Consider the following 144,179-nt stretch of genomic DNA (forward strand, 5'->3'; position numbering starts at 1 on the left):
TCAAAGTGTACAAATGAACAATAGGCAATAACTCCAAAATAAAGAAAGGAAGAGTTTAGGCTCTTTTGCACTGCACTTAATTTAATTTTATTTAATTTAGTGAGATCAATCTACGTACAAATTTTCATGTTGATACCTCTCATGGTTTCAGAGATATGTCCTGGACATAGTTCAAAGTAAAAAAATGAACAAAGGGCGATAACTCTAAAATTTGGAAAGGCAGAGTTATGGTTCTTTTGCACTGAACTTTAATTATATGAGATCTATCTGCCTATAAAGTTCCATGTTGTCGTGCTACGCCCTCGTGATATAATTCCTCGCATCCAAACTCCAAACAGTTATGTTATAAAATCACCGATTTGGATATATTATTTCGATTCTAACACATCAACACATAAATGCTGCCGTACCTGATATTAACCTAAACTTCGCCTGATTGTTTCCGTATATATTTTGAAATTTTTGAGCGCGTCACATTCCTAGTAGTTACGTCACGTGTATACTGATTACGTCACAGGTCTAAATATAGACCGTCAAACTGTGATTTTGTTGCATAATAACACACACTTCACACTTGGGGAAAAATGCGGATGGTGTTAGAATAACTATTAATAAATCGTGACGTCACTATTAATCCGGTTTTTACAGAAACATTACTTTCATTTTGACGTCATGTAAACAAAGGAATCATATAAATAACTCGAATGTAACATTAATAGGAAATGAAATATAATGTTAAGAAATATTTATACTGTTTGTACATGTATTTGCTAATTATTTGAGTAAAACCAATTAAAAAGAAATATTTAATGTTGCAAATTTGTTGTAAATATTTTACAATCCTGACTCGGTACCAGCCTGACAAATGGTGTCAGAAGGAAAGGATATATTTTTAAAGGAATATTGATTGTCATTGGATGTATATTGATAAAAAATTGAAAATTGATTCTAACGATTTAAAGTGAAACTTCAAAAAAAATATTTTTATTTTGCTATGAAATAATTTCAGAGATATTTCATAGGAGAGAGATATATTTTATATAATTGGCATTTAAGAAATGATATAAATATTTTGTTTTATATAATTTTATTTGAAAATTTACAAGACATTTCAAATAATCATTTGCCACCAGGTAACTGTCAGCTTGGTTTCTGAAAATAGAAAATAAGAAAAGATTTATTACATATAAGGTTTTGATATTGTTATTTGCATATAGTTTTGAATTTATCATGGAGGGTAATGATGAAAATAATGATTTTTTAGGTGAAAGTAGCTCTAGTAATTTATTTTTAGAAAGAAAGGTTTCTGCAATGTCAGACATGTTACAAACAATGAGTACAACTATGTGTAATTTGAATTCACAATTACAAGAAAAGATTGATACATTAGAAAGACAGGTTTCAGCTATTAATACTAGAGAACATAACATGCAAAATGATGATGATGATGATGATGATAATGATGATAGTGATGATGAAAGACATGTCACTTCAAATACAAATAGATTAAATATAGATATGAATACAAATACAAATCAAAATATTGGTTACATGGCTAGTAGAAATAATCTTAAAATTATGATGGTTTAAAAGAGATGACTATGATTTTGGTAAAGTAAATTACCAACATTTGGATGGAGACGTACCGCATGCAACATCTTAAGAGTTTATATATCTCAGCTAATGAGATTCGTTAGAGCTTGTTGCAACGTAAAGGATTTTAGCGAGCGAAGTATGTTCATTACCGGTAAGCTACTCAAACATGGCTACCGCTATTATAGATTACGTAATATTTTACAAAATTTTACAATCGTAACTTTGATTTAGTTTCAGAATTCAATAGTGATCTAAAACACTTCTACGACAAGGGATTAGCCAGTCTGATTTTTACGGGGATGTTGTTTACAAACTTCGTAAGATCTTTGGTCATTGTAATTTTTCTGATGTCTTTACTAAAATTATTAAACGTTTTATTAAAAGGGGTTAAGACCCTACTATTTTAAGACATACCGCATGCCTAGTGTTCAGCCAATTTACTGTTGGACGCTACGCTTTCCTCTTTTGATTACATCTGACGGACCAAGTGGGAGACTCTATGATGGACAGTTCTTAAAGCCCTTTGGGACTGAATTGCCTTAATGACCGTCTACTGTCTTGCTTCGTCGGGCGCTTGTATGTGATTTTCTTGTTGCTTTTCCTTTAGGACATTGAGTACTTTTGCTATGGTCATTGGGTTTACTTTTATTTGTTTCTACATAATCATTTTTGTAATATGCTTGTTTAACCTTTTGTAACCATAAAAACTTTAAGAATTTGACTTGGCAGGGATTCATTTTATTTACACTGTCCCGTTGATAGGAACATTGTGGGCTAAGAGTGAGGTTTGGTGCACCATTAACAGGTTTAAACTCCTCAGCAGTATTTATGCTGCTGACCGTTCCAAGGCGGCGCCCTCTGTGCTTCTCAGATGTATGTCTTTGTTGTTTCATACTGTTTTGGTGACACTTGTGTCCCCTGTTGTTTTCTCGTCTACGGTAAGTATCTTCCCCTTTGCCCCTAGTTTTTATTTCGTTTATTTACCCCATCCTTTCCCCTGGACTCTTGTCCCCTTCCCCTGTGCCCTTTGACTTTATGGACCTTTTATTCAATCATTTATTTGTGTTCCTTAGTTCCTTGTCAGTAACTAATTATTTCTTCTTATGTATGATTTTCGTGATCTATCATTTATTTGTTTTCTTTAGTTTCTTGTCAATTACTAATTATTTATTCTTATGTATGATTTTAGTGATCAACCTGCTCATGCTCTGCCCTTTGCCCTGGCCTGTTTTTGTTTGGGGTCTTCCTTGGCTCCTTGACACTGGCTCTTGTTGCTGGATCGTGTGGGGTTGCGTTCATTAAACGCCGCCTTTCCTTGTTGATCATGTTTATCATATTTTATCTGATAAAAGTGAATATTTAACTCTATTCAATATTACAGCAGAAATAAATGGTTGGCCATATCAGATATAAGCTTTATATTTGGCAAGTAGTATATCTGAAAATGCTAGGTCTGTACTTATTGAGCTAAGTGAAGTCAAGAAAAAAGATTTTGATAGTTAAGTGGAAGTTCTTATGACAAGATATGGCAGAATAAGGCAGAAATTTTAAGGTCACGGTTAAAATATGTTACAAGACAAAAAGGTTAATCAATTACAGATCTTGCACAACAAATTCTAATTTGAGAGAAATTCTAGGTATTGATGCATTTTATTGACATTATTGATGATTCTGATATTAGATTAAGGCATAGAGAATGTTGTTTAAATCCATAGCTGAATCTGAAACAGTAGCAGTGAGGATTGAAACACATAAATTAGTAGAAAGACAAAGATTACATACAGTAGATATTCACAAAATGTAGAAAGGAAAACAATGGTCCAACTAACAGTTCTTTAAACAAACAGAGGTCAAGTTGGGGGCCGCAACCAGACCAAATCAGAACTAAGGTCCAATATTATTCAATTAAATAGTTTTGAACATCAAAATGGATATTATTGTGATGCTTTGATTATGAATATTTGACATCATTTTTATGTGATTCTTGGGCAAATGTGTCAATAATTAATGGTAAAATCATTCAAAAATTGTTATCTGAGATTTTACCAGTCTGAAAAATGTTGTGTACAGTACCTGGTGAAAATAAAGCATTTTTGAGCAAAACAATCATACAAATAAGTTTAGGTGGACATATTTTTAAGCATGAAATGTTGATAACAGATGTTGTACAAGATTGTATACTTGGCATTGATTTTATGAGGTCTAACAAGTGTGATTTGATAATTAGCAAGAATTATATGTCAGTAAAGGGAGATAAAATACCTTGTTATATGAAAAATAGTTCTGTATCAAATTGCTGTAGAGTGTCAATTTGTGAAAATACTATTGTAAATCCAAATAGTGAGGTTATTGTACAAGCAAAATTATTGGATCATGTGGATAAAGATAAATTGTGTTTGGTTGAAGGATCTGATAATTTTTCTCAGAAAACAGGTTTAATGGTAGCAAAAGTTTTAGTTAATCCAAAATTGGGTACTGTTCCCATAAGAATAGCTATTTTTTTTCAGAAAATTCTGTTAAATTATTTAAAGATACAATGACCGCCACATTGCAAACTGTCCAGTTAGTTGAAACTGAACAGGTTAATGTAGTAAATGCTGAAAATAGGGCAGGAAAAGGAGAATTACCTGATTATTTAGTAGATATGTTTGAAAGTCTTCTAATAATCTTAATTTTGAGCAAATAAAGGAATTAAGGAACTCCTTATTCAACATCAGAATGTATTCAGTAAAGATTTCACTGATAACTGTCATACTTCTTTAATTTCTCATACCATTAATACAGAAAATGCTAAACCAGTTAAGAAATATCCTTATAAGATACTTTGATCTAAAAGAAATGCTGTTGAAGAAGAAATTAAGAAAATGAAAAATGATGGCATAATTGAGGAATGTTCCCATAGTCAGTGAAATGCACCAGTGGTAACAGTTATGAAATCAGATGGTCTCTACGTTTTTGTTGTGACTATAGAGGTCTTCATGCTGTAACAGTAAAAGATTCACAACCCCTGCCAAGAATTGATGACAGTATTGAGGCATTTTCTGGTTCTAAATGGTGGTCTTGTCTAGATATGAAATTTGGTTATTTTGCAAGTTGATGTTGATGAAAAAATAGATATAAAACTGCATTTTCAATACCAGGAGGTCAACAATGGCAATGTAAAAGGTTACCGTTTGGTTTGTGTAATGCTCCTGCCGCTTACCCGCTTAATGCAAATGGCGTTCACAGGTATTTGTGGAAAACTGTGATCATATATTTAGATGATATAATCTGTCAATCTTAAAGTTTTGCCACTCAACTTAATTGTTTGGAAGCTGTATTTCAAAGGTTAACAATTAAATCCTAAAAAAATGTATACTTTTCCAGAAAGATGTCACAATTCTAGGTCATACTATCAGTGAAAATGGTGTAGGTACTGCTCCAAAGAAAATTCAAGCAATTAAAGATTTGCCTACCGCTAGAAATGCCGAAGAAGCTAGAAGCTTTGTTTCTTTAATTAGTTATTATAGGTCTTATGTAAATCAGTTTGTTAGATTTGCTAAACCATCGCATGAATTAGGTGAAAATGGTAGAAAGTTTATTTGGACACCTGAATGTGATAGGTCATTTCATGATCTTAAAGAGGTTTTGACAAATGCTCCTTTATTAGCATTTCCAACAGAAACTGATCAATTCATTCTTGATTGTGACGCATCTCTCTTAGCGCAATGAATGGTTTAATGACAATGATTGATGGAAAAGAAAAGGTTATTGGTTATTACGGTAAATAAATGTTTAACAATTACTGAGAGGCGTTATTCTGTTACCAGAAGAGAACTTCTTTCTATTATAAATGGTAATTAATTTTCTCATCATTATATCTATGGTAGATATGTGATAATTAGAACAGATCACTCAAGCTTAAAATGGTTGTTAAGTTTTAAAAAATGTTGAGGGTCAATTGGCAAGATGGTTAACTTTTCTAAGTGCATATGATTCACAATTGTACATAGAAGTGGAAGAGTACATGCAAATGCTGATGCATTGTCAAGACGCCCTTGTCTAGAGGAAAATTGTAGATATTGTTCTAGGGTAGAAGAGGCACAAAGTAAAATTCTATGGTGTCTAGTGTACAGATTTCAGATAATGATAAAATAAATTCAAATATGACATTTACTGATGAAATTTATTCTATGGGAGGCAACTCAGTGTTGACTGATTCTGGTACTTGTAGCATATTTATCGCCCTTGCCTTGGTATTGATATTTGTCCTTGTACATGTAAGTCTCCTATCAAATTCTCGTATATGGATGCTGATGTTAGGTCTTCTTTGCTGGTTTGATTATTTTTATCCTGATGAATCTAAATTTCAGAATAAAGATAGTGAAAAATGTTTTAAACAAAATATAAGTGAGGTTAGTCACATTGTAAAGAGGTTTATTTCAGAAAATTGTTCTGTTAGTCATAATATTGACCAAAGTTAATCATCGACATTTTATTTAAATAGTTTTTCAAATCATAAAGATACATTACAGTCAAAAGTAGATGTTGCTAGTATATCTGTGGTAAATAATACTTATCAAAAAGATAAAGATAAAATTTTGATAGGATCCATTTATGTACCTATTACAAGTCCGGGAAATGATAAAACTGATAATCAGTGTATATCTGGTAAAAATGATGTCAGGTCAACATCACAAGATTTTGATTTGGTAGCAATACAAGATGCTGACTAAAATATTAAATTGATAAAAGATTTCTATAACAAGTGGAATAAAACCAGATTGGCAAGAAGTTTCTAAATATAATACTGAAGTGAAAAATTACTGGGCTAGACTTGATTCAATGATTATTAAGAAAAAAAATTGTTAAGAAAATGGAAAAATGATGATGGTTCTACTTTCAAATTACTTCTTGTTATTCCCAGGTCCCATAGAGAATTTATTTTAAAGCAGTTGCATGATGGGAAATCTGGTGCTCATTTAGATTTTAAGAAAACTTTACATAAAGTAAGAAAAAAATATTTTTCCTTCGCCCTTCGAAAAGATGTAGAAAATTGGAGTAGGGAATGTGATGTATGTAATAGTCGCAGAGGTACATTGCGAGCATCAAAGGCTCCACTCCAGACATATAATGTTGGCACACCTAATGAAAGGATTGCAATAAATAATATGGGTCCTTTTGTCAAAACCAATAAAGGGAATAAATACCTTATGGTTGTTGGAGATTTGTTTAGTAAATCTAAGTTATTCTTAGGCATGTGCAAATTACTAGGTAATCAAAAGACACGCTCATTTGTTTTTCAACAACATGGAAATGGTTTTATAGAGAAACAAAATTCTACTATAATAATTATGCTTAAACCTTATGTCTCATCCAATCAAAAAGACTGGGATGAACATGTAGATCTTGTTATGATGGTTTATAGATCTTCTATTCAGTCTTCTACTGGTTATACTCCATCTATATTACACATCGGAAGAGAAATAAGATTGTATGTAGATATGATATTTGGTTGTCCAGAAATTAATTAAGAAAATATGAAAGAGAAATGTCTAATCTTGAGGATGAAGAAATAGAAAAATTTAAAGGTTTAATTGACAGAAGAAACCAAAAAAGAGAAATGATATACCAAGCAATGGAAAAAAAGAGATAGAAGATGGTGAATTCATATATGAATTGAAAACAATCGTTAAAAGTATACAACTGAATGAAAATAATGATCCATAAAATGACAACTGATGTAACTGTAAAATGAAAACTGATGTAACTGTAAAATGAAAATTGATGTAACTGTAAAATGAAAACTTATGTTACTGTAAAATGAAAAATGATATAACTGTAAAATGAAAAGATGATGTAACTGTGTGAAATGAAAACTGATCAACAAAAACTGATGAAACTGAAAACTGATAAAAAACAACAACAACAAAAACAACAACAACAACAATCAAACTGATACCTGAGGATAACATCTGAAGGTCCATGTAACCTGGAAGAAGAAAACAATAAATAAAGAAAACAATATTATAAATAAATTATGAAATTTTTTTACAAACTTAAGACAAATTAATGATTATTATATATATTGGTATGTGTTGACATTGACGTTATATTTTAATATGTTTTACCTTACAATATCATATGTTTAATTATTTATAGAAAATTCATTATTGTAAGGTATATTTAATATTGTACTTTGTACAGTATCACAAATATATAAAACATATTTATGTTGATTTAAAAAGTAGTAATTTACAATAATAGTAATATTTATAATCTTACCACAGTTAAGAATTGGGACAATTCTTTTGAAATGTGGGTGTAGTGCTAGGCTGTTCTCCACCCACTCCGTTTCATTGGCCACGCTGATACGATATTAATTAAGTAAATTCAGCGATAACATTAAACATAACATTATTGTCTCATCTATAAATTAACATCTATATCCTGTCATGATTGATTGCTTTTATGTTCTTATATATGTCATTTTTCTTCAAAATCAAGTATTATCTGCAATAAGACCGCCATTTTGTCAACTATTAATATATCATGACGTCACTATAAGCCAAGTTTTACGGAAAATCTTACTTTTATTTTGACGTCATGTAAACAAAGGAATAATATAAATAGCTCGAATTTTAATTTAACAGTGTCATAACTGAATTTAAGATTATTGAAAAGATAACTGAAAGTGATAATGAAATGATTGCAGATAAAAATTGAAGAAAGCATGAATAACATTGATAGAAAATTAGAGATAATGAATTAAAGGTATGTTAAGAAATATTTATACTGTTTGTACATGTATTTGCTAATAATTAGAGTAAAACCAATTAAAAGAAATATTTCATGTTACACATTTGTTGAGAATATTTTACAATCCTGACTCGGAAGCGGCCTGACAATATTATGTGGAACAAAGCCTAATATAAGGTCAAAATAACAATAAATATTATGGAAATTTGTCCTTGTATGATGCCAGTCTGTCATTATAAGATGTGAAGATATGGAATAATTTTTAATTACAGCCAACAATATGATGTCAATGTCTCCTTATAACATGTCAATCTATCGATATACGGTGTGCATTTTCAGTATATTATGGGAAACCATCCTTATTTAGAGTTCAAATTTGTATATTATGCCGAATCATCGTTATATAGCTAGTCAACTTATTAATGTATAATGTCGATGTGTCATTATATGATGCCAATCTTTCATTATACGATGTGCATTAATGAATATATTATTTGTATCCATCTTTATATAGAGTCATGATAACAGTATATTATGTGAGTCTGTCCATATATGATGCCAGTCTTTCGTTATACGATGAGCATTTATGAATATTTTATGTGGAAATATTCTTATATATAAATGCACATCGTTACGTATAATGATAGGTCGACATCATACGAGTATAAAGGCACATTGAAATCATATATTGTTTAGTTTTTAAACAATGATGCTTCCGTGTAATATATTTATAAGTGCACATTGTATAAAGAAAGAGAGACACAAGAACGTTCATTTTTAAAATCTTAAAGCAGTCAAGGCTTAAAGCTTCCAAGGGATCACTTTGTTTTCAGTTTTTTTTCCATAACAAAATGCGAGTATGCAAAAACATCGCAGTCCTAAGTCGAACAAAAGGAACACATAATGTAAAGTATAAATATGTTTACCTATTCTTATCATGAAGCGTCTTTTGGTCGCAATTGATTGAAACACATCATATGGTTAAGGTATGACCAGCCAAACGGGCACTATAAGGACCTGAACAATCAACACAAGCAGAATAATTGTTTCTGCTCAAAGTTGATGAAATATGTATCAAAATGTTTCCTTACCCAATCCATTTTAAACACGTGTTTGACAATTCTCCAACTTAGAGAGCATAATCAAGAAAATCCCTAAAATGCACCAAAATAAGGTGCTGTTTTTAAAGTTTCCCAAAATTTTATTAAAATAGTATATTGCTTGATCTTGTAAAATATTAATTACTTTTACGGTGACGGTTCTTCTTCATTAGACTCTGAAAATATCATGTACCATATTTGTTATATACATTTAATTTATAAAGCCAATAAATAACTTTATAAATTATCAAATTAGAAGTAAACACTTTTTCCCAAAAGGAATATGAGAGGTACGCGGCCGTAAGCTCAATGCAGTAAACAGTGGTTCTAGCCTATTTAAATATGCTTGAAAGCGGATGTAATACATTACGATTGTCATTTTCAAAAATCCCGCTTTAGATATGATAGTTATAAAATGATACCTACGTCAGACCCTAATTCGTTAGAAATATTTGCTTACCTACAGTCTAAAACTCAAAATCAAATAAAACCAATTGTGAAAAGCTAGAGCGAATGAAATAGATAGAATGAAACATTTTAAAACATTAAGACATTTAGATACTGTAACAACTTATGGAGGGTTCTTTCGTTTTCTTTTCCTTTCTTGTTATACGCGTCATTGAAAAGGAAAAGAAAAAAATGGATAAAGGTGAATGTATAAAAGCATTTAGAATGGTTGTTGTTAAAATGTTTGTAAAAACTCATTCCTTGTCAAACGTAAGTCTCGTCTGTTGAAGAAAGTAATGATCTGAACACAATTTAATTAATCAAAGAAGTAACATATTTCACAATTATGCACTGTCACTGTCATGCACTTATAATTGGTAAGGGCACAAAGACATTTATGGGAAGTATCTTTACTCCCCTTGTATTGACTTATATTAAAGCAAGCTAACGTTTATATCAAAACATTTTTAATCCATCCTTACTAAATAGCACGCCATAATATCACTGACAGAATATCCGTTTAAGAAAGAATTAAGTAAATGGAAATTTATGTCTCATTTTATCTAAAATGCTTAAGACATTAGTTTACAGTTAACAGTGGATATGATCATGCATTGTCCGTTTTCTTTGCTTTAATTACGACGTTGCCATTCCCAAAAAAATAATCACATTCAGAAGTGACAAATTATACTTGTGCAAAGGGCAGTCAAGTCAACCATATAGCTTATTTTCGTCCAAGTAATAAGATCGCCTTCGTCCATTTTAAGCTCGTGAATAGTTTCCTTTTCAGTGTATCCAGATTTATTTTCCAGTATTTCCTTACTTTTGTTTGAATTGGTCTCAATTACTGGCTCAATTTCACCGTTTTCGACTCGTTGATTTTTGCGGCAGGTACAGGTTAAAACTCGATACACAACCTTGAGCCACGCAGGGACAAGATAACTGTTGTCCCTGCTATACAAACGCATGTTAAGGATGGTGACAAATACTATCATTGCGCTTATAAAAAAGTCTATCATTAACTTGTAAGAAATAAGCGGTACTGACTGGGAAGTTTGGGGCAATAATTTATTGACAATGGTCATGTACACAGCAATAGCGAGAAGTGTTGTGATACAGTATCCAATACGTTCTCCCGATTCTGGCACGAGAAGAAACACGAGAACATTTAACATGCTCAGAATTAATATTGGCATTATAATGTTTATCACAGCAAACGTTGCATCTCTTTTCAAATTTATAGTGAACGTTATTTCAGACTCATTTCCAGATGATGTTAGCTTCGCGTTAACTTTTGATCCGGTGACAGCCCATAAGGTGTGAGGAGTATAAACATTAAAATAGACGTACGGCGATTCAGCTTGAAGATTCACTTCATGGCTCTTGTAACCTAAGGAAGTAAAACTGGTGTCGCAACTCTGAGTGTCGAACGGAAAGTTTTTAGCGTTAACACTACACGTGCTTTCAATGAGACCCCCAGGCATCCATTCCATTTGACCAAATTGGTCACCACGAATTATGTCAGATGATTTTCCTAATGTTGACCCTTTTGAAGAAGGACTCGACAATGTCAGTTCAGGTACCCATACATCATTGAACGACACTGTAATCTGTTCGATGCCACCATTGACACTTGGGTCCCATTGTAACTTTTCATCTGTCCATGAAAGTACCAACGCTGCGACAAAGGAAAACTTTTCATTCACTTCATCAAAATCCCTAATTGACTTAACTGACATATCTATTTTAACTTCAATTGCCGTGTTTTGGTTCGTTATTGGTCGCACATTTTTGTTATAACCAGTGAATAATGACGTATGTAGAGTTTCCATTTCCGTTATTGTAGCAGCGTTGATTAGTACTATTACAAAATGTAATATTATCAAGAAACTTAGTGTCCCCAACATAATAGTTTTTCCCTTGACCGCAATTTTTTAGTAACTTTTTTTAAAATTATTTAATAACTTTGCCAAAAAATAAAAGCTAATTTCAACTTTTAATTTGCCCTGATTTTCATTTAATAACTCCACTGTTACAGAAATGATTAGACGTAGTATAATTTATGGCTATGGCTAATGGTCATTTATTTGAATAACGGTCAGAGTTCATATAGGTTTAATTCTTCGCGTGATTTAAAGAGACGCAATTACTCGTTTTATTTGTTAGATTCAGGTTTAAAGAGATCAGGTTCAAATAAGGGTTAAAATAATTTTTTTGATTTCAATCGAAAGATTTTATTGATCTTTAGCAGCTTTTTAAACATGCAGTTGCATAATTATAATAAAGGAATCAAATATTTCTGATAGGCAACAACAATTGATTTATCACAGACGGGTTGTAAGAATTTTAAAATACCATGGAGATTTTTACTGATTAACCTGTATAGTCAAACATCTAAGTAAAGTCCAAAAGGAAGACAAAACATCGTCTTTACTATTAATTGATGAATGATTGTCAAAGTGTGATCTTTATTTACAGTGTTTATTCGGAAGTCTGTTTTAAGTTATTCGTTTCATAAAACATTTGGTCAGATACGATGAAGTATCATAGAAAATTTAAGGTAACGTCATAAATGAATATCGATATTTGTCTATTTATAATACACATCGCATTTTCACGAACTCTTCCGTCGAATATCGGATAATGACCTCGGACACCAATCGCATCTTCTCGGCCCTTTCTGGCAAACTTCGCATTATGAAGGATTGTCGATGTGAAAAATACTAACATGATTTGTTTTTGTGTTATTTGCGGATAAAATGTAGAAAATAACCAGATGTGTTTTTATTTAGTTTTTTTACAGTGATATGGAATATAAAATCAGGGGTATCTTTATCTGCAATAAAATGCATAGCTGTCATGGCTCATTGGCGCGGTTTGGAACTGTTATTTTAAAGTGTAAAAATATAAAAATACTATCAGTGCTCTTATAAACAAAAAAACTGGAAACAAAGTGATCCCTCGGAAGCATTAGTCAAAACAAAATTACATGGAAAATGCAGACTCGGTTTGATTGAGTCTTTACTTGGGGATAATGAATAGGTGCAACAATGAATAAGTGAATAAGTTTATCATTAACTTGTAAGACATAAGCGGTACTGGGCAACAATTCGTTGACAATAGTTATGTACAAGGCGATGGCAAAGAGCGTTATGACCCAAAACCCAATATGTTCTCCCAATTCTAGTACCAGAAGGGACACATGAACATTTCACATAATGACATTACAATATCACATCACAAATTGCACCCCTTTTCAACTTTATTGTGAACGTTATGTTACAGGAACTTAAATCGCTATAGATCAGATAAATAAAATCCTGAAACAGTATGTTGACTTGTATTTAATTATTTTTCCCTTAAATATTCTACCACTTGCCCCTCACCGCTGTAGGCTCGAATGCCGATATGGCATTTGATTTCTTTCATTAAGGAAGCTATCCAGCTAGCTTACGGAACCTGAAATGAGCACGGAAGGACACCTGAGGTCTTCCTACACCAGTAAAGCTTGAACGTCGCCATATGACCAATACTGTAGTCTGAACTATAATGTATTATGTGTAGGATGCCGTTGCAGGTATATATTTCTAACTAACGCTAAATATTTGACTGTATCGACAAACAGAATCGATGAGACTACCATGTAATCATTGAATTGTAAATTAGATTGGAAAATACATTTAAATATTTACAAAATATGTATTGCTTTATAAATATACATTTTCCAGATACTTTTATAGCATCGTGTTTGATATACATGTTTCAACAATATACGTTTGTACGTTTTTATGAAAATCTTTTTTGTAACTGAAACTTTTGAAGATGTTTTTCCTTTAGTCCTTGTGTAAACTGCATTCGTCGCCATATTTAATGTTTACATTTCAAATATCGATGAGACAACCATGTGGTCATTGAACTGTATATTTTATTTGGAAATACATTTTAAAATTAAAATATATATATATTGTTCTTAATATATTTTCCAATAAATGCCCATCGTCAGCCCAGGTTATAACCCTAAATCATCAGCTGACGCACTTATAAACCATATTTACAGAATCATATTTATGGAAACCCATACTGTAACAATTGGCGCCCAAATCGCCTCACACATTATGGGCTGTCACAGGATCAAATTTGTGAACAACGGCCATCCAAAGAGATCAATTATTGTCTGTTAATCTACAATTGGCCTTTATTTGGATGTTACTTTGTTCTATTTGATCAATCTATTTTGTCGAAATCTGGGAAAACTTTACTTGAATGTGTTCTTTAATGCAAGTTTGTCGGTAATTTTAGTTAATCGTTTATTAAAATATGTGGTCAGGAACGAGAAAAATATCACATGAAAAAATAAAACTTGAGGGAACAAGTTTGCTTCTTTAAAAAGAATAATGCGAGAGGTCTTTTTTGCTGCTGTAGCAGATTTGTTTAATTTGAAAATATTTGGGGATATTTTTGCATAAACATAATGAATGGTTATAAATTACAATTATTTAGCAAAATAGAATTTATTATATATATTTATTAAAGTATCATACTGAAAGTTTGTTTTACACTTCATTTTTTAAAAAAATGTTTTGAATGATTATATGCGGAAGAAATGCGGAATAAACAGTATATAAAGCTGCATGCCTCCAACCACATTATTTGAGGAAAATCTTGAGTAAATTTTGTGCCAATGGCGCCAAAAAATCTCCGTTGCATTATTTAGTAATACCGATTCAAAGGCGCATCACTATTTTGGTTCATAGTTCACTCGGTCATATAATAGTGCATGGTGATATTGTACCTGTAATGTTCACTGTTACTATTCATCGGAACATGAAATAGTAAAACGCTTTTCAGAAAACAATACGGTAATCGATTTATACAATATAAAAGATTAAAACGGAATTAAACATCCACGAAACGTAAATGATATTTTCCGATTTTTCTATGTACCGATTCGTTAATTTCGATGTTAATTTTTCGTTTAAGTTAAGTGGTAATTTGAAACGGAACATGCGCGAATCAATTTTTGTAGACTGCTCCTAATGATTTTACGCTTTAAATGAGATTCGTTCACTACAATCGGATACTCAAAAATGGATGCTGCCAGCAATCAGTCTGAATACTGTGGAGAGGTCTGATGACCTCTCCAATTATTGAATATCGATATTTGTCTATTGTAATATTATGCAACAAAGGGCAACTAAGGTTGTATTTATCTACAATTTGCGCTTTCTAGAAAATAACCAGATGGTTTTCTTCTCTATAACGATATCGGATATAAAATGAGAGATATCTATGTCTTCGATAAAATTCATATATCTGTAAAAGATGTGAGTTAGGGCGCTTGACATTTCTTTTTCAAACAGGAGGCAGAGTGTTGGAACTTTTGGCCTTTATCTCTACAGAAAAAATAGGTTTTTCTAATTTAAAACATAAATGATAAACGTGTCTTTACCATCAAAAATGGTGCATAATGATAATAAAACAAGTGTAGAACACATTCAAATGTTTCTTTTGTTAAAAAAACATCACTGTAGATCTTATAAGAGGACTTCTGCTAGAGTTTATACATTTGTATATGTGGTTATTCGCAATGTGGTTGACATGCTAAAGATGAAACCGTAGATAACTGCATTCTGGGTGTCACATTGTCAACTTTTGCCGTTTAATGCATTTCTTAAGGGATTCCGTTTCCTCTTTTTATAGCCAGACTAGAACGCATAGCTGGAAGCATGAATTTGAAATAAAAAAAAAGACTGAATGAGCCCTCAAGAATTCCACATCTAATTGATTGAAAAAAGTCATTGCTACAAAAAGAATGAACTGTACTTAACTACTTAAAAGAATATGACAACCATGAACATGTACAAATTATTATTTGCTTTACTATTCGATTTAAACGAAAAATTGCCCGAATCTTTCTGCGATTGAAAATGTTTTCATATACATCGATACTGTTGACATCTGTCCAATGCCCTCGGTAACCGAAGCTATTTACCTTATGTCAGAATCAGTTGGTTCCGACGATGCTGGCCGAAGGACTAGAATAAGAAAAAATCGCTTAATAATTTGATAATCACAAGCTCTCTGTAAAATATTCATCAACGTGAATTTGCTAATGTATATTTCATCACAATACCCGCTGTGCAACATAATATTAGCACGTTGCTAAGTATGCTGCGATATTCAGTAAAACTTTAAAACTTAAGGATGATCGTAAAAGATCTGTTTACATCTACGAGGTTGTCATTCCAATAAATATGATCATATTGATCACTGAGAAAAGCAAACAAGTAAAAAGAGCAATCCAGTCGATCATGTAACTTATTCTTTTCCATGTTATAAGACCATCGTCCTTCTCTGAATGTTCAAGGTCGTTGGAGATTTTATTTTCTTTATGTTTAGATGGATTTTCCTGCATTGCACTTCTTTCATTTAAATTGTTTTCACTTTCTGCTTTGATTCCCGCGGTGTCGTCTGGATAAATTTTTCTGCCGGTACAAAATAAAAATCTGTATACGAATTTTAGCAGCTTTGGTACACTATTATTATCGTCTTTACTATATAGTCGCATGTTTACGATGGTAACAAAAACTATCATCGCGCTTGTGAGCAAATCAATCATCAACTTGTAGGAAATAAGCGGTACTGGCTGTGAAGTCTGGGGCAGAAAGTCATTGACAATGGTCATGTAAACAGCAATTGCGAGAAGTGTCGTAATGCAGTACCCTATACGTTCTCCCGCTTCTGGCACCAAAATAAATACAAGAACATTTAATAAGCTTAGTACAGATATGGGCATTATTATGTTAATCACCGCGAAAGTTGCATCCCTTTTCAAGTGTAAAGTGAATGTTATTTCAACCTCATGATCAGATCCTAAAAGCGTCGTTTTTACTTCTGATCCAGTGACATCCCATAATGCATGAGGAGAATATACATTAAACATAACGTATGGAACTCCAGCTACAAGATTTACTTCATTGCTCTTGTACCCAAGGGACACAAATTTAGTATCGCAACTCTGAGTATCAAAGGGAAATTTCTTAGCGTTAACGTTGCACGTGCTTTCAATGAGACCCGCTGGCATCCACTCAATTTCACCCCAATCATTAACACGGATTCTGTCTGATGGTTTCCCTATTGTTGTTCCTGTTGAAGAAAGACTAGACAAAGTCAGTTCTGGTACCCATACGTCATCGTAAGATACTGTTATTTGCTCGATTCCACCATTTAGCTTTTTGTCCCAACGTAACTTTTCATCCATCCAGTGAAGTTGCAAGGCTGCAACAAAAGAAAACTTTTCATGCACTTCGTCGAATTCTTTTATAGACTTTATATACATAAATACTTTTACGTCTATGGTCAAGCTTTGATCCGTTATTGGACGCACATTTTTGTTATAGCCAGTGAATAACGACATATGAAGATTCTCCATTTCTGTGATATTAGCTGCGTTTATAAGCGATATAACTAAATATAATACTATCAAGTATCTGAAGGCTTGGAAAACACCAGTATATCCTTCAAAAGCCATTCTGGTAATATTTGTAAATAATGTATCTAAACCAAAATAAGTTCGTGTTTAAAATCTCTTTTTTCTCACAATAGCGCTATAGTTGCTGAAGATGGATCTCTATTTAAACGTAAAGTAATTTCATTGTATTTTATTGATATCTTCAAGTGAGGCTTAATGATTTATTTCCCGATGGTGTCGAATGATGAATTGTTTTTAAAAATCTAACTTAACAAATGTCATTCATCCGTATTAATACGTCAATGGCATAAAAAAGTCGTTATTGATTTTAGCTGTAAGAGTAAACGATGAGGTTAAACCCCATTGTATAGAAACCAACATTTTTATCTTTGATTTTTTTTTCTCTTTTTCATCTGTATTATGTTTACTAATTATACCGTTCATAATATATTAATGGCAAATCTATTATTTTTGGTCATGTTTTGGTTTTCATTATGCTCAATAGACGTAACAGCCTTTCATGTTGGACTTAAACATTAATCAGACTAATCGCACTAATTTAAAACAAAATTTATGATCTATAGAATGTCAAATCCGCATACACTGGAGATTGCAATATGTCAATTTGTAGCACAATGTAAACATAGAGTAAAAATACATTAATAGAAAGATGACGAATGAAATTTACATACTTTGTCGGAAATATTTTTGACAGGCTTCAAGCATGGAACCGTCAACGATTTAACATAAAGGAATGTAAACAATGCTATACATTAACCACATCTTCCATGAATCACAGTCTTGTTAATAACATTTAAAATTAGGTTATAATTAAATCAAGAATTTTATAACTCAATCTGTGATTTGCAACATTTTCAAAGACAGGTACATATAGCCATGCTGTTCATACTATGATTCTGTCTTTTGTCTGTTAGTAATCAGAATAATAAAGACTTCATTAATTTACTCTGTACTTCATGTTTATATTAAAAAAATACGAATACACGTGTTTTATAAACATGATTCTAAATTACCCAGTGCTAATCAAGAAAAGTAGAGGAAAATAGAATTTAAATGGACTTTTAGGTATTCTTTAGGAATTCTTTTGTTCTCTATCACTATGTTAAAATAATAATGACAAAAGTGTGATTTGTTTTGAAGTTTATTATTTATCTCTTATGAATATTACATTCACACAAAAAAAAAATGATTTGAAAAATGTTAAACGACATAGGTTTAACTTTATAGGTTATATGTATCATAAACGTCCCATACAAAATGCGATTATTGATTATAATACAAGATCCAGGCAGTGTTCAATGACTGCATGAAACCCGACTCAAAATGCATTTTTTAAAATTTCCACCATTGTTTATTTAGTAGTGAGCCATTGGTTATGATATGATATTCACCGGAAGAATTGTCAACTGACTGAGGCGATAGCTACCCGCAGTGATTATGTTTAACCATGCGTTCGCTCAACTACAGTTTAGACCAATGAGATTTCAGATATATTTAGATCATATGATAATGGTCAATATTTGTTACAACACTTGACTATAAATAAAACCATATTCGGTTAAAGACATATTTGAAATGAATAGTTTTTACGAGATAGATGGCATTAAAAAGCTTATTGAACACATTCGAAAAGATGCTAAAATATTCATTCATTGACCGTTCTGTTGTTTTACGACGTTGCCATTCCCAGAAAAATGATCATATTCATCACTGTCAAAAATATACATGTAAACAGGGCGATCCAGTCAACCATATAACTTATTTGTTTCCATGTTATGGGATCGTCTTTTCTCTCTTGTTTATTTTTCAGCTCGCCAGAACAGTCCTTTGTTTTACATTTAGATGCGTTTTCTTGCATTACAGTAGTACCGGTACCTTTAAATTTGATTTCACTTCTTTGTTTGACTTCTTCGGTTTCGTCTGGATGAGTCTTTCTGCCAGTACAGGTTAAAAACCGATATATAGACTTCAGCCAATTTGGTACACTATTGTTATCGTCTTTATTATATAGTCGCATGTTTATGATGGTGACAAAAACTATCAGGGCGCTGATAAGCAAATCAATCATCAACTTGTAGGAAATGAGCGGTACCGGCTGTGAAGTTTGGGGCAGTAAATCATTGACAATGGTCATGTAAACAGCAATTGCGAGAAGTGTCGTAATGCAGTACCCTATACGTTCGCCCGATTCTGGAACAAGAAGAAACACGAGAACATTTAATAAGCTTAGTATTAATATAGGCATTATTATGTTAACCACTGCAAAAACTGCATCCCTTTTCAACTGTATAGTGAATGTTATTTCAGACTCATTTCCAGATCCTAATATCACCGTTTTAACTTCTGATGCAGTTATATCCCATAAGGCATGAGGAGAGTATACATTTAACATAACGTTCGGAAATCCAGCTTGAAGATTCACTTCATTACTCTTGTAACCGAGAGAAGTAAAGCTAGTGTCACAACTCTGAATATCAAATGGAAATTTCTGAGCGTTAACGCTACATGTGCTTTCAATGAGACCCGCTGGCATCCACTCCATTTCACCCTCTTCATTAACACGGATTCTGTCAGAAGATTTGCCTATTGTTGATCCTTTTGAGGAAGGACTTGACAAAGTCAGTTCTGGTACCCATACGTCATCGTAGGACACAGTTATTTGCTCGATACCGCCATTAATACTTTTGTCCCAAAGTAACTTTTCGTCCATCCATATAAACTGCAATGCAGCTACAAAGGAAAACTTTTCATCGACTTCGTCGAATTCCCTAATTGACTTTATATACATAAAAATTGTAACATCTATAGCCGAGTTTTGGTCCGTTATTGGTCGGACATTTTTGTTATAACCAGTGAATAATGACGTATGAAGATTCTCCATTTCCGTGATTGTTGCTGCATTCATAACTCCTATTATAAAATACAAAGTTATCAAATATCTATGTACACCAAACACTGTTATCTCTCCTCTAAATTCCATTTTTGTAAAATTCATCTGAAAAAAGTCGTAAACAAAATTTACAATTTAAATATCCCTTTGTTATTTTTACAAAGACCCATATAAACTGAAAAGATCAGATAAGGTGTTTTTTACAATATATGTCAGGGTCACTTATTCATAATAAGACATTACACAGATTTCGATGAATGGTTTAACGCTCCGATACAATGATGCGTATCAGTTTACAAATATAGAGTCAAAAATGAGCTCAAACTTATAATTGATTTAGATCGAAAGTATCAAAATGTATATGAAAAGCGAGAATCTTTAAAGTCTACCATAGAATAGGTATTTATAGAAGTTTATAAACATGTGTATTGCATTTTTCTGTTTATGTACACGTACTACTGTAAATATCATTCTCTTAAAAAGAATTATATAAATTTCTTCCATTCACGGGAATTTTCGATTTTATATGATACTATAAATCATTTTCGGTTCTTCTTTCGAAAAGGTATTATATCTGATACATAATCTTTGGAAAATGAACCGTGAATAAAACAAGTTAAATATTCTTGTCTTTCCCGACACAGGATAGTAAATTGAGGTTTTAAATTAGAGAAATATTAAGTTTCAACCGTCAGTAATGAAGATGTTTAACTTTGATACATCACTACCGCATCAGCTTATTAATGATAAACATATTTCCCTTGTTGATAAACTTTTACACAGGGGTAAAGTTATCTCGAAAAAAAGTTTTACACAACGGTTGTCTTTCTTGCATGTATTGCTCAAAAGGTTTTCTTTACAAACTTTATTGTAAAACATAATTCCGTGGGGACCTGCGATGAAGTTTAAAGGGCACTCATGTTCCTTTCGAATAACATTTATGTCAGGTTTGGCAATACCCTTATTGTGTACTCATGACAGCCTAAATGATTTTATATTGCTACGAAAAATATTTTTGTTAAGCCTCTCTCCAGATAAACAGCAAGATGTTATAGTAGCATTAAAAACACTTCCCGATATAATGATGATAGTTTTACTTAATAGATAAAACTGACTTTGATTACAAATATTTTCCCAATGAACCCAACTGAATAAAACTATTTTTTACTAAATTTTGGATTGAATTTCAAAATTCAATAGCGATTTGAAACCACTTCTGCGACAAGAGGTAAGCAAGATTTTAAAGAAATGTTATGTAAACACTTTGTAAGATCTTAAGTCATGGTAATTTGTCTGCTGTATTTTATTTAATAATATCATTACCCTACTCTTTAAGGCATACTGCATGCTTAAATGTTTAACCCCTTTACAGTTCGACGCAACGCTTTCTTCTTTGGTTACATCTGATGGACTAACTGTTATTACCATATCCCCAGCATTCACAACCATATAATAAAATTGGTTTTACAAGTTTGTCAAACAAATCTATTTGCATATACAAAGGTAATTGAAGATTTTGTTATTTTTAATTAAACAATACATGGCTTTTATTGCTTGGTTAGCTATATAAGTCTTTGCTTTTAAGAAACTACCACTTCTACTAAATAATACTCCTAGGTATTTGAATTCCTCGACAACTTCTAGATTTTCATTACCATATGTAAAACTATACTGCGTTCGCTTACCTTTTGAAAATACAAGAACTTTTGTTGTAGATCTATTCACTGTTAATTTCCATTTGTCACAATAACTATTTATAGCAATTTGTAAATCGTTTGCTGACTCAGATAAAATAATAGGGTCGTCAGCATATAGAATAATAAACAGTTCACAAGGCCAAGTACTTCATCATTAAATGTAACACCTTCTATACTATAACTATTTGCAAAATAATCATGCAAATCATTCAAATAAAAGGAAAAGAGTAAAGGCGATAGATTTTTGCCTTGTCGAACACCACTGCAATGTTACATGGAAAGAAATCAGACTTTTCACCATTTGCACATACGCAAGTTTTCGCCTTATTGTAAATACTTTTGACAACATTTAAAAATTTACAACTTATATTATTCTTATTAGATCTAGGCTTTATCAACAGTCTTGACCTATAATGGCATCAATTGCACTTTTTAGGTCTATAAAAACACAAAACAACTTTTTCTTAGAATTGTGAAGTAGATCAATTAACATTTTTAAAAACAGTTGAAAAACCTTTTTGAAAACCAGCTTGATATTGATTTAATACATCATGTTTATCAGCAAGATTTTGTTATCGTATACATGTATTTACAACAGAGATAAATAGTTTTCCGAAACAACTCAGCAGTGTGATCGGTCGATAGTTACTAGGCTCACTAGCATCACCCTGATTTTTATATATTGGATTTATAACACCAACTTTCCAGGAATCAGGTATTACACCATAGTTAAAAATAATGTTAAAAAGTCTGTTATAAATATGTTTCATAACGAGGAAGGAGTGTCTAATATGTTCATTTAAGGTAAAACACCCCTTATGGGCACTATAAGGAATGGTAAAATTGACAACATAGGACAGTTATATGCCTAAAATGTCACATGTATGCAAAATTTAAACAAATTTTCCCGTGTGGTTTATGAGTTATGGACATTTTTCTGAACTAAAACTTTGCCATTAGAAGGGATTTTTTCAGAAATGAGGAAACTCTAAATAATCTATAATATCATCATTATGAAAAATGTTTTCCTATTGCAAATTGTTCAGAAACAAATAATGACATTTAGGTAACAAATTAAACAAGCAAAATGACTGTTTTTAAACGAAATGTTTTTAATATGTATAAAAATGTAACCCTACCCCACCCAATTTTAACACTTATTTGACCATTTCCCTATGTAAAAAGCCTTATTTAAAATATCCCTAAAATTTTCCAAAATGAGGGGCTATTTTTCAAAGTTTGCTTAAATTTTCTTAAATGTATATTGGTTGGTCTTGCAAAATATAAAATACTTTTACCGTGTAGTTTTTATTTGATTAATTTTTGAAAATATCTGGTATCATATTTGCTATTAAATTTGGCATTATTTAGTAAATAAATATCTACAATAATTATATAATTAAAATGAAACACTTTTTTCATCCATTAGGGATCTGAGAGATTGATAAAAAATGTTAAAAAGAAAAAAAAAGAAAAAAATATTGCCCCTTCTGGGGTTTGAACCCACGCCCGGCCCCTCAGTTTCAATACACTTTACAGTGATTCTAGCCTATTTGAATACTCTTCAAAGTGGAGATAGTGCATTAGGGGTGTATTACCTTAAAACATTATCTAAACCGCATGCTTTATTGTTCTTAAGTAATTTTAGTGCAAACTCAATCTCTTGCAAAGATATTTCTTTATTTAACATGTCATCATTGATATCATGTAAATTAGAGATATCGTTGTCAGGGGGTGTATAGTTGTCATTACTACAACTATTAATATTTTTGAAAAACATTATACAGATCGTTTAGTTCAGAATTAACAACGTTTTTCTTTCCATTATTTAGGATCTTCCAGTACTCTCTAGGACTTGACTTTTGCAGACTTCGAGTGTTTTAACATTTGTCGTTTTAAATCACCAAAATAGAAATTAGAAATGACTTATATACTGATTGCAGATCATATCACTATTTAAGTTTTTGTATTTTAGCGGCAGTAAATATGGCATGAACAAAGTAAATAAATGCTTCGTTCAATGCATTACCTTTGTAATAATTCCAGTTAAATACAATGTTAAAAATCATACCGATCCTTACTTAATCCATTTATAAAAAATTTGCGAATAATACTAATTTAATGTATTAATTTCTAAGCAATCGCCCCGTATATGCTTGCAACTACCTTGTATAAACAAATGGTATATACATCTGCGCAAAGACCATTGAGAAGACAAACATGTCCTTCTAGTTCTTTAATCTAAGACATTGCAATGCCGACAAATATGACCATGTTCATTACTGACAAAAACAAGAATGTAAACAAAGCAATCCAGTCAACCATGTAACTTATCTTCTTCCACGTTATGGGGTCGTTTTCTTCATCTATTTTTCTCAGCTCATCAACACTTCCCTTTCTCTTATATTTAGCTGTGTTGTCCTCATTTGTCTTACTTTTAGTCGAGCCAATCGCGCTTTTTGGTTTTTCCTCAGTGGTTTTGTCTGGGTGAATTCTGCTTCGGGTGCATGCCATAAACCGGTAAACTGACTTGAGCCACCCAGGAACTATAACGTTGTCGTCTCTACTGTACAGACGCATGTTCACGATGGTGACAAAAACTATCAATGCGCTTACAATCAAGTCTATCATTAACTTGTAGGAAATAAGTGGTACCGGTCGTGAAGTTTGGGGCAGTAAATCATTGACAATTGTCATGTACACGGCAATAGCAAGAAGTGTCGTAATACAGTATCCAATACGTTCTCCAGATTCTGGCACGAGAAGAAATACAAGAACATTTAATAAGCTTAGAATCAATATTGGGCATCATGATGTTTATCACAGCAAAAGTTGCGTCCCTTTTCAAATTCATTGTGAACGTTATTTCAGATTCATTACCGGATCCTAATATAACCGTTTTAGCTTCTGATCCAGTAACATCCCATAACGAGTTAGGAATATATACCTCAAAACTGATGTTTGGAAATCCGGCTTGAAGATTCACCTCATGGCTTTTGTAACCTAGGGACGTAAAACTTGTGTCGCAACTTTGAGTGTCGAACGGAAATTTTTTAGCGTTTACACTACATGTGCTTTCTATGAGACCCCCTGGTATCCAGTTCATTTCTCCACCATCAGTAATACGGATTCTATCAGATGATTTCCCAATTACTGACCCTTTTGAAGAGGGACTTGATAATGTCATTTCCGGTACCCATACATCATCGTAGGACACTGAAATCTCTTCGATACCGCCATTGGAATTTTTGTCCCAACGTAACTTTTCATCTGTCCATATAAGTGTCAACGCTGCAACAAAAGAAAACTTTTCATCCACTTCGTCGAATTCTCGGATTGACTTTATATACATATACACTTTTACGTCTATAGTCAAGCTTTGATCAGTTATTGGTCGAACATTTTTGTTATAGCCAGTGAATAATGACGTATGTAGATTTTCCATCTCTGTGATTGTTGCGGCGTCTATAAGCTGTATTATTATCAAGAACCTTAAGGCTCGGAAAACAGAAATATATCCTTTAAACACCATTCTCTAAAATTAAGATTAACCGAATGAAACTGAATATCAAGCTTTAAATTTCTTTTGTTCTATCACAATAGTAGTACCAACATTGATAAAAGAGTTATATTTAAACTACAAAGAAACGTGTATTTTCTTTAATATGCAAATATAGTTTAAGTGCGGTTCAATAATTAGCACATGTAATGCATTGTTCGAAGTTGTGGTACGGTGTAACGTTTCATTTTAGATCTAACTTAACAAAAGGAAATATTCGTTTTAATACATAATTGCTTTAAAATCAACTGTACATATTCAATAGATCTGAAGAACAGGACATGGTTACATAATATGCCAAACTTATTTGCAAATGATATGAAAATTAGACTATATTTGCAGTACTAAGGTGGAGACACCCAACTGTAAAAGTAAATTATCAATTTTCTGAAAATGATTTGGTGTGTTTTATAAATTAACATCGTATTCGTTGCTGTTTCTTTTTTCTTTCTAAAATAGTTGGTTGGTCATCAGGTACAACAAAATAAGCATATAGTTGTGTTAGATACACGAGGCTGACACAAATAAATAATAATCTTCTTATAGTTACTTTTCTTATCCTTTTCATTAGTTCTTTTTCTTTTTAACGTTCACCATATATCCTTATTGTAGTCAATGGAAATATTAGGTAGCGCACGAGAGGCAATTCAAAATATTGTGTGTTTTTAATTTTTATAATATTTTAACCTCTAATGATTCGTTTAACAATTTATAAGTGAATCTATTCTTACACTTCATTTGAATATGTGAAGTACAACCTTAGCCTGGTTTATCACGGGGGAGGAAGTGTTACACGAAGGATGGAGTTCTTATGATATCTTGTTCAGGAGTTCTTGTGATCACTGTCACGGAGTTCGTCGGAAAACATCTTTATGTACTACAAAAACACTTGTCAAAAATGATTATTTTTAGCTTTCAAAAATGATTTTTAGGTGCTTAATTAAACTTTAATGATTAAGCTTGTCTTACATCTTGTATTATGTGTCAAAAACTAATTCACAGGTCATTTTTTAATCGCCTCTTGCTTCAAATCTGGAAGTTCTCAGTAAAAATTCCAAAGTATTTGCCAATCACAAGTATTGACTTGTTTATTTCTAGTCTCCATCCTTGCCATACATAAAATTTGACATAATAATAATGCAAAATTGCAAACATAAAGCACCGGCTAACAGATATATACCCGATTTGTCAAATGTCCCGGAGTTCTTGTGATAACTCTGAAGATGTCACTGTGTTCTTATGATAACTTTTGTTACTGCCAGTGTGTTTCTTGCGCTAAATCACGGCACGTTTTAAATAGTGTTTTTTATTATTGAATGAGATTGTAAATCATTGTGAAATGCAGTATGATCATCCTTTGCGCAAAAATAGGATATATAATTTGGGTTTGAGTGAATTTTAGTTCAAGAGTTATTATCTCTTACCCCCGTTTCTATTTCATTGTATTTTTTTGTTTGACGCAGATTTCGTAGACTATAAAAAGGATTTATGTACTGGTTTCCTAGCAGTTTCCGGCTCCTAGCAATATTCTGGCCCTAGCCTTTAGCATTTTCATCCAGGCATACAGACTATTTTTTCTCAGTTAAGCATCTTTGTTACTGCATCAATCAGAGAAACATAAATTTGGGAAGTTATATCTATTTGAAAACCCAGCTTAACATTGCTTATTGGTACTGAATTATATTTAAAATAAAAAAGGCCCAAAAAACTGCTATGAAATTTTAAATAAATGTGTGCAAAGGTGTTACATCTCAGGCCTTTATTCCATTAAAATGTGAAAGAAGAGAGCAACATCAAAACAAGGTAATGCTGGACATGTACCTAACTTTGTTCTGTCAATGTTTGCACTCTTTGGTAGACAGAATTTAATTAAAACCAAATATACGTAAATTTAAATTCTATCCCTGTATCATGAATACGAAATAAATGAGCAAAATTAATATCAAAAATGATTTATTCAAGTTCCACGTACAAAATATTCTATGAATTATAATGTACTACAAAAATAGTAATTTTGATATAAATTTGATATAAATTGTTCAACTGCGAGACGAATTATATATATATTGAATTTGTGTAAACGTCAATATTTAACTGGGTATCAATTGTTCAACAATAAAATTAAAATACCTAGTATGAAAAGTGAGGGTTTCTTACAAAGTATAAAACACATAATAAAACTTCTCTTTTCAATATTATTTATTTCAATCACTTTTAAATATCTAATGATTGCATCGTTCGAGTTCTTTTTAGATAAAGGGGTATGCTTAGGTACTGACTTTTTATATAAATTATGACATTACAGATAACCAAGAGTGTGTAAAATTGGAGTAAAGAAATACAGACAAAACAAAAATGCATTGAAAGAGCTCACCAACTTGGCATGATAAGAATATAAAAAATAAGTTCTGTTTTAAGAACTGATAATGATACTGATAAAACCACGGATCACCACAAACTAATTTATTTAATAATGTAGGAAATCGATATAAAAAAAATGTCTACCCCCGCAAACACCCATGTCCTGGCGTGATATTCAAAATGCTTCTTATTAATTAGATGCTGAATGGGTAAAAGTCAGCCGAATATTTCTGATATTTTAACACGGGGTTTTGTATTTAGAGGCTAAAGTTATTGGACAAAAGTTACTGTCCAGATTTATTTGCAGAGGAAACCCCGTGACTCCGACACGTGCATTATCATAGAAACAAATTGCATAAAAAATATAAACTAAACAGCAGATCATCTGCAATAAGACTCAAACTTACAGCGATAAGGGAAACGTTATTGAAAGTAACAAATCTATCGAAGCAAGACCAATGAATACACGGTAACACATCACATCATTTTAAAGCCAAACTACAGGAAGTGAAAAATAAGGTAGCTTTGAGATATCATATAATATTTACAAAAAATGCAAGTCTTACCGTGTAATCATTAATACTGAGTCTTGTTTATCAGAATACTTGTACTACACAATACTGTTGTCTTAGTTACGACTTTGCCATTACCAAAAATATTATCAAATTCACCTTTCTCATTTGTACATCAACTAACTAACAACACAAACTTCTTGCGCAGAAACTTTATACTTGGAAATAAATACATACTTAAACTCAATAACTTATAAGAAAACTACGGACACCATGAACGAGGAATTGCTAGATTATATATTTTTATACTTTATGAAAAATATAAGGGTTGAACTCGTAAAACATTCGAGAAATCAACAACTTTTTGACTTTTGGTAATTTCACATTTTATTCAATTTCTGTTAAAATATATGTACTATATACATGTATATACTGTGAGAAAAACATGCGCAATTGAACTCTCCGTTTTTTTCATTATATAGAGTTGGAATAATTGGATATAAAACGCACTGACTTTAATTGTTTGATATTTTAGGATTGTTACGCACATGTATTTGTTTAAGAGGTCATCTAATGGTTTCAAATTTCATTTTCCTTTTCTTCTACGTAATAGCACGTTTAGATATAATTTGCAATAAGTTTTAAGTAAATAATATTGTTATCTTCATTTGTTTGATAATGATTATGACACACGAGAAGTTTAAACTGTTAAAACCTTGGATCGATATACGATATCGTATGTCCCAGGTTAAAACACAACGTAGCATACTGTATACATTTGTATATTGATTGATTATTTCAATGATAGGTACGTATCGGTTATTGGCTGTATATGCTATGGAAATGCAGATCTACTTTTAATATAAAAAAAGATCACAGGTTTTCCCTTCTAGATGAGCTGATCCCAATAATTAAGTCGCGTTAAAATACTGAACGGACTTCTAAAAAAATAATCTGGTAGTTAATATGCCATTTTCGAGCTAAAAAGCAAAAAACCAACATGATTTCATTTAATATGATGGGACTATGATGGGACCAAAATAAACTTACATATTTTGGTCCAAGCTTGGAGTGGAGCTTGCAAATAAAATGCTTTGGTTATACAGAATAAATGCAGCAATTTAGGCCTATCGATTAGACAGCTAGAGGGCCTTTCTTATTTAAATTCTGTTCTATTTGAATGTAATATCACGTTTATCAGTTTATAATAAAACCATGAAGGAAGCTGGGACAGAAAGATACACGTTATCTTCTGTCCCATGGTGCATGTTGAGCAACTTATTTGCAAAAGTTAGCTCCCCTTTTTCATTTAACGCCATTAATAGATCTTTTGAAAACAAAGCGCCTTACACATGTGAAAGTGTCAAAGTGAAAAGAAAATACCTTTAGCTCTTGATACAGTGTAAGAAATAAATAAAGATGATAGTTATGTGTTGCGTTTCTTCTACTTGTAGATTACTAGTATTGAGATAATTTTTTTAATGATCTGATGATCAGGTTATAATTTTCCCGCAAAGGCAGAAACAACTGAGAAAGGAACCGATATAGGCTATAGTATAAATTATGATCAGATGATAGGGCTACAAAATATATTATAATCAATCATAGGGCATTATTAGGCAATCGTTTCCACAACTTACTATGCTTTTTGATTTCTTTAAACAAGGATTTATAGTTTGTATATAAAATACTAATTTTATGTAGATTTCTAAACAAAATTATTTTTTTATTATTCACGAATTTTAAAAGATTGTGAGCTTTGAATCCCAGTACCTATGTAATGAATAATTACAATGGATTTTTATGTGATATCGTCCATGTAACAAATAGGTCCCTGTTGTTTTATATAATCTTCAGTATAGTACGATGAATGTATGATATGGCAGGCAGTCAAGATTTACTGAAAGAAACAGTTTTCCAACTTCTATTACACAACCAAAACTTGGATAAGACCCTTTCTGAGGTATGTACACGTTTTTTTTATGTTGTCTTTTCATTGGGTGGGCTCCGGTAATATCGCAGTATTGAGAGTAAGTAATTAATGCTGATATTAAATCTAATTTAAGTAACAAGGTATACAAGAACGTCGTGATTAAAAGAAAATGGAGAGGTTGATATAAAGTGTTATTAAATTCACAATTACGATGACATTTTTACACAGTTTCTTATCAAAAGTGCAACTTAGTTCTAATTAAGAGCGCCTCTGCAACCTCAACAGGTAGTGCTTAATGTAAAAATGTGAAAAATGTATAAAAAAAAGGAGACTTTTGCGATATTATTTAACCCACAATAAAACCAGAAAGGATTATACTAAAACATTAAACACTCATTTGAAGCCAGATTTCAGTATTTTAATATCCAACTCACCGGAACATTTATGTTAATATAATGAGACAAGCAAGTTCCATCAATTAATGACTTGTTAGTCAAAATAATAAGACATAAAAAAGTTATTTACCATTCAATATTTATCATTGTGACATTTTATATTTTATATTCGCAAGGCTTTTTCAATGTAACATGGAAAATGAAAAAAAAAATCAGATTAATGAAGGATTAAGATAAAATAAGTAAAACATAGGTCTTATAATAAGGCCAGTGAGTGAGTGAGTGAGTACATTATTGTAAGGCATCCTATTGATAGCTGCTTATTTGAAATTTTGATAAGCATAATGTTTAAATCATATACTAATATTGATTATGCTATTATTATAAAATACATTAATAAAATTTCGTATCATCACATTAGACCTGCATGCATTATATACAAAAGGACCAGTTGGATTATATTCCTCTTAATACAACATTTTACACTAGTCTTGTATGGACAAAAAACCATTTCACAACATTCAACTGTCAATTACCGGTACCTATAACTTGAAAGGATTTCTTTTTTGAATTATATGTACTTGTGAATGTAAAGGTTCTTCATTATTCTTTGTTAAATGTTTTGCATGCATGTAAGCTCAAAAACATCACTATGTATTCTGATTAGATTGTACATGTATCTTTGGGATCATAATTCTAGCTCTTAATAACCTTCATGGTCATATCATGTTTCCTCCATTTTCTTTAAAGCTGGAAAGTTGGCCTTATGACATTATTAATAGTCTGCTGAAAAATATCACAATTTTTTCTTGGACAGGTATCATCATTTCGACAGGCATGCAAGGATGACAATGTTTTACTGACTGGTTTGGCAGGTGTGTAGTTATGTTCTCATTTAAAGACACGGATTAGATATTTTTATTAAAGGAAGGGCAAACATGAGTTTTATAACATTTAAATAAATGCTTTTAGAGCAGGTTAAAGGACAAAGATTAATTCTAAACTCCTGTAGCAACTAGTACTAAATAGGGGTGTCATGGTAATTAATAAAAGTTAAAACAATTCTTGGGCATAATGAGCCTTAATATTTAATGATATCAAATTAAACAATATTCAGAAGACATAATCAATAGACAGTGTTGTAAGATAGGCAGTAAGTGATTTACATGTTGTTGTATTTTTATTAATCCTGCATAAATCACTGTCAGCAGTATGAAAATCTCTCATACTATCCAACAATTGTATTAAAGGGGGAAGAAATAGCAAAATTGTGTATGCAAACAATCTACATTTATTATCTCATAAGTTTTTTCTCTTAAAGATAAGTACAACTCAATAAGTGTATCAAAAAAGTTCACACAAGGCTTTAAAAACTGCATGCCTCCATATGAGCCAAAATATTTAGAAAATCAATATTGAGAAAAATGTACTAAAATTTTAAGAAAGATAAAAACATTCAAGATCCAAGTGATATTTTAAATGTAATATGCAGTTTAATACTGCTTTTGCAGTATTTTATCACTATATTTCTACTGCGTTTCTAATGCAGTAAGGGCTGTTTTTGCACATGTTGACCATTTTTTTGGAATTTTCTTGCATTGAAAGTGCCAATTACAATATTTATTTTTGCTTTATTTGTTCATCTCACAGTATTTTACTTTTTGATACATTTCCATAACTTTTATGAAAATTGATAGAATCTGGAGGTGTGCTGCTTTAATTGAAGCTTTAGTTGATGATATAGATTTAAATCATTTGTTTTATTTTGACAGAACATCTTATTTCATTCCAGAATTTGGCTGTTTGCCAATATTGAAGTCACATGATCTGCCAGATGGGCAGTTTCATAGTACAGAGATATGTATGGAGAGAGTTGTATCCCTTTATTCTGACAGTGGCAAAATATCAGAAGATAAAACAGTAAGATTTTGTTTCTATAACCATTTCAACTTCAAGGTTTTCAGACAACATTTGGTTGCTTAATAGATCTTACTTAGTTTTAAAATTTGTGATATGTGTCCGCAAGATAACTACATATATAAATTTATATTTACGCTATTATCTTACCGCGCTTTTTGACGTCAACAATGTTGTTATTGTTGATATATTACTGTAGAGATTTTGTACACATTGAATAGAGAGTCAATACAGATCAAACCTATGCAACGCCTTTGTATTGTTACTTCCAATATCAAAATCACTTTCACAATATGTTAAATTCCAGGCTTTTTCTCAATTAACATTTAAGGAATGCCTCCAGCACCATTTTTAATTCAAGGTAAAAAGCATTATGAAAAGTAAAAATTGGGATTTTTAGAGTAACTAACAGAAACAGCTGAAAACATAATAAATACAAAAACAAACCTTCTACTGATAACTTCTGTATTATTATTTTTGTATAAGTTATTTCAGAATAGTCCCTATTTAAGCAAATAAGCAACACCATTTATGCAGACTGTCTATTGGGGAAAATTTGTCTCTCAATTGGAAAGAAAGCTATGTTTTGGCATTGGGAATGACTTTGTTTACTGGATGAAAAAGAAGCATTAATTCAATGCTTGACTCGGATAAATGATCAAATCATTCGAAGCAAAAGCTAGGCTGAATCAATATATAGTCGATATTCTTATTTATAGATATATATTTCTATTTAAAGCCATATGTTTTTATTTATAGGCAGAAGTTCAATCATTATTGCTGATGATGAAACAGTTGAAAGATACAGGCAAGCTGAATGTTTCAAGATTGAATGATAAACTGCATGGATTGCCAAGAATTCCATTACATTTCATGTGGACTCTTCACCAAGAAGGCATCTTTAGTATTGAGCAATATTTCTGCATGTAAGTATTTAAATAAGAATACGAGAGTTTAGTTACCCAGCAATTCTTATTGGCTTATTTTTCATATGTTTTTATTGTGAAATTTTAAATAATCTGTCTGAAAAGTCAGAAATTGTGCCTGGAAACTAAGGTCAAACTGGATGTATGCCATGTGTCTTGCCATCTTTGATAAACCAACACCATTTAAGATGAAAAGTGTCAGTGTAAATAAATGAAAACTGAATAATCCAGCTGATTCTAACTTATTAATGGTGTATGTATAATTATCTATTCCCCAGTGTTTTAGAGTGAGTACTGCATAATGGAACTCCATGAAGGTTCAAAAACCTGAGAACATAAAATTTGAAATTCTAACATAAATCAACGGAGGCATTTTAAACAAAAAATATGCAACAATATTTAGAATTCACTAAAAGTTAAATATAAGTCTTAGTTAAATATAAATTGGAATTTGATTTTTAGCTCGACTATTCGATAAGAATAAGTAGAGCTATTGCAGTCACCCGATCGTCGGCGTAAACACTTATGTTAAAGTTTTTGTAATAGTTCAAATACTTTCAAAGTCCATTGACATATGGCTTTGAAACTTTGCACACTTGTTCACCATCATGACCCCAACCTGTAGACAGGAGGAGGTAACTCTATCAAGCATTTTGACAGAATTATGCCCCTTTTTCGACTTAGAATTTAAGTTAAAGTTTTTGTAATAGTTCAAATATTTTCAAAGTCCATTGACATATGGCTTTGAAACTTGCACACTTGTTCACCATCATGACCCCAACCTGTAGACAGGAGGAGGTAACTCTATCAAGCATTTTGACAGAATTATGCCCCTTTTTCGACTTAGAATTTATGTTAAAGTTTTTGTAATAGTTCAAATATTTTCAAAGTCCATTGACTTATTGCTTTGAAACTTTGCACACTTGTTCCTCATCATGACCCCAACATGTAGACATGAGGAGGGAACTGTATCAAGCATTTTGACAGAATTATGCCCCTTTTTTCGACTTAGAATTTACGTTAAAGTTTTTGTAATAGTTCAAATATTTTCAAAGTCCATAGAAATATGGCTTTGAAACTTTGCACACTTGTTCACCATCATGACCCCAACCTGTAGACATGAGGAGGTAACTGTATCAAGCATTTTGACAGAATTGTGCCCCTTTTTTGACTTAGAATTTATGTTAAAGTTTCTGTTATACCTCAAATATTTTCAAACTCCAAAGACATATGGCTTTGAATCTTTGCACACTTGTTCACCATCATGACCCCAACCTGTAAACAGGAGGAGGTAACTGTATGAAGCATTTTTTTTTACTATCAAGCACTCAGAATAGTCAAGCGTTGCTGTCCCTACCGACAGCTCTTGTTTTTAGCTCACCTGAGCACGAAGTGCTCAAGGGTGAGCTTTTGTCATCAATCTGCGTGCGTCGTGCGTCCTTCAAAAAATGGCGTCAAACTTTTCAAACAACATCTCCTCCTAAACCACATGGTCAATTGCAACCAAACTTTACAGAAATGATCCTTAGGTGGACCCCTTTCAAAGTTGTTCAAAAATTTAAATTCAATTAAAAACTCTGGTTGCCATTGCAACCAATAGGAAAAACTTAAAAAATCTTCTTTTAAAAAACCCTAAGAGCTAGAGCTTAGATATTTGGCATGAAACATCTTCTAATGAAAGTCTACCAAGTTTGTTCAAGTCAAAGCCCTGGGGTCAAAATTGGCCCTGCCCCAGGGGGTCATTGATTTTCCCAATATGCATATAGTAAAAACTTAAAAAATCTTCTTTAAAGAACTCAAAGAGCTAGAGCTAAGATATTTAGCATGAAACATGTTCTAATGGGTGTCTACCAAGTTTGTTCAAATAAAAGCCCTGGGGTCAAAATTGGCCCCGCCCCGGGGGTCATAGATTTTCCTTATATGTGTATAGCAAAAACTTAAAAAATCTTCTTTGAAAAAATCCAAATAGCTGGAGTTTAGATATTAAGCATGAAACATCTTCTAGTGAGTGTCTACAAAGTTTGTTCAAATAAAAGCCCTAGGGTCAAAATTGGCCCCGCCCCGGGGGTCATTGATTTTCCTTATATGACTGTGTATAGCAAAAACTTAAAAATCTTCTTTGAAAAAACCCAGATAGCTAGTGTTTAGATATAAAGCATGAAACATCTTCTAGTGAGTGTCTACAGAGTTTGTTCAAATAAAAGCCCTAGGGTCAAAATTGGCCCCGCCCCAGGGTGTCTTTGATTTTCCCTATATGGCATATAGTTAAAATTAAAAAAATCTTCTTTTAAAGAACCCAAAGAGCTAGAGCTAAGATATTTAGCATGAAACATCTTCTAATGAGTGTCTACAAAGTTTGTTCAAGTAAAAGCCCTAGGGTAAAAATTGGCCCCGCCCCGGGGGTCATTCATTAGCTTGACTTTTTTTTTTTTAGATATATACATATTATATATATACACATATATATTTAATATTTATATATAAATATATATATATATATCAATATATCAATATATATATATATATATATATATTATATATATATATATATATATATAATATATATATATATATATATATATATATGTATGTGTATATATATATATATATTATATATATATATATATATATATATATATATATATATATATATATATATATATATATATATATATATATAAATATATATAGATATATATATATATATACATATACATATTATGTATATATATATATATATATATATATATATATATATATATGATATATATATATATATATGTATGTATATGTATATATATATATATGTATATGTATATATATATATGTATGTATATGTATATATATATATGTATATGTATATATATATATATATATATATATATATTATATATATATATACACATACATATATATATATATATATATAAATCCAATAACACTAAAAGTCAGTACAAACCCTAGACAGAGTGCTCGATGGTATCCCAGAGCTGTATGTATGGATTTATATTCAATCAACACATTGAAAAAACACATTTTCCTTTACTAATTAGTTTCATGCGCAAAACGCAATCTTCAGAAGTGTAAATGGTAGTTCTCAATAAAGGGACGTAACTATGAAGTGTAAATGGTGGTTTCTCAATAAAGGGGCGTAACTATTAATACTGTTATTTTTTAAAGTTGCTTAATAGATATTTCCTGGAATGTCTGCAGGTTGTTACAAGTTCGTTTTCTTTTTGTTAAGTTTAGCGTTTTCTTGTTTGCAGATAATGTAGAATTTCTCCCATAGGCACAAGTTGCATCGGTCGGAGGCTGGGTTGTAGGGTGAGGCTTGTTTTAAGATATTCCATGTTATGTTAAAGTCGATGTTTTCTTCTTTGAGTTCCCAGATATATTTACTTAATTCAGTGCTGTTTTTAAGCTTAGGATTTCTAAATGATGCTTTGTGGTTTGTAAATCGGGTTTTAAAGGTATTTTCTGTTAATCCTACATAAGTTTGTTTAGGCTTGTCGTCGTTTGTTTCCACTGTAGCTCTATATACAACCGATTTCACCAAGCATCGTCCTGACATGGGGCAATCTATTATTTTCCTACAATTGCATGTTTTAGGCTGATTTTTTACTATTTCTTTGGAAAGAATAGCTTTGTTATGTCCGTCGATTATGTTTTTTATATTGTTCATGCAACTATAACTTAATTTGACTGTGTTTCTATTGAATATTTTGTGTAGCAAGTGTTCCTTGGGAAATTCTTCGTCTAGTATTTTCAGAAACGTTTTTCCAATGTTGGTTTCTACATTTTTACTATATGGTGGGTTATACCAGATTATATTTCTGCTTCTGTTTTTGCGATTCTTGGTACCGTTGTCTGTCTTTTCTTCATTTGAGTATTTAAGTTGGTGTTTATATCCACTATTTGTAATAGACCTTTGGTAGATTGGTGTTGCTATGTCAAAAGATTCTTGGTCATATGATATTTCGCATAGACGTTTGTTAATGCCTATGGGTATGTTCTTGATGATATTCGGTGGGTGGTTCGATTCGGTATGCACATATAATGGTGTGTTGTTCGGTTTGTTGTATGGAACATGTTTGCCATTCTTCAGGTTGAGTGTTACGTCCAAAAAGTTCACGATTTTTTTGTTGGATTCAATTGTAATCTTCAGGCCGTGTTTAGAAAAGATAGAGCACAGGTCTTTTTTAATGTTTTCAATTTCACGTGGTTTCGCATCAGATACACCTAGACCATCATCTCGATATAGCCCAAAGTTTTTTCCATGTTTCTGTGTTATTTCGTTAAGTAAATATAATCCAACTAACTCACAAGTTTCTGCTCCATCGAAGCTTCCCATAGTTACGTCAAATAGATTGGATGTCGCTTTCTTGCCCCATGGTTCACCTGACTTGTGAAATAGATTGACTAATAGATTGCCCCATGTCAGGACGATGCTTGGTGAAATCGGTTGTATATAGAGCTACAGTGGAAACAAAGACGACAAGCCTAAACAAACTTATGTAGGATTAACAGAAAATACCTTTAAAACCCGATTTACAAACCACAAAGCATCATTTAGAAATCCTAAGCTTAAAAACAGCACTGAATTAAGTAAATATATCTGGGAACTCAAAGAAGAAAACATCGACTTTAACATAACATGGAATATCTTAAAACAAGCCTCACCCTACAACCCAGCCTCCGACCGATGCAACTTGTGCCTATGGGAGAAATTCTACATTATCTGCAAACAACAAAACGCTAAACTTAACAAAAGAAACGAACTTGTAACAACCTGCAGACATTCCAGGAAATATCTATTAAGCAACTTTAAAAAATGAACAGTATTAATATAGTTACGCCCCTTTATTGAGAAACCACCATTTACACTTCATAGTTACGTCCCTTTATTGAGAACTACCATTTACACTTCTGAAGATTGCGTTTTGCGCATGAAACTAATTAGTAAAGGAAAATGTGTTTTTCAATGTGTTGATTGAATATAAATCCAATATATATATATATATATATATATATATATATATATAATATATATATATATATATATATATATATATATATATATATACACATGCATACATATAAACCAAGTTTGTTCAAAATAAAAGCCCTGGGGTTAAAACTGGCCCGCTCCAGGGGCCTATATACAGGTGAGCGACTTTGGGCCATCATGCCCTCTTGTTTATATTCTTGGACAGATTTCATTTTCATTTTTAGCTTGACTATTCGATAAGAATAAGTAGAGCTATTGTAGTCACCCGAGCGTCGGCGTCGGCGTAACCACTTTTGCTAAAGTTTTTGTGATAGTTTAAATATTTTCAAAGTCCATTGACATATGGCTTTGAAACTTTGCACACTTGTTTACAATCATGACCCCAACATGTAGACAGGAGGAGGTAACTCTATTAAGCATTTTGACAGAATTATGCCCCTTTTTCGACTTAGAATTTACGTTAAAGTTTTGTAATAGTTCAAATATTTTCAAAGTCCATTGACATATGGCTTTGAAACTTTGCACACTTATTCACCATAATGACTCCAACATGTTGACAGGAGGAGGTAACTCTATCAAGTATTTTGACAGAATTATGCCCCTTTTTCGACTTAGAATTTACGTTAAAGTTTTTGTAATAGTTTAAATATTCTCAAAGTCCATTGACATATGGCTTTGAAACTTTGCACACTTGTTCACCATCATGACCCCAACCTGTAGACAGGAGGAGGTAACTCTATCAAGCATTTTGACAGAATTATGCCCCTTTTTCGACTTAGAATTTAAGTTAAAGTTTTTGTAATAGTTCAAATATTTTCAAAGTCCATTGACATATGGCTTTGAAACTTGCACACTTGTTCACCATCATGACCCCAACCTGTAGACAGGAGGAGGTAACTCTATCAAGCATTTTGACAGAATTATGCCCCTTTTTCGACTTAGAATTTATGTTAAAGTTTTTGTAATAGTTCAAATATTTTCAAAGTCCATTGACTTATTGCTTTGAAACTTTGCACACTTGTTCCTCATCATGACCCCAACATGTAGACATGAGGAGGGAACTGTATCAAGCATTTTGACAGAATTATGCCCCTTTTTCGACTTAGAATTTACGTTAAAGTTTTTGTAATAGTTCAAATATTTTCAAAGTCCATAGAAATATGGCTTTGAAACTTTGCACACTTGTTCACCATCATGACCCCAACCTGTAGACATGAGGAGGTAACTGTATCAAGCATTTTGACAGAATTGTGCCCCTTTTTTGACTTAGAATTTATGTTAAAGTTTCTGTTATACCTCAAATATTTTCAAACTCCAAAGACATATGGCTTTGAATCTTTGCACACTTGTTCACCATCATGACCCCAACCTGTAAACAGGAGGAGGTAACTGTATGAAGCATTTTTTTTTACTATCAAGCACTCAGAATAGTCAAGCGTTGCTGTCCTACCGACAGCTCTTGTTTTTAGCTCACCTGAGCACGAAGTGCTCAAAGGTGAGCTTTTGTCATCACTCTGCGTCCGTCGTGCGTCGTGCGTCCTTCAAAAAATGGCGTCAAACTTTTCAAACAACATCTCCTCCTAAACTACATGGCCAATTGCAACCAAACTTTACAGAAATGATCCTTAGGTGGACCCCTTTCAAAGTTGTTCAAAAATTTAAATTCAAATAAAATCTCTGGTTGCCATGGCAACCAATAAGAAAAACTTAAAAAATCTTCTTCTAAAAAACCGTAAGAGCTAGAGCTTAGATATTTGGCATGAAACATCTTCTAATGAGTGCCTACCAAGTTTGTTCAAATCAAAGCCCTAGGGTCAAAATTGGCCCCGCCCCAGGGGGTCATTGATTTTCCCTATATGCATATAGTAAAAACTTAAAAAATCTTCTTTTAAAGAACTCAAAGAGCTAGAGCTAAGATATTCAGCATGAAACATGTTCTAATAGGTGTCTACCAAGTTTGTTCAAATAAAAGCCCTGGGGTCAAAATTGGCTCCGCCCCGGGGGCCATTGATTTTCCTTAAATGTGTATAGCAAAAACTTAAAAAATCTTCTTTAAAAAAACCCAAATAGCTGGAGTTTAGCTATTAAGCATGAAACATCTTCTAGTGAGTGTCTACAAAGTTTGTTCAAATCAAAGCCCTAGGGTCAAAATTGGCCCCGCCCCGGGGGTCATTGATTTTCCTTATATGACTGTGTATAGCAAAAACTTAAAAATCTTCTTTGAAAAAACCCAGATAGCTAGTGTTTAGATATAAAGCATGAAACATCTTCTAGTGAGTGTCTACAGAGTTTGTTCAAATAAAAGCCCTAGGGTCAAAATTGGCCCCGCCCCAGGGTGTCTTTGATTTTCCCTATATGCATATAGTTAAAATTAAAAAAATCTTCTTTTAAAGAACCCAAAGAGCTAGAGCTAAGATATTTAGCATGAAACATCTTCTAATGAGTGTCTACAAAGTTTGTTCAAGTAAAAGCCCTAGGGTAAAAATTGGCCCCGCCCCGGGGGTCATTCATTAGCTTGACTTTTTTTTTTTTAGATATATACATATTATATATATACACATATATATTTAATATTTATATATAAATATATATATATATCAATATATCAATATATATATATATATATATATATATATATATATATATATATATATTATATATATATATATATATATATATATATATGTATGTGTATATATATATATATATATATATATATATATATATATATATATATATATATATATATATATATATATATATATATATATATATATAAATATATATAGATATATATATATATATACATATACATATTATGTATATATATATAATATATATATATATATATATATATATGATATATATATATATATATGTATGTATATGTATATATATATATATATGTATATGTATATATATATATGTATGTATATGTATATATATATATGTATATGTATATATATATATATATATATATATATTATATATATATATACACATACATATATATATATATATATATAAATCCAATAACACTAAAAGTCAGTACAAACCCTAGACAGAGTGCTCGATGGTATCCAGAGCTGTATGTATGGATTTATATTCAATCAACACATTGAAAAAACACATTTTCCTTTACTAATTAGTTTCATGCGCAAAACGCAATCTTCAGAAGTGTAAATGGTAGTTCTCAATAAAGGGACGTAACTATGAAGTGTAAATGGTGGTTTCTCAATAAAGGGGCGTAACTATATTAATACTGTTCATTTTTTAAAGTTGCTTAATAGATATTTCCTGGAATGTCTGCAGGTTGTTACAAGTTCGTTTCTTTTGTTAAGTTTAGCGTTTTCTTGTTTGCAGATAATGTAGAATTTTCTCCATAGGCACAAGTTGCATCGGTCGGAGGCTGGGTTGTAGGGTGAGGCTTGTTTTAAGATATTCCATGTTATGTTAAAGTCGATGTTTTCTTCTTTGAGTTCCAGATATATTTACTTAATTCAGTGCTGTTTTTAAGCTTAGGATTTCTAAATGATGCTTTGTGGTTTGTAAATCGGTTTTTAAAGGTATTTTCTGTTAATCCTACATAAGTTTGTTAGGCTTGTCGTCGTTTGTTTCCACTGTAGCTCTATATACAACCGATTTCACCAAGCATCGTCCTGACATGGGGCAATCTATTATTTTCCTACAATTGCATGTTTTAGGCTGATTTTTTACTATTTCTTTGGAAAAGAATAGCTTTGTTATGTCCGTCGATTATGTTTTTTTATATTGTTCATGCAACTATAACTTAATTTGACTGTGTTTCTATTGAATATTTTGTGTAGCAAGTGTTCCTTGGGAAATTCTTCGTCTAGTATTTTCAGAAACGTTTTTCCAATGTTGGTTTCTACATTTTACTATATGGTGGGTTATACCAGATTATAATTTCTGCTTCTGTTTTTGCGATTCTTGGTAACCGTTGTCTGTCTTTTCTTCATTTGAGTATTTAAGTTGGTGTTTATATCCACTATTTGTAATAGACCTTTGGTAGATTGGTGTTGCTATGTCAAAAGATTCTTGGTCATATGATATTTCGCATAGACGTTTGTTAATGCCTATGGGTATGTTCTTGATGATATTCGGTGGGTGGTTCGATTCGGTATGCACATATAATGGTGTGTTGTTCGGTTTGTTGTATGGAACATGTTTGCCATTCTTCAGGTTGAGTGTTACGTCCAAAAAGTTCACGATTTTTTTGTTGGATTCAATTGTAATCTTCAGGCCGTGTTTAGAAAAGATAGAGCACAGGTCTTTTTTAATGTTTTCAATTTCACGTGGTTTCGCATCAGATACACCTAGACCATCATCTCGATATAGCCCAAAGTTTTTTCCATGTTTCTGTGTTATTTCGTTAAGTAAATATAATCAACTAACTCACAAGTTTCTGCTCCATCGAAGCTTCCATAGTTACGTCAAATAGATTGGATGTCGCTTTCTTGCCCCATGGTTCACCTGACTTGTGAAATAGATTGACTAATAGATTGCCCCATGTCAGGACGATGCTTGGTGAAATCGGTTGTATATAGAGCTACAGTGGAACAAAGACGACAAGCCTAAACAAACTTATGTAGGATTAACAGAAAATACCTTTAAAACCCGATTTACAAAAACACAAAGCATCATTTAGAAATCCTAAGCTTAAAAACAGCACTGAATTAAGTAAATATATCTGGGAACTCAAAGAAGAAAACATCGACTTTAACATAACATGGAATATCTTAAAACAAGCCTCACCCTACAACCCAGCCTCCGACCGATGCAACTTGTGCCTATTGGGAGAAATTCTACATTATCTGCAAACAACAAAAAACGCTAAACTTAACAAAAGAAACGAACTTGTAACAACCTGCAGACATTCCAGGAAATATCTATTAAGCAACTTTAAAAAATGAACAGTATTAATATAGTTACGCCCCCTTATTGAGAAACCACCATTTACACTTCATAGTTACGTCCCTTTATTGAGAACTACCATTTACACTTCTGAAGATTGCGTTTTGCGCATGAAACTAATTAGTAAAGGAAAATGTGTTTTTTTCAATGTGTTGATTGAATATAAATCCATATATATATATATATATATATATATATATATATATATATATATATATATATATATATTATATATATATATATATATATATATACACATGCATACATATACAACCAAGTTTGTTCAAATAAAAGCCCTGGGGTTAAAACTGGCCCCGCTCCAGGGGCCTATATACAGGTGAGCGACTTTGGGCCATCATGGCCCTCTTGTTTATATTCTTGGACAGATTTCATTTTCATTTTTAGCTTGACTATTCGATAAGAATAAGTAGAGCTATTGTAGTCACCCGAGCGTCGGCGTCGGCGTAACCACTTTTGCTAAAGTTTTTGTGATAGTTTAAATATTTTCAAAGTCCATTGACATATGGCTTTGAAACTTTGCACACTTGTTTACAATCATGACCCCAACATGTAGACAGGAGGAGGTAACTCTATTAAGCATTTTGACAGAATTATGCCCCTTTTTCGACTTAGAATTTACGTTAAAGTTTTGTAATAGTTCAAATATTTTCAAAGTCCATTGACATATGGCTTTGAAACTTTGCACACTTATTCACCATAATGACTCCAACATGTTGACAGGAGGAGGTAACTCTATCAAGTATTTTGACAGAATTATGCCCCTTTTTCGACTTAGAATTTACGTTAAAGTTTTTGTAATAGTTTAAATATTCTCAAAGTCCATTGACATATGGCTTTGAAACTTTGCACACTTATTCACCATAATGACTCCAACATGTTGACAGGAGGAGGTAACTCTATCAAGCATTTTGACAGAATTATGCCCTTTTTTCGACTTAGAATTTACGTTAAAGTTTTTGTAATAGTTTAAATATTCTCAAAGTCCATTGACATATGGCTTTGAAACTTTGCACACTTGTTCACCATAATGACTCCAACATGTTGACAGGAGGAGGTAACTCTATCAAGCATTTTGACAGAATTATGCCCCTTTTTCGACTTAGAATTTACGTTTAAAGTTTTTGTAATACCTCAAATATTTTCAAAATTCATTGACATAAGGCTTTGAAACATGTTGAAATTTTATACTCTTCTTTGAGAGCATAATAGGACTCTCTCCAAGGCCTATAACTGTAATATGGATTTAAAGAAAAAATTTGCCTTTTTCTTTACATAGAAAATTTTACTTTTTAATCAGGCTTTTTTTACTTACAAGCACTAAGAATAGTCGAGTGTTGCTGTCCTACCGATAGCTCTTGTTGGGTTATTTTGCACCATGAAGATGATACAGGAAAAGTGGGAGTAAGCTAATGGTCAGCAATTTTGCAGGCATGTTATTTGTCCAGACAGACTTCAGATGATGTACAAGTCTAAAAAAAATGAATAGTCTGTGATGTCAGTGATGTCAATAAACCTCAGTGGAGTCCGTTTTTTATATATTTCAGACAAAAAGATAGGGCAGTTACTGGGGAGATATTTGTTTCAAAAATGTGCCAAGCTTGTGAAAATAGACAATATGATGTAATATCAGGTAGTTGTTGTCATAAATTTACATTTTGTTATCTGACAAAAATCGTTTGTATGTTATATATGTTGTTTTTTTTTTGTGTTTTTTTTTTCTGAAATAATTTAATTTCAGTTTTAGTTGTTAGGTCTTTGTAATCAAAGTATTGATAGGGTTAAATAGCATATTCATGTAGGTATAAAATAATTAATAAATATTATGCTCACCATAGGCTCACATTATATATATTTTAATTTGTTCAACATGTTTGGTAAAATTCAGTATTTAACCTTCACTCTTTTGATATCCTTTATATCTAATTTACAATATGGTGTAAGCAGATAATTATTTGTTTGAGAGAGAATGAAAATTAATTTCATTTGAAAACATATTTTTTATATTGACTGTTATTTCTCAGTTGCCTTAATATTCAATGCAATGTATCTTGACAGATTGTCTTACTATTCTATAGATAAACTTTTGTTTTGTGTTTTACTTTTTATGCCCCCGGGCATAAGGTAATTGAACCGTCCGTCTCCGTCCGTCCGTACGAGGTTAACCTAGAACGGCAAGTTGGATTTTTCTTAAGTTCTACCTGTACCAATGGCTTCATAATTTACACACTTACTAATCCATACAAAGTATATGATATGGCCAAGTTACATAACTATGGCTTCCATTTGCACCAAGCTATGGCCCTTTTCAGCACTTAGAAAATGAATAATGGTTAACCTAAACCGGCAAGTTGGAAATATCTTGTGTTCTATCTGAACTAATGGCTTAATAATTTTCACACTTACTTATCAAAACAATGTACATGATATTGCCAAGTTATATAAATGTGCCATCCATTTTCCCAGTAATTTTCCTTTTTATTACTTTGAAAATAGGGCCTTGTATGGTTGACCTATTCCGCCAAGTTGGATTTATCAAAAAAATTCACCTTATTACTTATTATTAATGATATCTTTCATATTTGGTAGGTGGATACCTTTAACGGTCCTTTAATTTTTTGTGGCGTTAGGCATCTCTAGGTCAAGGTCAAGGTCACTTGTGTAAAAAATAAATCTAAATCTAAACATTTCTGCTCATACAGCCTTTATTTTTAAGTTAATGTCTTTCATGTTTATAATAGTCATACCAAGGGAGGTCCTCTTCCTTTTCCTTTAGTAAGGGGTCATTTGGGTCAAGGTCACCAATGTCAAAAATAGATTTTTTACACTTTTACAGGTGTATTAACCTTATTCTATCGACAGATGTCTTGTATATTTTGTAGGAACATAAAATTGAGGTATTCTCATTTGGATGATTCTAAGGTAGGGGTCAGTTGGGTCAAGGTCACCAGTGCTAAAAACAGATTTTTACACTTTTGCTCATACAGCCTTTATTTATTGACAGATTTGTATTATAATTGGTAGGAAGATAACTTACATGGTATTCTTCCTTTGGATGGAGTTAGGGGTCAGTTGGGTCAAGGTCAACAGTGCTAAAAATAGATTTTTACACTTTTGCCCATACAGCCTTTATATATTGACAGATTTATTTCATATTTGGTAGGAAAATAAGTTGCATGATATTTTTCCTTTGGATGGAGTAAGGGGTCAGTTTGGTCAAGGTCACCAGTGCTAAAAATAGATTTTTTACACTTTTGTCCATACAGCCTTTATTTTAAATATTGTTACTGACAAGAATCTGAGCCGGGGGCATTTGTGTTCAACAAACACGTTCTTGTTTCAATGAGATATCAAAAAAAAAAACATCCGTAAGATATAAGTCATATCACACTGTTTGAAACTTGAGTGAGATATAGAATTTTGATTCCCATTCTATACCTTCATAGATAGAGATAGAAAGAACGCATAACAGATATAAATTTTCAAGACATGGCTGATAAACGCCATATAAATAAGCATTATTTGGTGCCAACTTTTGGTAACATTTGTTAAATAAAAAACCTTAAAAGCAATTACATTAATGACATTTGTTTCTTTTAAGTGAATACAGCAAAAGCAAAATTGTAGTGAAATTTGGTTTTTTCTTGGCACATAAAAAATTTTTTTAAAAATCCATTCTTTGTAATTTTAAAAAATTTTTACTTAACACAATCAAAAAACCTTTTTGCGTTTTTCAGGTGTACTGACTGAGCTTTTTTAATTGGGATTTTCAGGGGAAAAAGAGTAAAGAAAGTTTGGAAATTTTGGCTTTTTATGTTGGGTTGTAGTTTTTTCTTTAGAAAGTAATTGACACCCGTATGTTAAGAAGTGGTTTAAAAAAAGGATTGGAGCCCCACATTTAATATAAATTTCCGGGTATATACGACAAGGGTGCGGAAATTTTAAATGCAAAATTTTCCCTTTTTCACTAACGGCATGAATTTTTAAAAATTTTTTCTCTTTTCAAACCCAATTTATGTATGATAATAAATGAAAAATGTAAGAATTGACAAAAAAAAAATATTTGTCTATCTATTCATCATGATTTCTGCAAGCGTCCAGAGGTACTGCTCCAGTCCTGTATTGAGTTAAATCCATTGTTAACTAAGTACAGCAATTCATAGAGATGCTTTGCAGTTATTGAATCATTGTAACTTTGTCTTGTGGATTTATATGTAGGTAATTTCTTTCCACACTGTATTTCTTTAATCTCGTTTACAAATGTTAGAAACTGGTTTATTTTCTAGGTATAATAGAAGATGCTGTCAAGAAGGGTAACTCAGATGACAATGTGAAGAATGAAAAACTGTTTATCTCCCTTTCTAGTGTGCAGCTTGATGTATGTACAATGAAGAGCGTGTGTACCCATGTGTTGACCATTATTCTCGGTCATAAACCTGTACTTAAAGGTAAAATAAAGAAGGTCTTACTGAACTTGTATGTAATGATACTTTACTGAACCTTAATGTAAGAAAATTTCACAAATATAGAAGGAAGTTTTCCTGACCTGAACTTGTATGTAAAAAAAATTATTGAGATGTTTTACTGAAATTGCATATAAATGGTAAAAAAGATGTATATTCCTATTCATGTGTACATATTTTGAAAATTTCACTAAAAACATTTTATGGTTTTATCCAGATTAAAAGATGGACAGGTACATTTAAGATAATAAGCGTGGTTAAGTTTTAAGTCAGTGACTTATTAGAATCTTGTGCCATTGGATGCTATGTGGCTCAGATTTTCCTGCATGTTAGAGAGCTATCTGGCTTTATTATTGAAGTTATTTGGTTTATACTATTATACCTTAAATAATGCCACCATGGCAGTGGGTGTTCCACCAGCAGTGAAATGGGTATTGGGGAAAATCGTATATAAAAATGTGTTATGACCCATCTTTGAAAAAAGGAAAATGAATTTAATAATAATAAATTGTTTTTGAAAAATTTTTGTTTTTTTTCAGTTTAAACTAACGAGAGCGGGGAAGGGCTTTGGGGAAAATTGGCATCTGTACGGGGTTTTTAAAAAACGGGTTAATGCAATTTAATTTTTTATGCCCTTTTTTTAGGGAAATTATAATATATATACTTATTTTCCTTATCTCCAAAATGTCATAATAAGAAAAACATGGTATATAGTTGATATTTTTTTGTCAATCAAATGGATACAGATGAAAAAATGGATAATTTGGACTCATCTATAAAATGCCTAGAAATAGGGTATTTCAAATAGAAATATTTGAAAGACCCTCCTAGAAATAGACAAAATTCAACCAAAACATAAACAGAAGCAGTTTTCCTGTCAAAATGACATTACACATTATAATTTTGTGTCCAGACCAAATATCTTACTGAAATCATGAAAACAGGAAAGTGAAGTAAAGATAAATGGTACTCAGTGTATTGATGTATTGATGATATTTGTCATCTGTTATGGATTTATCATTGATATGCTTTAGACTATATCAATGACAGTGTTACTTATCTGTCTGTCTGTCTGTCCCACTATCATTCTGTACATCTGCAGACTGACAAAATGATGGAAAGTGGGGGAATTTGTGTCCCATGGACACATTTCTAGTACTAGGCATTATAATACATGTACATTGTATTCTATATAACTCAATAGACTTACATATCAAACCTAAAATGCAAAATTTACAAAGTCATATTTTATTTCCCTGTTTCAGTTTCTGTTGCCATTTGAAGTGTCTGAGGTGTTGCTATTATTAAGACAGATTCTGGAACAGCAGGAAGTGAACTGGCAACTACTTCTGTCATTTGTATCTGTTTTAATGGTGTGTATGCCAGAAACAGCTAAACTTTTTCTTGGTGAGTAATTTATATTTATCATAAAGTCATTGTGTTAGTAAATTTTATACTACAGGTATACTCAACAACTTAAATGGTATTATCTGCTTAGTAATTTTCATTATTTCTGCTTCAGACTAAAATAAGGATGCACTGCGTGAATGTACTATCCTATTAAGGGAGACATTTACACCTGAATGAAGTCCTGAACACCTGGCTGAAGTGGAGCAATATGGTTAACTACATTAATAGAGTTTACAGATGGTTTCAGATTGTCAACTACATTTACTGAGTTTACAAATGTTATCTACATTTAAAGAATTTACCAATGTTTTGATACGTTGATAGATCTTACAGATGGTTTACTACATTTATAAAGTTTACAGATGGTTTACTACATTTATAAAGTTCACAGATGGTTTACTACATTTATAAAGTTCACAGATGGTTTACTACATTTATAAAGTTCACAGATGGTTTACTACATTTATAAAGTTCACAGATGGTTTACTACATTTATAAAGTTTACAGATGGTTTACTACATTTATAAAGTTCACAGATGGTTTACTACATTTATAAAGTTTACAGATGGTTTACTACATTTATAAAGTTTACAGATGGTTTACTACATTTATAAAGTTCACAGATGGTTTACTACATTTATAAAGTTTACAGATGGTTTACTACATTTATAAAGTTTACAGATGGTTTACTACATTTATAGGTTTACTACATTTATAAAGTTTACAGATGGTTTACTACATTTATAAAGTTTACAGATGGTTTACTACATTTATAAAGTTCACAGATGGTTTACTACATTTATAAAGTTTACAGATGGTTTACTACATTTATAAAGTTTACAGATGGTTTACTACATTTATAAAGTTCACAGATGGTTTACTACATTTATAAAGTTCACAGATGGTTAACTACATTTATAAAGTTTACAGATGGTTTACTACATTTATAAAGTTTACAGATGGTTTACTACATTTATAGAGTTCACAGATGGTTTACTACATTTATAAAGTTTACAGATGGTTTACTACATTTATAAAGTTTACAGATGGTTTACTACATTTATAGAGTTCACAGATGGTTTACTGCAGGAAGGTTTAGACAGTTGTGAGATGGAAACAACCATTATGGGTATTCTACTATCAAGGCAGGCCTGTTTTCAGGGACCACATGTCTTCCTTTCCTATTCAGACTGGTTTCAGGTATTTACATGTAGTTATGATTTGTTCTAAAAATAGCAGTATTTACTGTTAAAGGGTGTTGTAACTTTTCCAAATTTGTATGTGATGACATATTCATGTTGGCAGAAATCTGAATTTTTTATATGATTTCTTAGAAGAGTCCAAGATTGTTAGAATAAACTTCATTCTTTAAATAAGTATTTGTTAAGGGACAGGATTTTCTCTATATACATGTTTTTATATCAATAGAAAAAAATTCTTGTTGAAAATTGTTTTCCTGATTTTGATATAGTTTCATACATCATCAACAAGAAGTTTGAAATTCTACCAAGTTAGATGTTAATATATATGAATTCAGGGTTTTGGTCACATTAACCAATATGTAGGTCAAAAAAACTTAAGAATCTTTATTTTATGAATTCTTTTGTTTGAATTTTGATATACATGTACATTATTAATTCATATTGATGTGTTTAAGGTGACCCTCTACCAGGAATGTTCAAATAATTATGAGCGACAACCAGATTGTATTTTTGTCTCTATTATTTTTAGCTGACTGGTTAATTTAGCTTGTTAATGGGAGCCACTGTCAATATTAGTATATTCTTCATCAGTTAATTCATTTAAGATATGATACAAAGCTATTTATTTTTCAGAGAACATTTTCTGAGGGGTCAAGGTCATTGGCAAGTACTAGGAAAAGTTTCACATTTTTGATGAAATTTCTCACAGACCTGGTACCTTATGAATCAGCACATCACATCAAGGTAAATTTCAACATTTTTTAGTTTAGTGTTACCCAAACTCCCCAACCAAAACTAAGTGGCCATGCAATGCAAGCTGAACATATTATAAAATACTTGATTGCTAAATTAAACCACTACATTAACCAAGCACTACTCGGACAGATGGATGGTGGAATAATTGTTCATTTTTCCAGCTGTCCCCAGCACTGGCTCATTGATATTTGGGTCCAGTGTTACAACTGACTGATACATAAATATATAAGGAAGGAAATTGAAACTATTTGGCATTCAGGGCACAACTTTATATTGTCATGCTCTGAGATGCTCTTGGTATTTTCATCATATTTCTGATGAAGGTTTTATTCCTATAGCTACATGTATTTTTCTGTACTTTTAATTGTAATAGGTTTATTTTGAGAGAGAGAAATTTGAGGCAGATATGTCTTTTGTAAAACAAATAAACAATGATAATTTAAGAGAATATTGTGAAATGGACTCCAGTATAATAATGACATATGATAAGTGTCTAGCTGTTTATAATATTTTTAGTTTTGGTTTACCTACATAATTCTTACTAAGAAAGTCAAGTGTAGGTCATTATAATAATCCACCTACATGTCAATGCTGTATGAATAGACATACTTGATATATTGTTAACAAGATAAAATAAATATTTGGGTTTTGAAATTCCTTAAATAAGCAAAAATTGCTGTGTTTTCTTATGAACTTGTCTTCAATAACAATTTGCATTATTATAAAATTGTTAGACAAGTTACTGACAGGATATATGGGAGAATATATAATTGCTGACATCTATATAACCCTTGGGTAGTACCTCAGATCATGTTTATATCATTCAGGCTATATTCTCCTGTATATGCTGTTAGAAACTTGTATAAGTAATCACATACATAATTATATATTAAAACAACAGCTGTATAGGGGTTTTCTTGCCTTTGTTTTGTCACAGGTTCACATTTTACACCCACCATTTGTACCTAGTAAATGTAGACAGCTTTTGACAGATTATATTGTACTTGCCAAGACAAGATTGGAAGATCTCAAGGTAAGCCTCCCATTCTTAATTTTGGAGTTCTTTGTCCATTTTTACACTTTGAACTTTGTCCGGGACTTAACTTGAGTACTATAAAAGGTATTAAGTTGAAACTTTGAAGGTAGATACAGCTAAATGAGTAGAAGTGCAGTGCAGAAAACACTGTAATCTGTATTGTGTTCCTGATAGATTACACTTAAAAAGATGTTCTATTCCAGATAGTTTATAGTAATAATTTAAAAGTGCATTTAAAAGTTATGTTAAAGGTGCTCTATTGCTGCTGCTTTGTGGATATAAAGGGCTCTATTCTTGTCAATAGTTAATAGTTAAAAAGTGTTGTACATGTATTATGAATCCAATACTATTTCAGGGTTCGTACAGTCTTAAAAAGTGCTTAAATTTCAGTCCCTTTCTTAAAAAGTGCTTAAAAATGATAAAAAGAGCTTAAAAGTCCTTGAATTTGATAACTCTCTTGAAAAGTGCTTAAAAAGGGCTTAAAGGCGCTACAAATGTGCTTGAAAATAATTGAATGACAGACTTGTGTTGGTAAAAATCAACAAATATAAAAAAAAACGATCTTGTTCAGTACCAAAATCAATGAATTTTGTAATGTTTGCTCAATGTAACAGGCACATATTGCAATTGATTTGAACTTCACTTCAACCCCTCTATAATGCTCATGTTGTGTTCCAAGGTCTCAACACAGCATTTAGCAAGATTCTGATATGTAACTCTCATCGCAAGATCACCACATTACCCCACCCACTGCAATTATGTATAATGCTAATGATTTTTACTTACCATTCAATGATTATTGACATTATTTTTGTAAAACAATTTAATAATGTAGATATATATAATATTGTAATGTTGCAGTATTTATATTTAAAAGAAACTAAAAACCTAAAATCACAAATGGAAACAGTTAGCTATTACAAGTGTAGTGAAAGCTTCCAGCATTAGTAGTGCCTCTTAGTTAATCAAACACCATTTATCTCCATCAGTAAAAAGCTTGTGTGTGATTAACTTAATTCAGCAATATTTGCATGTCACAGCTACAGTATGAATTTGATATCTTTTTGTAACAAAATTATGCCTGACTGATCGACGGGTAAAACAACAAAAGAGCGGATCAACGTTTACCTGTGCTCCTTTCACACCTTTTCTGCTTATAAGCACAGTTATAAATCTACATGAAAAAAATAATCATCAAAAATAATATTCTTTTTTTTGGGGGGGGTGGGGGGGGGTGGGGGAGCGTGATATATTGAGGTTAGGGTTTTAACAGGAGGCCATACAACAGGGTGTCAGTTAAGTTTGTATTTGTTGCTATCTTTGTTGTTATTCTATAGAAACTGTAGTCAGAAAATGTATTTTCAGCAAGAAATGACTTGTAAATTAATATTGGTTAAACATTGTGTAGGATATAGACGCAACAAATTGTGCTTGAAAAATGGAAAAACTTGCTTAAAAAGTGCTTAAAAAGTCCTTGAATTTTGATACTGGATGTCTGTACGAACCCTGTATTAAACTTGGCATACAGAGATAAGAACAAATATACCTTATTACTGAAATTATAAAATTTTGAGAGAAAAAAATTCAAGTATGTTTTCATTGGAAATATTATGATGCCATAGTTCAATGACGTGTGCCTAGATTATTTCAGTTCATGTTGGGCATGCTTTTTGTTATTGTTTAATTATTTCTGTCTTAGGAATCTTTGGATATACCTGGTAGTGAGGGTGATTCCACATCAGGTAATGAAAAGGTAAGGAATTAAAAATATAATTAAAAAAAATGGTAGGATGAAAAGTTTTTTTACCTTTTGGTAGAGAAATAAATTAATGATGGATGTGTGTTTAAGATACAATGTTTTTAAATTTCATGTAGTTTACTGTATATAGAAACCAAACAAAATTAGAAAAAAAGATATTTTTAGGCTGTAAGCTTATAAGATATCATAAAAATTATGTTAATATAGGGATATTTCTTTAATGTTTTAACAATTTGATATTAGTTTTAAATAAAATTTCATACTTAAAATTTATGTTTTTGAAGTCATGACAAAACCAACATATGGGTTTGCGACCAGCATGGATCCAGACCAGGCTGAGCATCCGTGCAGTCGGATCAGGATCCATACTGTTCGCTATCAGTTTCTCTACTTGTTATAGGGTTTGTAAGCGAACAGCATGGATCCGCGCAGTCTGGTCTTGATCCATGCTGGTCGCAAACCCATTATGCTGGTTTTGTCATGACGCGGTAAATTTGATTTTCTTATAGGGTAAACAGATGATATCTGAGGTTGAGAATGCTGTAAAACTGTTTGAGACATCAGGGAAAGTTCCAACATCTATATTAGAGGCCAGTATATTCCGTAAACCATACTACATCGGTCAGTTCTTACCAGCACTGCTACATCCCAGACCGGTAAGTATCTTTTACCCAGTATGTGTACTTGGCATGAAATACTTTATTTAAACCTATAGCTCTTCTTAATAGTATTGATATACATTGTGTAATAAAATACTGAAATGTAGCCAAAATGATTGCCTGCACTTGCAAAAGAAAATATTGCCGGCGTGATTTGATTTAGACTGGAAAAGATTTAAGATTTAAGTCCAAATATTGGTGCATTTTCTCTTTCCACATATCCTACATATTTTCTTTATTTAATAAAAGCAAAACATTTACTCAAGATATTTCTACATGATGTTGAAGATTTTAGGGTATTAAAAGGGGACAATGCTAAAGATATTTAGAAATTTGTTTGTTATACTGTTATGCATCATCAATCAAAGAATTTTTTATTGTTAAAGTGGCATTCCTTTCTGTTATGATCCTGGCATTTTGTTATTGTGAAGGAGCCTTATTCATATTGAGATGGGGCCTTATTCATATTGTGAAGGGGCCTTTATAAGGCCTCTGTTTCATAGTCTAAAAGTTGTGCGTATAGGTGTATTTTTGTATATCAAGTATGTATTTAATGAACACCATAAATATCTATAACCCCTGGTTTTGTATATTTATTCACATATTTTTCCTATTTCAGCTTCCTGATATGCCAGATAGTAAAATGAGACTGATTGCATCTTTAAAGAGGTAATACTTCCTTCTTAAGGTAATGTTGAATTTTAAGATGTAATACCTTACTTTGCTTGTAATTAAAATAAAATTCTGGTAAATAGAGGATATTCAAGTTTCTTATATCTTGTCATTTTCACTGGACTGACACTGTAAAAATATACATATATTGTCTTTTTGGCTGGACTGACAATGTTAATATCTTGACCTTTTCACTGGGTTGACTTGACAATGAAAATTTAACTGATATTTAGGTGGACTGACAATATATTTTCATTACATTGTTTACAGAGCTGACAAGATACCAATATCCATTTACACTACATATGAAAAAGGTTGTAAGAGGGAAGCAAGTCAACTTTTGGAAGGTAAAATTTTAAAACATTATTGGGGATACAGTTTTAAGTATTTAAATTATACAAGTTTTCAAATTTTGTAATTAAAGGGAGGTTATTTGTCATGGGAAAGGTTGGACAGAAGACATGATCACTGAATCTGGGTAACTTGATAAAATAGATTTTGCATTATTTATATAATTTATATATATTTTTTAAAGAACCCAAAGAGCTAAGATATTTGACATGAAATATCTTCTAGTGAGTGTCTACCAAGTTTGTTCAAATAAAAGCCCTGGGGTCAAAATTGGCCCCGCCCCGGGGGTCATTGATTTTCCCTATATGCATATAGTAAAAACTTAAAAAATCTTCTTTTCAAGAACCGTAAGAGCTAGAGCTTAGATGTTTGGCATGAAACATCTTCTAGTGAATGTCTACCAAGTTTGTTCAAATAAAAGCCCTGGGGTCAAAATTGGCCCCGTCCCAGGGGGTCATAGATTTTCCCTATATGCATATAGTAAAAACTTAAAAAATCTTCTTTTAAAGAACCCAAAGAGCTAGAGCTAAGATATTTGGCATGAAACATCTTCTAATGAGTGTCTACCAAGTTTGTTCAAATAAAAGCCCTGGGGTCAAAACTGGCCCTGCCCCAGGGGGTCATTGATTTTCCATATATGCATGTAGTAAAAACTTAAAAAATCTTCTTTTAAAGAACTCAAAGAGCTAGAGCTAAGATATTTAGCATGAAACATGTTCTAATGGGTGTCTACCAAGTATGTTAAAAAAAAAAGCCCTGGGGTCAAAACTGGCCCTGCCCTGGGGGTCATTGATTTTCCTTGTATGTGTATAGCAAAAACTTAAAAATCTTCTTTGAAAAAACCCAAATAGCTTGAGTTTAGATATTATACATGAAACATCTTTAAGTAAATATCTACAAAGTTTGTGCCCTGCCCCAGGGGGTCATAGATTTTCCCTATATGCATATAGTAAAAACTGAAAAAATCTTCTTTTAAAGAACCCAAAGAGCTAGAGCTAAGATATTTGGCATGAAACATCTTCTAATGAGTGTCTACCAAGTTTGTTCAAATAAAAGCCCAAGGGTCAAAATTGGCCCCACCCCAGGGGGTCATAGATTTTCCCTATATGCATATAGTAAAAACTTAAAAAATCTTTTTTTAAAGAACCCAAAGAGCTAAGATATTTGACATGAAATATCTTCTAGTGAGTGTCTACCAAGTTTGTTCAAATAAAAGCCCTGGGGTCAAAATTGGCCCCGCCCCGGGGGTCATTGATTTTCCCTATATGCATATAGTAAAAACTTAAAAAATCTTCTTTTCAATGCTATGTGTATAGCAAAAACTTAAAAATCTTCTTTGAAAAAACCCAAATAGCTTGAGTTTAGATATTATACATGAAACATCTTTAAGTAAATATCTACAAAGTTTGTTCAAATAAAAGCCCAGGGGTCAAAACTGGCCCTGCCCCAGGGGTGTGCAGAAACATGTGTCTACCAAGTCTGTAAAAATTGGCCCGGGGGGGGGGAGGCTATATATAGGTGAGCGACCTCGGAGCCATCATGGCCCTCTTGTTTTACTTGAAATGGAGTCATTTGATTGGTTGATTTATTTAATTCATTTTCTATTCAATCAGGGGTGTTTATTGATTCTGATACTGATGATGAAATGGAGTTGTCTCCCTTTGAACTATTGGTAAATACACTGCAGTTGTTGAAAAGCAGAGTTAAAAGCAGAGAAAATGCAGATTCTTTTAAACATACAGGTATTTTTATTTTATACTTAATTTAATCAATAGTTCAGAGATTAGCCTCTTTGGCCAAATGGTTAATGGCCCATGAAACCCCAAAATGGTTAAAGTTTTAAGTGCCACCCAAGTGAGAGAGACAATGTGGTCTTAATGGAAAAGTGGTCTTAATTTTGAGGTAACTTTATTCCATTTTATCAATAAAGGATTTCCAAATAGTGGCCTTTATTTACAGAAGTGGACTGTAATCTTTGCCATCTGATCATGGTCTGCACTGTTTGCTATTAAGTTGGTACTTACTCATATTTTTTTTCCTCAAAAAATGGTAGCTGATTTTGTCCAGATAAAAGATGGACAGGTCCTTTTCAGATTTTAAAGGTGGTAAGGGTTCAATAGATAAAAAACGAAACAAAAAAAAACTTTGCACTACTGACATGTGTACACATTTGCAGTGAGAAATATCTGATATTTTTTCAAATAACAAATCCTTCTCTTCATTTATATATTATGCAAACAATTGTTGAAGGTTGAATTTTATGTTTTAATAAATTGTGTTCTATAAAATTAATATAAACATCATGATTTTAGTTCCAGAGATATTATCACAGCTATGTGGAAGAGTAGAAACTGTATTGTCATTATCTCCCCATGTTAGTTTACATACACCAGAATGTGTTACCATAGCAACAGATAATCCTAAACTTGAATCTCTACATTTAAAGGTAAGTTTGTATGACTTATTTGAGTTCCCCTAACAATCGGGACAGCATCAGACTAGAAATCTAGGTGTCACAGGTTCCATTCTTGTGTGTGGCGTAATTTCTCCATGGCAACTGATCTCAGACATTGAGTCTAATGGTCATTTGTCTCTCTCCACTGATTCAGAAATCATTGTGAAATGGTAGTCAGTCACTTTCAGAAAAAAATTGGTAATTACTGGTTAGTTATCCAGGCATGCCTGTTGATATGACCAAAAAATGTATTAAAATTAACTGAATAATCTGCCAAACAAACAAACGAACAAACAAAACATTTATTTTTACTGAGGTATAGTATTGAAATTTGCAACACTTTTATTGATTATCAACTCTATTTGCACACAACAATATGTAGCGTGGTTCTAGATAAATTTTTTTTATGTTTTTCAGCTTTTTGGCCAACATTTATAGGCCACCCTAACCAGGCATTCTTGTATTTTGGATATTTTTTTTACACATTTGTACTTATACTTATTCATGTATAATTTCAAGATAACTTTCTTGATCCACACTTTTTTCCAGCATTTATTTGTTCAATTTTCAGGAGCATTTATTTGTTCAATTTTTAGCATTTTTTTTATTAGCTCACCTGTCACAAAGTGACAGGGTGAGCTTTTGTGATCACTTTTCGTCCGGCGTCCGTCCGTCCGTCGTCCGTCCGTCCGTAAACTTTTACTTTAAATGACATCTCCTCATAAACCACTAAGCCAATTTCATCCAAACTTCACAGGAATGTTCCTTTGGTGGTCACCTTTAAAAATTGTTCAAAGAATTTAATTCCATGCAGAACTCTGGTTGCCATGGCAACCGAAAGAAAAAACTTTAAATATCTTCTTTTAAAGAACCAAAAGAGTTAGAGCTAAGATATTTAGCATGAAACATGTTCTAATAAGTGTCTACCAAGTTTGTTCAAATAAAAGCCCTTGCCCCGTGTTCACAAAGATTTTAGGATCAGGATCAAGATCAGGATCAAATCTAAAAACTCAAATATTATCCATTGTTTATTCTTATAGATTAGATATTTAATATTAACTTGATAAAACTGGACTTGAAGTAGCATGTTTTTGAAATTAAAGAATAAATTTATTGTAATTTTTGAAAGATATGGGCATTTTACAGTTAATCCAAATATTGATCTTGATCCTAAAATTGATCCTTATTTTGATCCGATTATTTTTGTATTTGTTTCGTTATTTGTCTATTTTACCCCTAAACAGGATTGTTTCTTTGCAAATCAGCAAAATATTACATTAACTTTATGTACCATTCAATTCTAGCAAAATACGATCAATATTAGTTATATAAAACAAAGAAAATAAAATCAGGATCACTTGATCCTGATCCTGATCTTTTCTTTGTGAACACGGGGCCTGGGGTCAAAATTGGCCGCGCCCCGGGGGGTCATTGATTTATCCTATATGCATATAGTAAAAACTTAAAAAATCTTCTTTTAAAGAACTCAAAGAGCTATGGCTAAGATATTTAGCATCAAACATGTTCTAATAGGTGTCTACCAAGTTTGTTCAAATAAAAGCCCTGGGGTCAAAATTGGCACCGCCGGGGGGGGGGGGGGGGGGGGGTCATTGATTTTCCCTATATGCATATAGTAAAAACTTAAAAAATCTTCTTTTAAAGAACCCAAAGAGCTAGAGCTAAGATATTTAGCATGAAACATGTTCTAATGGGTGTCTACAAAGTTTGTTCAAATAAAAGCCCTGGGGTCAAAATTGGCCCCGCCCCAGGGGGTCATTGATTTTCCCTATATGCATATAGTAAAAACTTAAAAAATCTTCTTTTAAAAAACCAAAAGAGTTAGAGCTAAGATATTTAGCATGGATTATGTTCTAATAAGTGTCTACCAAGTTTGTTCAAATAGAATCCCTTGGGTCAAAATAGGCCCCGCCCCGGGGGTCATTGATTTTCCCTATATGCATATAGTAAAAACTTAAAAAATCTTCTTTTAAAGAACTCAAAGAGCTATGGCTAAGATATTTAGCATCAAACATGTTCTAATAGGTGTCTACCAGGTTTGTTCGAATAAAAGGCCTGGGGTCAAAATTGGCACCGCCCCGGGGGTTATTGATTTTCCTTATATGTGTATAGCAAAAACTTAAAAAAATCTTCTTTGAAAAAACCCAAATAGCTAGAGTTAAGATATTAAGCATGAAACATCTTTTAGTGAGTGTCTACAAAGTTTGGTCAAATAAAAGACCTGGGGTAAAGATTGGCCCCGCCCCCGGGGTCATTGATTTTCTTTATATGTGTATAGCAAAAACTTAAAATCTTCTTTGAAAAAACCCAAATAGCTAGAGTTTAGATATTAAGCATGAAACATCTTCTAGTAAGTGTCTACAAAGTTTGTTCAAATAAAAGCCCTGGGGTCAAAACTGGCCCGGCCCCAGGGGTGTCATTGTTTCTAACTATGTATGTATAGTAAAAACTTAAAAAAATCTTCTTTTAAAAAGCCCAATGAGCTAGAGCTTAGATGTTTAGCATGAAACATATTCTTATGGGTGTCTACCGAGTTTGTGCAAATAAAAGCCCTTGGGTTAAATTGGCCCTGCAACGTTGGGGGCGGGGGGGCGGGGGGGGCTATATACAGGTGAGGCGACCTCAGGGCCATCATGGCCCTCTTGTCAATTTTCAGCATTTATTTGTTCAATTTTCAGCATTTATTTGTTCAATTTTAAGCATTTATTTTGTATAATTACAGGTGATTGATGCTCTACTCAACATTGTAAATGAGAACTTGCAGATTTGTTATTCACAACAGAACCCAGACTTTTCTTGGTTAACAACATTACTCCAGTCTCTAAGTCAGTACTCAGTTGTCATTGAAACATTGTATAATAGGATCTTCATATTAACAATCAAACAGGTATTTATTTCAAATTGTTATGTTGATATTTAATCAGGTAAACGTCAGCGACTAGGTGGCTTAAACAATTTCTTTGTTGTACAAGTTCTACTTTTCTAGAAATGTTGCAAGCTCGGTTTGACCAAGTCTGTACATGGATGGCAGTCGTAAATGTAAGATTGTGTTCATGCCCCCTAGTACCGACTTAAGCAGAATTAAACATCAAAACATGAAATGACAAAGATGATATTCAGGGGTCATTTAGCTCTCTCAAGTTTTCATGTAAGACTTGATGAATGCTTAAACTCACTTGCTTAATTAAAATGATGAAAATCTGGCCATATTTTTTAGGGAATACATCTTGAAAACCATCATGTTGACTGTGTAGCTGCTATTCTTATTGAGGTCCAGTCACTATGGCAACAGTTACCGTGTGTACAAATGAAATGTCAAGGTCACAATAATGATGATGTCAACACAACATTAACTGCCTGTATTATAGACATTCTTCCTGTAAGAACAAATAGTTGGATGAATCTAAGCCTGAGGTATTTATTAGTGATTGCAATTTATTTCTCCATGGCTAATTTGTATATTAATTGATTTGACCTGCATTGAGCTTTACCTGTGTTATTTTTAGATATATAAATGCTTTTAATTTGTTATTTTAAGTAGTCTGCTTTTTGGTGTATATGTACTTGTATACCATTATGTGTATACAATGTCTGATGTTTTTCCTATAAGGTTTTAGTTCTCTGTTAAATTAGTCTAAAATTAATTATTCATTTAGGCAGAAAATATATGATAAGTTTTAATGTTGTATGTTTAGAGTTTGATGTGTTATTTATATTATATATACATGTGTATTTCAGGTTAACAACATGCTGTATGAAATATATGTTTAGTAGATATGATAAACTAGAGCGAACAGTCTTAATTCCAATTCTAATCAAAAAGGTATGTAATTGTATGATGTGTTTGAAATCAGATCACATTTCTATTTTCTGTTCTTTTTATAGTCATTGATTCCAGTTCTTTACTATGTTTGAGATTGTGCACTTGTATGGGAGTTAGATCTGATGTGATGCCTCTCCAGTCCCATATCTGTTCATAACAGTGATGGTCTAGTCCGGTTTTGAAAATATTAATTGTTTTTGCTGAAACAACCCTTTCTGGCAATTCGTTCCACAAGTGAACAATTCTAATGGAGATCTAATGGAAAAAATGTTTTTACGTAGTAAAAGTCCCTTATTTAGTCTTGGTTTAAAATTGTTAAATTTAAGATGATATCGTCTAGTGGCTGATATGTTTAACTTCTAAAAAAATCTTTCCAAATAATTATTTTCCATTAAGTAGGGTATCTTATGGGTTTCAATCAAATCACCTCTTACACATTCTACAGCTGTGGGTTTAAAACCTGCCATTGATTTTTGGTCCCTTTATGCTATCCAATAGTTTTATGGAAAGTCACTGGTTTTACGTGCATGTGTTAGTGCAAAGTTGTTTATTTTTAATTAAAGAAATGTGTAAAAATTTGCAGTATACGTTAAACTTTAAAAGTACAGTGTAACCTCTACATAGTAGCTGTCTCTAGAGTAATAACCTCTTTAAAATTGTGTCTCCCAAAGGGTGTTGCTCTATAAAGGTTATACTGTATAATACAAGCAGGAAGATATTGAAGAATTTTATCATGGCAATACTACCCAGTTACTGAGATTAGAGAATTGTCTACATATTTTGTCATATACACATTTTATAGTAATATTTGTGGAATATTTTATTGTTATCAAATGTTGTCAGCTATTTTATACACTAAGGAAGATTGGCTTTACAGAGATCAAGAATTTCATCTTTATTTTTATATTTATTTTTTTTTTTTGCAGTTTATATATTTGTCAACTAGACAGAATGTTCAACTTTGTTACTATGACAAGGGAAGTAATTTGTCAAGGGAGGATAATATCGTTAGTGCTTTATACATGTCCGAGAACTTCCAGCAGATTGCCAACATATATCCAGTAAGTTGTTACATTCTAGTTTTAAGATAAGAAAGGATGCTAATTGTGGTTTGTGAGGAAACCTTGCAGCTAGCATACAGAACCTTGATTGTTATTCTTTTGTGTCAGGAATGATGGATCTAGGGGTCAGAGGTTAAAGTTGTCATAGGAATTTTAATAGTGTCATTGTGACTTAAAATTCAACAAAAAAGGAAAGGAAGTTTTTAAAAAAACTATGCATTATATAATAAACACTGTTTTACTTTTGTATAATCACAGTTGACAGTGTCTGAATGGGTTGACTTGGAGATTTCTGTCTGTCCTGAAGATGATTGTCTAACACATTATCAAAGGTAATTTTATGAATTTTCTATTCTGTGTTTTATTTTTAGTTTTTATCTCCTCTAACTAATAAGAACTGGTAACATAGCTAGCCAGTACTGGTGCTATAGAAGTAAGATGGTCATGACACCAGTTGAACTTGAACCTATGATCCCTGGGATAAGTTATGTAAAACTTAACCACCCAGCCAGCTTGTTAGGCAAACTGTCCCATTATGTCATTTCTACACATTCAGTTTTATAGATTGGTTATAACTGTGAAAACCATGATGTTTAATATTCTTGTGATTTAATTTAGTCTAAAACACATCTCACTATACAGGTAGTATAAATTTTCAATGTACATATCAAAATTTTCAGATACGAGTATCTCTCATGGATGGTATACAGCTACTTCCTTGGCATAAAGCAAGAGGACATTTACAGTATAGCATCTGCTGTTGTACAGGGAATAGTAAAGTATGATATAAGGTAGGCATGAAACTTTAATTTATGCAAATTTATTTTAGTTTGATTGTGTTGGAAACTATAAGCTTATTGAAACAGTCTTGAATTCATTCCTGGAACTAACAAGTACCATGCAATGAGTGTAGTTTCTTGCTAAGAAAACAATAGCTTGCTCCTGACTGGGTTTGAGTGCATGCTGCCAGCAATCCTTAGATTACTAGTCTGACGCATTAACCATTAGGCCACGCCGCCACAAGAATAGAACGCCGCAGTAATTTTAGAAGATTAATATGATGATAGTCTTTATAATGATTAAACACTGTTGACATGGTTTCAATTTTTAGTTGAGAGGTAATAACTTGCGTAAGTTCTTAAACAGACTCATCCAAACAGACTCATCCAACTTCCCTATTTATTAATTTTCATCTGATTTCCAGAATATAGAGGGTTAATTTTCATAGAATATAATGAAGTGATGATTTAGGTCTTTCAATATCAACAGTTTATTTTGCAGTGTTCCAATGAAAGTTTATCTACTGTATATATATATTTTTTTACAGGCTTAGTCAGGGAAGTGAGGATAGTTGTGAATGTTGTGAACAAAATACAGTCTCACCTATCAACAGCAGGACTGTACTGGTTAACCTTGTTCAGGTATGTGATGGGGACCCCGGTGCTTGAATGATGTAAGCCAATATCTAAGTCTTTATATCACTTACGGTTATCAGTTGCCTCTTCGGGTTTGAAACCAAGACATTGCACTATTTTTACTGAGGAAGCAGAGAGTAACATGTTTTAACAAAGGGCTGCTCTGGCCTTTAATAAAACATGGAGGGCCATCAAATAAATAAAGATATAGGGGTTATTATATAGATAAGGCAGGTCATCTTGAATCTTTCTTTACTAGTAGAGACTATCCTTGCAGTCTTACTAGGCTCTATATGCTGCCAAATTTTAAAGCTCTTTCAGTTGTCAGTTTACAGTTGTCAGTCATCAATTTACAGCATCGTGGAAGTCCCATTATGCATATCTAGTTTACAGCATATATATTGATTTATTATTATCACAGGTCACTTTCATTAATCTAATAGTAATCAGTCTGTTTCGGGGATAAGAATTAAAAAAATGGGAAATATTTTGATGAGAAATCTGTATGAGTCATTTATCTTGATGTATATACGTATTCATAGTATTCATAATTCTCCTGATTATGAAACAAAAATTCTCATGAATCATACCAGTTTCTTTCTTATCTGTGTCCTGAACTAAACATTTCTGGTTTCATACAAGGAAATCCGGTTAATGGTCCAAGTAGGGCTTTAATCTTTAAAGGCTGAAATCTATACAATAGAGCCAGTGCTGCACTTGTGTTTTCTGTTGTTGTTTTTTCAAATTATACAAAATTATAAAAGAAATGGTAATATGTATGTTTAACATTGTAGGAATTAACATTAAGGTTTTCACATCAGACTAAGGATGGAGGTGATATGTTACCCTGGTTACCACAACAGCTGATGAACCTTTTGTCAGGGACAGCGGATGAAATTCAACAACAATGTATAGTACAACATTTCCTTAGGTATCTCATTTCTTTCTCTTTTTCGGCTTGGTGAATAAGTCTCAGGTTGTTTTTAAAGTGGTCACTGTCCAGCTTTAGTGGTGGTTGAATATCTTACCTGCAATTTTAATGTCAAGGTCATAAGATGTTGGTCTCCATAAAGTGAATGTAATGATTTAAGTTTACAGGGTATTTAATGCAATAAAAGGTATTATTACTGGTAAACCACTGTTTCATATTCATACAGTAATTGCATTGAGTTTAACATATGTTATAAACTTTTTTCATTACTGAATTAAATTAGAAATTATCTTTAAACTACATGTACTTTAAAGTAGCCCATTGTCTCAAATGTAGACATAAATACATATGAAGTAAAGTATGTCTTGTCTCTTTCTCAAACCCCACTATGTACTGTGTTTTTATATTATTACAGGTTGGGTGTTTGCTTACCAGGGTATTTGATGTTTAGTGATACATTGAACACGATAACCCCACAGATTCCCCTGAACCTGATAGCACAGTTCATTACAAAGATTATTGCGCCACATTTGTGTGAGGGACTATTTTTACCTGCTAGTATCACAGTCTTTTTGTGTCAGGTAGGCAAAAGAAATTTATTAAAAGTTTTTCCTTCATATTGCCATGTATGTTGCGCGCAGAACTTTTGTGACAGGTAGCCTAACAATACATGTATATATTTAAGTCCCCTTCTTTGTACACCAGAATAACATGAACAAATTATTGGTAGTTCTCTTTTAGAAAGCTTTTTTAGCTCACCTGAGCTTGCTCAGGGCGAGCTTTTAGGATCGGTGAATGTCCGTCCGTCGTACGTCCACAATTGCTTGTGAACACTCTAGCGTTCGCATTTTTGCCTCAATCATCATCAAACTTGGTCAGGATGCTTATCTAGTTGAAAGCTCGGATGAGTTCGAACATGGCTCATCTTGGATGAAAAACTAGGTCACAAGAGCTAAAAATAGAAAAACCTTGTGAACACTCTACAGGTCACATTTTTGACCCAATTATCATCAAATTTTGTCAGGATGTTGTCTAGGTGATAGCTCGGATGAGTCTGAACATGGGTCATCTCGGATGAAAAAGTAGGTCACAGGAGCTATAAATAGAAAAACCTTGAGAACACTCTAGTGGTCACATTTTTGACCCAATCATCATCAAACTTTGTCAGGATGCTTGTTTAGATAATAGCTCAGATGAGTTCGAATATGGGTCATCTCGGATGAAAAACTAGGTCACCGAAGCTATAAATAGAAAAACCTTGTTAACACTCTAGCGGTCACATTTTTGCATCAATCATCATCAAACTTGGTCAGGATGCTTATCTAGTTGAAAGCTCGGATGAGTTCGAACATGGCTCATCTTGGATGAAAAACTAGGTCACAAGAGCTAAAAATAGAAAAACCTTGTTAACACTCTAGCAGTCACATTTTTGCATCAGTCATCATCAAACTTGGTCAAGATGTTTGTCTAGGTGATAGCTCGGATGAGTTTGAACATAGGTCATCTCGGATGAAAAAGTAGGTCACCGGAGCTAAAAATAGAAAAACCTTGATAACACTCTAGCGGTCACATTTTTGCATCAATCATCATCAAACTTGATCAAGATGCTTGTCTAGGTGATAGCTCGGATGAGTTCGAACATGGGTCATCTCGGATGAAAAACTAGGTCACAGGAGCTAAAAAAAGAAAAACCTTGTTAACACTCTAGTGGTCACAATTTTGACTCAATTGTCATCAAACTTGGTCAGGAAACTTGCCTAGGTCATTGCTGGGAATAAATCGAACATGGGACATCTCGGATGAAAAACTAGGTCACAGGAGCTAAAAATAGAAAAATCTTGTTAACACTCTAGTGGCTACTGTTGTGATCCAAATATTCTGTTAATTGGTCTGAAAGTTTGTTTTGATGATTTCTAAGTCAAGATCAAACATGGGTCATCTTGGATGAAAAACTAGGTCACACCGCCCAAATATGGAAAAACCTTGTTAACATTCTAGTGGTCACATTTTCGACTCAATTATCATCGAACTTGGTTAGGATGCTTGTCTAGGTAATTGCTTGGATGAGTTCGAAATCGCATGTGAAACTAGGTCACCGGAGCTAAAAATAGAAAAATCTTGTTAATACTCTAGTTGCTACTGTTTTGATCCAAGTATCCTGGAAATTGGTCTGAAAGTTTGTTTTGATGATTTCTAGGTCAAGTTTGAATATGTGTCACCTGGGTAAAAAACTAGGTCGCACTGCTCAAATATGGATAATCCTTGTTAACACTGTAGTGGTCACATTTTTGACTCACCTGTCATGAGACTTGGTCAGAATGCTTGTCTAGGTAATTGTTTGGATGAGTTTGATAAGTCAGGTGAGCGATCTAGGGCCATCATGGCCCTCTTGTTTGTCTAGTTTCTTTCAGTTATAGCCTTCATATTTTGTGGGACTGTCGGTCATGATCTGTTGATGACCACTATATTTTTTGAAGTCAGTTAGCCAATGAAAAGAAAAACCCTTTGAAACTGGTCATTAGATTTCATAAGGAGGTTGGTCAGTTCATGGATTTTGAGATCAGTATGTCAAAGGTCAAGGTGATCACAGACACTTTGTCCATGAATAATGTTGTCTGTACAAATGAAAGAATACTTTGGCCTACAGTCATCAGACTTGTTTGGTAGGTTGGTCAGGACAGGTTAATGACCCTTAATAATTTTGAGGTCAGTATGTCAAGGTCATAGTGACCTTCACCACAAAAGCTGACTGACAGTTTCAGTTGTGGTAGTGTGGTATGTAACATGACTAGCTGGTTGTAATTTGTGGGTATATAAGTTTCACAAACATTTCTTGTTTTTCAATGAAATGATTTTATTATCAACATTTAAAAGGAAACATGTCTGTATTTCTTAACTATAAGAATTTAATGAAAATGAGAATTTTTCTATATTTAAATCATTTTGTTTGGCTGAGGTAGCTGTTCAAACTTGAATATTATATAAAAGGTATATTCTGTTATTTTAGGGGATATGTCAAGTCTGTAAAACAGATAAAAGTGAAGAAACGCTGAGTGAAATGTGTAACGTATGTCCAGTTTTCATGTTGTCATTGATGGTAGGTCTTTGTTTTTTTATTGTTATTTTTTAGATTTGTTTATTTTGATTTGTAATTGAATTTATTATTGTGTAATCTTCATGAAACAGCAATACAGAACTTTTTGTCAACACAATTGTCACAGAAAATTCTTTTCCTGACTAAGGACTGTATCAAAAGTCTAACATACATTCACCATAGTCTCTATTGAGGAAGCAAAAATTTTGAATTGTTGCTTTTAATAATGCATGCAAATAGTTTCAATTTTGAGACAAATTTGTGACAGAAAATTTGTTTTTATATAATATTTTAATACTATTTTGCCAATTTGGTATATTAAACTGTGAGTATTGTTTCCACTCTTATTGACAGAGATATGCACACCTTGTGAAGCATTTACTACCAAAAAAATTGAGGGCTGACAATCCACTGCAATTGGTCATTGGTGGTGCAAGGTAAAATTAACTTAAAGTTATATGTTTTATTATTTCTACATTTTAAAGATGGGACTTCCATGGTTGAGTTTTCCCTGACTTGAAATACTTGCCTCCTGCTGCTGTGGATTTAGGTCTTTACTTACTAAATGTCAGTGGTTCTACTCAGGCGCCTGCATATGTCTGAAATAATGCAAGGATGGGGCACCTTAAATTTTACTTCACTAGCAGAGTTGGAAGTTTCCATGATTTTGACGTTTACATTTTTGTTATGATTTATTTAATTGATTGAAGGTTTTATGGTTTTATTCCATTAGACAGGTTAAATGAACTACCCTTGGAAAAATGTATCCTTACTTCATAAAACAAGTCTAAGACAAAAATTCAACAACATTTCTGTATCTTCAAGTAAAAAAAAATCCTTCTTTTTTTGTATTTTCCATCTGGGGCAAAGGGGTTAAGATTGTGGACTTCTAGTCCCTCACTGCTGTGGGTTTGAATCCCATCAGGGTTTTGGGATTTTTTCTTGTGATAAAGCTATCCAGCTAGCTTACAGAACAGTGGTGGTCTTCCTTACCAGTGAAGCTTGGAAGTTGCCATAGCGACCTTAACAGTGTTGATGTGACTTAAAATCCAACAAAATACATGTATATTTGTTTCAAGGATTAATTCTTTTGCTTTCCTTTATACACTTTAATCATGGTATGTTTAATGCATGTTTTAGGGTAGAGACATGTAACTCCTTACATACAGAAAAACCATGGCAGGAAGCTGGGGTTTTGTTCAGCATTGCTGTTTATCAAACTAACAGGTAACTGTGATATTTTATTGTAAACAAATTATGCTTTAATGTATCCAACAACAAGTTTTATAATGTTTGAGAAATCACAGTGATTTTTTTTGTGATGATATTAAAAAAATGCAAATGTTAAGAATCTGTATTAAATTATACGTTGGTAGTTAACAACTTAAAATGATTTTTAACCAGATTTTTAAACCGGAATTTTTTTATTATCCCCCGCCGAAAAGGCGGCGGGGGATATAGAAATAGTCTCCGTCCGTCCGTCCGTCCGTCCGACCTTCCTTCCGTCCGTCCGGCCGTCCTTCCGTCCGACATTTTTGTCCGGAGCATATCTCTAAAAGTATTTGAGTTATCAACTTAAAACTTCATAGGTGGATAGACCTCATTGAGGAGGAGTGCAGTGCATAAGAATGATAACTCTACCCTGCATAATTTTTGAGTTATTGCTCTTTGTTTTTTTTTCAAAATTGATTTTTGTCCAGAGCATAACTCCAAAAGCCTATGAGATATCAACATGAAACTTCATAGGTGCATAGATCTCACTCAGGAGGTGTGCAGTGCACAAGAATGATAACTCTATCTTTGATAAATTTTAGTTATGGCCTTTGTTATTTTTCATACTTAATTTTTCAATTCAATTTTTTTCTCAAAAAGTATTTGAGGTATCAACTTGAAACTTCATAGGTGGATGGATCTCATTGTGGAGGAGTGCAGTGCACAAGAATGATAACTCTACCCTGCATTATTTTTGAGTTATTGCCCTTTGTTATTTTTCAAAATTATTTTTTGCACAGAACATAACTCAAAAAGCCTTTGAGATATCAAAATGAAACTTCATAGGTGCATAGATCTCACTCAGGAGGTGTGCATTGCACAAGAATGATAACTCTACCTTTCATAATTTCTGAGTTATTGCCCTTTGTTCTTTTTCATACTATTTTGTCCGGAGCTTATCTCAAAAAGTATTTGAGGTATCAACTTGAAAAAACATAGGTGGATGGATCTCATTGAGGAAGTGTGCAGTGCACAAGAACGATAACTCTACCCTGCATAATTGTTTAGTTATTGCCCTTTTTTTATTTTTCAAAATTAATTTTTTTCCAGAGCATAACTCAAAAGGCCTTTGAGATATCATTATGAAACTTCATAGTTGCATAGATCTAACTCAGGAGGTGTGCAGTGCACAAGAATGATAACTCTACCTTTTATAATTTTTGAGTTATTGCCCTTTGTTATTTTTCATACTTAATTTTTCAATTCAATTTTTTTCTCAAAAAGTATTTGAGGTATCAACTTGAAACTTCATAGGTGGATAGATTTTACTTAGGAGGGATGCAGCACACAAGAATGATAACCTACCCTGCATTATTTTTCAGTTATTGCCCTTTGTTATTTTCAGCCATCAGTATTCACATAGGTTTCAAATCTGTAATCACTATAGCCATCAGTTTTCATTACCAAAAGACCTCTTAAAATAGAATTATTCTTTTCTACATATACATTCTTCCAATGAGCAAACACATTCGGCGGGGGATGGCCATGTTGACATGGCTCTTGTTAGATTAATGACTGTGTGGGGACAGGTAAGATTAGGCAATTCCTTCCATGTGTGACTCATGCATTTTTAAACATTTTCAGTGTAATTTTCACAGAATGATTGCCATAAAATGTTCTCACACAATTTTGTTATTTGATAATTATAATTTTTAGAATTATGGCCAGTTTCTCTGTTGAAATGATGCTAGATATGTAAATTCTGAAATATGAGTTCGACCAATAAAAAACATTGAATTTAAGGTGAAATTTTGAAATTCAGAAAATTTCAACATAATTTTATTTATTTACAGCTTTAAGACATGGGCATTTATGTTTGAGGATACATCTTATCTTGTTAGGTTTTATTGATATTTATTTGAGTAACTAACAATTTGCAGGAACTTGATACATTGTATATATATAGACATATAATTTTCTTATATGCTTTTGATACAAATTTTTTATGCAAAAAACATTACTGTTGATCTATATTTCAGTGATGAAGGATCCATTCTAAAAGACTATCTTGATACAGGGTCTGATATTGTCCATCAAGTCAAGGTAAAAATGAAGTTTATACAATAAAATACAGTCCGAACAATTAATTTACCCTTTTATTGCTGGAACTGTAATTGTGTGAAAATAAAAAGTGTATTTGCCTGGGACATTTTTATAAGTACATGAATTTAAAGGACTGAGGTCCAAAACCCCAAAATAAAAAATTGTAATGTTTGAAATTGATCAATAGAAATATACTCAAAATTATGTTGAAAATTGATTATTAAATAATGAGATTCTTAAAATGATTTTGGTATAGTCGTTTTGCACAACAAAAATGATCATTCTGAAAAAACAGAAGCGAATGTTCTAAAATTGTGCCCACAGGTTACTTGTTCAGATCTTATCAAATGGTACACAAATCTTGGAAATATATTCTCACAGAGTCCCTTTACTATAATTGAAGAATGCTTATATATGAATGTTCACTGAATTTGAATAATGTGTAAATATATAAAAAAACAAAAACAATTTCTACTTTGATGGAAGAAAATGAAGTTTTACATCGTTTTTCACAGCTATAAAAATGTTTTATGATATGTCACAAATGGCTGACTGTATTACAAAATCACATATTACAGATTTGACTACATCATTGCACCTTTAAAGATTATATAGAAATCGAACTGCAAATGGTATACATGATATATGTAGATAAAAGGCAACAGATAAGAAGATCCAATGTTGTGCAAAACTTTTGTATTTACAGAATAATTTTTCCCTCTTTGTAGGTATTGACCTGTTTTGTTCAAATGTTGTTTCTGCAGTTAGCGTATATAGAACATTTTGAGGTACCAAAGGTAAAGCTTTCAAGATTTATCCTCAATATTTATGCTCCCTTGAATTTCTAATATATTCTGTTAGAGAACATACACAGAGCAAAGTCTTGGGGTGTCATTTTTCTCTATTCACAATAAAACTAAAAATAACACAGTAACAGTATGATTAAAAAGAAACCATGTTTACCTAGAAAAACAAGAAAATAAATCTGGAAGTTTTTGTTTTATATGAAGTGTAAAATATATCCACATGTTTTGTCAAATTTTGATATAGCATGCTTTTAAAAGATCTGACTTTGATTTCAGGTAAATTGTGAAAGAGAAAAGCTAAAAGATTTATTGTCAGTAGTATTGCATTGGAGGGAAGGGAGATATTTGACGAAGATGTGTTTTGTAGATCGTGTTGATGAAGCTATTGCCTCGTGTGTTAATACAAAGCTGGAGAGGCTAATGAATGTTACCATTGTGAGGTATGATTGTTTTTTCTTACCCTGTTAAAGTCATGTAATGAACCTGTCTTGTTAAACTTTGTGAGTTTTGAACTTTCCATTATTAAAATTTAGGGTTTCTAAATAAGAAAAGCTATGTAAATCTGAATAGCAAATGGTATAAGGATCTTACACTAGCTGACAATACTGACCGGAATATTTAGCTTGAGGGTAATGTTTACATCCATAACGAGGACTATGCCGAGTTTCTACTTAACAGTTACCTGAGAGCTATGTACTCCTGTCTGTGACACCAGCTGGTGTTTGATTCTTTTTTCTTGAATATTACAAACTAATGATATTATGAAAACTAATATTTTCATTTAGTACATTTTTCTTATAGTAGCATATGTATTTTCAACATCATTCATAACGACACAATGACGTTATCTTAAAAACTTAGTTCATTCATAAAAGGCGCGTGGGAATGACATCATTTACAATACGCAACTTGTCTTACATTGGGGTGTAAGACAGGTTTTTCTAGCACCAGTATAAACAGTAGATAATCCTGTCTGATAATCCTGTGCAAGAAAACAGACAGCAATGTACAGACTGCTCAAATATGAGACTTTGATATTAAACTTGTAGGATAAACTTAGATAAATCTTTACTGGTAACAGCAACTAAAATATGAAAATATTTTAAATCTTTTTGTCTTCACAGGTATTTTGCTGCGCACCAAAAGTTCATAGAAAAAGGAGACATATTAGAGGACATATTTCTGACAGGGATTCTGAAATCATACTCAAACTGTTTGGAAATGTTAGAAGAGGGCAGGGGTCATAATGACATTGAAAATAATGTAAGATTTATATTTTATGTCATGAGCTTCTACATTTAGCATGAAACATTGCCCAGTAAACCTCTTACTTGTAGAAAAGTTGTATGAATTATGGCCCCTTGAGTCGAAATTAACTCCACCCACGATCACTTGTTACCTTGAATTATCAATATTGTAGGTATCTGCTGAAATCTTTTAATGCTCATAGCTTAGATATTTCACATGTAGCATAACTTTCTAGCCCTCTACACAGTATTTGAAACTGTACCCCTTGAATCAAAATTTGCTTTATCCCTACACTGCTTTAGTTTATATAGACTTAATTAATCTTTTCTTTTGTGAAACAATTCTGCTTAGAGTCTAGATACATATTTGGCATGTAGCATTCATTGCCTAGTAGGCTTTTACTGATGTTGCTCATGGGCTGATGCGGCTCATGGCCATATTGATACATTTGCAGTCTTTTTACAAATCCTTTAGTTGTTAAGGTCAGGTAGGGTAGACATTTGCCTTATAAAATGAAAAATGGGGGGATGGGGAGTGTGCCTATACCAGGGAAAATTTTGTTGTCTTCAAATTTAGTCATTAAAATTACAGATAGAGTGATAAGAGTGAATGCCAGGTTTTTATTATTCAACAAATTTAGTATTGCTATTATTGTCAGTCATACACAAATTGTATAACTGTATTATGTATTCAGCAGATGCAGTCACATGATATGCAGAGTTTAGATTTGTTTGCCGTCCAACTTATACAGTCAATTGCAAAAGTCCATTTGAGGAAAGTTGACAAGGTAAAAACCTATTATTCTTTTGAAAAGGTTTAACGATATTGTTTTATGGGCCTGGATAACTGTTGTTGTTCTTTTAACAGTAGGCAGCTTAGGTCATATTTAATATGTCATATATCATTCTGCAACCATTTAAATTGGACCATATAACCTGAGTGTATATGACCTGTAAAAATCTGTATAACTAATATTACATAATTATAATACTGTTTGCTATAAACATTGGTTTTCATTGGATAATCATGATGTTTATATTATCTTTATACAATCAGCGAATTTATTTTCATTTTCACAATTAAAGCAATCATACACTTTTATAGATTTGTTATAACTTTTGACAGGTTATATGGCTGTGTATAAAAAGTGTTTGCCAGTGGTCATTTAAGCTTGCAACCATTTATGCTATTAGATATAAAGAATTTTGACTGGATATACGGCACTATATACCTCTAGCTAGGTGAGGCTTATATTGCAAACAACTGTTTATATACGGAGATAACCTGTCAGAAATATTTTATAACAAATTTATAATACAGCAAGCATCTTTTTTAGAGAAAAAAAGTGAGATTTCTTCATAAATTGAAAGCAGACATGTATATGAATCTATATAAACGTCACAATTATCCAATGAAAAACAAACATGCAGTACTTTTAAGTTTTATATACATGGCTGTGGTCAATTTATGAATAAATAAAGCACAGGCAAAAGATGCTACCAGCACCGAGTTAACATGATAAGAGTTTTGACTTAGTTAGGTTCAACATTTAATATCTTATTATTTTATACATATGTATGGTGCTATAGTTTAAATGTCACTTTGATTACATATACATCAATTTTGTATATTTAACATTTATTTTTAAGGACTTGTTGCTGAGATGTGGACCCGTCATTGCAGACTGTGCAATCCAGATGTTGTCCTCATAGCCTGATGGGACCCAATCTTGAGATTCCAACCTACCTTTCTGTTGATTAAGTTTGGCTGTCTTGTTATATTCTGGTTTTTTTTATGATTTTTTATAGAAAATAAAAAAATGTTGTTTATCTACCTTGTTTTTCTTAATCAAGTTTCTTGAGATTTTATATTGCTGCTCTTGGATCCAGGGTCTGATGTTATATATAACTTATACACTATATTGATACAAGTAGAAAGTGATTATAATGTCAAGTATCATGGCTTTTATACCATTTAGTGTGTATAGCATGAAACATTTGATACAGATAGAACTAAGATACATGTATGTCCAAAACAGGTTAACAAAACCTAATTCAAATGTGCCAAAATAAAAGAGAGATAATTGGAGGAAAATATCATGTTTATGTAGCCTGTCAAGGGATTTGTCAGGAATGAACCTTGATACGTCAAACTGAGAAAAGTTTAACCCTCTTGTGTTTACTGGGCATGTTAAGACAGACATCCCGTCAGATTCAATTACAATATGCTGGCGGCATAGAAAACAAACAAAAGTTAACATTTTCAGTATTTTATTTTAGACGGAAAAGTGGAAATATCAGATCTGACTATAAGTGACCTCTCAATCTTGATTCAAACTTGTATACAGTTATCTATTTCTAATCAATACATTCAATTTACATTCATTAAAATTATAACAAAAGGACCAAAAAAATGAAGGCATACAGTGAATATCATTAAGAACTTGATGAAAAATACACATGTGCTCCTTGTGTTATTTTTGAGTGCAACTTCTTACCAGATTCTTTTATTATCAGAAGCTTAAACTTAATAAATTTCATAAAAACAGAAATAGCGATATTTCATTAATAAACTGGGTTTCATCTTATTTTGGTGTCCAGACAACCAAAATGAGTTTTATAAGCACATAAATCTGCAACCTAATTGTGGCGAAAACGGAAGTACAATTTCTGTTTGCAACAATACTGTTTAAAAGGTTAATGACACTGTAGAATGATTGGGTTTTTAGGCCGACGGCAAAATATTTTTACATATTTATTTAATGCAGCTTTAAAATATATCAACTAAATACCTAGAAATTGTTCCCAGCATAACAAGTAGATAAAATATCTTGTGTGTTTTGACAATATTTCAAACACAAGCAAGCCCCAAAGTAGAACAATCATCCCTCCATAAGTTACCTTAATCAAGCTTCCTCACATGAACAAAACTAAAGACTTAAGTGGGATTTGAACCCACCCCAATTGAGGGGCTACATTATTTTAAGTCTGAATCCTTAACAACTTGGCCACGAAAAAGCTCTTCATTAATCTCATGGAAAGAGGCTATATAATTTTCCATGTTATTCCTCATCAGATCTGTGACCCAAACTGGAAGATTATTTATGCCATACTGCAAATAATAATTATAATACAAAGTTCATTAAAGAGTAATGACTATGTAGCATTTATTTGGCTTTTAAATCTTACATGTCTACACTATGAAAAATTCCTGTGTATACATGTCACAGGATGAGAAAAATGTGCAGCCTGACCGGAACTCCCTAGGAATACTCTGTTCCGCGGCTCTACCAACTGAGCTTACACATTCTCCCTGAATAGTAAATAGTCCTGAACCGTAACATACTCCCCAGCTATATTGAAATTCAACCTTAAAATCAGGGTTACAGAGCAATGAGAATTTAACTCTGAGCTATATTCAGTCACGGTCCCCCTTTCGGCCCCAAATGTCAGGGTGAGAAAAATGTGCAGCCTGACAAGGACTCTAACCCAGGACCCTCGGAGTACCATTCTGCAGCTCAACCAACTGAGCTGTCAGGCCGATTACACAGCCTCTCCTCTAAACAGTGAACAGTTCTGAACTGTGACATATGGGTACTGTGTATAAACTCATTAAAACTTTATTATAAGAAAACTGAGCACAATATGTCTTTGCCATAGCTATAATAATATATATCAGCAAGTTTAAAGCAACAGTATAAATAACATAGATATATAATAAACAGATAACAGAACTGGATATCAAGATTATGATAAAAGAAAACAAAAAAGCAAAATTTAAAGAATAAGCACAACACACTGGTATTATCTATACAAATACATGCAGATGAAAATAAAGAGGTATTTAATTGTAAAATGTCATAATATAAAAGTCATTGAACGGAGATGATTGTAAAAAATTCTAAACTACAAGCATTGGTAAAGATAGTATCTTTATTGCAATTCTACTTAGATGTTTTAAATAGTTTGATTTTTCAGTGGTATGTTGTAATGCATTGTTTTGGTTAAATTTAGTGCCATTTTAACAGGATTCAAAAATAACTTATAAGATGCGCTTGCAAAACAGAAATCCTTATTGTTATTGATCTTCAAAATAAAAAGATGAAATTTTCTTAATTTAAGAAATTTGCCCGAGAAAGTAAAGGTGTTTTAAGGGTCAATGCGTTACTTTAGTATGGCTAAATAACAAAATTTTGAAGAAATAAAACTTGAGGTTATTTTTAATAAGTCAAAGTCATTTGCCCAAATAAAGCAAATTAAACATTGTTGGTATAACCTATATTCAAAATGCCCAAAATAGGAGATAACTTCTAAAGACTATTTTGTGGGTTTAACTGAACCTAAATGTTTAAATGGAGGCCTCTTAACACTATAACATGATAAAATGTCAGAATTTATTTTGCAGCTGTTTAATACTAAAAAGAAAAGTTAACTTGTTGCTATATTTTAAAATACCCCAAAAAAGGTGAAAATATTGCAACTTTACATAATAATCTACTAAATGAAAAGAAACACTGTGTCTATATTATGAACAAATTTGTGTATATGTGGGTACTTAGAACTCAGTTTCATATGAAAACTGAGAACATTGCTTCTTTACAATGGCTAGTATAAATCTGCAAAATTTAAAGCAATAGTAAAAGATATATGTGTAATTACTCAATGTTCAGAAGACAAAATTTTTTTTCGTGGCACCACATATAAAAACACTAACCCATTTACAGGTAAAGGTTTCACAAATATGGCACATACAGTTTTCTGAATGACAGGATAAAGTAAAACATTACAATAAACACACACCTTGCACTTAAATTGTCTATAAGTATGTAATATTGGAATTCCATAGCTAAAAATAGATTCTTGTGCTAAAAATAGACATCTAAGAACTCTAATACTGACATTTAGGAATTCTGACTCACAAAATAATGGAATTCCAGCATTCTAAATACTTGAATAAAGATTCAATATTCTAGAATGTTTACTTAGATAATTAATTCTAGAGCACAGTTCTTAAGAATTATCAATCACATAAAAACAGAAGATTCTATACACTACATAAAGAACAAAACAAAAGTGACTGGAATTTTTTTGTCACAAAATCTGGTTTACAGCCAATATTTTATATTTGTGGGGGAAAAAAAACAACAACAAAAACTGACAACAAAAAGCCAATAATAATTAATTTATAAAATTCCTATGACATGTGCCAATGAACTTTTTGAGGCTCATTCTACTGTGTTGAAATCTGTTAAGAAGTGTCTGATAAGTTGGGCACTAAAGAAACTATTTTGTGCAGCCTCTCACCTTCATTCATCAATATAAACAAGAGCTGTCGGTAGGACAGCAACGCTCGACTATTCTTAGTGCTTGATAGTAAAAAAAGCCTTGATTAAAAGGTAAAATTTTCTAAGTAAAGAAAAAGGAAAAATTTTTCTTTAAATCCATATTACAGTTATAGGCCTTGGAGAGAGTCCTATTATGCTCTCAAAGAAGAGTATAAAATTTCAACATGTTTCAAAGCCATATGTCAATGAATTTTGAAAATATTTGAGGTATTACAAAAACTTTAACATAAATTCTAAGTCAAAAAGGGGCATAATTCTGTCAAAATGCTTGATAGAGTTACCTCCTCCTGTCTACATGTGGGGGTTATGATGGTGAACAAGTGCGCAAAGTTTCAAAGCCATATGTCAATGGACTTTGAAAATATTTGAGGTATTACAAAAACTTTAACATAAATTCTAAGTCAAAAAGGGGCATAATTCTGTCAAAATGCTTGATGGAGTTACCTCCTCCTGTCTACATGTGGGGGTTATGATGGTGAACAAGTGCGCAAAGTTTCAAAGCCATATGTCAATGGACTTTGAAAATATTTGAGGTATTACAAAAACTTTAACGTAAATTCTTAGTTGAAAAAGGGGCATAATTCTGTCAAAATGCTTGATAGAGTTACAGCCTCCTGCCTACATGTTGGGGTCATGATGGTGAACAAGTGTGCAAAGTTTCAAAGCCATATGTCAATGGACTTTGAAAATATTTAAACTATTACAAAAACTTTAACATAAGTGGTTACGTCGACGCAGACGCCGACGCTTGGGTGACTACAATAGCTCTACTTATTCTTATCGAATAGGCGAGCTAAAAATAATGGAAAACCTGCTTCAAAATAAGAAGTTTTCAGTTTTTTTGTGTATTTTTTTTTCTTTCAAATTATCATGTAATATTTAAACAACATGGCACAAAATAACATTGCATTCACAAATATTGTGTCTCACAAAAACCTTCAATTATGTACACTGGCCATCATTTGCAAATCTACTATATGAAACTATACTAAAAAGATATGACAAATAGAATGACTAGAACTGCTAACAAGATAAGAGGGCCATGATGGCCCTGAAATCGCTCACCTGTATATAGACCCCTGGGCCAAGGCCAATTTTAAACCAGGGGCTTTTATTTGAACAAACTTGGCAGACACTCACTAGAAGATAAATTTCATGCTTAGTATCTAAACTCTAGCTCTGCTTGGAATTAAATTCTTCGAACAATTTTTGACTACCAAAGGAACATTCCTGTGAAGTTTGGATGAAATTGGCTTAGTGGTTTATGAGGAGATGTCGTTTAAAGTAAAAGTTTACGGACAGACGGACGCCGGTCGAATAAAAGCGATCACAAAAGCTCACCATGTCACTTTGTGACAGGTGAGCTAAAAATAACATGTATATGATCTTTTATATCATTCCTTAATTTAGACCATAGAGTTTCATTGTTTTAACCATAACCTGCTGGAAATGGTATTATTGTTTGCCATCAGTATTGAGCCAGGCCAGCCTGCATGTCCTTGTAGTCTGACGAGGCTCTATATTACTAGTTACTCAATTTTTGTATTCTATACTGAAAACCCTTTAACTTGGAATGGACTGTTCCAAATTCAAAGCTGGGCAAATCCATTACACAAAGTAAGCAGGCTACAGGTTAATACATCTTATGACAAAATCTTTTCTGGAAATATTTACAAAAGATGATCACACATCATAAATAACATATCTAAAGTATTAATAATTTACAAAGAAATAGAGAGTAATTATATAATAAATGTGTTTCAGGTATGGAGGTTGTCCCTAAAGTTGTATATATTCTACTACTAAATCATATGTAACCCTGTTTTTTTCCTTAATAAGCTCAATACATGAAAAAGAATAAAAAAGAACTTATCTTGTGGATTAACAATAATACTTTAACATAATATGAAAATCAAGCAAAATTTAATCAAACAAAAAAATGTATCAATGAAAATAACTACCAAATACCTGTATTCTACATATTTCAGGGGTTTCATAATGTTTAAAAGAAATGAAAAAAGAATGGTGATTTCTTAAAATATGTGGATATATACATGCAAGTTTTAGCCAGGAAGAAAAGTAAAAGATCATAGCTGAGAGTGTCCCCATGGCTTATGAGATGGTGTAGGGGATTTTACCTGGTTATTGGGTCATTACAAAAGCTCTGATAATTTGCAAATAAATTCTTTTCAAGCTACATTATACATACATTTGAACTACCCCACTTTTGGCGGGAAACTCCCACTTTCTGCAGCCATATTTTCAAATGTTTTTCTTGAAATAAGGGGTATTGTCACAAATTAAAGAAATCTCCCTCTTTTTGATGTCAGAACTTCCTTCTTTGTTTATTGCAAATTCTAAAATCTCCCTCTTTTTGAAGAAAAATCTCCCACTTGATCATCCAAAAAAAGTTCACATGTATGCAGTACTAAAGAATTAAGTTTGTAGTACCAGTGATGCAGCAAAATGGAAGAATGGCCAATTTTATCCCTCTTATACTGGTGGAAGATCCAAGCGCCTCCTCCAATACAGTAATCTAGATATGAGCTTCCAATACAGTAATCTAGATATGAGCTTCCAATACAGTAATCTAGATATGAGCTTCCAATACAGTAATCTAGATATGAGCTTCCAATACAGTAATCTAGATATGAGCTTCCAATACAGTAATCTAGATATGAGCTTCCAATACAGTAATCTAGACACGAGCTTCCAATACAGTAATCTAGACACGAGCTTCCAATACAGTAATCTAGATATGAGCTCCTCTCCTGTACATCAGTCATATATTTTCACTACTGTAAAGTGTTCATTTTCTTGTGAAGTAATTGTAGTGTATTCACTAAGCTGCTGAGGGAGCTTAAGGCATGAGGTGACACATGAATACAGCCACATACTTGTAAACTATAAACTTCCTCTTCAGACAAAATTTGCCTATATTGGCAAATGCAAGTTCATCATTAAAGTACATTGTGGGATTCCATAACAGTAATATGCCAAATATTTATGAATTTCATACCAATTACAAAGCTCGAAAATATTCTCTTTTAATAAAATTTGGCTCATTTTTGCAGTCTTAGAACACTGTTTCAAAGTTAATTATCTTACTCTTAGTCATTTATTATTAAAATATTTGAAAACGAAAATCAAATCAAATAAAATTATGAGAGATTACTTGGACAGGTTATGAAATTTTTATACACTAAGCTATTATGCATCTAATTAATAAAGAAAATGATATGTAAAATAAATATAAATATTAAACAGGTCACCTGAATATAATGATAATAAAGATCTTTAGGTAATTATATTATAACGATAATCTCAAATAATATGTATGTTAAAATACTATAATTCCATAAACCCTAACATCCATGGTGTCATTCCATACATACAATCAAGCAATATTTGCAACAAAGCTCAAAGCACCAAACAAATGTTTTTTCAATACTAAATTCATTGTCAAACAAACAAAAACCAGTAACATGACTAACCGGAATTTGTTGAAATACCAGAATCAACCGGATTACGAAGATTTACTGGAATCAGTCTTGTTTTTAATTTACTTAATTTCTCTTAGAAAAAAAAGAACTGCATTTATTTTCAAAGAAATAAGCATTGCTATTAATATTTGAAAGGTGTCTAACAAACAAGTGGTATTTGAATAAAATATGTATTCTAAGCTAGCAATATGTACTTAAACTACACATACATTAACAAAAATGTGTCATATAGTTTGCAAAAAAGCACTTACTCCTTTACTTACTAACTACCGGTAGATAGATATACATGTATTATTGATGATAGTATTAAATAATAATAAATTCAGTCAAGTATCACAAAGATTGTGAATATATAACTCCGGGTTGTCATTAAAAACTTTCTAAGATGGTCTGTTTTGAATTTGAGGCAGTTAATTTAAGTTCTATCACAAAGGGTGTTTTCAAAATTTTGAGTTGGCCTACAGATGTCCCTTAATGACAGCCCTTTCAACTCAAAATTTAATTTTTCAAAATTATGTTTTGGATTCTATTCTTCAAATTTTGGTACATTCTTAACAAATTCACCTTTTGTGTCTAGTGCATCTGTTTAAACAGAATAAAAGTAATAAAAGTAATCTAATATCTCATCGCACATACACAATAAATAAATAATATAAAAGATCTATCAATAAAAAGTATACTTAGTCTAATACAAACTACTTTATCAAATGGTAAAATAAATACTGCTGGTTCCTAAACAATATATTGAAGATTTATGTTTTACTGGCTCCATGGGGTAGAATTGGGCTGGGTGCCGGCTCATCAATCTTCACCTCAACCTTCTCCCACTCTTTACTATGGTTTGACGCCTTAATGGCATCAATAACCGTCTGGACGTACAACGAATCCTCAAAAGTGGCGGCAATCTCTAACATTTCCTGACAGTAACTCTGCCTTTCTTCTTCTTTATCGAAAGCTTCCTTCACGCTTTCCATCATGCGTATTACACCCTTAAGGTATGGCGTAGGTATTACCGATCTTGTTTTCTCGGAGACACCATACCGCTCTTCTTCCTTGAAGTTAATTGGATCAAAATGAAGAAGCTCTTCTTTCCGGGAATCATTTTTCTGCCCGTACAAATCTGCTCCTTTCGCAGTTAGCCTTGCTTTTGTGCCGACAACAATTATTTCCTGAAAAAACTGACCAGGCATGTGAGAATTGATAGTTACAGTTGCACAAGCCCCATAATCAAGCTCTAACTGAAACGAGCAGAAATCGTCGCTAGTTATCTCCCTTATGCCCTTTATTTTTTCAGTTTGTTTTGTGTAGGTTTTCAGCATACCATGAACACTTATGGCTTTCTGTGAGGTAAGATATGTGACTATGTCAATCAAATTACTGCCTATAGAATTTAAAATACCGCCTCCCATAATCTCGTCACATGTCCAATCAAACTTTTCCTTAGGATAGTTCCAATAATGGACCCTGATCTCGCAGATCTTTAACTCGCCTAGGAATCCGTCCTCAATCAACTTTTTCATTGTTTTGATAGTTGGAAGGAAGCGAAGTCCGTAAATCATTCTTGCGGCAAGTTTTGGATAATACCCTGCTGCGTGTACCATTTTCAGAGATTCAACGTGGGTTGGACCTGCCGGTGTACCACAAAACACATGCTTTCCGATACCCAGTGCTTTAACAGCGATTGGAGACTGCATATGGGGAGGACAGCTAATTACTATCACATCAACGTCCTTGTTAAGCAGAATTTCATCAACATTGTCCGTACTGATGGGAATATTAAGTTCTGATGCTAACTGTTCTGCTTCCGCCTTTACACGTCCCCATAATGCAACCACCTTAAAACCACAGGAATTAAGAATGGCGACAAATGTTCTAATACTTGGAGTGGTTCCAAAAACACCAATTCCTGAAATCAAAGTAAAAATAAAGTACATGAACAAATACATGTAGCTACTATTAAATGCACAAATAATAAATCAATCCATAAACATTAAAGAACTGAGAGTTAAGGTATAGTATGTAAATAACCACTGGTTAATATAGTTGAACATGTGTGCAGTCTGACCTGGCAGCTAAATTTCAATATATTTTTGTATTTAAACTTTGTATCTAAATCCCCTGTCTTAAAACTTCTTTTAGCAAAATACATGTATATGTTATCTTCTAAATTCATACAAACGTTATCAAAATAACAAAATACAGGCAAGAAATCCTGTCGCCAAATTTTATGTTTGTAGCAAAATTGATAAACCTTTGAATTTTAGCAATTAGTTCTAATGGTAGAGTACACCGGTCACCCTGTAAGTCAATGATGTTCCAAATTAAGCAGGGACAGTCCATTTCACATATTAAGCAGGGTTAATACATGTAGGTTAAACAATATCACAGAATATTTAAGCAAGGTAACTGTTCATAATGAATTACCAGGAAGCATCTTCCTCATCTCTGCAAGTATATGACAATTCCTACACAAAACTCAGCTCACTCTTACATCCTGTATGACACTGAAATAACATTTTTACAAAATATTTTATAAATATAAATATATCATGCTAGTCAGGTTATAAATGTATCATAGTATTTTGATAATATTCACAGACCCACTGTCGGAATCCAATCACATTTAAATATTATATCAAATCTTCCCCTGGTCAACGATCAAATCTCTGGACAAAATTAGCACTTCTTTATCAAGACAACCAATTACGCATTTTTAATAGAACCCTACAACCAAATTTGAACAGCAGTGCAATAATTATTTTTATCACATAAACCGCGGCGCAGGAGTGTAATAAAGCCATTTAATAAAAACGATATTACACTAGACGATATTACACTAGTGTAATAACACATTGACGTCACGTCATTTGCACTATAAACATAGCGTTAAAGCGCGCTAATGTTAGCGTTACACTATAGGCGCGTCAAAGAAAAATGACTCTTGTTAACAGTTTACCGTTCTTATTTTATATATGTGATAAATAGAATATTATATTCGTGTAGATTCAATACTAAATTTATTGAACTCGTTGAATAAAAAATATTATGCTCGCCAGAGGCTCGCATAATATGATTTTATTCAACTCGTTCAATAAATTTAGTATTAAACCTACACTCATTCAATATCCTCTATGTTCAGTATAGTGCAATATATTGGTGTACCATAACAGTCCTACACTAGCAGCCACAGCTCTGATAACAGCCTTGTATATTACTTTATTAGCCTTGTGGCTGAAGGAAAATTAATCTTAGCACCCTCTATGTTTAACTGATATATACTAGCTAACTGGTTTACATCATATTAACAGATTAATAGTCAGGGTAATACATCATGCCACATAACAATTTGCCAGAGAATAATTTTTTAACTATGGTGAATTCATATGAATAAGGCAAAGCCTCAAAGTGAGCTCTTTGACAGAAATTATAGTACATTATAATTCAAACCCATCAGCGGCTACACATCGGTTTTCACACAGAATTCCTCAGGAATAAGTAACAATTTAGTATAATTTTCCATGTTTTATTATAAACAAATGCTAACTATTTTACAATGTGTTTTGTAATTTTAGAAATTAAATATGTTTGTTTTAATGCCTTTTTATTCAATAAAATGATTTTCCACTCCAGGTTTTATCACTAACGAATGTTAACTTCTTTACACTGTGTTATGTAATTTTGGTAATAAAATATGTTTGTATTAATGTGTTTTTATTCAATAAAAGCGGTTTTTAGTACAATTTTCATTAACAATTTAAGTAATTTTATAATGGAATATAAAATGGAAGAAAGGTTTCATAGACAGTTTGAATATAGATGTGAAATAGTTTGTATTTTCTACATGTGGCGAATCGTTATTTAACTGTGGCGAATCCATATTACTCTGTGGCGAATCGTTATGTCACGAATCGTTACATTACCTTCATCTGCTCTTATAAAGTTCATCTGTTCATTATTAAATTCTTTAATGGTATAAATTATCATGACAATAAAGATAGAAATTTAAGATAATTAATTGATAAACACGATTAAAAAATTAAAAGTCGAACTGTCAAGAAATGTCTCTGTAAATAGTTATTGGGTGAAACGTCTTGGGTCGAAATGACTGGGAATTAGTTTTGAGCGGGTACCACTAAAATACGCAACGGAGATTTTTTGGCGCAACGGAGATATTTTTTTAGAAAAACGGCACAACGCCTTTTTTAAAGTCAATGTGCTATATTTAAGCATCTAAAATGATTGTTTGGCACTATTAAGTAAGCATGTTTTAAAATGTTTCATAAATTGTATATGTTTAATTGCACTGAAGGTTATATGCCTGGCGAAATGGAAATTTCATGGCGAGATATTGTTTTAGAACAAACCGACACAACGCCTTTTTTTTAAAGTCAATATGTTATAATTGAGCATCTAAAATGATTGTTTAGCACTATACTATAAAGTAAGCATGTTTTAAAATGTTTCATAAATTGTATATGTTTACACTGAAGGATTATATATGCCTGGAGAAATGGAAATTTCATGGCGCAACGGAGATAATTTTGGAAAATCGGCACAACGTATGTACTAATATATGAAATTAATTAACACCAATGTTTAAAAAAAAGAAAGATATAAAAACCTTAATCGTATATCAAATAATCAAATAGCTGCAATGTTGATGTTGTAAAGGATTTGTGTGCCGGCGAAATGGACATTTTGTCTGCGCAACGGAGATTTTTTATTTGGCGCGACGGAATTTAAAAAGAAAACAATGTTTATCCTAATTAAGTAGTAATATGAAGAAGTAAATCATTAAAGATATTAACTGAATTACTGAAGTGGTGTAATAAAAGTCTTTTTTATTAATTTAAAAATGGAATTAAATTCGTTTTTATCGTTATGCCTGACACTGAAAGACAAGTATGGATTCACGGATTTATATTATGTCAATTAAAGTCCGTGATGGATTTTACAATCCGTTTCATTTTTTTCCCGTTCAATTCGTTATGTTTACGAAAGTACTGTAATAGCTTTTCTATACATAATTTTCAGAATTTTACTTGAAGAATACGAAAAGTCCGTAGTGCATACGCTGTAGACTTTCTAATGTAATCTTACGAATAAATTATCAAATTTCAACAAAACGCTGCTTAATGGCTTTACTGCTGCACAAAGAAATACGTTTATTTCCGTCATGGCTGATATTCGAGATAAACATGAGTCTTTAAATCTGTTTCTTTTTTTCCGTGTATTACGTTATATTTACGTTAAATATTGTAATGACTTTAATCAATGACATGCATGTAACATAACATAACATAATCTTTATTTCTCTCAATACATGTATACATGCAAATACATGTATGAGGAATTTACAATAAATGGTATAATCATACGATATAATCATACGAGGCTCACAAAAAAAATAATTAACGAGTGACATCAGTATTTATTTAATGTTGATTTAAAGTGAGCATTCCCCCGTCTCCAGCCACCCACGTGTCTCTAAATAGCGAAAAAAAATTTCAAAACTTATATTTCATTTTTTTTCTTCTCTTTTCTCTTTTCTCATGATTTTGCAGCATTGTAATACTCATTGACCGGATACTGTATTATTTTGTGTTAATGTAAATTTCGTAATAACCCCATGTTGTACGATATGATATCTTCATGTACCTGGGTGAATAAAAAGATATGTTCTGTTCAAAAAAAAGAAAAAGAAAAAAAAAACCCGTTAAAACCAAATGCAGCTACTGTTATATAGCGAAACAACAGCAATTTGGCAGAATGTTTATCACGGGTTTAATCCGATAATTAAATTACCACTGACACGTGGTTGATGTTTATTGGACACGCGTTTTCACACCATTTAGATAATGTGATTAAGAGGAACATGTATTGACTTTAAGGTATTAAATATCTTTTATAACTTGTTATTGTCGAAAATATTACAATTGTTAAAAGCATTAAACACCCGTGCCATACACGTGCCTATGCATTGCTAATTGCTAACAATTCTCGCGTAATTGATTACCTTTTTGTCAATATCATAATTATGAAATATTTTGATTGCTTTTGATGAAATATACAATATATAACACAACAAACAATTATTGAAAAAGTACACAATGATTAATGAAAGAAAATAAATTAATAAAATAATATAATATTGATAAAATTGTTATGATAATCCCCGTTGCGCCGAAATGTGTCCATTTCGCCGTAATTTAAATATCTTACAATATCCTATTTTCAACATTTTCTAAAATAAAGGAAAGTAAATCATTTTTAAAAGACTGTTACTTATTATTCTCAAATTCTTAAGTTATGTTCAAACATAAGGTCTACCCGTTATGCAAATCTTCATTTTCCGTTGCGCCGAAATTATGTCAATTTCGCCGTCCATTTAGAATCTGATATAATCAGTATTCTACCTAATAAATTCAAACTTATACAGTATATGTAAAAAATATGTATAAAATATCAACAATACCAACTTATATGATTATTTTGTGTTTTAGACATAAAAAAAAACAGTACAAGTACACAGTTTTGAAAATAAAATCTCCGTTTCGCAATAATCCATCGGCGCAACGGAGTTTAATAATGAAACGTATAACAACAATACAATGAATGTTTATAATAAAAAAAATATGAACATTGATTCTGTAATATCAACATATGACTTTATTTAGTATATACTAATGCAAATTCAATTAAAAATTATGTATAGAAAAGCTATTACAATACTTTTCGTAAAAAATAACGAATTGAACGGGAAAAAAAATGAAACAGATTGTAAAATCCATACTTGTCTTCCAGTGTCAGCCATAACGATAAAAACGTATTTAATTCCATTTTTAAACTAATAAAACAGACTTTTATTACAACACTTCTGTAATTCAGTTAATATCTTTAATGATTTACTTCTTCATATTACTACTTAATTAGGACAAACATTGTTTTCTTTTTAAATTCCGTTGCGCCAAATAAAAATCTCCGTTGCGCAGACAAAATGTCCATTTCGCCGGCACACAATCCTGTACAACATCAACATTGCAGCTATTTGATTATTTGATATACGATTAAAGTTTTTATATCTTTTTTTTAAAATTTATTTATTCAAATAACATTGGTGTTAATTTATTTCATATATTAATACATACGTTGTGCCGATTTTCCAAAATTATCTCCGTTGCGCCATGAAATTTCCATTTCGCCAGGCATATATAATCCTTCAGTGTAAACATATACAATTTATGAAACATTTTAAAACATGCTTACTTAAAAGTGCTAAACAATCATTTTAGATGCTCAAATATAACATATTGACTTTAAAAAAAGGCGTTGTGTCGGTTTTTTTCTAAACAATATCTCCGTTGCGCCATGAAATTTCCATTTCGCCAGGCATATAACCCTTCAGTGCAATTAAACATACAATTTATGAAACATTTTAAAACATACTTACTTAATAGTGCTAAACAATCATTTTAGATGCTTAAATATAGCACATTGACTTTAAAAAAAGGCGTTGTGCCGGTTTTTCTAAAAAAATATCTCCGTTGCGCCCGTTGCGTCCGTTGCGTCAAAAAATCTCCGTTGCGTATTTTAGTGGTACCGGTTTTGAGCTAAAAAAAAAAAACGTCTGTGTAAAATGTCAAGTGCAATAATGAGAATACTTGCATTGTCTTAAAAATCTTCTTATGTATCTACTTAAGTTGTTACACGAAACTTCTTTTGTCGCAATAAGGCATAAATGTATTTGTTTTGGGCAAAAACTTTTTGACAGTTCTGTCCAGGAAGTTTGACATTTGTTAAACCCAAAGATTTCAAAACCACCAAAAGTATGGTGGTGTTTTAAGCAGTTTTTAGTTATGCGGAAGACTAGAAAAGAAGAAAAGGCAAATATATCAACAATATTCTATAAAGTTATCTATAAAAAATATTAAAAAATGAAATTTATAAGATATTAAACTTTATAGTCAAACTTTTATTGCCGGTACATTAGTACTCTTTCTGGTATTTAAATGTTTTGTTAGTAGACGCTTGGAGCTTGTCAAAAGTCGGTAGGCGCTTTTGGAAATAAACGTCCAAGAGTTACATAAGAGTTAATATTTATTTTCCAAAAAGAAAAGAAAGGTATTTTAACTGGTACTTCTTGTTTCTCGTAATTTTCGTTGACTCTAATCTTTACTATGTTTTATACTTTTTTCACACCTTTTTTCAGGTATTTAATCCAATCAACATTTCATAATTGTGAATGATAAACTGATTAAACACTGTTAAAGTTGTGGGGTGAGAAGAACACCTTAGAAGAATATAATCAGTCTCAGATAATTGATGAACACCTGTAATTATCATTAAAACCCCTGTCACACTTGGGCAGTGGCCTCTTGGCGCCCAAAGAAAATTCAGAACACGGAAGTGAGCACAGACAGATCACAGACAATGTCGCAGCAACGTCACAGCATCATACTGGCATTGCATTGATCACTGTAGAACGCCGACCAACTGCGCGCATTTTGATCATGCTGAAAACAAAAGTCATCACTTGGCGTTCTCATACAAGCACAGTGGGATGGGAGCTTATATAACACAACAGGAGTGCCATGAAAGAGCAAAAGGAATGCCAAATGATCGTGGTGGTTAGCATGGCTTGTACAGAGATTAAGCGGCGTCTCTACCATGCTGCCAAACGCAGAGGAAGTGCAAAGAAATTAGTAGAAAATGTAGTTAAAAGCAGGGTAAAACGGATAAAATTTTAAATTCGTTTTAAGCCCGTACAAACAACCCTGAAACGCTGTGAGGACGCCGTGAAGATGCCTTGAAGTCTCCATGTCATCAAAAATATTTTTTTTTTATTGCGATCTCCCGGCTCTTTAATAAATTTAACAACGCCATGCCAACGCAGTGCCAACACAGTGAAAGTGCAGTCTAGTGTGACAGGGCCTTAAGGTTTAGTGATAACGACACAGTTACAAATAACAAACAGCCTCCAGGCAGTGTTTGTTTCTCCAATAATGCACAGCGTTCGTTACGGCGGCTGTGCCAATTGAATGGCATCAGCTGAAAATTTTGCTTATCAAGCAGGAGCTGTACAACTTGAAGCTTTCGGCATCTGGGGAATAATTTTTTGGGTCAGAGAGTTAAAATCATCAGGCAGTACCCAGGCAATGTTTTTTAAAATCATCGAGCAGTACCCATGCAATGTTTTTTGGATTGGCTGATTGTGATACAAAAAAACACCATTCAATTTTAAAGGCACCCTGAAGAACATTGCCTGGGCCACACACAGCTCCCGAATAGACCCCATTGCAACTGGACGATTCATGGACAGGCACCATGTGGTCATTCTGTCTTGTTGCCATCTGGGGACCAGGCTGCTTGAGTTTGTTTGTAATTCCGGTTTCACTTTATAAACTTGTTTTAATTGGCTCAAAAAAATCATTTTGTTAATTCCTTTGGATTTAACATGAAATTTCTTGTCGAGCAAGAACGTTTATGCGGATTATTCTTAAGGCAAAGGCAAAATATAATTGTTGCAGCAGCTTTTTATGACGAGAGTCAACACAGAAGTGGTTGTAGGAAAAGATTTGTGTGGGTGAAGCCATGGCTGCAGAGGATTATCTATGCCTCTAGCAACTTCCTTTGCTTGCATATTGACAACTGACTGATTTCTAAAAGAATATCATTAAATGTCAAGCTTGTAACCCACAGCGCCCGCACAGTGACTGCCTGATCCATTTATGAATCACACAGGCGCCATCCAGAAATCAGACGGTGACTGCACGATCCTTTGAATGCTTTCTGTAAAATGAATTCAGCAAAAAATTGCCCGGCACCATTTCATTCATGACCACGCAAGGTATCAAACTTAAAATAAAAAATTTTAATTTAAAACCGCAAGGTATCAAATTTAAAATTGAACTGTGTCCACGAAATTGTCAAAGCTGCCGATGCTGTTAAAATCTTTACATTGGGCAGTGCCCATTTCATTTGTGACCTAGGCATAAATTTATCAAGTCTATATTGGTTTGTATAAATAGTGAGTATTTAAGTGGTAAAAATATGTTCTGATATATGACAGTTTATGTAATTAAGTTTAAAAATAGTATTAATTTAAAAAAAATGTTCTTAATCATTCAATGTGTAAATCATAGTGAATAGTATAGTATATTATTCTGCTTAAAAGATTCTTTTTCCAATTTATATATTACATGTATAAATTAATAATTATGTAAGTGAATATTAATCTTATATAAGAAAAAAATATGCATTGGAACAGTCTGCACATACCGGTATGCGGACAATTCTCCCCCAAAATAGAGAGAGAACACTATATTGAAGATGGTAGCCAAAAAAAACAGGGCAGAAATGTCTAGGAAATGAAAAGACCAAACACAGGTTGAGCCCCAATATGCAGCTGAAAATCCCTTTTGACCCATTTAAGTTATCACATGTTTTGGTGAAATGTTCTGTCATCCTTCTTAATTATGTTTCAGACTTTGTTAATATTACACCAGTAGAAAAGAGATATTTCAAATTGAAATAAAATAAAACTACATGTCTGTTATTGAATTACTAGACATGAATCTTTAGTTTAATCATAAATATGTTTATCCATTAAAGATATATATTATATACTATGCTCATCTTTGGGTAAAATACTATTATTACAGAAATCTATTGAAATCTAGTTAATTCTTCCTGAATATGTCTAATGTGATTAAGTAAATGACTGTATAAACTATGTTTGAGAAGCTACATTTCTTATCACTTGTCAAATCTATTAGGTCTATTCTTATAAAAACTGCCATTTTTTTAGTGACAATATAATTATACTGTGATTGCCAGTAAGTGTTATTTTACATTTCAAAAGAGACTATATATATAGAGTATAGTAATAATCACTGATTCATTCTTTTAGAACATGAAATTTGAGCATTATTATACATAGAGCTGTACAAGTAAGTGTTATAATATTACATGCCTAATTTGTTATCCCCCGCCGATGGAATCGGGAGGGGGATATAGTTTTGGCGTTGTCCGTCCGTCCGTCCGAATTTCGTTTCCGGAGTAGTTCTCTGCAACTACTGGCTGGAATTCAACGAAACTTTACGGGAATCATCAATATCAAGAGGAGATGCGCATCTGACCGTCCGTCCATCCGTCTGTCCGTCCGTCCGAATTTTGTTTCCGGAGTAGTTCTCTGCAACTACTGGCTGGAATTCAACGAAACTTTATGGGAATCATCAATATCAAGAGGAGATGCGCATATCGTCGGCTTGTTCCAGTCAGACCCTTTAACTCAGAGTTATGGCCCTTGATTAGTTATGTAGTATGCATATAGAGTAAAAATCGTTTCCGCGCTACTTCTCTGCAACTACTGGCTGGAATTCAACAAAACTTTATGGGAACCTTCAATACCAAGAGGAGATGCGCATATCATCGGCTTGTTCCGGTCAGACACTTTAACTCAAGAGTTATGGCCCTTGATTAGTTATGCAGTATCCATATAGAAAAATATTTGTTTCCTCGCTATTTCTCTGCTACCACCGGCTGGAATTCAATGAAACTTTATGGGATACTAAGAGGAGATGTGCATATAGTCGCCTTGTTCCAGTCAGATACTTATAACTCAGATTTATGGCCCTTGATTAGTTATGTAGTATGCATACATCTCATTGGCATTTCCAGATTTTACTATTTAACACAAAGTTATGGCTCTGTTATTTCCCTGAATATTTATCAAGTTCAAAGAATATTACTGTTTATGCCATGATTAATATATAAATAAAGCCTTATGTCTTCAGTTGTTGTGTTAATAATAACCAGTACTCGGCGTGGGGATATAAATTCAACGAATTTGCTTGTTTATCTCACCTTTCATACCATTTATCTGTAGTTATTTCTTTCTTTTAGATAACATTAAAAGAATGCCAGGTGGTATTGTAAGACGGGCAACATTTGCGATGAGTTGATTTTGGTTCCCCGAGGCACAGTTTGGCTGTGTCCCGGGGGTGGTTAGAACTCGTGTCGGATTCTCTGGCGGATCTACACCCGATCCAACATACAGAAGGATGTGAGTGATAACTCTCAGTTTTATAATGGGTCAATTTTGGTCTAATTCTATGCCTAATTCATGTGTTTTTTAAAAAACCTGACATTGCTTGGTTTCGTTGTTATATAAACCATTTGCATACATGTACTTCTCTATAATAATACATGTGTTTAATATAAGATGTTATTATAATTCCTTAAGCTGTTTTTGTTTGTTTGTTTGCTATTAAGTCCATTAAGAATGTATTTTCTAACATTAAAGAACAAGATACTTGGTTTTTTAAATAAGAAATTTAGGATAATTATTGTATTTTTGAATTTAGGCTTTTACATTTTCAACTACCAAAAAGTTTGGGTCATTTTTATAAAACTTGTTCAAAATCAAAACTTTATTGGTATTTGGCAATTTGGTCACCTGTATTAGTTTGTTTGGACCATAATTATGACGAATAAAAGTTGAATCATTTTTAATTTTTTTTTTATAGTGGGGACCATGCAGAGACGATAGACATTGAGTTCAACCCGCACAAAACCAATTTTGAGACCTTGCTTAACCTGTTCTGGAAATGGCACGACCCGACCTCCAGCCACAGTAGACAGTACATGTCGGCCATCTTTTATCACGATGAAACACAGCAGAAACTTGCAGAAAAAACAAAAATAGAGCACCAAAAACATATAGCTCGCCCAATTGTCACAGTTATGCAGAAGGCTGGACCTTTCTACAATGCTGAAGAGTAAGGGCATTTTACGGTGAATCATAATTGTGACGATATTTTACATTTCCAGGGCCTTTTATAGCTATTTGAGGCCCCTGACTTAAATTGGGGAAAATAATATGTGGCATTTGTGAAATTTGAGAACTTTCAAGAACTTGAAACAACTTATTAAGCTACACATGTACATGTAGTTTTTGTGTATAAAATTATAAAGCCTGTAATTTCTTGAAACAAATCAAAACAGTTAAACTTTTCACAGACGTTGAAACAGTTCAATTTTGTTAAAGCTGCTGGGAATATGGAAAACAAGTTTATTTAACGGGTCATATTTGATGCTTATTATAAAAGAAAATGCAACCTAAATAAGATATTAAGCATTTTGTTCTTAATTACAGCTACCACCAGAAATATATACTACGTCGCCATTCTAAGGTGTTGGACCGTCTTGACCTTACAGATGAAGAGCTTATCACATCAAAAGCTGCTTGTAGATTAAATGGTTATCTCTGTGGGTATGGTACAGAAGAGGACTTCTTGAAGGTAAAAAGTGGCACTGTCGCCAGGTGGTTACTGTGTTAGACAGCTTAGACTAGTAATCTAAGGATTGCTGGCCACTTGGGTTTAAATTCTGTCACAGGGCAAGCCATTGTTTCCTTGAGCATGAAACTTTACAGGGTATGTTAGATCTTGTTGATTCCAGGAACCAACATTACAGTGTGTGTGAATAAGCTTATAGCTTAATTCTTTAACTTCTTTGCTTAAACCTATAGTTACAAATATGATAAATAAATTGGCCGCAATTTTTCACCTACATGTATTTTCCAGTCACAGAAATTGTAATTGAAAATGTATGTGTAAGGGTTTTCCCTAAAATTTCTTGTGATCTATGGACCCCATGTTAGATATTTTAAGCGTCCATTGTAGTTTTAAAGGGCCGCATATCAAAACTTATCGTCAGCAACTGCAATCTGTAAATTTTACATTACAAGGCTTTCATTTCAAGGTCAGCCATTTAGAGGTGACCGAAACATGTAAAGCTTGAAAAATAGGTTATTTTGTAAAGAAATAGTGGCCTGAATAATACAGAAGATCTGTTTTTATTAAAAAACTATTAGACATTCGAAATTGTTAGGGTTAGATTTTTTGGGTCCAAGGTCACATACCCCATACATGTGTAAAAGGGTCCCATACCCAATTCAATCATGTGTATTATGGTCCCATACCCTATTCAGTCATGTGTATTATGGTCCCCCTACCCAATTCAATCATGTATATTATGGTACCATATCCCATTCAATCATGTGTATTATGGTCCCATACCCCATTCAATCATGTGTATTATGGTCATATACCCCATTTCAATCATGTGCATTATGGTCCCATACCCCATTCAATCATGTGTATTATGGTACCATACCCCATTCAATCATGTGTATTATGGTCCCATACCCCATTCAATCATGTGTATTATGGTCACATACCCTATTCAATCATGTGTATTATAATTATGGTCCCATACCCTGTTCAATCATGTGCATTAGGGTCACATACCCCATTCAATCATGTGCATTAGGGTTACATACCACATTCAATCATGTGTATTATGTTCACATACCACATTCAATCATGTGCATTATAGTTACATTCCCTAAAAATGTGTATAATCATCATATAATAGATACATATTTATTGGGTTTGTGAAAATATTTGGACTTTGGGTTAAATTTTGTTATCTTCAGGTTCCTATGGTAATTTATATGCTGAAATTTATATAACTGGTGTAATGTATAGAAACTTTATATATTTTGATATGATATTGCAGGAAGTTGATGACCTTGACCTCAAAGAATCTATAGTGGGATATGTGCAGCAACAGATAAGGAAGAATAAAAGACACTAGTTACTGAATAGCTATGCAAATTACTAAAATCTCAGTGAAATATTTGTTGTTGATTTTTTCATTACTATTTTAATATGCATTTGAGCGGTATATCTGATTGGCTTTTAGAAGAAATTTAAGAAACACTATGAATTAATATTGGCAAGATTTAGGTATTAATTTAAATAACACTGAATAATTAATGAGTATGAATTTATTATTCGATTTATAAAAGATTGATGAAATTGTACGTGGCTGGTCTCCTGAAAAATGTATTATCACTAATTGCAAGTTATAAGTGGATAAATTAGAAGTAAAAGTGGAAAGCAGCATTTTCTCCATTGCTCAAGCTTATTGTGAGATATAGATATCAAAGGTCAATAGCTGCACTGAAAAATGTTTCTGACATAAAACTTGGAAGAAAAAAACAACAGCAACAAAAAAACACCAACATTTTTCCTTACCATTGTCTTTCATTTCCTTGTATTTTCTATATTTGTATATTTCTTTTTGAATTACAACACACTTTCAATGTAAAAGATGTTGGGTTTTTTTGTACAGAATTTATCAGAAATCTTTCAGTCTGTTATGTTTTTCAAGAATTTATCAATTTTAGAACAATTTGTTTGGCAGGTTAATGCTTTAATTGCATGTTTTATTGCATATTTTCATATAAAAAATCTTTCAGTTTACCAACTTCAATGCGAAATAATTATTCCTATTTGGACAGACCTTACCTTGTCCTGAAAGGATGAGAGAGAGAGAGAAAAGACTGATCTTATTTTATTGACAATTCATCATTAACTGTCAAAACAAAATCATGGAAAATTGTGCTTTCACATTATTTGTAACTGTTATTTTGTTGTGAGTGGGTTTTTCTTTCATCAGATTTTTTTTGTAAAAATACCATACGGGGTATCTTGTTCTTACATGGAATGATAATTTTTTTATAATAATTTACTATCTCAAAATAGTTGAACTTATGAAGGTGGTAAATGAAACTTTACTATTTTATTGCTGGAAACTTTTTCATCTCTTATTTTGAGATAGTTGATTGCTTTGTTAAATTGTTGTTCATTGTTTGTTAAATTGATATAAATTCAGAATTTTTACTCTTGCCCTGTTATTAAATAAAAAGAAATTGAAATTATATTCTTAATTTGTTTTTCTTTCTTTCTTAATATAAAGAGACAAATATAAAAGTATTACTGTCATAATTATCTTGGACATTGAATCTAATGGTCATTTTTCTCTCATAACTGATTCAGTAATCATGTGAAATTTCTAGTCAATCAATTGGGTAGAAATTTGTAATAACTTGTGTTATCCAGGAGAATCAGTTCGGTGGACCCACCTCTACTCTTGACATGCAACATTTTTCTAGTGGTTCTCTATTCGAAAACAAGTACTAGCGCTTGACATGTAGCATAAATCTAGTGGTTCTCTACTCTATCACAAATACTAGCACGTGACAAATAGCATTTAAAATATAGTGGTTCTGTGCTCGAACTTGAATATTAACATAAATCAAGTGGTTCTCTACTCTATCACAAATACTAGAACTTGAAATGTAGCATAAGAATAGTGGTTTTTTACTCGATCACAAGGACTTGGACATGTCGCATGAATCTAGTGGTTCTGTACTTCAGAACTAGCACTTGACAAGTAGCATAATTCTAGTGGTTCTCTACTCGATCACAAATACTAGCAATTAAAATATTGGTCCTCTTCCCGATCATAAACTATACTTACACTGTTACAGGGTTATGAAAATCATTATCTACAAATTGACACAATAGGTCAGAGGTAGCCTTAACTGCAGTTTTATTCACACTTCGCGGACTACGAAGTACAATAACTCTTAAAAGGAAAAATATGACTGTAACACTTGGTTGTCTCCCTTTAACATGCATGTATGTTATCATTTGTTATGTGAGCTGAGATTAAAGGCACATTATGCCTAAGAAATAAACAATTTTTTACTTCTTTAGAAAGAGCAAACATCAACTTTTTAAAGTTTATATAATGGTTTCATAGAATGTTAGATGCTTGTAACCAAAACGTGTCACAAAAGTAACAAAATGTAACATGACTTCCATGTGAAATACTTATTCACTATGAATGTACTTATTGCAAAAAAGCAATAGATGAATAGAAAAAGTTGGTTCAGGTAATTTGCAAATGATATTATACAAGTACACCAAATTTGGAAAGCTTTTGAGAAATAAAAAATGATATCAATTCAGATGCATAATGGGCCTTTAAGGTTACAGAATGTAATGTAATATAAACCTCCATGCCCTAAGTTACTATATAAACTTTTTATTGATGCTAAAAAATAATTAAAAAAGAATTTATATATGTGATATAAAACGGTGCAGGTCCCAGAGAGACAATGACTTCACAAACAATGAACTATGGCAGATGACTACATGGCGATTTTTTTCATGAACATTTTTAATAGTTATTAGTGGCCGGTAAAAAGCGAGATGAAATACATGTAATAACAAAAAGATAATAATAATAATAGCAACTTTATTTTTTGACGGTTATCAGGAAAATATAAAACTAATTGTTTAAAGTGGCCTTTAATCAACATTTATAAAACATAAAACTGCAAAAATTACAATACACATGTGCACCGTGAGCATTGGCAGAAATTTTGAAACTAATATTTTTTTTTGTAATTGCCTTCATTTTATATAAAAGGTATTAAATTTGAGTTTAGGACTTTCTGACAATGTATTGTTTCTTTTTAATGTTTGCGCATGCGTGCCATAAATATACTTTGTTTATTTTTTTTAAAGGTAACATGATGCGCATTTCAAGAGAATAGAAAAAAGCAACTTTGGGACAGAGAATATTGCATTTCTTTACCCGATGCCAATATTGTTCAGAACACATTTGGAACAAAACTTAGAAAGAATTTTACTATATGAGACTGTTATACGAATTCCAGGAATTTTCTATGATATATTTGATAAAGATATAAATCATTATGCCGGTAAGACGAAAGAAAGAACCGATAGATCTCAATTTAAACAGGTTGTACGACGGATGAAAACATGATAAAAGTCAAATCACACATGGTAATGTGAATCACGTGACTCCGGAAAGATTTATTCTAGCGTGGGAAAAAGTTTACCGTTAGTTGGAATGCGCAGCAAAAGTTCCCTAGAACTCTGCAAGGGCATAAGCTATTACACTGCACGTAAAAAAATAGAACAACATATCCGATTATTATAAACGTTTCAAATTCGAAGAACATATTTAATTTGGCATCAAGCTTTCCTCCTTTGTATTTACGTAATGATGATGAAGATGATGTGCAACTACATTTTTTGTTAATTGTGTTAATATGTTGAGATACGTACATTGTATTTCAGTAACCCAATACAATAACTTTTTTATTGCGACAATGTCTATAATTTGAGTTTGGCAAGCTCATGCTGTGAAATCTTATTTTCAATTAATGAGATACAATGTATCATTCAGGCATTTATAGATGGAAGTTTTTATAAAGTGGCCATTTTTAAAATGTACGATGCAGAAATATTATTTCAGAAACCAGAAAATACACGCAAGCGGACGCACACAAAGTCATGCATTTATAAGTCACGATATAAGTTGTTAGAAATGTTCAAAAGAATGTTTACAAAAGATTTAGAAAAAAGATGGAAGACATTCGTGGTAAACCTGGTTTTTAAAATCGTTTCTGAGGAATTGTTGATGTTTAACATTTTATTATAACGGGTAAAGAATTTATTGTCGGCCGCATCTGTGTTGATTTATCTGTTCACACCCAAATAAAGAAAAAAAATCTAATTTGATTTAAATTTTCATCATTAAGATAATACACACCGTACAAATTACTTGTACGGCAAATACTAGTACCGAGAAAAAGATGGCAAATAGCCTGTATAAATACCGGAAGTCAAGATGATAAAAATAGCCAACGACCGAAAAAAGTTCTGAGCTTCGTTAAATATGGTATTATAATTTCAAAATGCCGTTGATCGAATGGAACATTTTTGTAACATCGTTCATTTCGGTGTGCAGTATAATAACGAACACGTGCGAAGGCAATTTCACCTACTGCTGGGAGCATCAGCTCGGTTATGGTAGACGCTTGAAATTTATATCAAACTCGTAAAAAAGTTATTCCACTGTCTATCAATTACTCTAACAAATCTTACATAACCTATGGGGGATCCGAAACACAGTAATGCAGATCAGATGATAGGACGACGAAAACATGTATGAAAAACCCGTGTCAGATCATTTGTCATTGGAACACTGCGCAAGACCAAAAATTATATTCGTTTGACTCATTACTCAACGCGCATGCTCTTCACTTATTTTTCCTCTTTATTTTTTCCCCTTTTTCTTGTCTGGGAGAGAGGAAACCGAGTGTATTATAAGTTGCGCTTTTTTTCTTTTAATTCAACGCAAAGTCACTGGCACGCACATTGGTAGGTGGCAAATGAAAAACATTGCTGCCAACCGTTCAACCAGTAAATCAGGGTTCGGGACTGGGGGAAAAGGAGACTTATACATGTAAATCTCAAATTTACATTTTACGTACATATTATTTTGTTATTTTTTTATCTTCGGATACAAATACGCTCGGCGATGTTCGTTTCACTCATATTACTGTTTCAAAGATAACACTTACAGCTCGCATATTTTTTTAAAGGTTTTCCCAAAATTAACTTTTCACAGTGACCATTTAAATTTTTTTCACAAAAGCTGAGGAAATCTTAGTGCATTGTACTTCACGCAAAATTGGAAAACATTTAACGAAACTTACAAAAGATTGGACGAAACTTACAAAAGATATTGTGTGTGTAATTTTATTCAGTTGATGGCGTATGCATTTTGTAAAGCATATCAGCATGAATCTGCTAATGCGTCTAGTGCAGACCAAAATCTGTCGGAACATCCTCGCCGTCTGATCATGGTCTGTACTGTGCGCTATTCAATCAGTACATATTTAGAAATTTCCCATTAAAATGATGACATGTTTTTTTCCAGATAGGAAAACGTTATTTTCGCTTAACAACAAAATTTGGTTTGAATGTTATTGTAGTCTATTGCAGATGTAAATTGAAAAGAAATCTCAATAAGAGATAATTTGCAGCTCTCAGTGTCCTAGTCATTGAAAGTCCACGTCATTAATTTATCTTATTGAATACATTTTGTTATTGACTCTTTAGGCCTGCTTTTTTGTCACTTTAAGTTATTCTTTCACCTTTGTCACAATCTTGCTTTGTCATCCTGTGATAAAAAAAAACGTCCAGTATGCCATGTATACAACTACTATATATCAAACTTCCACTTCTTTATTCTTGTATTTGGACTAGGATGCTGCAATTGATATTAGTTTGATAGTTTACCAGTCTTTAAGTCAATGTTTATCTTATCAACACACCGGACACTTTAACACACATTTGTCTATAACTGATACTAAAGAATAATATTGGGATGCCATTTAAAATACTATTTACCTTGCTTTTATAGCAAATGTTTAAAACCCCAGAAATTCAGCACAGAAACGTAATAAAGATATAAGTTTGGAATAATATTTGTTAAAAAAACAGTATGAAATACAAATGTTGGTACATAATGGCATGATTTTTTAAACAATTGACTTTTTTTGTAAGCAATTAAAAGAAGCAATGCACACCAGGCTTATGGTAATGCAAAAATGTAATTGTAATGCACTGTGATGCATTACATTTTCACAATTAATTGCATGTAATGCACAATATTTTCCACTAAATTAACTGTTATATAATGCATTACATTGGTGTATAATTGTGTAATGCATACAATACATATATTTTGTGTTTCTGCATTACAAACGCATGTTTGACCAGGAACGTCGAATGATTGAGCTGGTCCTTACCATGGGAACAGCACAACAAATAATAAATAAGCAAGACCAATATCTATGAAAAACTTTATTTTATTTTTTTGGCACAAATGGTAAAAATGGATGAAACAGTTGATACTAAGGCACTTGTTTGTTAGATTTTCGTATACATGTACTTGAAAAATGATATTATACAATAAAATGTATCAAAATTGTTTTGTTTTTATATAAAATTTATGTTTTCAATGATTTTAAAGACATACATTTAAATTGTATTATGTTAAGGCAATACACCGCATTTGTTCCTTCCTTCGGTATCAGAAAAAAATAAACCTTCTCCAAATGCATTGTAGATGTTACATACTAAAATGGCGAAGGCCGATGAAATAACATAACATTGATATTAAGTTTCACTCTACACTTTCTAGTCTCAAAATAGCACACATAGCAGTATCAATTCAGTTATGCATGTGACCTATCTTTTGATCTTTAGATATATGACTGCCAACTTTGAAAAAAATGTTGACATATCTGAGAATTGTATTGTCCTTTTTCCTATTCTAATGAAACAATGAGTACACACATATGTTTTAGCGTCTTCACAGACGGTGATTAGGGAAACAAGTCTCGATGAATTTGTGTCAGTATCTGAAGAGTTATCGGTCTTCAGCTTCTACTAAAATAGACACAAAGAGCAATAACTCTTTAGAAAAAAAACCCAGAAAAGTCTGATTTTCTTAAATCGCTTTTATTAATAGTTCTCTAACACAAATGTTCTTTTAGTATTCATTTTAAGTAAACTTGTTTAAAATTTCCATATCTCGTTTTAATGCAAAGGATTTCATCAAGACTTATTCCCTTACAATGATTTTGGTCCTTAAGAAATGCTTTTTATTTTAATATTACCTCCATTTTATAACTAAAAGTAAATATGTGCAAAGCATAGAGAATGAAGCCCTGGCATACGTATATACTTCCATACACATTTACTCTCCGTTTCCGGTTTCAGACAAACTAAATCTATTTTTGATGGTAAGTATAGAAAATAGACGCATATAAGCTACTGTAGCATACTAAAACAAGAATTGTTTTCGGCCACCATGACTCTTGAAAATAGTGTTTTGTTATTTTCATATAGTTTGATTGGTCCGTAATATTTCTATTACGTTAGTATTCTGGGTGCTTGTCTAAAATCTGTCACATTTGTCGTGATGTGTAATAGCTACACCCAGAAAACAAATCATCCAATCAAAACATGTCTTACAAACGCTAAAAAGGCCGTACCTTCATTGATCAATTGCAAACAAATAAAACATATCCAAGAAGTTGCATAGCTGCAAAAATTGGTAATATATGTAAATTATGAAGCAACACTTCAAATATATATATTACACCACATTGTCAGAATATAAATAATAATAAAAACACATCAAACCATAAACGCAAACATGAATTTATAACAAAAAAGTAATAATAATCATATATCATCTAGACGAATGATGAAATGATTTCAAGCGTTTACCGGAAGTTTCAATGAAGAAAACGGTAACAAAGAATGTTTGGTTTAAAACAATTATTTTGGAATCTAAAGATACACTTTCTTTTTATGACATCAAAATGTCAATGGTTCAAGGTCATTGAATGGTTCAAGGTCATTTAATTTATAAATGATCCACAGGTTTGTGCAGATTTTGTCTTTCATGTAACACCTAAAGGAACTCGGGAATTGGTCGCAGATTGCAGCGCGTTGATTTCCTATATGTATCCTGTCTTTAATATTTCTTTAGTTACATTTTTATAAAATTCATTCCGTTTCCGGTCATTGAGTGTTATATAATCTCAATTTGACACGGTCTGGTATCTTGAAAATTGCCTGACTCTGACCGTTTCCTTAAAAAAGAAACCGAGTTCCTATGGTAACCGATGGGAATAGTTCTTTTATATCAATCCGTCAAAAATGATTACGTCATACGTCGATCATTTATCATGTAAACATCACAAATGCAATGGCTGTTATTAGGAAACGAAGACACATAATATAAAATTATTAAAATCAGTAATGTATGAATGTTCGTATGCTATGATATCTCATTAAGTAAAATAAGCAAATTCATTAATGTATACTACGTATATTAAATGTATACAACGTTCCTATTTATAGAACATATCTATTTGTAGAATGTTTCTATTTATAGACTTTTTTCTATTATATAGATTATATCTATTTAAAGAATGTACCAAGCTGTACAAAAAAGATTATGGTTAAATGAAACATAAAATATGCTGCCATTTTGTTGCATAGTTAATAAAATAAAAAAAATCATATCCACTGAGATCACGGTTCACTGAATCTGATGAAGATCAGTGAATGTTCGAGTCAATAAATTACAATAAATTAAAAAAAAGCTTTGTAATAAATAAAAATAAAATAAATAGAAACGGGGTAAAACACGGCACAACACGCAGGTTAATAAATATATAAAATAAATAATACGAAAAACAGTATTTACATATATATAATCAGATGTGAAAAAAATATGATACAAAAATTATTTTTTTATTTTCATTGTTGTCTTATGATGATGATCCATGCGATTATAATCATTAAAACAAAACATTGCTCATATCACGATACGATCTTAATTACACACTTTATAGTGAGTAATGTTTCAGTGCAAACACTTTTGATAAGTGAACAATTTTTTTTTTTCATATTTTAAAAAACGATACGAAATGGTACAAACAATCTTATCAAAAAGTTCCAATTTGCAAAATTAGATTAATTTGTCGTAAGTGAATGTATTTCATAGACATAAATGTTTTCCTGTTTAATTTCCATATAACAGCATTGGTAATAAAATGCATGTCTTGTTTGATAAATAAATAAATAGATAAATAAATAAATAATAAATAAATAAATGACTTAAATAGTTCAACACGTTTGAACTGACTTTTCAGTCGCAATACATTGGTTTTGGAATTAATCAAAGGGACAAATACATTTAACTATAATTACATTAAACTAGTTTAAAAATCTTAACTTAGATTTTTTTGACATAACAACACTAATGCTAAATACTGACATATAAAATGTTAAAAAAGAAGTCTTAAAAAAAAATCTTAATTCATAATCCTATGACGTCACTTAAATAAAGCTAAAGAAAAATAACTAAAGGAAAGAAAACGTCAACTCAAACTTGTTACTCTCTTGGACTAGTTCAATCCATGTCGTTATATAAAAAATGAATTTGTTTAATGAAAGCGTTGAAATAAATGACTGAAAAATGACTTGATCCCATTAAAATTGTAGCACTTGATTTGGAATAAACGTTGTCTCGGAACTTCTCATCGAGACGTATAATATGTAGGCCCTTGACCTTGACACTCCAGGTCAAGGTCAGTAATGTTGTATCGAGTCCCTGTGTAATAATGTATCGAGGTGTTATGTGAAACCTCCATATTTAATGTCAAGTTATGTAATATGAAACCTCAAAACATCATGTCGAGGCGTGTAGTACAATAGAAAGACTGGTATTCTTATTTTTCAGCAGTTTCTTCGTATGAATAGTTCCATGTTGAATTTTTTCATATTTAAAGAATTTAGATTTGTCTCTCTTTCGGCGAAATGTGAAAAGGATGTTGTCGTTGATTTAATTATAAGTTTTTGTTCTTTTAACATGTCTGTTTACATCTCTTTTTATGAAATAGTTGATTGAAATGCGCTTGATAGTTTTTTGTTTGGTATACTTATCTACGAACTGTTGTAAAATTTTTATATGTCTTTTTGTAATAATGTCCAAAATAATGTCCTCTATAATGAAAAGATTCTCTCGAATGTTACTGTCTAAATTTCTGGCCTCGCATGCACGAAGACTCTTCATGTTTATACAAGTAGCTTTTCAGTGCGAACGCCTTTCCACAGCGTCCGCAGACGTACGGCTTCTCCGACGAATGAGTCTGTATATGCGCGCGCAAGTTAGACTTGTCCGCAAATGATTTCTGACAAGTTGGGCATGAGAATGGTTTCTCACCCGTATGTGTGCGAATGTGACCTTGTAAAAGCCAAGGACGACTGAATCTTTTTCCACAGTACTTGCATTCGCAACCTTGATTGTGCGTACGCACGTGCATGCTATATGCGGGCATCGAAACGTATGTTTTGTCGCAATGAGGGCACTTCCGGGCTTTTTTATCAGTTGTCGTTCTGTGTGTTTGTCGATGTCGCGCGAGATTACTTGAAGTGCTGTATCTCTTTCCACATTCTGCGCATGCGTGACTCTCAACTTCGCTTTGCGTATTAGAAATCGGCTGAAGTGGTTGGCTGATGATTGGATGAATTGGTACGAAATATTGGCCCACGCGCGCGGAATAATCTGCCCCTATTTTATGAAAGGACTGGTCATAAGTTTGATGGAAATTGTCTTTATACGGTGGTGTAGCTTGATTCGTGTTGGTCATAAGCTCATATAGGAAAGAGATGTGTTGTTGACGACAAGTGAGTCCGAAATCTATGGTAGGAGACATGGCCCTATTTTCTGTCGTGTATGAATATCCACTGTCGCTCTCGTCTGATGACGTCGATGATGACGCATGTGAAGAGGACGGACTAATGGCGGGTGATGGTATCTGTGGCGAAATCGGTGCTTCTGGAAAGACAAATAAAAGTCAATATTAGGATATAAGTAATAAGCTGTTTTCTTTGAATCAATTATTGTATGTACGGCATGCGTGTTCCTAAACCAACAAAATACAATTCTAGACTACTCAGCGAATAGACCTTACTTTCAAAGTAAATGCAAATTCAAAAATATGCTGACTTCTAATAAAACACAACAAAATTTCCCATAAAAATGATAAAAAAGAAACGACATAAATGTTAGAAATGTTTAAGCAGAGTAAATAATAAAAAGAATAAGGGCTAAAAAATCTTGTTCTTTGATGGTTGTTTAATTTAATTGTTTCCACGTGAAAGCATGTTGAATTGTTCTCGTGCAATGTATGTAAAGAAAGGGGTGATATAATCTAAAGAGACAAGTTATCGCATAAACCCGTTTGCTGCAAACTTTAATTATAATGAAAACCACGAGATATATGCTTCCAATTGCACGGTTGCCATGGCGACCGCTGATAGAGGGGAGCCAATGACACCCGCGAGCGATAATGTAGGGCACGCGCTGCAGTGGTAACGGTATCCGGTGACGCTTGATGAAAGACACATGTGCTAAAGTGAAAAACAATTATCGTCTGCCTTTTGCTTATTTCATTCTTCAAGAAGCGTTCTAAAATATTTCTTTTCTCATTATATAAGTGTGAATGAAAAATTGAAAGAAAAATATGAAAACGTTGGATGATACTTTCCAACGATTACAATCTTGAAGCGGCTTTCCGTAATATTTTCATTTCTTTTCTTACATTAAAGTAAATAAAAATTAATATGGAAGCCAAACGCGTCAATTCTTTAAAGAATGGATTAAAAACTTTCTCCTATATAACTCTGGAATTTTGAGAGAGTAGACGGTGTTAAGATTTAATAACGAGTCTTAATGAAATTTATACTTGTATGAACCATTTAAACTTTTTTCCTTGTGAAAATAATAATATAGGATGAAAAACAGTATACCTTTTCAGACAGAATAGTTGGGTTTAATACGAAAAATCAAGTCTTAAAAAGAACGCTGCAACGCATTACAATAAAACATTACAAACATATAAATCCTAGAAACTAATATTGAAAGTGATATTTAACTAAGATATGTAGACAAAAGTTAAGAGCTAATATACCTCAAAACATGCAAACGTTGTAAAAACTGAAGTTATGATTTCTACCTCGAAACATGCAAAAATTTATAAATGCAGCGAAACATTATTACCTTTAACTTATTAGTTCATTAATGAAGTTATTGTCTATTTGTTATTATTTCAGTAATAAAGTTTGCTAAAGCCGATTATGCGCTGATTAAACAAAAAAAGATCTATGATTCGTTTTATATAAGAACTGGAAATACATTAGAGGGATATAATTATTTATTTCATGCGCGTCTACTCTAAGACGCATTGAAATAATCTGCTGAACTTTGTTGTGCAATAGTTAATATCTTATAACAAATCCAATACAGATTGAATTACGCTATTTAAAGAGAATTATTATTATTGTTTACTGTGAACTAATATTTACTGCGATTATTTAATTTACTACGATTTGCATTAGTTCTTTTTATTCTCCCATCTCGTTAATGATAGCTATTTAGAACGCATAGAATATTTATCTAATCAACGAGCATGCAACATTGGTAAATCCAGAAAATCCGCAGAAAGTTTTTTTTATCCGCGAAATGTTTTGCGATCTAATGATTATCACTTTTACTTTATTCTACGTATCTTCATGGGTGGTAGAAGTGGTCTTAGCACCTAACTTTTATCGACTTGTTTTTCTAGTCTGTTTTTTATTCGCAGGATATCTCAGATTACGTTTATTGATGTAGAAAATGCGTTTCTTTGCATGTTGAATATTTTAATTACATACTAGAATGAAAAACGAAAATAATCAAAATATTTGAAATATCTTTTAAGCGATTTTCTTTTCCTATTTAACCATTAGGTTGTTAAAGTGAGTTAAAGGTATTTTTGTTATATACGTTGATACTGTATGTATTGTAATAGGGTCTTTTTTAGCCGTTTCATTTTTTCTAAATTACGTTTAATTAACAATACTATTAAAAATGAAATAGGACGCTTTCTGCTTGAAAAAATGCCCACTCGTTATGTTTTGATAATTTTTTTCAAAGATACGGTCGACAGTTTTCTTATGAATAAAATATTTCAAATATTTTCTTATATCAGAATTATAATTAGTGGCTTTATTTATTTGTGCATTATACTGAGTAAAGACAAATTAGTTTACTCTATAATCATTTCATACGAATGATTATCCTGTAAAATTAATTACATACCATTAAACATAATATAATTGTGTAATTCTAAATCAGCTGTGGTATAGAATTAAAGAAATATAATAATGAGTATGGACTTATTATTAGCTACGACGTATATTTAAAGAAATATAAGTTTTCAACTCATTTACAATTTTACAGACATATTATAGTTTATAGATATACTGTTACAATTGCTATAGACATAATATAGTCTTTTAAGACATATATTTATAAAAGAGACATATAATTATTACAGAGATATAATTTTCATATACACGTGATAGTTTATAGAAGTACAATTACTATATATTAATATATAATTATTAGATAATATAATAACTAACAACATATAATAATTAAAGACATATATTTATAAAAGAAATATAATTAGTAATAACAAATAATTGCAAAGACTCATAATAATGAAAGACATATATAAATATTAAATAAAGATATATAATTATTAAAGACATATAATTATAAAAGACATATAGTTATCAATGATATATAATTATAAAAATCATAAAATCATGAAAGACATATAATAAATAAAGACATATAATTATTAAAGACATAGACACCGATCATAAACATATAATATTCATAGACATACAATCATTTATGAAACATAAAAACTCCCGAAGGCGTTACGTTAACATAATATTAATTTGGCACCGAAATATCATACCACAAAAACGACATCACTTTAACACGATTAACATTTTTATATCAACTATACACGGTTAAGTCTTTTTTATTAATGACTAAATTTATATAAATAATTAATTTATTACATTAATAACTAGACTTCTGTTATATTAGAAACCACACAGGTACAACAATCATTGCATTTATTAACATCTTAACATCTTCATTTTTTGCGTAATACTAACGATACCGTGGAGTAGATTTTCATTTACTTCTGGTACAATTTTTTGCTGTACAAAAATGTTAATTAATATTCACTTCTCAGAAACTCTTTTAAAAGAAGTTACAAAATTACTGTTTAAAGAAACCTGTTTTTGTTTACGTGTAATGTTTCCGTAGAAAAACTACGGTGTAGTAACATGACCTTTCCCCCTAACTGATTAATAATTGTATGATTAACCCCATACTGCGATGAGTTACATCTTAGAGATAAGATTATTGTTTATATTACAGTAAGTTGATTGATTTATTATAGGTAATTAGGCGGCTCTTTGAAGTCGCCGCGCCAGATAAATTTAGCAATTACGAAGCCTGGTGTCTTTGAGATTTTCAGGAATGATTTGATTCTAATAAGCCTGGTTGACAAGATGACGGATTACGATCGTCTGATATTAGATAGATGCAATATGGAATTTATCAGATCATATTAACTATGGTGTTCTGTTATTGCACTGCACAAGAAGCAATGAATTTAATCAAACAAAGTGAACATTTGAAACAGTTGTTAGAGATTTTGTCCAGTATAAGATATCAAATAAAATTATAATCGGGTGATATTTTGTATCATTTTCCAACATGAATGATAATTTAAATAACTGACTTAGTCTTTAAAAAAGCAACAGCAAAATAATTTTGTCATAATTGTATGAATAAATTCTCACAAAAATCAATTAATAAGAAATGTATTAACATGTCTAAAATTAAATATCTTTATGATAAATGTTGACATTGTTTTCTTTTTTTTTAATATTCTTATTTTTTTCTTCTTCATTTAGTGCATATGCTTATACACTGAGTTAGAAACGTTTAATTAAATAGGTACATTATAAACTTAAGTTAACAAGTCGCTATTCATATTGCATATAATCAAGTAATAATCTAGGTGTTAACTTTTTTCACTATACTGCCTTATGTTAAATTCGGCGAAATTTAAATGTTTGTTATATATACATCAATTTACATTAACCAACAATAAAACTTATCATTATAAAAGGCTGAAGAAATGTAACTTTGGCTTTTAAGGTAAAAATTAGGTTTCAATTTTGAATGATGCAGGATCGATCCTTTTATTGGATCATGTTGTTCAGCCAAAAGGTTCTAGTGAGACACCATGTGGTTTACAACCACCAGCAACAGCCGTACATGATGTAGAGATTATTGCAATATATTATCGTTATTTAATCGCGATTATATCTATGTCTTATTATCAAATATAATTGATACTTCACTCGTATCTGGAACGATAATCATTATAATGCACTTTTAATTATGCACCAAGATGGTTCAACAGTTGTTTATTATGTAATATATGATGGAATAACAGTTGTCTTTAAGGTTTATTATGTATCAGAGAAAGAAAGTTGCGTCGCGTGCAGATCACACGTTGTGATGATTACAATTTAACTGCTTATTATACTAATATTACACTGATTTAATTGGTTTATAGGAAACAAATATATCTTACAATAAATATATTAATGCAATGTTGCTTATCTAACACAAGGTTTGGCCGTTTTTTTGTTTGTATATTCAAGTTACTTTTATTTACGGTTTCAAACTTGAAACTTTCAAATATACTTTAAGTAAATAAATAATTACAAATAACCTTAAAATAAACGCAAAAAAGTTCATGACAAAGGAGGACTTAAATCGTCACCTTAGTGCAATTACTGATTAAGTGCAATTAAATAAAAAAAGCACTTATTCCGTTATTGCAGTAAGACGACGAAAGGTAATCTTCACGTTTTGTGTAAGAAAATCTTAAATTGTCGTAAAATTTAAAATTTCACTTTCCAGGCATTACAAAAGACCGCTGCTATCTTTCTTTTGTTTCTTATATTTTCATTTTATCATTGTCATAAAACATACACTACTGGTTAATATGAGACAAAGAGATCCAATGAAAAAAGGAACATATTTGTTGTATAATGATATTAGACAGGCAGCATGTTTTAGATAAGGAAACATAGGCAAACTTCAGACCTATCAAATGCCGTACTGATAAACATGCTATATTATATGATATAGTATGATTTAGTATGCAATTATTATAAAGGTAATACATTATTATGCTCGTAATTGCCCTATTAATATTTCGATAAGAGTCATTAGTTATTTTTCCTCCTGAAGAATAAAAATATCTAAATATCTCGTGATATAAAAAGTGTCGAATGTTTTGGTTTGTCAATGTGCGAGTAGTGGTTTTGTACTTACTTATCTTTTAACTTTGTTAAATTATGAAAATAAAAAGAAGAAAAAATATACAAGACAAATGGCTTATTCTTGTACGTATCACGGCTAAGATTATAAATCAGATAAATTATAATGTAATTGTGGCTATACAATGCCTAGGAAGATAACGTCAAAGATAGGTCAGGTTTGAGTTTGGCAAAAGATGCTGTCAAGGTCAAACGTGTTCTGTCATTGGTAACAGAGGCTTAAACCTCGACACCACTATGTCTGCTTAGATGGCCAAAGACCAATCAAGTTGCAGGAAAACAGTTAAAGTTCAGTTGAGGGAAATGAAAACAATTTTTAAAATGTTATTAACTTTTCAGTTAAACATTGACTTTTGAAAGATTATCAACCTATAGTATAAACTAAAAGAGTTAATTCATATCAAATTTATATACACAATCGTCTTTTTAAAATTTAAATGTCTTCTTTGACCACATTTTTATGAATGCTTTGTTCAAATGCTGCATGACTCTTGTCACGGAATAATTTCAAAAAAACATGTCTTTTTAGAGGTAGAATGTAACTCAAAAGGGCCATGTAGTATATACCGGTATAAATCTTTGATGTTTGGTCGCCCTTCTTTCATTTTATGTTATTTTGTTGGCATGTAAAGGTAAATATATAAAATTGGATTCATTAGCAACATATGACCTCGATATAAAGTTTTATAATGTATATAAGTTGAAGACAATGAACATTTGGTCTTTCCGGAATATAATAAAGTGTTGGTCATTTTTGTTTTATGTCAACAACAAAAGGAAAATCTGATAAAGTGTGTTATTTTTCAACTTTTTCTTTTGAAAAATGAATTATTTCAATATTATTTATCTTATCACTCGGACCCAATTACATACTCTTTGCTACCAAGGCATTGTTAAAAGGGAGATTTGTTTTAAGACCTCAAGTGATATGCATTCAATAGTAACAAATAGTCAAATAGTGTCAAATTCTCAAATGCTATACATTTATGTTATGCACTGATTTGCATCCAATAGCAACAAAAACTGTTTAATGGCAAATGCTATGTTTTGCAATGATAATTATTAGTGATTTGCATTCAAAAGTTAAAAAAAAATGTTTTATGGCAAAAATGTTTATTCAAAGTGATTTGCCTTCAATAGTAACAAAAACTGTTTAATGATAAAATGCTATATGTTTTGCAACGATAATTTTAAGTGGGTTGCATTCAAAAGTAACAAAAACTGTTTAATGGCAAAATACTATATGTTATGCAATAACAATTTTAAGTGATTTGCATTCAATAGTACCAAAACTGTTTAATGGTGAAATGCTATAATGAGACTTTGAAGCGATTTACATTCAGTAGTAATACAAATTGTTTCATGGTGAAATATGTTTTGCTTTAAGAATTTTAAGTGATTTACATTCAATAGTAATAAAAAAAGTTTTAAAATGGTAAGAATTTATATATAAAAGCATCATAAATTATACCCTTGGTTCAAATTTCATGTCTGTACAATGGTCAAATGCTATAATTTTGTTTCATTTTTTGGAATTTATCGCGGTATGTATTTAATAGAAACAACAAATAACGCATGTTCAGTTTGCTTTAGGGATTAATTGATATGCAAGCTATATAAAGTAAATAGTACTTGTAGTATCTTTATTTACATCTCATCATTGCATATACATGATAAAACATCTATTTTTAAATATATGTTGTTTTTTGTTTTTTTGGAAACATATGTAATAAGTATATATAAATAAGATATAAATATATATAATTACAATGTTGAATGCTATGCTTCAAGGTATAAGCAATAGCCACAAATAGAGTATAATGTATAAGTGTATAATGGTGCATGCTTTCTGTTTTGCTTTGCGGATTTTAAGTTTTTGTCATATGCATTAAGCATGTTTTGTTTATTTTAAGAATTTAGTTACATACAAGCCACAAGTAGTGTACATGGCTTTTAGAATTCACTAAATTGCATTCTATAGCAACAAAATGTCAAGTGCATATGCTTTAAAAACATTCAAATTGCTTTATGTTGGAGCAAGAATGGCTTTCAAATTAACTGTTAAACAATAGTTCTATTGATGTTGAAACAAAGTTTCTTGTAAAACAAAATTATTATGTTTCACAAATGGTGCAATGAACAAGTAACTATGATATAATTATATATCATAATATTTTTGCACTCGGAAAATGTAAAACTAACGTTTACTCGTGAAATATTTTGATTATTTTGCATGCTACTTGTAATAAGAACAATGGACCAATACATTTCTTTTATACTTTATGTTTAATTCGTGCAACATATTTTATATGTTTATGTTCACTTCTGGCAGAACATCGCAACTTTTTAATTTAAAAATGAGGAAATATTCTGTTAAATAGCTTTACGATACAAAGTTAATAGAAAGATCATAAAATTGAAATTGGCATACTATACACTCAGGTATTTCAAATATCCACTTTTGATAATATCATATAGATTATTTAGTTACAAAAATGCTAAGCATGAGATTTTCATGAAATTCCTGGCAATGGCGTGCCACAGACAATTTCCTATTTTCCTGATTATCAATCATCTATTAACTGCTCGTTTCCCACGCTTCTTCTAGGCAATAGAAGTGTTATGCTTAAAATATATCTTTTGATGTAATTAGTACCTGATTATACGTATATTATGTGGAAGAAAATATTTCTCTTTAAAGAGCATAATTCACTAGTTTTCGTTTAAACGAAATTATAATCATAATCTGCAATGACATTTTAGTAAGAATAATTCTGATGTTTATGTTTTTAATGATTCAAAGCATTAGGGTTCTAATTCTAGAATATTTTAATCAAAACTATGTACCTTCTTCATCTGTTACGTCTGTATATTTACTATAATCCGTGGAATTTTCAAACGGAAGTAAAGAAGTTTTCTTGTCGTCTGCTACAACATTGTCGAAATGAACTTCCGTTTGTTGACGCTGCTTCTGCTCCAGTAGCCGGCGTCTCTGTTCTTCCCTGAATGTCTCCTTTATTTGTTTCCATATTTTGTATCTTTTATTCGTTAATAAAAATGCTTTAGGCATTTTTATGTCCTTTTTCGTGAAAATTCTAGTATTTTGCCAAGTAAGTTTATTCCTGTTGTAAAATCATAAGTCCCTTTTCGCATTTGATATAAAAAAAACTTTTCGTGAAATAAAAACTAGTTAAAAACTAAACACTGAGTCCTAATTCAGATGTTCACAATTTTGCACACTTTCTTTGATTTTTCTCGTCTGATGTTAACTCACCTCTGCTTCTCTTATTATATTTACATATGATCACATGCTGCTACTCATCAACTACCGTTAACTCACGAATGACACCGAAGCAGGCTCGGTTGCCATTAGGAACGGGTCTTTGTGTTCCAGACTAGTTCAAAAACAATATCGCTAACAAGTGGCCAACGGTGGGTTACCAGTCTACTCAGAAAGGCACGCGCAGCAATTTGACTGGTTGTTTGTTTATCTAGAGCACGAGCACAGCTCGCGAGGGGGAGGGAGTTAGGGATATACGACGGCTTCTCAAATTTCACATTAAAAGCTTTCGGAGTTTCATAGCTTTGCCCGGGAAATAAATAACAGATGCGTATTGTGTTTATGAATTGTTCAGAGTTTTATTGTTTTTGCTCTCATAATTTTAGTCAAAGTCATTTTTCATAGACATGTATGGCCAACTGTTCACTGCCTTTGAATATTTGAATATACCGGCATAAAATCTAAATAGGCGAAGGTTGTATTCTATGATGCCATATTAACACTAAAAAGAATCTTTCAAAAGAAAAAAAAAACACTATTATTATTATGTACTATGTATTAATATTTAAAGTGTATCGCAAGATTACAAATATAGTCAAATAAAAATGTTAAAACGACTGAGAAATGAAAATAATTATAAAGTAGTTTCCGAAGACATCAACAAAACAGACTATAAAAAAATTGGATATACAAATCGTGTTTTGTTTTATTAGAGCAGAAAATAAATCAATGATTATTATGTAAATAATACGTTATATTACCCTGGTAATAAATCGGTTTATGGCAAAAATTGTATACAGGTAAAGAAAAGGAACATTTTAAAACTCCGGCTTTTCCTTCATCTAAACAATTTGGTCTTTGGTGAAAAAACAAGTGGCGACAGAAAAACCATCAGAAACAGACATTGTATGTAGACAAAAAGGAAAACAGAGTTTGAAGCCAGCGACCAAGACGCTCCGTTTAACTGAAACATTCACTTTTGTTTAAGACTTTACGAATGCGGTTAAAAGATCGTCTGCAAAATGTGTTAATAATTACATCACCGTTATATGCATGTAACAGACATAAAACCGTCATAAAATCCAACATGCGTGTAATTACCGATTCTCTTTTTTCCGAGCCTGGGAAAATAGTAGAAACTCCACGCGTCTGGCACAAGCCCAGGTGTGACGTCATGTCTCACGTGACTAAAATTTGTAAAACCGTAATTTTCTTGGCAAAACATTTTTTTGGCTTGCGAGTGTACCGGCGGCTTATGAATGAAACTAAGAGTAGAAATGATGATGCGGTTTTCACTTGCCAGACTCTTTGATTATTTTCCGAGGTGGGTAATTCCCACAGAATTATATATACAGGAAATCCGTGTCGCTCGTTCTTTGTTTTTCGTTTAAGAGCAAACATACGTTTAGCAAGAAAAAACTATAACATAAGAAGCACCCCCACTTGTCAGGGCGACTATTGAGCTGAGCCATATGTTAAAACTTTGAAAAATAGGTGGTTTATGCCGGAATTATATAAGCGTTGCCTCTAGCAATGCTCTAAGAGTGGTTTTCCTGTTTTTCTCTGACGGTTAACCGATTAACATCAAGGGCATTTGGTCTGATATGTTTCGTGAATGAAAGTTTTGTCTACAATATCAGTTTTGTTAGAAATTATAAGAAGCAAAAATAATATAAATTATCTGTTATTTAGTGCATAATAGACGGTATTGATGTAAGAAAGTATTACATATTTGATGGTCTAAGTTTGAATGAAATGACAAATGGGAAAAAAATGGGAAATATAGCTATGAGTTTCCAAAAGATACTAGAATATATATCGGAAGTACTTATGGCTCTGAGAATGAGATTGAAATTGTATATTTTTATTTTGCAGTTAATAAACAATTCTAATCATTAGTTAAAACAAAAAGATTCGTACTCTGCATATAAATGTAGTTGCCATGCCTGGCACAGCGAGTTATCTAACTTGAAAGAAAACTCGCACTAAGACAGTTATTGTCGAAAACCTGCTGAAAAAAAAAAACAATTGTTTTTGTGATCCTTGCGTTTTTTTGATTTAAGAATATTAAGAATTTCAATTTTATTAATTTTTAAGTCTAAACTTTTAGTATATCGTTACATGACTACAAAATTGTGAAGAAAACCCCCATGGATATTCAAAGGCAATGCGCGTGCTTGATCTTAAAACAGAAATCTGCACTATACATCAATAGCACATGTTAATGCCATTGTTCATTTTTTGACAAGATATTTGGTGTCATCCGTGATTAAACTTCACGGACCTATCAACAGGTATAATCAAGACCAAAGGTTCTTAATGTCAACAAAAATAAACGCACACCCCATTCCTTCATGGTTCCGGCGTCATTGTTCCAATTCAGGGAGATATGTAAAGTTTTGAAGGTTTTTTGCAGGAGGGCTATGATAGCGCGTGCGCATAAAAAAAACACTTGCGCAAAAACCTGCGCAGAGACATGAATTATTATGTACTTGAAAAAAAGACGATGCAGAATGCATGTGCAATGTTGATGATGAATGCATTGTCAAGGCCAATGTTTGGTTTTTCTACGGTATGTGACTTAAACTATGTAATATGTTAGAGGAAACGCTCTCGTGGCTTTATATCACGTGATCTTAGATTTGATTATAAGTGCTTCTTCTCATTATTGGCGCATATTATTACGTATATTCAAGAACATAGTATTATTAAATCATTGGTATGATTAGCAAAGTTTTAAGCAAATTTGAAATGACAATGTTATTATGTTCTCGCATATTCTTGTGCCGTGGTATAACTATTACCAGTTGTTTTTTTCGAAGAAAATTTGTATAGTTTTTTCTGACATCTTATCTTGCCAAGGACTGAGTTCTTCCCTGGTGTGATATTCTTGTTCAATTATTAGTCTAGATCTATATTTTATAACAAAAAATAGTCTTTATTTCTCTCAAATAACTCTCTAACAGTTTCACTATCATTTTCATCTCAAAACGTTCAGTAATTTTTGTTCAAATAAAATAATTAACTGCATAAGAAGTACCGGCTAATTATGACATAAAACTCTGACTTTGATGGGGGACGGGAGGTGGAAGGGGGCTGCTGCTAATGCTGTTATATCTTGCTGCCCGACCCATTTGTAATCTGTCGCTTTGTGAATGTTTCGCGTATTTATGTAATGTATTTATGTACTGAATAGTTGCAATAATATATCTCAACAACGAATAACACCCTCCACCCAACTCCCAACAAAAAGGGAGAGAAAAAAGAGAGAAAAGGTAACGCATTATCATCAAGAACAACCAAAACAACAATTGAGAGAAAAAACTTCCTCTGAAATTATTCAGTATCAACAAACAAATGAGATATCAGATTTTTGTATAAATAGTAAAGTAGATATGTTAAAAGCATAATCGGGAAAATGCCATCTTAATGCATTTTAAATTTGCCTTCTAAATTTACATTACGTTTCGCTAATGTTTAACACCATCTGCTTTCAATTTAATTTTTAGAATTCATTGAAAATATGCCGAAGGTCGACCATTTTAGTAAAACATTACTTTTTAATATACTAATAGGGCTAGCTAGCCTCAAATATTACATTAAATTAAAATAAACATTTGTTGTTTTTACAAACAGGGAATCAATAATAGAGTTTTGGCAAAAAATATATCATATTTAAACGCAACGTTCACAAAAGTCATGGTTTTCATTTTAACGCGTACTTGATGCAAATTGTGGCTTGGCTTATATTTTACGTCTGTCCACATCAGACTCATAAAGCGCACGCGTTTTTTTGATCTTATCGTGCTAAGGATATCTACATGACGCCTGCCACAAACACCGGCGCTGATTTGTAGTAATTTGAAATTAATTTTCGCCCTGGAAGTTATCGCCTTACCGTTAGAAAAGATACTGGTCAAGCGAGGGCACAGATTGACCACTGTAAAACAGGTGTGGCTAATTATTTCCCATCATTTCAAAATGTCAGACACCTCGTAGAAATGTTTTGACAGCAGCATAAACAACGTGGAACTGTTAAACTAACGCCATTAAACGTATTAACGCCATTTGCAAGAATTTTGGTAATGTTCGAAAGTTGCGTGGACACAATTATGACATGTGTTTACAGTTATTTTGTGCCATTACATGATGGGAATAGGGCCTGGAATATTACCCTAACCCCTTTGTTTGTAAGTTACCATAATTTACCATATGTTGTTCTGAACTCGTGTTATTCTTTCTCATCAAAAATGCGCAAAATTTTCATCATAGTCATTACCATCCAAATCACAGAGTAACTGAATTACAAGGGTCCTAATAAGATGTGTACAGTGAAAACAAACATAAAATAAATGATAAGAAAACGTGAAGACTCTGAAAATGATATCATGTTTAATGCTATGTTACCTCATAATTTCATTTGCAAACAATTTTTACCAAGCAATAAAGAATTAAACATAAACATTACATGATTCACATTTTGTCCTGTCATTACAGTTACATATGTCGTTATAAATTCTTAAACATGACCTAATCAATTAAGTTTAAAGACCTCAGAAATATATTATTGCCAAAACGCAAAAGAAGCAAATGGTGACACAGCTGTACCTTTGAATAACTTTATGGAAACTTCACAAGATACCAGATTAAATCAAAATAATAAAAAAAGTTTTGGCTCTACGAATAACATTTTATGACTGAACGGGTTTTCGATAAATACAAACGTAAAGTAAGTACAAAGTAGGATTAGGTCAGAAAACAAGTAAACACTACTACCTATATATAAACGTTTGTCAAATCCTCTAATTTGTCCCAAGTACGGATTCTATATAATTGTATAATATTTATAAATAATATATCATATATTTTATTAATAAAATCATTTACAAACGCAGGGAGGTGGTATATTTTTTTGAATTATATACGTGAAACTGAACTATTATGAATTATTTCCATTTATAATAAAGTAATCATAGTCACACCCTTTTGATATCGTTCTTTATGAATATTACAATAGAAACTTACATGCATACAATTCATAAAGACATCTCATTTTATCATAATCAAATCTGGTAATAAAGACGAATTCCTAAGAAAATATGCATTTATCCAATTATACTAGCTTTTGAACATAAGCAGTTTGGATTCAAGTGACACGTGGAACCGCTATTTCTTTCATGAACACGCGTCGTTTTCTATTAATACTTCTAATATTTTACTACTACAAAATTCTAGTTCCGCCATTAAAAGCTTCCGAAACTGTTTTTTGAAAGAGATGCCTTGCATACGTAATAAAACGAATTTATTAAACGAATTCATCAAGACAAAACCCATTTCTTAGACAGTTATATGCTTTTAAGTAAATCAGCCTTGAACAAATTTACGTGCAATCTTTTACTCTAAGATATCTTTAAATTTCATGAATAATTTGAATTTCTTGTTCACAGTAACATGTGATTTTCATCAAACTTTTCTCTAAGATAACACAACAGTATCTGTGCATTAGCCGGACCACTTAGGATTATTTATGCGAGGAATTAAGAGCCTATGAACCGTTAATGAGTGAGCTGTCGACAGGTGGCGCGAGATTTTATTCTAATTAGCCCCATTATCATTTCATAAGATAACCTGGAGATACTAAGGGTCAGTGAGTGACCCCAAACGCTACCGTCCGTATGTAGGATGAGATGTTAAACTGATATTAAAAGGAAAAAAAGTTCGGTATATTTTAAACATCCTAGATATATCTTGAAGCAACAACAACGATAAAGCTTGAACAATTTTGAAGATATTTTCACTCTTGAAGTAAGAACCCTAAATTAATTTCTAATTGATAAGATACAATGAACATTACTATGTCCCCTGATATGATGTCGTTATATCTTATTTATTCAAAAACATGAAGAAAATAAACTAGTTTTTTATAATGATGATGCTTATGATAAAGATAATGATAATGACATTATGTATTTCCTTTGAAAAAAAAGATACAAGTTGAATTATTATCAGCATGCAATAAATGAAACAGTGACCAGAAGTTAAAAGTTATTGTAAATAAAGCATACACATTGAATGTATAGGTTATCGTATCCGCATAAACCCAACAGACTGAATAACCCAAGACGATGTAATCGAATACTGTTATAACTAACGTGTTAAAAGGCCCATTCAATAAGGCACCAGTAGAGTAAACATATTTGAAGTTTTTACACCCTTTCTATTTCACAAAACTCCAGACCCACTTGCATTCGGTGCCATTTTGTCATCGGTACTTCAAAAGTACGTTCATCATGTCCTGGAATTATTGTCTAAGAGTTTCCAGAACATTCATAAAACTGAAAACGAAACAGATAAGTTGCATTTAGCACTTGATCACATGCCTGTGCAATCTTTGCGATATGGCTAGGTCATGTATATTTTTTGACTCAAAGTCTTTTGCATTGTAAATACAAAATGTACAATCATAGCGTTAAGTCATGCTAATGTTAGTGTTACAGTATAGACGCTACGATAAAAAAAAGAAAAACTCAACCCAGATCTTTCATACTTTTGTTCTTATATCATGAATGTGATACAAAGGATAATAATTATATTCCTATAGCTCTATTATAAAATTTGATAAACTTGTTGCATAATTATGGAGCCAACTCTTATTCATTATCCTGTATATAAAGTACAGATAAAAGAATCCTTTAAGAACGCCCTAAACGGCAAAATTGAAAATGTTGCAGCCTCGATTTGATTGAGCCTGACCATGGTATTTGCAAGCCTCCGTACATGCCCCAAGCACCGACTAAGTAGAATTTGTCATTCAAACATGAAAATGGTGAAATCTTGAGTTCAGAAATATACGGCAGTTATCATGGAACTTTCGGTGAGACATTTTTGTGCCTATTCCATTGTAAACTATTGTAAAAAGTATGCAAAATGATAATGTTAATGATAATAATATTAATAATAATGAAAATAAACATAATAATAATAATAATATTATTAATAATAATGAAAATAAATATAATAATAATAATAATAATAATAATAATAATAATAATAATAATAATGATAATGGTTAAAATAATGATAATGAAAATGATAATGATAATGATGATGATGTTGATGATGATGATGATGATGATGATAATGATGATGAGATGATGATGATAATGATGATGATGATGATGATGATGATGATGATGATGATGATGATGGATGATGATGATGATGATGATGATGATGATGATGATGATGATGATGATGATAATAAAATGATTGACTTCTTATATTCAATTAAAATCAATGGACTAAATGACCCCGATGAAATCGACAGTAAATTAAGACTATTATATATAACGTGTTAAAAGGCCCATTCAATAAGGCACCAGTCGAGTAAACATATTTGAAGTTTTAACACCCTTTCTATTTCACAAAACTTCAGACCCACTTGCATTCGGTACCATTTTGTCATCGGTACTTCAAAAGTACGTTCATCATGTCCTTGAATTGTTGTCTAAGAGTTTCCAGAACATTCATAAAACTGAAAACGAAACAGATAAGTTGCATTTAGCACTTGATCACATGCCTGTGCAATTTTTGCGATATGGCTAGGTCATGTATATTTTTTGACTCAAAGTCATTTGCATTGTAAATACAAAATGTACAATCATAGTGTTAAGTCATGCTAATGTTAGTGTTACAGTATAGACGCTACGATAAAAAAAACTCAACCCAGACCTTTATGCTTTTGGTCTTATATCATGAATGTGATACAAAGGATAATAATTATATTCCTATAGCTCTATTATAAAATTTGATAAACTTGTTGCATAATTACGGAGCCAACTCTTATTCATTATCCTGTATATAAAGTACAGATAAAAGAATCCCTTAAGAACGCCCTAAACGGCAAAATTGAAAATGTTGCAGCCTCGATTTGATTGAGCCTGACCATGGTATTTGCAAGCCTCCGTACATGCCCCAAATCACCGACTAAGCAGAATTCGTCATTCAAACATGAAAATGGTGAAATATATACGGCAGTTATCATGGAACTTTCAGTGTAACATTTTTGTGTCTATTCCATTGTAAACTATTGTTAAAAAGAAAACAAAGCCACCATTTGTAAATGTTTAGAGCTACAAAAAATGTATTAAATTTACACAGGAACAGTTCAATGGTAGATTTTGGGCACGGCAATGAGTACTGAAGTTGACAGTTATCATAACCATTTGTTTTGGTAATATCAACAAATCAAAGAGCTAAAGGTCCCCATCAAAATTAAATTTTGTTGTTTCGTTTTGTTTCGAGTTGAAACAAAAACTTTGAAAAATGTTTGCTGTGTAAGTTTCAGCAACTGTATGGCCTTCAAAAGGCAACCTCATAAAATGACAATTACTGTAAACATTAATGTTCCGATCATCTATATGCTTATATCTACTGCATCCGCGCAGTCTGATCAGGATCCATGCTGTTCGCTATCAGTTTCTCTACTTGTCATAGGGTTTGTAAGCGAACAGCGTAGATCCTGATCAGACTGCGCGGATGCGCAGGCTGGTCTGGATCCATGCTGGTCGGAAACGCATTACGTTGGTTTGTCGTGACGCCGCTCATATATTGACTCATCAACTGTATCTTGTATAGCTTAATTTGAATTTTGAAATAGGATCTAACTGCATTATTTCGATGTATTTCAATTGTACTGTAGAAATCCTACTACAGTTCAGCCGTACTAAGTGCAACCCCGCTCTTATGACCAAGTTTAAAAAGAACAGAATTTCATGTTCTTTATTTCAATGCATGGCAACCACGGTATTTTTACAAAATTAATTTTCTTATCTCACGTATTTGATTGGTCAGAAACCACCAGCACAGAATGTTATATTGACCAATAAAAATCCATAGAATCGAGACAAAACTTCGAAAAAGTCACCATATTCCAGACCTGCTTAAGCCTGTGCGTGGACAGTAGCTTACAGGCTCAGTCAAACAGGTCATGCAACATTTTCAATTTTGGGCTTTCTTTAGGGATTTCGTTTTCTTTATATTAATAATCTCGAGACCTTTTCAATCTCGGAAATGATTGTGACACTGGGACACAACAATCCCATGAACGTTTGTTCCGCTCTGTTATAACTGTTAACAATATTTGACATTGAGCATTGGTCGTCATGATTTGGTGCAAGACAGATTTGTTTTTCTCAAATATATAATGTTTATCTATATCTTGATAAAGCCGCAAAAGTCATAAAATTATCTTGAAAAGAAAAAAAATGTGTTTTAACAGACTGTCTAACCAGGAACATTATCTTAAAACATTTGAGTCACCAAAGATAAACATACACTAGAAAAAAAAACACGTTTAATTAAGCCCCTTGGGGATTTGTTTGTAAGCTATCATAATCAACAAATAAAACAGATTAAAATTATATTAGATATGATTACATGAAGATCACCTGTATTCACTCAGGATGTATGATAATGCGCCGTTAACCATCATACAGTCGTTATTATAAGTGATTTTAACACAATATTACACATGTGTTATCAATTCGTCATAACGTCCTCCTCACCACAGCGCGCATGAATTTGTAGTAAATTATTAAAATCCGCAGGGGTAATGTAATTAAAGTGTCTGTAATACAAACAGGTAAGAAAAGTAAATAAAAAAATGAAAATGGGAAAAATCATTCACATGCAGAATAAAATCAACTCTTTCACGGATAGAACAACATTTTTAAGGGACTCCACTTAATTGTTTGGACATACATGGACTGAAAGAAATATTTTTGGGATTCGAACATTTGATGTAGATCTTGACTAATTTTAATTGTGCAAAATGAACCCAAAGTGACGTGATTTAGGCTAATAACTAAAAGCGGGCTAAGAATCATGTAAACAAATCAATTTTCAATTTAATTCTGGGCGTTTTCCGTATTGTTCAGTTCTAAGTGTCCCAGTTGATCTATGTACGAATTGTAAAAATATAAGCTCCTCAGTGGAGTTTCTGAGGGTTTGTGAGAAAATGCTGTTAAAATGATAATACATTTGTATTTTTATTTACACATGTATTTTTTTACATTTTTCTGTAAGGATAAGCACAAGATTATTGTATTAAATGATAATGTTATAACAGTTAACACGCCTGAATATGTACATGCATTTTCTATTTTACAAGTATTTAAAAGCATTGATGAATTAAAAACTTCTAAAGAAAAACCACAACGGCAACATTATAAATGCTGCATACGTTCGATTGAAACTGTTATGGGACGACAGTTATAAGAGCAAAAACGTTCATACACCCTAGCACCGGCTTAAACAGCATTTATGCATAGAACAAGTGCTCATTGTTTAATTGAATTATATTAATGGTAATTTTGCTGATCTGTGACATAAATAGTATTTATAAGAAAGTTTAAAACCAAGGCTAATATTGTACACTAATCACAATTTTTTATTGAAATCAAATTATTACCTTATTACATCTTAATTATGATTTTATTATTGTCTTAAAATTGCAATTTTATAGCACATTCAGAAAGTACCACTTTATATACCACAATATAATTACAATATATAATAATACGATACAGTATACACGTCAACACACGGTATGGTACGACACGGCATGCACAGTACAACTCTGCACTGTACTGTACTGTGCATTGCATTGCACAATGTAATGCACCATATTTTAAAGAAAGGCAAGGTTAAATCAAATCCATTGAGCTATTTATAAAATGTTTGCTCTAAGCACATGCTCAAATTGCTGTGCTTATGTTTATAAACGCAAATTCATTTGTGAAGTTGTCGAAAGCATGAATTCATTACCGAGAATTGATGAATTCATGAAGATAAATGTCCTACCGTTCTTTCGTAGTACCATGATTTCGTATTGTAAGCAATTTCTAAGGTTGAAGAATAACTTTTATCGTTATATTTAGTCCTTACTGCGCTTGTTAAGAATAATCCCCTATATGTGTTTTAAACTTCTTAAATGTTTTTGTATAATAAATTGATGAAAGTCATACAAATATGAAGAAAAAACTTAAAAAACTAGTAGAAATAAAACAAACTTAAAAAACTAGTAGAAATAAACAATTTACTTTCATGTTCTTGTCAACGTGTCAGGTAGTTACGAGCGTACTTTTAACACTTTAATGAGCATTAACTATATTTATTACGTAATACTTGAGACGTTGACTTCACGTGCATTTATGTGTACCACTAAAATGCAAAACTGACAAATATTCTCATTCTATGAAGCGTATATCAAATATAAGTAACATAAGAACAAAAAGACAATAACAATTATCAAAAACAAAATGTCAAAAGAGTAAACATTTATCAAAAACAAAATGTAACGATTTGACAGGCAAAAGGGTATTGTACGATGGATCTCAAGAACAGTTCGTATGTTACTTGGGGAAAAGTGTTAACTATAAAGACTGTATAATAATCATGATTGAATTACCAATGTAAATAGTCTATGACCTGAGTTGGGTCAGTTATCTAACATTGACTTGTCTATATTACAAACTTATTCTGCAATAGTGTTACTCACGTTATTATGAGCAATAACTCTGACTTAAATACACACTCTGATATATTGACTGGCACGTGATTTACAGGTAGATCCTACCAGCCAATCAGGTGTCATCAGATATAATCAAGAAGCGTTTCATTGATCGAGATTATTATCATCAGGTACAGTTTTCGTAGATCATTTGTTCTTGTTATATAATCACACAAACAGCTTTTAGTATTTTTATTGTATATAAATATTATATCATACAGCCTTGTACATACTATAACATCAAAATAAAGATATGAATATTAATAATGCAACTAATATTCACATTATTCATATAGAAACAAAAAACAAAATATAGTATACAAACAATTGTCTGAAATAGTATAAGGTGATCACTTTCTTATATTATCATTTCTCATTTACTTACATTGTCATTTATTGTATAGTTAATTAATTAATCAGTTATCATTTCCATCGTTTGTTAAATAAGTATCAAGTATTTTTCATGCTACTTTTCAGACTGTTTTTAACCTAAAACTTGTAGGAAACAAGCGTTTTCTTTTACATTAAACATATTTCATTTCTCAGAATACATATATAGATGTTTTAATTTACAATATATACAAAGCATTTAAACTATTCTGAAATGAAAAACATAGTGTCTTATGAAATTCTTCTCAAAAACAAAATATCATATTGATTAAACTGCTTTTACTTAGCAATGAGTCTGCAGAGTGACTCAAAGTTTACATCGTAAATGTTTTTGGATTTGCTTGTTAATACAATATGATCAGATAGGAAAAGAAGGCTATACACTCGTCCAAAACTTTTGGTTATTAATATATCTATTGCTCATAGATTGGCTTGGCCAGTAACTTGTGTTTCCATCGGGCAGAATTACTATCTAGAAATACATTGCCAAGAAAATGCTAACTTGAATGAATCATAAGCTTACTAACATACAAATATTAGTTGAAGAAATAGACACGTGATCTTTCTTTTTTCATTTGCATCTCTTACATACATGTATTATATTGTGATAGAAACTCCGAACGATTTTTATCAGAGTATTTCAACATTTAGAAATTTGGAGAAAAAAAGAAAAAACAATGAAAACAACAAAATAACATGAAAATTGCAGAACTCAATTTGAATAAAATTATCATTAGGGATATTTGAAAAGTCCCTTTCCCCTCCTAGCACTTGGTTAAGAAGTATTCGAACTTCAACGCTTATTGAGCTAGTATCAATGATCCCGAAAGACAAATAAAATAACTACAGCATTTCTCAATTACGATATGGGCATTGGATGATTAAATAAAATGAAGTTATCCTTCTAGAGAAGTAAAATCAAACATAAATAAATGAAAATTACGGTGTTGATTTAAAAAAATAAAATCGGTTCTTCAGAAAGGAAATGAGCAACATTTCATATGCTTCGTAGCAAATAGGAATGGTAATCAATGGACCTAATGAGCTTCTATTTAAACATATATTTTAGATCAATAAATTCGTTTTATTTACAATGTAATTGTAGTAATAGAAAAAACATTTGAAAGTTACAGAAGCTGACTTCTACTTTGTTCAATAATTTGAATTTAACAAAACTTGTATGCATTAGTGATTTTTGTGGCTTTTTGTGTATAACGCTTAGCGATGGTTTTTAAAGTATGCAAAATACCGTTTTTATGACAAAGTTGACGACCATACAGGTTACCTCATTATGATATACGTAATAATATATATTAAAATCATATCATGTAGATATATAGCAAGCTTCTAAATAAAAGAACTATGTAAGTGATTTTTAAATGTTCCTGAAATGAACCAACATGTACCAAGACATTTCCCCAGAAATTAAATCTTAAGAGTCAACTTAATTAAGGCACCATGAAAGAAAACAACAACAACAACAACAAAGTAAAACCCCAAAAAACAGTCAACTCTACGTAAGGTCCAATAGGGATATGTGTATAAGTCATCATAGCAACGCTGTCCGCTTTTTTTTCTAGAAATTTTCCAAAATAATGATTAATGATTGTGTCCAGACTGGTGACTATTTACCATATAAAGCATGGTTAGGGGTAAAAAGAATTTGAAATATACCAAACGACTGACAAGACAGCATACACGAGACAATAACGAATTCAACATAATAAAATAGAGAAAAACAGAATCCCTAAAGAAAGTCCAACACAACAAAATTGAAAATGTTGCAGGCTCGGTTTGATTGAGCATGTTCATGGACGGTACTGTAAAGTGCAAGTTACTGTCCACGCCCCCTAGCACCGGCTTAAGCATAATTCAACATTTAACACGAAACCATCATGTTGTTGATTTCAGTATCACTTCATACTAGTAATTAAAAAACATTTTTGCATATAAAAATAACTTTCGTCTCATGATAAATCTATTACTGACATTTTATGAAAGGTAAACTCTCTCAAATATGACAAATGGTTCCAAAGGAGAAAATTATTCTGTTTCTGCTTTTAGACATGCCATAAATAACCAGAATACACCTGGCAAAATGGTATATGGTAAATATAAAACATCATTATAGCTACTTAAAGTTATCATACAAGTGACATTATTGCTAGCACAATAGTGATAATGTTGCATTACTCTATAAAACGATGTTGTTGACGAATGTTGCAGGTTTTTTACATATTAAACTTTAACAGTGTGATTTACTGCCTGGAAGCTTTCATGTGCTAGTGCTTATTATTGAAAAAACATTTACCCTGCTGACGGCAAATAAATCTTCCAATGCGGCGATCAACCAGGACATCAAACCGTCTGATTATGATTTCCAATGTTCGCAAATTCAGTCAGTTAATATTTTGAAATACCCCTAAATAATGAATGGTTTTGTTCAAATCGATAGAGTGACAAATCTATATATAGAGGATATTGAATGAATTTAAGTTCAATACTGAATTTATTGAACGAGTTGAATAAAATTATATTATGCGAGCCTCTGGCGAGCAAATTATTATTTCAATAAATTTAGTAATGAACTTATACGAATTTAATATTCTATTTATCACATACTAATAATCAAGACCATTTTAATGAAAAAAAAAAAACAACAACAACATTGACGTGCCTGTAGTATAACTCTAACATTTAGTGCGTCTGTATTATGTACTATGTTTGTATGACGCAAATGACTTCGCGTCAAAATATATGCACGGCTGTGCCATACAGCCTATGCCATTTTTTACGGAGTCGCAAAAGCGGAAAAGCGGCACTGGTGTACGATAAATTTAAGATATTTAACTTTGTAGAATTTCATTAAATACACGCATAATTTTTCAATTCTTAGTCCATCTTTAAATGCAATGCAGGTATGGCAACCAAAAAATTGTTCATTATTTGTACATTAATTAAAACGATAATGCCATTAAATAGCATTGTACTGTATGCAGTAACTTACCATTTTGAACACCTACCATCCCATAACTTCAGGATTTTATCTCCGTATAAAAAGCATGTGTCTGCATGTATTGACTCATGTTCTTTCAACCAACATATCTTTAATCGTGTTTCAAAAATATCATCGAATAATGAAAATCAAATTAAAAACTAATTATCTTTCATCACATCATAATAAGATGGAAATGTGGTTGTAAAATGAAAGCATGCTGTCTAGGTAAGTAATCCTGTTAGTGTGTAAATAACCAAAAATCATGATGAACTTTTGCACCTTTAAAAAGTCTTGCACTTTACTGATAATTTAGAACACGTGATTTCAATAGATATATTAATTGTAATTATGGTAGAATATATTAATATGGACATTTGCTCTTTTCAAATTCATACAAGTATGCCATTTGGCTAATTTTGTGCACCTATAGTTGCAATAATGACATTAGATAATGGAAACAAACATAACTTGCATACGAGAGTTATTATAATGCAGCAGATGTAGATATTTTCTCACGACATTACAATGAAGGTAAGATAATATATTTGATGCTTCGCCTTATGTTTTGTTATCAGTTTACTGATGGATCCACCAGGTGGCGCTTGATGTCTGTCAGTGATATGGAAGATTTTCACATTTCCCTCGGGGCGTTCTTCGTCATGAATGTCTTTTGTAATGCATGCAGACGTACCTTGATCATCTACGATTTTAGATATTTTCATTTGATATGAAAATGAAGATTTAGCATTTGGAGAAACTAGCTTTCTTATGTACTCTATAGTAGTCTAGTCTAGTATATCAATTTAAAGTTTTTGATAATTTTGCACTTTGATATACACATTTTGATTTCAGGGGAGAGACAGTGATTATAAAATAAATGTGTCACAGCTAAAGGCGACTGAATAAAGTTTTAAATTATATTTTTTGTTGCTTCCTACGGAATCATTTAAATCCAATCCTCATGGTTGATCATAAATATCTAATTTAATCGTCTCTATATATACATGTATATCACGTGATCGTAATGGAATAATTTAAATATTTATTAAATTAACAATATTACATACCAAGTCGCAAACTTACCAGTTAAAATTTCTTCAAAATATGACAAATGTAGAAAAGCAACATTCACGACAAGTACCTATAAAATAATCATAAAACTCTAACATTATTTATTTCATTCCTTTCTTAATATTCAAAGAAAAACGAAAAAACTTTTACGTTTTGTTTTGTTAACAATGAAACGTAAATCTTAAAACTGCTTATACCTTATTATATTATAAAAATACATTTTAAATCCGCTACATGACCTTATCACAAAATAAAATAAAGGAGCGGTGGCTTTCTGCCTTTCTATTAAGGTATAGTGTGTTCAAGCCCTATTTTTGTCAGAATCTTGACGTGAAAGTCAGCAATATAATAACCAACAACCTTATTTAGAGTTTTAACCATGTTCTCATTTAATTGCCATTATTTAATTGATTTTACAATCTAGTTGGATAAACAACCTTGTACGTTTTTTACTTTCTTTCCAAATAATTTTGATTGCGAGTATAAAAGGATGAATGTTCCTTGGCCTGAAATATATTATAAAAAATCGGTTTACTTTTTGAAACACAGCTGTTGTGTGACAACAAGTGATTCCATCACAAATCATTCATAAATTAGTTGATTACATAATTCCTTACTTGTTTTGTTATATCTTCACTTCAAATGATATTGTACTTTATCAGAATATGTTTTTTGTCTTTACATACTGCTGAGATCATGAAAAATATCAACAGATGGATCATGTTCTTCTGACATGTTTGCAGTAAGATGCCTTGTAGTTGAGTTTTATTTCTTTGTTTGGTGATAAACATCACTCAAATTTGAATGAGATCTCATATAAATAAGGATTATTTCGACGGCCGTGCTTATCAGTAATCCAATAACTTTCCATATCTTCTGACAACTTTTCATCTTTGTTTTAAGTGGTTCCATTCAAGTCTGTAACTGCGACTACTATATTTATAAACAATGATGTAATTTAGTTATTTTACGTTTTTTATAGGACAATTGGATCAAAAACCAACACAAATTTATATATCAAAACATGTTTCGCTTTATTTAGCTTCCTCAGTTTTTTATGAAATAATTAACATAAAAACAAACGAACAAACTACATATTATATTCGGTGAAAATATTTAGATACATCAGAACATGGTTTGGAAATGAATACAATAAAAGACATGACTCGGTTATGGTCTTATGCCCCAACTCCCCCTAAACGATAAATAATATGGATTTTACACCTTGCAGGCAATGTACCAGTTATATTAACAGAGCAAATGGATACTGATCTGATGGAAACAAGTTGTCTTGACTTGTTTATGTATAACAATGTTACCCACACTCCTAACTCTGGATCAGGTAGACGCTCTGACAGATTAATTGGCAAACGATGTACAGGTAGATCCATACAGCCACCCATTTGTCATCAAATGAAAAACAAAACAAAACTGATTCAGTAATATAGAACAAAACATTACCGATGCTTTTTGTTGATATAACTCTAAATGAAAGGTATATAACAAATACGTAAATGTGTTGTATTGATAAGAAACTCATACCTATGATAATACATGTACTGACATACAAGTCATTGATATTTGTCATTCAGTCTGACTCAGACTTGATACTGTATTCATTGCTGTACTAGAATGGTGTGAACAGATCTTCCACAAACCTTATGATGTTGCCCATGAATGTAAATGTATAATAACGTGAGTTTGTGGACTTTAGCGGTTATGAATAAAATGATTCTTATCATTATCAACGTAACACCAATTCTGTATGATTAAAATGAAACTGTTGCCCATTTCTTTGTTGTTTTAAGTTTTATTTATTTTCGGGGACGGGGAGGGGGTGGGGAATAACTTAAGTTACATCGACAGAAGAAAAAGTGATATGGCGTATTTCTAACTTTACAAGTGGAGATCTGTGGTGCAAATACGGTGTCCTTGAGGTAAAAAGCCGAAATAACGAAACCACGTTGGTGAAAATTCGAGGGTACGATGATGAAAGATGGAAATTACGATGGTGGAAATACGACATTGTAATTTGCTTCCTTATAATGACTTTTCAGCATCGTACTTTCAACTTCAAATCATCGTACCTTCGACTGCTCAGTGTGTAGCGATGACCCTAACGGGACACCGTATGCTCATGTCGTATCAAATCATATTTTTATAACAATAACTCATAGCATTACAAAACTAAATAAGAATGATCATATCAACTGAATCATTTGTGAATGATTTATGAATGATTTAAATCACACTGAAAATACTCATAATCAATTAAATTCATTTAAAAATGTACATGAAATTGAATTAAACATTGCTATGCATCAAATGTACCCCTTTTGCATTGAAAGTTTCACATAAGTGGTTTAAGATGCCATATGATGTGTTAGTTAAAAGCTCTGGCCGTTCTTAATTTTTTATTGTTTAAATACATAGTACATCCAAATTTCTTATTTCCATATTTTGGTGATTCCATGATTCCGATTAAATGGATATTCGAGACTTGTGTTTATTTAAACAAAAGGAGAAATTATAGATAAATATCTGCAAATTTTATGCAACAGTTTTTTCCATTATACTTTGTGCAATGGTCTGATGCAAAACAATTGTTTTGAAGTGCACCATTGCTAAAGTATATTGATAATGTTACATGACAGATGTTCAAACATTGTTATATACTTGATAACAACGCCTTATCAATTTAAAATATTGGTGTCAAAACTGCGGTGTTAATCTTAATCGTTATTTTATCTTTATTTTCACAAATAATCGTCTTTATAAATCATTTTTATTTTGTTGTAGACAAACAAAATTACATAGCATGGATATTCTCTGCCTGCCCTAAGCCAATCAGAATAGAGACTTTAAAACCACGTGATAACAAAAAGGATGACAAAATACTTAAAAAGGGGCGCCTATGGGACAACACATTTGCCATGCTTTTCGTCGGGTTCCCTATGTATAGAATTTAAATTTTTGATGCACGAAGCTCGAACCCAGTGTGTAGGAACCTGCGGGGTAAACAACATTTGGAATATTCCTATTAAAAAGAGCTCTTATAAATAGCTTAGGACACATGAATGAGTCTATTGCTCGAAATTCGATTTTTGAACACCCCACTGAACGGCGAGTCCTGGCATATTTGGAAATGATTCATGTATTTTAAAGTGAATGTTGTTTATTATTGTGTATATAGTGTCCTTGTACATCAATCGGCATAGTTCACGTAATCCATGTATCTATATATGCAGATGTTTTAGGCTTACAGAAATGACATTGATATCTACCAAAATGCTCTAAGTTATTGTTGTTGTTGTTGTTTTGTTCTATTTGAAAAACAATAACAGCATTGTTGTTGTTGTTGTTTTGTTTTGTTCTATTTGAAGATCAATACCAGCAATCAGTGTAAAATCTTGCATGTTTGCTATTATTGTTCGGATAGTAAACACTTAAGTATGTCTAATCATTCAAAAGAAAGCTACATACAGCAATGTTTTCACATGATGATAATCAGAATGTTTCATAACTTGTATTCACAATACAGTAATACAATAATTACAGCAAAATCTACGAATTAAAAAAATACAAAAAATCAATACACGGAAATGTCTATTCAATCAAAACCACGGATTTCGTGCCCACGAAATGAGGGAAAAATTAAAGTTGGTCAACAGGCAATATAGGTACTTGTCGTACAGACCGATCAGGTAAAAGCTAGATAATGCCGGTTCCAGCAATGGAAGCGTAAGGTAATCATTCAAAAGAAAGCTACATACAGCAATGTTTTCACATGATGATAATCAGAATGTTTCATAACTTGTATTCACAATACAGTAATACAATAATTACAGCAAAATCTACGAATTAAAAAAATACAAAAAACCAATACACGGAAATGTCTATTCAATTAAAACCACGGATTTCGTGCCCACGAAATGAGGGGAAAATAAAGTTTGTCAACAAGCAATTTAGGTACTTGTCGTACAGACCGATCAGGCAAAAGCTAGATAATACCGGTTTCAGCAATGGAGGCGTAAGGTATCGTTGATCGTTGATCTTTATTTGTATGACACAATGAAATATGCACGGATAATATTAGGTAACAAATATTAACTACAGGTTTAAAACAAAATTGTGAATTATACAAGAAATCAGCTATATTATGAAGCTTTATCTGTCACCTGTAGTAATTGTTGTTTAAAAAAAGAATTTGGTATACAAAGGTAACTTGCAACAAAGAAATGCACCTTTAGAACAGTAGTTATATGCAGTTACTAAAGTTCTAATTAACTGGTGGAAATCTCAAACGCTGATACTGCATGGTAGCAGTAATAACATTTGCTAATGAAGGCAAATATATATAAATAACAAAGTACAGAAACGGTAAATGGTTTCCCACGACATTGTAATGATAGTAGAAGAATATGTTTGATATTTTGCATTATATCCTATTACTAAATAAGTGATGAATCAACAAGGTGGAGTTCGCTGTCTGTAATTGAAACGGAATGGTTAAAGACCCTTCATTTGTCTTTGAACTATACGCACACAGTTTATGTACAATTAAAGTAAATAGATAGATCAATCGTATAAATGATATTGGATTTGAGTGCCAATATATTAATAGTTCTTACAATAATACGATCTTGTTCCATTTAATATAACAAATGACAAATAGTATGTATGTATTTACGACAATGAAGTAGGAAAAGAAACAATTTACATGTATACGAACAGATTACTATACTTTGTATTTTCATTTATGCCTCTCTTAATAAGATTACCAATTGGCATGAAAAGTTTTACTTTTTGATAACCAAAATGAAAAAAAAATAGAAAAAGAATTGCAAATGAACGTCCAAATGGAAAATGTTACAATGTTGCTGGCTCGGTTTTATTTAGCCAGTATATGGACTTTACTGAAAAGTGCAAGGTACCGTCAACGCCCTGTAGCACCGGCTTAAGCTGAATTTCACACTGAACATGAAATTATAAACTTTTGAATTTAGAAATATCCGGAAGATGTGTTCATACGACGGTCATCATGAAACCTTTAAAGATCCGAATGCTTTAATTAAAGTTGTAACCACAGTTAAGTGAAATTTTATATTTATGCTTCTAAAACAATTTTCAAAGATCGGAGAATATGTAAAATATGTTCTGCAAATACATGTATTTGTCGACATTTTTAGTTATCGTTAAAATATATGCATTCATTTCTAATTGAAAAAATTGACATAGACTTAATAGAAAATAAAATTCTAATTACTTCCCTTTATGAACTTGAAAATGTAAATTCGGTAATATCTTTAAAAATGATGCTTTTAGGAAATAAATCTTCGTTTAAGAATTATATTTTTGATATAAAACCATAAAACATTTAGTTACAGGATCTTTGATGCCACACTTATGTGCCAATCAGAATCGGCGTATGGTAAAATAATGCATTTTATTTCATTTTCATATCTGGCATTTAAAGTTGTTATACTGTTAGAAGTCTAAAGCTATTCGAGTGCAATACTTTCATAAATCACTAGATTCAATCATTTCGATCACACTTGCAATATCTCAATTTGACTGTTATATAACTTTTTATCAGTATTTTTCTGCTTATTTCATAGCTTATGAATAATTCCACAGATGTTTCTTGTACTTTGGCGTTGTTTATGCTTCCTCAGCCAGTCGTTGAGTTTTAATCTTATGTTTGGTTGATAAAAATCACACAAATTCGAAAGAGATCTAATAAAAATAAGAATTATTTTCACGACTGGGAGAATCAGTTATCAAGAAACGTTCTTTCAAGATCTTTTGTCAACTTGTTATCTTTGACTTTGTCAGGTGGTACTGGTACTAGTTTAACCTTCAGTTTATATAAAATTTTAATAATATGGAAAGGATGTTCATTATGACAAATTTAGAAGATCGAAGCATGTGAGGTATATACTTAAAAATAAATTTCTATGCTTATGTAGCGATTACAGTGATGAATGCCCGCTTTTACCAATTACTTGAACGAATCGTATTAAACAGTGGTCTGTCCTGTTTTTGTTTGGGGGTCCTCCTGAGCTCCTTGTCACCGAATTTTGTTGCTGGGTCGTGTGGGGGTTGCGTTCATTGAAAGCTGCATTTCCTTGCTGACCTTGTTTATCATAATTATTTGATGTTCAATATGAAATATCTGTAAAACAACATTTTCATTTTAAATAACCTAAATCTTTGATCTTTGTCACGAAAAGTGAAAAAGTTACTTATCCATGCAAATTTGATAAGTATGCCTAGCATATGATTTTCCATTTTTATTTTGTTTTATTGCATTGTCGACTAGACATTTGATTGTAGTACAGGAATAAGTACAAAGTTAAGAATCAAACCTTCTATTCAGTAGTCAGTCAGATAACATTTAAACAATCTAAACACCTTGAAAGTATAGGATGACTGCATGAAGTTTATGACAATACAGAAGATACGTCAATATATGCCAATAATAAAGACAAATTTACTGACAAATTTACGTCATTTATGGATTTAATTAAAAAGCAGAACAACCATGACATATACCATCATATATTCAGCAAGAGTAAACAGATTGACATGCTTGCATGTACAACTGTATGTATTACATGCTCATTTTGATTAAGCTTGTTTAAGGACGGCGGTGTAAAGATCTAGCTACCGTCCATGCACTTCAGTACCGGCTATATCAGGGTATGGAAAATTCATATCACATATTAAATTGTTTCATCTATCTGTAATACAAACATCAAGTTAAAATATCACTCACCCTTTATGTGAAACAACTTTTGCTTAAAATGACATTTTTATATATCGAATAACACATGATTTACAAGTACACGCTGCGATAGCCAATCACCTGTCATTACTTTAGGTAATGGGAGTTTCAATGATCAAGATTTCGATATTACAGGTGCCAATCGTATTTCGTATCGGTTTAATGGTGTTTTGTAGTAATATTCCGACAGATGTATACGAAAAAAACAACAAACAGTTAAACTGGTGTGAAAGTAAAAGCTATTAATTGCAATGGTGGAAATAAACAACTCATTAAATTTATGTAAGACGATCGGATGAAAATCTTGTACATTCATTGTCCTATTACTAGTGTGTTGATAACGGATCATCAGCAACAAAAATAAATATGTAAAAAAGAACAGTCATATGAGTATGAACAGACTCAATCAAATTGAGACTGCAACATTTTCAATTTGTCGTTTTTAGGGATTCCGTTTTTCTCTATTTTACAATATAAATAAACATAAATTATTTTACAGTATTTACTTTTAAGATATTATTAGAAATAGATTAGTAAATAACTGACTTATATCATGAAAAAAGGCCTAAATTTAGATACACATCAAGCAAATATTCTCAAAATGGATCCAAATGTTGTAACAGATATTATTTCAGTATGCCAAACTAGCGAAAAGCTCTTCACTTTAAACATTATCAATTGAGCCATTTGCTTCAGAAGTTACTCTCGTTCGTTAATATCTCATTGTAAAAAACTATCTCCAATAGTTGAAAGTCTCATCGACTATGTGACTCAGATGATTTACTGTTACCTATCGCAGCTGATGTCTGATAATAAATCAGTGTCTTAACGTGCGTTGGAGATTTTCGTGAACAATGTTATATGTACATCATTGTTTGTAAACAAACATTTCTGCTCTAAAGAAGTGTTTTTTTATTATTTTTATATCATTATTAATCTATTTTCTACTCACATCTTATTGTAAATGAACAGATAGTTATTGATACTATAAACTGATGTTTTATAATACTATTCACAACGCTGCAAACTAACAGACACAAAGCTCTCGACGTTTGACTAACAGCTTGTTACAGATAATTAAAAATATTGTTTTTATTAATCACAAATCAAACTGATAGAGTGTTTTGATTAAAGAAAAACCGTTTTCATTAAAACAAAACTTAAGCTATTATTATGACATTTTTATACAGCTTTCTCTATTTTTTTGAAATGAATTCTGATAAAATTTCCTGAAATGACTTAGATACGTTTTTAAAAACGGGCTTCTAAAGTGTAGTTTTTAAAAGATAAAATTTACATCTGATGAACCATACACGTATCTTAATTTATACGTAATTAAGAGATTATTTTTGTGCAAAAATTTTGCGAATAAAGAAAAAAGAAAAGTAAATCATTCACAATGTAATGCAGAAACAAAATGTAAACATTCAAAAGAACATATGTGGTAAGGTACAAAAAGTAAGTTTTAATGCTACTTTTCTATCTACAAAAAAGTTATTATTCTGTGCATTAAATGCACTTTAATTACATTATAAATCCATTTAAGATTATCAGGTTTAATTAATGATGTTTAATTGCATTTCCAGACCAAACAAATGTGTCTAATTGTTCATTTATGATATACTCCTATAGCTACAATTGTTTATTACCTGTTTTATGCAATTCTGAGATGATAGCTATTCAGATACCCCCGAGCAACAAAGTTATTACAACTGATGCATTTAGTTTGACTCATTGTTAATTGTAAAATGCATAAAAGTCTGGTTTCACTTTCCTTAGGCTTCAATTTCATTATTATTTTAATTAACATGCTATTTTTCATTGTGACCACCTTTGGTAAAAATACATGTTATTGGATCAATTGTACATAAGGTATTAAGGCAAACATTAAAGGCACAAAGAAATGTATTGTTCTGTTTAAAAACAAAAGAAGAGCAAAGTCTTAAGATATGGCACCGACAAAACATTATTGTCAACTTTGCTTAAATTGCATGCTCACGTGTGATGCATCACGTATCATATTGTTAATTTGTATAACGTTTTATTTTATCTTATATTCAATCTAAAGTAAGTGCACTATTTAGAATGTACATTTACTTTTTCGTTAAGATTACAATAGCACGTTATTTCTTACTAGTTCGATTTGGAAGAAACATTCAATTGACACAGAGTTTACAATTGACTGTCACAAAAACAACAAAACCAGAAACTTTTATCTAGTGTCTTTCTGAAAAAATAATCTGGAATATATTTGAGTCATCAGCAATAACCATATATTGTAACTACATATTCGTATCTCTACAGGGATTTGTGTTTTAACCATCAACATTACCAATATAAAAGATTATATGATATTAGATATGCTTACATTAAGATTACCTGTAATTACTCTGATAGAATGATAGTTTGCCGTAAACGATAATTTCGATGTTAATATAAAATGATTTTTAAAACAACATTACATATGTTATATATTTTGTCATAATGTTCTGATTATTTAAAACCGTACAGGTGTACGTGTGGTGAATTGCTGTAAACTATAGGGAACGTAATAAATGTGTCTATTATATAAAACAGGTAAACATAATTACAAAGATAAAACTTCCGGAAGAGAAATGACATGCTATTGTTTGTTTCATGCATTTTTATGATGAATATACTTAAAATATAAAACATTGTTATGAAAACACTTTTGATATTGACATCTTATTTGATTTACTCAAACCAGTTTTTTTATAATCTTTAGTAGTTGTATTAGAGAAAACACTTCCTACTTGATTAAATCATTTCATAAATTTAGATAACAAAAGATAAACAGGAAATAAATTTGTCAATCTAAGTTTTCATTTCTTACGTGTAAGAAGAGACAAATCTAACAACCGACGAATAAAAAAGGGTTAACAGCATTTTTATAGCCTATTGTTATACACCTAACTCAACGAAAAGTCATACGCACGAAATTATAGATACGGTGCAGGCCAGATAAGGTTTAAGGTGTTATCAGGTAATATTTGAAATTCACATTTCCTAATATCATTTTATAACTTTTGTTCAAAGTTTTTTTTATCTGTATGTGTTGTTTATTCATTTGCATGACTTGTTGTGTCTGAAGAGATTATTGAAACACCTTTGCATATTATTGCTTGCAAAATCTTAAATGTCTCCGATGGAAAAAAAAGTTTTAAGATAACGAATACTTTTTAAATTTATCTGCGGTATTTTAAAAGGATGTTAAGACATCTGCTGACAATGAACTATAAAAAAAATAATTACATGGAGACAAATTTGAACTATGACATCAATCTCGCAACATAAAAAAATTGGCATACACAAGTTAAGATATAGTTTTGTTGCACTTCCACACTGACTTGCCGTTCTGTTTTTAGGTCATCAAAATCAATTTGTATGTACTTATATCGCAAGATAAAGAAACCACAACTACAAATAAATGTACAATATAAAGCTGCAAGTAGAAAACAAAATTAATTATACAGACACAGGACTAGAAAATTGCACTATGGCGTTCATTAATTAATAATAGAAACAACTTTTTAAAAGGTGTATACTAAGCTCAATGACATATCACTGGAACGCGCGACAATGATCCCAATTGTTTTCGCTTAAAATGTTCCTTTATTATTTGTTTACATGATGCACTTCTAAATTAATCTACTACGTAGTGCTCAATCTGTTATGTATCTATATTCGCCTTTAATCTTTTTAAACTTACGATCACAAAAACGTACTGTCATAACATATTGCATCGATTATGAAACCCATTAGAAAACAGGCATCCTATTTAAGACATACACTGTATATTTTAATCAAACTTAATCTTCAAATGCGTTCAAGATACCACTACTTAATATCATGATATTTAATTGGAAATAAAATATGGGCAAAGTCACATTAAAATTTGCAATATTTATTACGTTTTGTTATTATTGTAAATCTAATGTAATATATGTGTGTACTTACATATTCCAGTGATAAAAACAAAACAATCAAACACGATACAACAAAAAATTAGGTAATTTGCGACATCGTATATACATGTATTATATTTAAAGCAGCATTGTTATTGAAGAAGAAGAATATACTAAAATTTTGATGTAAAGCACATAGATTCCTAGATTTAGTTAACTGATGGATCTACCAGGTGGTTTTAGATGTTTATCTGTGAAATGCAAGATTTAGCGATTATTTAGTGTCATTTTCATTCATGAATGTCTTTTCTGATGCAGCCGTTTCTTGATTATATACATTTATTTTATTCTTTTATTCTTTATTTAAGACTGTTCTTTGGAGAAGGTTATAATGTATGTTACATGAGTTCATATAGCTGAAACATTTATGCTTTGAATTTCTGACAACATAGAATTAAGCAGTTGACGACGCTTTAGTATAGAATAAAAAATTAGAGCGATAATAACATATGGCTTTACATCTATAAAAATTCATTGACACATCTCAAGTTGTACTCAAGTCATGTGAGATGGTCTACACTGCAGTATTGATAAAAATTTCTATTTCATTCTGAACATTTCTAGGAATATTGAATGATTTATAATTTCACCTATTTTTCAAATCCTATGTATTAAGCACATTTTAATTTTGTAAATGACTTTACTTAACGTAAACAT

The 144,179-nt window shown here is 31.7% G+C and overlaps 7 protein-coding genes and 1 pseudogene across 8 annotated transcripts; 2 read left to right on the forward strand and 6 right to left on the reverse strand.

Moving 5' to 3' along the window:
- Positions 1–10,552: 10,552 nt before the first annotated feature.
- LOC132758546 (acetylcholine receptor subunit beta-like) lies at positions 10,553–11,713 on the reverse strand. The gene has a single exon (XM_060750222.1). It carries the CDS (start codon positions 11,711–11,713, stop codon positions 10,553–10,555), a length of 1,161 nt encoding a protein of 386 aa, XP_060606205.1.
- Positions 11,714–16,110: 4,397 nt separating this feature from the next.
- Positions 16,111–17,412, reverse strand: LOC132758547 (neuronal acetylcholine receptor subunit alpha-6-like). The gene has a single exon (XM_060750223.1). The coding sequence runs from the start codon at positions 17,410–17,412 to the stop codon at positions 16,111–16,113; it is 1,302 nt and encodes a 433-aa protein (XP_060606206.1).
- A 1,630-nt stretch (positions 17,413–19,042) lies between these two features.
- LOC132758548 (acetylcholine receptor subunit beta-like) lies at positions 19,043–20,353 on the reverse strand. Its single transcript, XM_060750224.1, has one exon. The coding sequence runs from the start codon at positions 20,351–20,353 to the stop codon at positions 19,043–19,045; it is 1,311 nt and encodes a 436-aa protein (XP_060606207.1).
- Positions 20,354–24,181: 3,828 nt separating this feature from the next.
- LOC132758540 (acetylcholine receptor subunit beta-like) lies at positions 24,182–25,623 on the reverse strand (annotated as a pseudogene).
- Positions 25,624–29,708: 4,085 nt separating this feature from the next.
- On the forward strand, positions 29,709–75,827 carry LOC132758549 (Fanconi anemia group A protein-like). Its single transcript, XM_060750226.1, has 36 exons — positions 29,709–29,794; positions 30,250–30,355; positions 31,538–31,595; positions 32,513–32,640; positions 33,397–33,563; positions 45,072–45,157; positions 47,811–48,000; positions 48,205–48,220; positions 49,253–49,394; positions 50,464–50,597; positions 51,233–51,343; positions 52,293–52,388; positions 54,091–54,144; positions 54,660–54,806; positions 55,429–55,478; positions 55,752–55,828; positions 57,446–57,574; positions 58,145–58,278; positions 61,028–61,192; positions 61,523–61,719; positions 62,044–62,128; positions 63,055–63,189; positions 63,448–63,521; positions 63,870–63,980; positions 64,517–64,610; positions 65,399–65,535; positions 65,951–66,116; positions 68,543–68,632; positions 68,984–69,066; positions 69,770–69,856; positions 71,881–71,944; positions 72,673–72,741; positions 73,027–73,190; positions 73,875–74,013; positions 74,693–74,785; positions 75,648–75,827. Exons 2-36 carry the CDS (start codon positions 30,263–30,265, stop codon positions 75,708–75,710), a joined length of 3,828 nt encoding a protein of 1,275 aa, XP_060606209.1. The 5' UTR covers positions 29,709–29,794; positions 30,250–30,262; the 3' UTR covers positions 75,711–75,827.
- Positions 75,828–83,133: 7,306 nt separating this feature from the next.
- LOC132758541 (glucose-fructose oxidoreductase domain-containing protein 1-like) lies at positions 83,134–90,659 on the reverse strand. The gene is made up of 3 exons (XM_060750215.1): positions 90,507–90,659; positions 85,270–85,349; positions 83,134–84,751 (listed from the first exon to the last, which is right to left on the reverse strand). The coding sequence occupies exons 2-3, from the start codon at positions 85,286–85,288 to the stop codon at positions 83,598–83,600; spliced, it is 1,173 nt and encodes a 390-aa protein (XP_060606198.1). The 5' UTR covers positions 85,289–85,349; positions 90,507–90,659; the 3' UTR covers positions 83,134–83,597.
- Positions 90,660–90,870: 211 nt separating this feature from the next.
- On the forward strand, positions 90,871–98,637 carry LOC132758542 (peptide methionine sulfoxide reductase-like). 2 transcript variants are annotated; one of them, XM_060750218.1, is made up of 5 exons: positions 90,871–90,966; positions 94,750–94,909; positions 95,373–95,624; positions 96,002–96,146; positions 97,429–98,637. In XM_060750218.1, the coding sequence occupies exons 3-5, from the start codon at positions 95,491–95,493 to the stop codon at positions 97,504–97,506; spliced, it is 357 nt and encodes a 118-aa protein (XP_060606201.1). In that variant the 5' UTR covers positions 90,871–90,966; positions 94,750–94,909; positions 95,373–95,490; the 3' UTR covers positions 97,507–98,637. The 2 variants fall into 2 exon arrangements, with proteins under 2 accessions (XP_060606201.1, XP_060606199.1); XM_060750216.1 differs by having other exon boundaries at positions 90,955–90,978.
- Positions 98,638–103,435: 4,798 nt separating this feature from the next.
- On the reverse strand, positions 103,436–116,883 carry LOC132758543 (protein snail-like). The gene is made up of 2 exons (XM_060750219.1): positions 116,286–116,883; positions 103,436–108,006 (listed from the first exon to the last, which is right to left on the reverse strand). The coding sequence occupies exons 1-2, from the start codon at positions 116,506–116,508 to the stop codon at positions 107,198–107,200; spliced, it is 1,032 nt and encodes a 343-aa protein (XP_060606202.1). The 5' UTR covers positions 116,509–116,883; the 3' UTR covers positions 103,436–107,197.
- Between the last annotated feature and the right edge of the window lie 27,296 nt (positions 116,884–144,179).

This window comes from Ruditapes philippinarum, unplaced genomic scaffold, assembly GCF_026571515.1.
Source record: "Ruditapes philippinarum isolate M1 unplaced genomic scaffold, ASM2657151v2 ctg199_1_1_1_1, whole genome shotgun sequence".
In the NCBI taxonomy this organism is placed as follows: domain Eukaryota; kingdom Metazoa; phylum Mollusca; class Bivalvia; order Venerida; family Veneridae; genus Ruditapes; species Ruditapes philippinarum.

Coding starts and splice junctions, on each gene's coding strand:
- LOC132758543 (XM_060750219.1), bottom strand. CDS start 116,508: ATGCCTAAAGCATTTTTATTAACGAATAAAAGATACAAAATATGGAAA. Junction 108,007..116,285: donor AGACGTAACAGATGAAGAAG/GTACATAGTTTT, acceptor TTGTCTTTCCAG/AAGCACCGATTTCGCCACAG.
- LOC132758542 (XM_060750218.1), top strand. CDS start 95,491: ATGTCGGCCATCTTTTATCACGATGAAACACAGCAGAAACTTGCAGAA. Junction 95,625..96,001: donor CCTTTCTACAATGCTGAAGA/GTAAGGGCATTT, acceptor TCTTAATTACAG/CTACCACCAGAAATATATAC. Junction 96,147..97,428: donor CAGAAGAGGACTTCTTGAAG/GTAAAAAGTGGC, acceptor ATGATATTGCAG/GAAGTTGATGACCTTGACCT.
- LOC132758548 (XM_060750224.1), bottom strand. CDS start 20,353: ATGGAATTTAGAGGAGAGATAACAGTGTTTGGTGTACATAGATATTTG.
- LOC132758547 (XM_060750223.1), bottom strand. CDS start 17,412: ATGGCTTTTGAAGGATATACTGGTGTTTTCCAAGCCTTCAGATACTTG.
- LOC132758546 (XM_060750222.1), bottom strand. CDS start 11,713: ATGGAAACTCTACATACGTCATTATTCACTGGTTATAACAAAAATGTG.
- LOC132758549 (XM_060750226.1), top strand. CDS start 30,263: ATGTATGATATGGCAGGCAGTCAAGATTTACTGAAAGAAACAGTTTTC. Junction 63,981..64,516: donor ATAGTAAAGTATGATATAAG/GTAGGCATGAAA, acceptor ATTTTTTTACAG/GCTTAGTCAGGGAAGTGAGG. Junction 72,742..73,026: donor AACATTTTGAGGTACCAAAG/GTAAAGCTTTCA, acceptor CTTTGATTTCAG/GTAAATTGTGAAAGAGAAAA.